Genomic DNA, 144179 nt, shown 5'->3' with positions numbered 1-144179 from the left:
AAAACATGGAAATATCTACACCGCTCTCTCTATAAACATGGAAATATCTACACCGCCATCTGCATGTCCATGGAAATATCTACGCTGCCATCTGTATAAACATGGAAATATCTACACGGCCATCTGTGTATAGATGGAAATATCAACAACGCCATCTGTACAAACATGGAAATATCTACACCGCTATCTCTATAAACATGGTAATATCTGCACAGCCATCTGTAAAACATGGAAATAGCTCTACAGTCATCTGTATAAACATGGAAATATCTACAATGCCATCTGTATACACATGGAAATATCTACACAGCCATCTGAATAAACATGGAAATATCTACACCACCATCTGTATAAACATGGAAATACCTACAATACCATCTGTATACACATGGATATATCTACACTGACATCTCTATGAGTATGGAAATATCTACACCGCCATCTGTATAAACATGGAAATATCTACACTGCCATCTGTAGAAAGATGGAAATATCTACACCGCTATCTATATAAATATGGAAATATCTATATCGCCATCTCTATGAACATGAAAATATCTACACTGCCATCTCCATAAAGATGGAAGTATCTACTCCGCCATGTGTATTAACACGGAAATATCTACACCACCATCTGTGAAAACATGGAAATATCTACACCGCTATCTGTAAAAACATGGAAATATCTACACCGCTATCTGTATAAACATGGAAATATCTACACCGCTATCTGTATAAACATGGAAATACCTACACCGCTATCTCTATAAACATGGAAATATCTACACCGCTATCTGTATAAACATGGAAATATCTACAATGCTATCTGTATAAACATGGAAATATCCACAATGCCATCTGTATACACATGGAAATACCTACACCGCTATCTCTATAAACACGGAAATATCTACAATGCCATCATTATACACATGGAAATACCTACACAGCCATCTGAATAAACATGTAAATATCTACACTGCTATCTCTATAAACATGGAAATATCTACACCGCCATCTCTATAAACATGATAATATCCACACTGCCATCTCCATAAACATGGAACTAACTACTCCGCCATCTGTATAAACATGGAAACATCCACACCGCCATCTGTGTGAATAAGGAAATATCTACAATGCCATCTGTATAAAGATATATATATCTGCACCGCGAGCTGTATAAACATGGAAATATCTACATCGCTATCTGTATAAACGTGGAAATACCAACACATCTATCGGTATAAACATGCAAATATCTACAACGCCATCTATATAAACATGGAAATATCTACACCGCTATGTCTATAAACATCGAAATAACTACACCGCAGTCTCTATAAACATGGAAATATCTACACCGCTATCTATATAAACATGAAAATATCTACAACGCTATCTGTATAAACATGGAAATATCTACACCACGATCTGTATAAACATGGAAATATCTTCACCACGATCTGTATAAACATGGAAATATCTACAACGCTACCTGTATAAACATGCTAATATCTACACCACCATCTATATAAACATGGAAATATCTACACCGCCATCTGCATAAACATGGAATTACGTACAATGCCATCTGTAGAAAGATGGAAATATCTACACCGCTCTCTCTATAAATATGGAAATATCTACACCGCCATCTCTATAAACATGAAAATATCTACACTGCCATCTCCATAAAGATGGAAGTATCTACTCAGCCATGTGTATAAACACGGAAATATCTACACCACCATCTGTGAAAACATGGAAATATCTACACCGCTCTCTCTATAAACATGGAAATATCTACACCGCCATCTGCATGTCCATGGAAATATCTACGCTGCCATCTGTATAAACATGGAAATATCTACACGGCCATCTGTGTATAGATGGAAATATCAACAACGCCATCTGTACAAACATGGAAATATCTACACCGCTATCTCTATAAACATGGTAATATCTGCACAGCCATCTGTAAGACATGGAAATAGCTCTACAGTCATCTGTATAAACATGGAAATATCTACAATGCCATCTGTATACACATGGAAATATCTACACAGCCATCTGTATAAACATGTAAATATCTACACTGCTATCTCTATAAACATGGAAATATCTACACCGCCATCTCTATAAACATGAAAATATCTACACTGCCATCTCCATAAACATGGAACTAACAACTCCGCCATCTGTATAAACATGGAAACATCTACACCGCCATCTGTGTGAATAAGGAAATATCTACAATGCCGTCTGTATAAAGATATAAATATCTGCACCGCGAGCTGTATAAACATGGAGATATCTACATCGCTATCTGTACAAACGTGGAACTACCAACACATCTATCGGTATAAACATGGAAATATCTACAACGCCATCTATATAAACATGGAAATATCTACACTGCTATGTCTATAAACATGGAAAAACCTACACCGCTATCTCTATAAACATGGAAATATCTACACCGCGATCTGTATAAACATGGAAATATCTACAGCGCCGTCTCTATAAACATTGAAATATCTAGACTGCCATCTGTAAAAACATGGAAATATCTACCCAGTCATCTGAATAAACATGGAAATATCTTCACCACCATGTGTATAAACATGTAAATACCTACAATACCATCTGTATACACATGGAAATATCTACACAGTCATCTGTATAAGTATGGAAATATCTACACCGCCATCTGTATAAACATGGAAATATCTACACTGCCATCTGTAGAAAGATGGAAATACCTACACCGCTATCTTTATAAATATGGAAATATCTACACCGCCATCTCTATAAACATGAAAATATCTACACTGCCATCTCCATAAAGATGGAAGTATCTACTCCGCCATGTGTATAAACACGGAAATATCTACACCACCATCTGTGAAAACATGGAAATATCTACACCGCTCTCTGTATAAACATGGAAATATCTACACCGCCATCTGCATATCCATGGAAATATCTACGCTGCCATCTGTATAAACATGGAAATATCTACACGGCCATCTGTGTATAGATGGAAATATCAACAACGCCATCTGTACAACATGGAAATATCTACACCGCTATCTCTATAAACATGGAAATATCTGCACAGCCATCTGTAAAACATGGAAATACCTCTACAGTCATCTGTATAAACATGGAAATATCTACAATGCCATCTGTATACACATGGAAATAACTACACAGCCATCTGTATGAACATGTAAATATCTACACTGCTATCTCTGTAAACATGGAAATATCTACACCGCCATCTCTATAAACATGAAAATATCTACACTGCCATCTCCATAAACATGGAACTAACTACTCCGCCATCTGTATAAACATGGAAACATCTACACCGCCATCTGTGTGAATAAGGAAATATCTACAATGCCATCTGTATAAAGATATAAATATCTGCACCGCGAGCTGTATAAACATGGAAATATCTACATCGCTATCTGTATAAACGTGGAAATACCAACACATCTATCAGTATAAACATGGAAATATCTACAACGCCATCAATATAAAGATAGAAATATCTACACCGCTATGTCTGTAAACATGGAAATACCTACACCGCTATCTCTATAAACATGGAAATATCTACACCGCTATCTGTATAAACATGGAAATATCTACAACGCTATCTGTATAAACATGGAAATATCTACACCGCGATCTGTATACACATGGAAATATCTACACCACGATCTGTATGAACATGGAAATATCTTCACCACGATCTATATAAACATGGAAATATCTACACCGCTATCTGTATAAACATGGTAATATCTACACCACCATCTATATAAACATGGAAATATGTACACCACCATCTGCATAAACATGGAAATATCTACAATGCCATCTGTAGAAAGATGGAAATATCTACACCGCAATCTGTGTAAACATGGAAATATCTACACCGATATCTGTAAAAACATGGAAATATCTACACCGCTATCTGTATAAACATGGAAATATCTACACCGCGATCTGTATAAACATGGAAATATCTACAGCGCCATCTCTGTAAACATTGAAATATCTACACTCCAATCTGTAAAAACATGGAAATATCTACACAGTCATCTGAATAAACATGGAAATAAATACACCACCATCTGTATAAACATGGAAATACCTACAATACCATCTGTATACACATGGATATATCTACACAGACATCTGTATAAGTATGGAAATATCTACACCGCCATCTGTATAAACATGGAAATATCTACACTGCCATCTGTAGAAAGATGGAAATATCTACACCGCTATCTCTATAAATATGGAAATATCTACACCGCCATCTCTATAAACATGAAAATATCTACACTGCCATCTCTATAAATATGGAAGTATCTACTCCGCCATGTGTATAAACACGGAAATATCTACACCACCATCTGTGAAAACATGGAACTATCTACACCGCTCTCTGTATAAACATGGAAATATCTACACCGCCATCTGCATGTCCATGGAAATATCTACGCTGCCATCTGTATAAACATGGAAATATCTACACGGCCATCTGTGTATAGATGGAAATATCAACAACGCCATCTGTACAAACATGGAAATATCTACACCGCTATCTCTATAAACATGGAAATATCTGCACAGCCATCTGTAAAACATGGAAATACCTCTACAGTCATCTTTATAAACATGGAAATATCTACAATGCCATCTGTATACACATGGAAATATCTACACAGCCATCTGTATAAACATGTAAATATCTACAGTGCTATCTCTATAAACATGGAAATATCTACACCGCCATCTCTATAAACATGAAAATATCTACACTGCCATCTCCAAAAACATGGAACTAACTACTCCGCCGTCTGTATAAACATGGAAACATCTACACCGCCATCTGTGTGAATAAGGAAATATCTACAATGCCATCTGTATAAAGGTAGAAATATCTGCACCGCGAGCTGTATAAACATGGAAATACCTACATCGATATCTGTATAAACGTGGAAATACCAACACATCTATCGGTATAAACATGGAAATATCTACAACGCCATCTATATAAACATGGAAATATCTACACCGCTATGTCTATAAACATGGAATTACCTACACCGCTATCTCTATAAACATGGAAATATCTACACCGCTATCTGTATAAACATGGAAATATCTACACCGCTATCTGTATAAACATGGAAATACCTACACCGCGATCTGTATAAACATGGAAATATCTACACCACGATCTGTATGAACATGGAAATATCTTCACCACGATCTGTATAAACATGGAAATATCTACACCGCTATCTCTATAAACATGGAAATATCTGCACAGCCATCTGTAAAACATGGAAATACCTCTACAGTCATCTGTATAAACATGGAAATATCTACAATGCCATCTGTATACACATGGAAATACCTACACAGCCATCTGTATAAACATGCAAATATCTACACTGCTATCTCTTTAAACATGGAAATATCTACACCGCTATCTCTATAAACATGGAAATATCTGCACAGCCATCTGTAAAACATGGAAATACCTCTACAGTCATCTGTATAAACATGGAAATATCTACAATGCCATCTGTATACACATGGAAATACCTACACAGCCATCTGTATAAACATGCAAATATCTACACTGCTATCTCTTTAAACATGGAAATATCTACACCGCCATCTCTATAAACATGAAAATATCTACACTGCCATCTCCATAAACATGGAACTATCTTCCCCGCCATCTGTATAAACATGGAAACATCTACACCGCCATCTGTGTGAATAAGGATATATCTACAATGCCATCTGTATAAAGATATAAATACCTGCACCGCGAGCTGTATAAACATGGAAATATCTACATCGCTATCTGTATAAACGTGGAAATACCAACACATCTATCGGTATAAACATGGAAATATCTACAACGCCATCTATATAAACATGGAAATATCTACACCGCTATGTCTATAAACATGGAAATACCTACACCGCTATCTCTATAAACATGGAAATATCTACACCGCTATCTGTATAAACATGGAAATATCTACACAGCGATCTGTATAAACATGGAAATATCTACACCACGATCTGTATGAACATGGAAATATCTTCACCACGATCTGTATAAACATGGAAATATCTACACCGTGATCTGTATAAACATTGAAATATCTACACCACGATCTGTATGAACATGGAAATATCTTCACCACGATCTTTATAAACATGGAAATATCTACACCGCTATCTGTATAAACATGGTAATATCTACACCACCATCTATATAAACATGGAAATATGTACACCGCCATCTGTATAAACATGGAAATATCTACACTGCCATCTGTAGAAAGATGGAAATATCTACACCGCTATCTCTATAAATATGGAAATATCTACACCGCCATCTCTATAAACATGAAAATATCTACACTGCCATCTCCATAAAGATGGAAGTATCTACTCCGCCATGTGTATAAACACGGAAATATCTACAACACCATCTGTGAAAACATGGAAATATCTACACCGCTCTCTGTATAAACATGGAAATATCTACACCGCCATCTGCATGTCCATGGAAATATCTACGCTGCCATCTGAATAAACATGGAAATATCTACACGGCCATCTGTGTATAGATGGAAATATCAACAACGCCATCTGTACAAACATGGAAATACCTACACCGCTATCTCTATAAACATGGAAATATCTGCACAGCCATCTGTAAAACATGGAAATACCTCTACAGTCATCTGTATAAATATGGAAATATCTACAATGCCATCTGTATACACATGGAAATATCTACACAGCCATCTGTATAAACATGTACATATCTACACTGCTATCTCTATAAACATGGAAATATCTACACCGCCATCTCTATAAACATGAAAATATCTACACTGCCATCTCCATAAACATGGAACTAACTACTCCGCCATCTGTATCAACATGGAAACACCTACACCGCCATCTGTGTGAATAAGGAAATATCTACAATGCCATCTGTATAAAGATATAAATATCTGCACCGCAAGCTGTATAAACATGGAAATATCTACATCGCTATCTGTATAAACGTGGAAATACCAACACATCTATCGGTATAAACATGGAAATTCTACAACGCCATCTATATAAACATGGAAATATCTACACCGCTATGTCTATAAACATGGAAATACCTACACCGCTATCTCTATAAATATCGAAATATCTACACCGCCATCTCTATAAACATGAAAATATCTACACTGCCATCTCCATAAAGATGGAATTATCTACTCCGCCATATGTATAAACACGGAAATATCTACACCACCATCTGTGAAAACATGGAAATATCTACAACGCCATCTATATAAACATGGAAATATCTACACCGCTATGTCTGTAAACATGGAAATACCTACACCACTATCTCTATAAACATGGAAATATCTACACCGCTATCTGTATAAACATGGAAATATCTACAACGCTATCTGTATAAACATGGAAATATCTACACCGCGATCTGTATACACATGGAAATATCTATACCACGATCTGTATGAACATGGAAATATCTTCACCACGATCTGTATAAACATGGAAATATCTACACCGCTATCTGTATAAACATGGTAATATCTACACCACCATCTATATAAACATGGAAATATCTACACCGCCATCTGCATAAACATGGAAATATCTACAATGCCATCTGTAGAAAGATGGATATATCTACACTGCAATCTGTGTAAACATGGAAATATCTACACCAATATATGTAAAAACATGGAAATAACTACACCGCGATCTGTATAAACATGGAAATATCTACACCGCGATCTGTATAAACATGGAAATATCTACAGCGCCATCTTTATAAACATTGAAATATCTACACTGCCATCTGTAAAAACATGGAAATATCTACACAGTCATCTGAATAAACATGGAAATAAATACACCACCATCTGTATAAACATGGAAATACCTACAATACCATCTGTATACACATGGAAATATCTACACAGACATCTGTATAAGTATGGAAATATCTACACCGCCATCTGTATAAACATGGAAATATCTACACTGCCATCTGTAGAAAGATGGAAATATCTACACCGCTATCTCTCTATATATGGAAATATCTACACCGCCATCTCTATAAACATGAAAATATCTACACTGCCATCTCCATAAAGATGGAAGTATCTACTCCGCCATGTGTATAAAAACGGAAATACCTACACCACCATCTGTGAAAACATGGAACTATCTACACCGCTATCTCTATAAACATGGAAATATCTACACCGCCATCTGCATGTCCATGGAAATATCTACGCTGCCATCTGTATAAACATGGAAATATCTACACGGCCATCTGTGTATAGATGGAAATATCAACAACGCCATCTGTACAAACATGGAAATATCTACACCGCTATCTCTATAAACATGGAAATATCTGCCCAGCCATCTGTAAAACATGGAAATACCTCTACAGTCATCTGTATAAACATGGAAATATCTACAATGCCATCTGTATACACATGGAAATACCTACACAGCCATCTGTATAAACATGCAAATATCTACACTGCTATCTCTTTAAACATGGAAATATCTACACCGCTATCTCTATAAACATGGAAATATCTGCACAGCCATCTGTAAAACATGGAAATACCTCTACAGTCATCTGTATAAACATGGAAATATCTACAATGCCATCTGTATACACATGGAAATACCTACACAGCCATCTGTATAAACATGCAAATATCTACACTGCTATCTCTTTAAACATGGAAATATCTACACCGCCATCTCTATAAACATGAAAATATCTACACTGCCATCTCCATAAACATGGAACTATCTTCTCCGCCATCTGTATAAACATGGAAACATCTACACCGCCATCTGTGTGAATAAGGATGTATCTACAATGCCATCTGTTTAAAGATATAAATATCTGCACCGCGAGCTGTATAAACATGGAAATATCTACATCGCTATCTGTATAAACGTGGAAATACCAACACATCTATCGGTATAAACATGGAAATATCTACAACGCCATCTATATAAACATGGAAATATCTACACCGCTATGTCTATAAACATGGAAATACCTACACCGCTATCTCTATAAACATGGAAATATCTACACCGCTATCTGTATAAACATGGAAATATCTACACAGCGATCTGTATAAACATGGAAATATCTACACCACGATCTGTATGAACATGGAAATATCTTCACCACGATCTGTATAAACATGGAAATATCTACACCGCTATCTGTATAAACATGGTAATATCTACACCACCATCTATATAAACATGGAAATATCTACACCGCCATCTGCATAAACATGGAAATATCTACAATGCCATCTGTAGAAAGATGGAAATATCTACACCACAATCTGTGTAAGCATGGAAATATCTACACCGCTATCTGTAAAAACATGGAAATATCAACACCGCTATCTGTATAAACATGGAAATATCTACACTACCATCTGTAGAAAGATGGAAATATCTACACCGCTATCTCTATAAATATGGAAATATCTATACCGCCATCTCTATAAACATGAAAATGTCTACACTGCCATCTCCATAAAGATGGAAGTATCTACTCCGCCATGTGTTTAAACACGGAAATATCTACACCACCATCTGTGAAAACATGGAAATATCTACACCGCTCTCTGTATAAACATGGAAATATCTACACCGCCATCTGCATGTCCTTGGAAATATTTACGCTGCCATCTGTATAAACATGGAAATATCTACACGGCCATCTGTGTATAGATGGAAATATCAACAACGCCATCTGTACAACATGGAAATATCTACACCGCTATCTCTATAAACATGGAAATATCTGCACAGCCATCTGTAAAACATGGAAATACCTCTACAGTCATCTGTATAAACATGGAAATATCTACAATGCCATCTGTATACACATGGAAATATCTACACAGCCATCTGTTTAAACATGTAAATATCTACACTGCTATCTCTATAAACATGGAAATATCTACACCGCCATCTCTATGAACATGAAAATATCTACACTGCCATCTCCATAAACATGGAACTAACTACTCCGCCATCTGTATAAACATGGAAACATCTACACCGCCATCTGTGTGAATAAGGAAATATCTACAATGCCATCTGTATAAAGGTATAAATATCTGCACCGCGAGCTGTATAAACATGGAAATATCTACATCGCTATCTGTATAAACATGGAAATATCTACACCGCGATCTGTATAAACATGGAAATATCTACAGCGCCATCTCTGTAAACATTGAAATATCTACACTGCCATCTGTGAATACATGGAAATATCTACACAGTCATCTGAATAAACATAGAAATAAATACACCACCATCTGTATAAACATGGAAATACCTACAATACCATCTGTATACACATGGAAATATCTACACAGACATCTGTATAAGTATGGAAATATCTACACCGCCATCTGTATAAACATGGAAATATCTACACTGCCATCTGTAGAAAGATGGAAATATCTACACCGCTATCTCTATAAATATGGAAATATCTACACTGCCATCTCTATAAACATGAAAATATCTACACTGCCATCTCCATAAACATGGAACTAACTACTCCGCCATCTGTATAAACATGGAAACATCTACACCGCCATCTGTGTGAATAAGGAAATATCTACAATGCCATCTGTATAAAGATATAAATATCTGCACCGCGAGCTGTATAAACTTGGAAATATCTACATCGCTATCTGTATAAACGTGGAAATACCAACACATCTATCGGTATAAACATGGAAATATCTACAACGCCATCTATATAAACATGGAAATATCTACACCGCTATGTCTGTAAACATGGAAATACCTACAACACTATCTCTATAAACATGGAAATATCTACACCGCTATCTGTATAAACATAGAAATATCTACAACGCTATCTGTATAAACATGGAAATATCTACACCGCGATCTGTATACACATGGAAATATCTACACCACGATCTGTATGAACATGGAGATATCTTCACCACGATCTGTATAAACATGGCAATATCTACACCACGATCTGTATGAACATGGAGATATCTTCACCACGATCTGTATAAACATGGAAATATCTACACTGCTATCTGTATAAACATGGTAATATCTACACCACCATCTATATAAACATGGAAATATCTACACCGCCATCTGCATAAACATGGAAATATCTACAATGCCATCTGTAGAAAGATGGAAATATCTACACCGCAATCTGTGTAAACATGGAAATATCTACACCGATATCTGTAAAAACATGGAAATATCTACACCGCGATCTGTATAAACATGGAAATAACTACACCGCGATCTGTATAAACATGGAAATATCTACAGCGCCATCTCTATAAACATTGAAATATCTACAATGCCATCTGTAAAAACATGGAAATATCTACACAGTCATCTGAATAAACATGGAAATAATTACACCACCATCTGTATAAACATGGAAATACCTACAATACCATCTGTATACACATGGAAATATCTACACAGACATCTGTATATGTATGGAAATATCTACACCGCCATCTGTATAAACATGGAAATATCTACACTGTCATCTGTAGAAAGATGGAAATATCTACACCGCTATCTCTATAAATATGGAAATATCTACACCGCCATCTCTATAAACATGAAAATATCTACACTGCCATCTCTATAAATATGGAAGTATCTACTCCGCCATGTGTATAAACATGGAAATATCTACACCACCATCTGTGAAAACATGGAACTATCTACACCGCTATCTGTATAAACATGGAAATATCTACACCGCCATCTGCATGTCCATGGAAATATCTACGCTGCCATCTGTATAAACATGGAAATATCTACACGGCCATCTGTGAATAGATGGAAATATCAACAAAGCCAACTGTACAAACATGGAAAAATCTACACCGCTATCTCTATAAACATGGAAATATCTGCACAGCCATCTGTAAAACATGGAAATACCTCTACAGTCATCTGTATAAACATGGAAATATCTACAATGCCATCTGTATACACATGGAAATACCTACACAGCCATCTGTATAAACATGCAAATATCTACACTGCTATCTCTTTAAACATGGAAATATCTACACCGCCATCTCTATAAACATGAAAATAACTACACTGCCATCTCCATAAACATGGAACTAACTACTCCGCCATCTGTATAAACATGGAAACATCTACACCGCCATCTGTGTGAATAAGGATATATCTACAATGCCATCTGTATAAAGATATAAATATCTGCACCGCGAGCTGTATAAACCTGGAAATATCTACATCGCTATCTGTATAAACGTGGAAATACCAACACATCTATCAGTATAAACATGGAAATATCTACAACGCCATCTATATAAACATGGAAATATCTACAACGCTATGTATATAAACATGGAAATACCTACACCGCTATCTCTATAAACATGGAAATATCTACACCGCTATCTGTATAAACATGGAAATATCTACACAGCGATCTGTGTAAACATGGAAATATCTACACCGCGATCTGTATAAACATGGAAATATCTTCACCACGATCTGTATAAACATGGAAATATCTACACAGCTATCTGTATTAACATGGAAATATCTACACCGCCATCTGCATAAACATGGAAATATCTACAATGCCATCAGTAGAAAGATGGAAATATCTACACCACAATCTGTGTAAACATGGAAATATCTACAACGCTATCTGTAAAAACATGGAAATATCTACACCGCTATCTGTATAAACATGGAAATATCTACACCGCGATCTGTATAAACATGGAAATATCTACAGCGCCATCTCTATAAACATTGAAATATCTACACTGCCATCTGTAAAACATGGAAATATCTACACAGTCATCTGAATAAACATGGAAATATCTACACCACCATCTGTATAAACATGGAAATACCTACAATACCATCTGTATACACATGGAAATATCTACACTGCCATCTGTAGAAAGATGGAAATATCTACACCGCTATCTCTATAAATATGGAAATATCTATACCGCCATCTCTATAAACATGAAAATATCTACACTGCCATCTCCATAAAGATGGAAGTATCTACTCCGCCATGTGTATAACCACGGAAATATCTACACCACCATCTGTGAAAACATGGAAATAACTACACCGCTCTCTGTATAAACATGGAAATATCTACACCGCCATCTGCATGTCCATGGAAATATCTACGCTGCCATCTGTATAAACATGGAAATATCTACACGGCCATCTGTGTATAGATGGAATTATCAACAACGCCATCTGTACAACATGGAAATATCTACACCGCTATCTCTATAAACATGGAAATATCTGCACAGTCATCTGTAAAACATGGAAATACCTCTACAGTCATCTGTATAAACATGGAAATATCTACAATGCCATCTGTATACACATGGAAATAACTACACAGCCATCTGTATGAACATGTAAATATCTACACTGCTATCTCTATAAACATGGAAATATCTACACCGCCATCTCTATAAACATGAAAATATCTACACTGCCATCTCCATAAACATGGAACTAACTACTCCGCCATCTGTATAATCATGGAAACATCTACACCGCCATCTGTGTGAATAAGGAAATATCTACAATGCCATCTGTATAAAGATATAAATATCTGCACCGCGAGCTGTATAAACATGGAAATATCTACATCGCTATCTGTATAAACGTGGAAATACCAACACATCTATCAGTATAAACATGGAAATATCTACAACGCCATCAATATAAAGATGGAAATATCTACACCGCTATGTCTGTAAACATGGAAATACCTACACCGCTATCTCTATAAACATGGAAATATCTACACCGCTATCTGTATAAACATAGAAATATCTACAACGCTATCTGTATAAACATGGAAATATCTACACCGCTATCTGTATACACATGGAAATATCTACACCACGATCTGTATGAACATGGAGATATCTTCACCACGATCTGTATAAACATGGAAATATCTACACTGCTATCTGTATAAACATGGTAATATCTACACCACCATCTATATAAACATGGAAATATCTACACCGCCATCTGCATAAACATGGAAATATCTACAATGCCATCTGTAGAAAGATGGAAATATCTACACCGCAATCTGTGTAAACATGGAAATATCTACACCGATATCTGTAAAAACATGGAAATATCTACACCGCGATCTGTATTAACATGGAAATAACTACACCGCGATCTGTATAAACATGGAAATATCTACAGCGCCATCTCTATAAACATTGAAATATCTACAATGCCATCTGTAAAAACATGGAAATATCTACACAGTCATCTGAATAAACATGGAAATAATTACACCACCATCTGTATAAACATGGAAATACCTACAATACCATCTGTATACACATGGAAATATCTACACAGACATCTGTATATGTATGGAAATATCTACACCGCCATCTGTATAAACATGGAAATATCTACACTGTCATCTGTAGAAAGATGGAAATATCTACACCGCTATCTCTATAAATATGGAAATATCTACACCGCCATCTCTATAAACATGAAAATATCTACACTGCCATCTCTATAAATATGGAAGTATCTACTCCGCCATGTGTATAAACACGGAAATATCTACACCACCATCTGTGAAAACATGGAACTATCTACACCGCTATCTGTATAAACATGGAAATATCTACACCGCCATCTGCATGTCCATGGAAATATCTACGCTGCCATCTGTATAAACATGGAAATATCTACACGGCCATCTGTGAATAGATGGAAATATCAACAAAGCCAACTGTACAAACATGGAAAAATCTACACCGCTATCTCTATAAACATGGAAATATCTGCACAGCCATCTGTAAAACATGGAAATACCTCTACAGTCATCTGTATAAACGTGGAAATATCTACAATGCCATCTGTATACACATGGAAATACCTACACAGCCATCTGTATAAACATGCAAATATCTACACTGCTATCTCTTTAAACATGGAAATATCTACACCGCCATCTCTATAAACATGAAAATAACTACACTGCCATCTCCATAAACATGGAACTAACTACTCCGCCATCTGTATAAACATGGAAACATCTACACCGCCATCTGTGTGAATAAGGATATATCTACAATGCCATCTGTATAAAGATATAAATATCTGCACCGCGAGCTGTATAAACCTGGAAATATCTACATCGCTATCTGTATAAACGTGGAAATACCAACACATCTATCGGTATAAACATGGAAATATCTACAACGCCATCTATATAAACATGGAAATATCTACACCGCTATGTCTATAAACATGGAAATACCTACACCGCTATCTCTATAAACATGGAAATATCTACACCGCTATCTGTATAAACATGGAAATATCTACACAGCGATCTGTGTAAACATGGAAATATCTACACCGCGATCTGTATAAACATGGAAATATCTTCACCACGATCTGTATAAACATGGAAATATCTACACAGCTATCTGTATTAACATGGAAATATCTACACCGCCATCTGCATAAACATGGAAATATCTACAATGCCATCAGTAGAAAGATGGAAATATCTACACCACAATCTGTGTAAACATGGAAATATCTACAACGCTATCTGTAAAAACATGGAAATATCTACACCGCTATCTGTATAAACATGGAAATATCTACACCGCGATCTGTATAAACATGGAAATATCTACAGCGCCATCTCTATAAACATTGAAATATCTACACTGCCATCTGTAAAACATGGAAATATCTACACAGTCATCTGAATAAACATGGAAATATCTACACCACCATCTGTATAAACATGGAAATACCTACAATACCATCTGTATACACATGGAAATATCTACACTGCCATCTGTAGAAAGATGGAAATATCTACACCGCTATCTCTATAAATATGGAAATATCTATACCGCCATCTCTATAAACATGAAAATATCTACACTGCCATCTCCATAAAGATGGAAGTATCTACTCCGCCATGTGTATAAACACGGAAATATCTACACCACCATCTGTGAAAACATGGAAATATCTACACCGCTCTCTGTATAAACATGGAAATATCTACACCGCCATCTGCATGTCCATGGAAATATCTACGCTGCCATCTGTATAAACATGGAAATATCTACACGGCCATCTGTGTATAGATGGTATTATCAACAACGCCATCTGTACAACATGGAAATATCTACACCGCTATCTCTATAAACATGGAAATATCTGCACAGCCATCTGTAAAACATGGAAATACCTCTACAGTCATCTGTATAAACATGGAAATATCTACAATGCCATCTGTATACACATGGAAATAACTACACAGCCATCTGTAAGAACATGTAAATATCTACACTGCTATCTCTATAAACATGGAAATATCTACACCGCCATCTCTATAAACATGAAAATATCTACACTGCCATCTCCATAAACATGGAACTAACTACTCCGCCATCTGTATAATCATGGAAACATCTACACCGCCATCTGTGTGAATAAGGAAATATCTACAATGCCATCTGTATAAAGATATAAATATCTGCACCGCGAGCTGTATAAACATGGAAATATCTACATCGCTATCTGTATAAACGTGGAAATACCAACACATCTATCAGTATAAACATGGAAATATCTACAACGCCATCAATATAAAGATGGAAATATCTACACCGCTATGTCTGTAAACATGGAAATACCCACACCGCTATCTCTATAAACATGGAAATATCTACACCGCTATCTGTATAAACATGGAAATATCTACAACGCTATCTGTATAAACATGGAAATATCTACACCGCGATCTGTATACACATGGAAATATCTACACCACGATCTGTATGAACATGGAAATATCTTCACCACGATCTATATAAACATGGAAATATCTACACCGCTATCTGTATAAACATGGTAATATCTACACCACCATCTATATAAACATGGAAATATGTACACCGCCATCTGCATAAACATGGAAATATCTACAATGCCATCTGTAGAAAGATGGAAATATCTACACCGCAATCTGTGTAAACATGGAAATATCTACACCGATATCTGTAAAAACATGGAAATATCTACACCGCTATCTGTATAAACATGGAAATATCTACACCGCGATCTGTATAAACATGGAAATATCTACAGCGCCATCTCTGTAAACATTGAAATATCTACACTCCAATCTGTAAAAACATGGAAATATCTACACAGTCATCTGAATAAACATGGAAATAAATACACCACCATCTGTATAAACATGGAAATACCTACAATACCATCTGTATACACATGGATATATCTACACAGACATCTGTATAAGTATGGAAATATCTACACCGCCATCTGTATAAACATGGAAATATCTACACTGCCATCTGTAGAAAGATGGAAATATCTACACCGCTATCTCTATAAATATGGAAATATCTACACCGCCATCTCTATAAACATGAAAATATCTACACTGCCATCTCTATAAATATGGAATTATCTACTCCGCCATGTGTATAAACACGGAAATATCTACACCAACATCTGTGAAAACATGGAACTATCTACACCGCTCTCTGTATAAACATGGAAATATCTACACCGCCATCTGCATGTCCATGGAAATATCTACGCTGCCATCTGTATAAACATGGAAATATCTACACGGCCATCTGTGTATAGATGGAAATATCAACAACGCCATCTGTACAAACATGGAAATATCTACACCGCTATCTCTATAAACATGGAAATATCTGCACAGCCATCTGTAAAACATGGAAATACCTCTACAGTCATCTTTATAAACATGGAAATATCTACAATGCCATCTGTATACACATGGAAATATCTACACAGCCATCTGTATAAACATGTAAATATCTACAGTGCTATCTCTATAAACATGGAAATATCTACACCGCCATCTCTATAAACATGAAAATATCTACACTGCCATCTCCAAAAACATGGAACTAACTACTCCGCCGTCTGTATAAACATGGAAACATCTACACCGCCATCTGTGTGAATAAGGAAATATCTACAATGCCATCTGTATAAAGGTATAAATATCTGCACCGCGAGCTGTATAAACATGGAAATACCTACATCGATATCTGTATAAACGTGGAAATACCAACACATCTATCGGTATAAACATGGAAATATCTACAACGCCATCTATATAAACATGGAAATATCTACACCGCTATGTCTATAAACATGGAAATACCTACACCGCTATCTCTATAAACATGGAAATATCTACACCGCTATCTGTATAAACATGGAAATATCTACACCGCTATCTGTATAAACATGGAAATATCTACACCGCGATCTGTATAAACATTGAAATATCTACACCACGATCTGTATGAACATGGAAATATCTTCACCACGATCTGTATAAACATGGAAATATCTACACCGCTATCTGTATAAACATGGTAATATCTACACCACCATCTATATAAACATGGAAATATCTACACCGCTATCTGTATAAACATGGAAATATCTACACCGCCATCTGTATAAACATGGAAATATCTACACTGCCATCTGTAGAAAGATGGAAATATCTACACTGCTATCTCTATAAATATGGAAATATCTACACCGCCATCTCTATAAACATGAAAATATCTACACTGCCATCTCCATAAAGATGGAAGTATCTACTCCGCCATGTGTATAAACACGGAAATATCTACACCACCATCTGTGAAAACATGGAAATATCTACACCGCTCTCTGTATAAACATGGAAATATCTACACCGCCATCTGCATGTCCATGGAAATATCTACGCTGCCATCTGAATAAACATGGAAATATCTACACGACCATCTGTGTATAGATGGAAATATCAACAACGCCATCTGTACAAACATGGAAATACCTACACCGCTATCTCTATAAACATGGAAATATCTGCACAGCCATCTGTAAAACATGGAAATACCTCTACAGTCATCTGTATAAATATGGAAATATCTACAATGCCATCTGTATACACATGGAAATATCTACACAGCCATCTGTATAAACATGTACATATCTACACTGCTATCTCTATAAACATGGAAATATCTACACCGCCATCTCTATAAACATGAAAATATCTACACTGCCATCTCCATAAACATGGAACTAACTACTCCGCCATCTGTATAAACATGGAAACATCTACACCGCCATCTGTGTGAATAAGGAAATATCTACAATGCCATCTGTATAAAGATATAAATATCTGCACCGCAAGCTGTATAAACATGGAAATATCTACATCGCTATCTGTATAAACGTGGAAATACCAACACATCTATCAGTATAAACATGGAAATTCTACAACGCCATCTATATAAACATGGAAATATCTACACCGCTATGTCTATAAACATGGAAATACCTACACCGCTATCTCTATAAATATCGAAATATCTACACCGCCATCTCTATAAACATGAAAATATCTACACTGCCATCTCCATAAAGATGGAATTATCTACTCCGCCATATGTATAAACACGGAAATATCTACACCACCATCTGTGAAAACATGGAAATATCTACAACGCCATCTATATAAACATGGAAATATCTACACCGCTATGTCTGTAAACATGGAAATACCTACACCACTATCTCTATAAACATGGAAATATCTACACCGCTATCTGTATAAACATGGAAATATCTACAACGCTATCTGTATAAACATGGAAATATCTACACCGCGATCTGTATACACATGGAAATATCTACACCACGATCTGTATGAACATGGAAATATCTTCACCACGATCTGTATAAACATGGAAATATCTACACCGCTATCTGTATAAACATGGTAATATCTACACCACCATCTATATAAACATGGAAATATCTACACCGCCATCTGCATAAACATGGAAATATCTACAATGCCATCTGTAGAAAGATGGAAATATCTACACTGCAATCTGTGTAAACATGGAAATATCTACACCAATATCTGTAAAAACATGGAAATATCTACACCGCGATCTGTATAAACATGGAAATATCTACACCGCGATCTGTATAAACATGGAAATATCTACAGCGCCATCTTTATAAACATTGAAATATCTACACTGCCATCTGTAAAAACATGGAAATATCTACACAGTCATCTGAATAAACATGGAAATAAATACACCACCATCTGTATAAACATGGAAATACCTACAATACCATCTGTATACACATGGAAATATCTACACAGACATCTGTATAAGTATGGAAATATCTACACCGCCATCTGTATAAACATGGAAATATCTACACTGCCATCTGTAGAAAGATGGAAATATCTACACCGCTATCTCTATATATATGGAAATATCTACACCGCCATCTCTATAAACATGAAAATATCTACACTGTCATCTCTATAAAGATGGAAGTATCTACTCCGCCATGAGTATAAACACGGAAATACCTACACCACCATCTGTGAAAACATGGAACTATCTACACCGCTATCTGTATAAACATGGAAATATCTACACCGCCATCTGCGTGTCCATGGAAATATCTACGCTGCCATCTGTATAAACATGGAAATATCTACACGGCCATCTGTGTATAGATGGAAATATCAACAACGCCATCTGTACAAACATGGAAATATCTACACCGCTATCTCTATAAACATGGAAATATCTGCACAGCCATCTGTAAAACATGGAAATACCTCTACAGTCATCTGTATAAACATGGAAATATCTACAATGCCATCTGTATACACATGGAAATACCTACACAGCCATCTGTATAAACATGCAAATATCTACACTGCTATCTCTTTAAACATGGAAATATCTACACCGCTATCTCTATAAACATGGAAATATCTGCACAGCCATCTGTAAAACATGGAAATACCTCTACAGTCATCTGTATAAACATGGAAATATCTACAATGCCATCTGTATACACATGGAAATACCTACACAGCCATCTGTATAAACATGCAAATATCTACACTGCTATCTCTTTAAAGATGGAAATATCTACACCGCCATCTCTATAAACATGAAAATATCTACACTGCCATCTCCATAAACATGGAACTATCTTCTCCGCCATCTGTATAAACATGGAAACATCTACACCGCCATCTGTGTGAATAAGGATATATCTACAATGCCATCTGTATAAAGATATAAATATCTGCACCGCGAGCTGTATAAACATGGAAATATCTACATCGCTATCTGTATAAACGTGGAAATACCAACACATCTATCGGTATAAACATGGAAATATCTACAACGCCATCTATATAAACATGGAAATATCTACACCGCTATGTCTATAAACATGGAAATACCTACACCGCTATCTCTATAAACATGGAAATATCTACACCGCTATCTGTATAAACATGGAAATATCTACACAGCGATCTGTATAAACATGGAAATATCTACACCACGATCTGTATGAACATGGAAATACCTTCACCACGATCTGTATAAACATGGAAATATCTACACCGCTATCTGTATAAACATGGTAATATCTACACCTCCATCAATATAAACATGGTAATATCTACACCGCCATCTGCATAAACATGGAAATATCTACAATGCCATCTGTAGAAAGATGGAAATATCTACACCACAATCTGTGTAAACATGGAAATATCTACACCGCTATCTGTAAAAACATGGAAATATCTACACCGCTATCTGTATAAACATGGAAATATCTACACTACCATCTGTAGAAAGATGGAAATATCTACACCGCTATCTCTATAAATATGGAAATATCTATACCGCCATCTCTATAAACATGAAAATATCTACACTGCCATCTCCATAAAGATGGAAGTATCTACTCCGCCATGTGTTTAAACACGGAAATATCTACACCACCATCTGTGAAAACATGGAAATATCTACACCGCTCTCTGTATAAACATGGAAATATCTACACCGCCATCTGCATGTCCTTGGAAATATTTTCGCTGCCATCTGTATAAACATGGAAATATCTACACGGCCATCTGTGTATCGATGGAAATATCAACAACGCCATCTGTACAACATGGAAATATCTACACCGCTATCTCTATAAACATGGAAATATCTGCACAGCCATCTGTAAAACATGGAAATACCTCTACAGTCATCTGTATAAACATGGAAATATCTACAATGCCATCTGTATACACATGGAAATATCTACACAGCCATCTGTTTAAACATGTAAATATCTACACTGCTATCTCTATAAACATGGAAATATCTACACCGCCATCTCTATGAACATGAAAATATCTACACTGCCATCTCCATAAACATGGAACTAACTACTCCGCCATCTGTATAAACATGGAAACATCTACACCGCCATCTGTGTGAATAAGGAAATATCTACAATGCCATCTGTATAAAGGTATAAATATCTGCACCGCGAGCTGTATAAACATGGAAATATCTACATCGCTATCTGTATAAACATGGAAATATCTACACCGCGATCTGTATAAACATGGAAATATCTACAGCGCCATCTCTGTAAACATTGAAATATCTACACTGCCATCTGTAAAAACATGGAAATATCTACACAGTCATCTGAATAAACATAGAAATAAATACACCACCATCTGTATAAACATGGAAATACCTACAATACCATCTGTATACACATGGAAATATCTACACAGACATCTGTATAAGTATGGAAATATCTACACCGCCATCTGTATAAACATGGAAATATCTACACTGCCATCTGTAGAAAGATGGAAATATCTACACCGCTATCTCTATAAATATGGAAATATCTACACCGCCATCTCTATAAACATGAAAATATCTACACTGCCATCTCTGTAAATATGGAAGTATCTACTCCGCCATGTGTATAAACACGGAAATATCTACACCACCATCTGTGAAAACATGGAACTATCTACACCGCTATCTGTATAAACATGGAAATACCTACACCGCCATCTGCATGTCCATGGAAATACCTACGCTGCCATCTGTATAAACATGGAAATATCTACATGGCCATCAGTGTATAGATGGAAATATCAACAACGCCATCTGTACAAACATGGAAATATCTACACCGCTATCTCTATAAAGATGGAAATATCTGCACAGCCATCTGTAAAACATGGAAATACCTCTACAGTCATCTGTATAAACATGGAAATATCTACAATGCCATCTGTATACACATGGAAATACCTACACAGCCATCTGTATAAACATGCAAATATCTACACTGCTATCTCTATAAACATGGAAATATCTACACCGCCATCTCTATAAACATGAAAATATCTACACTGCCATCTCCATAAACATGGAACTAACTACTCCGCCATCTGTATAAACATGGAAACATCTACACCTCCATCTGTGTGAATAAGGAAATATCTACAATACCATCTGTATAAAGATATAAATATCTGCACTGCGAGCTGTATAAACATGGAAATATCTACATCGCTATCTGTATAAACGTGGAAATAACAACACATCTATCGGTACAAACATGGAAATATCTACAACGCCATCTATATAAACATGGAAATATCTACACCGCTATGTCTATAAACATGGAAATACCTACACCGCTATCTCTATAAACATGGAAATATCTACAACGCTATCTGTATAAACATGGAAATATCTACAACGATATCTGTATAAACATGGAAATATCTACACCGCGATCTGTATAAACATGGAAATATCTACACCGCGATCGGTATAAACATGGAAATATCTTCACCACGATCTGTATAAACATGGAAATATCTACACCGCAATCTGTATAAACATGGTAATATCTACACCACCATCTATATAAACATGGATATATATACACCGCCATCTGCATACACATGGAAATATCTACAATGCCATCTGTAGAAAGATGGAACTACCTACACCGCAATCTGTGTAAACATGGAAATATCTACACCGTTATCTGTAAAAACATGGAAATATCTACACCGCTATCTGTATAAACATGGAAATATCTACAGCGCCATCTCTATAAGCATTGAAATATCTACACTGCCATCTGTAAAAACATGGAAATATCTACACAGTCATCTGAATAAACATGGAAATATCTACACCACCATCTGTATAAACATGGAAATACCTACAATACCATCTGTATACACATGGAAATATCTACACAGACATCTGTATAAGTATGGGAATATCTACACCGCCATCTGTATAAACATGGAAATATCTACACAGCCATCTGTACAAAGATGGAAATATCTACACCGCTATCTCTGTAAATATCGAAATATCTACACCGCCATCTCTATAAACATGAAAATATCTACACTGCCATCTCCATAAAGATGGAAGTATCTACTCCACCATGTGTATAAACACGGAAATATCTACACCACCATCTGTGAAAACATGGAAATATCTACACCGCTCTCTGTATAAACATGGAAATATCTACACCGCCATCTGCATGTCCATGGAAATATCTACGCTGCCATCAGTATAAACATGGAAATATCTACACGGCCATCTGTGTATAGATGGAAATATCAACAACGCCATGTGTACAAACATGGAAATATCTACACCGCTATCTCTATAAACATGGAAATATCTGCACAGCCATCTGTAAAACATGGAAATACCTCTACAGTCATCTGTATAATCATGGAAATATCTACAATGCCATCTGTATTCACATGGAAATATCTACACAGCCATCTGTATAGACATAGAAATATCTACACTGCTATCTCTATAAACATGGATATATCTACACCGCCATCTCTATAAACATGAAAATATCTACACTGCCATCTCCATAAACATGGAACTAACTACTCCGCCATCTGTATAAACATGGAAACATCTACACCGCCATCTGTGTGAATAAGGAAATATCTACAATGCCATCTGTATGAAGATATAAATATCTGCACCGCGAGCTGTATAAACATGGAAATATCTACATCGCTATCTGTATAAACGTGGAAATACCAACACATCTATCGGTATAAACATGGAAATATCTACAACGCCATCTATATAAACATGGAAATATCTACACCGCTATGTCTGTAAACATGGAGACACCTACACCGCTATCTCTATAAACATGGAAATATCTACACCGCTATCTGTATAAACATGGAAATATCTACACAGCGATCTGTATAAACATGGAAATATCTACACCGCAATCTGTATAAACATGGAAATATCTTCACCACGATCTGCATAAACATGGAAATATCTACACCGCTATCAGTATAAACATGGTAATATCTACACCACCATCTATATAAACATGGAAATACCTACACCGCCATCTGCATAAACATGGAAATATCTACAATGCCATCTGTAGAAAGATGGAAATATCTACACCGCAATCTGTGTAAACATGGAAATATCTACACCGATATCTGTAAAATCATGGAAATATCTACACCGCTATCTGTATAAACATGGAAATATCTACACCACCATCTCTATAAACATGAAAATATCTACACTGCCATCTCCATAAACATGGAACTAACTACTCCGCCATCTGTATAAACATGGAAACATCTACACCGACATCTGTGTGAATAAGGAAATATCTACAATGCCATCTGTATAAAGATATAAATATCTGCACCACGAGCTGTATAAACATGGAAATATCTACATCGCTATCTGTATGAACGTGGAAATACCAACACATCTATCAGTATAAACATGGAAATATCTACAACGCCATCTATAGAAACATGGAAATATCTACACCGCTATGTCTATAAACATGGAAATACCTACACCGCTATCTCTATAAACATGGAAATATCTACACCGCGATCTGTATAAACATGGAAATATCTACAGCGCCATCTCTATAAACTTTGAAATATCTACACTGCCATCTGTAAAACCATGGAAATATCTACACTGTCATCTGAATAAACATGGAAATATCTACACCACCCTCTGTATAAACATGGAACTAACTACAATACCATCTGTATACACATGGAAATATCTACACAGACAACTCTATAAGTATGGAAATATCTACAACGCCATCTGTATAAACATGGAAATATCTACACTGCCATCTGTAGAAAGGTGGAAATATCTACACCGCTATCTCTATAAATATGGAAATATCTACACCGCCATCTCTATAAACATGAAAATATCTACACTGCCATCTCCATAAAGATGGAAGTATCTACTCCGCCATGTGAATAAACACGGAAATATCTACACCACCATCTGTGAAAACATGGAAATATCTACAGCGCTATCTGTATAAACATGGAAATATCTACACTGCCATCTGCAGAAAAATGGAAATATCTACACCGCTATCTCTATAAATATGGAAATATCTACACCGCCATCTCTATAGACATGAAAATATCTACACTGCCATCTCCATAAAGATGGAAGTATCTACTCCGCCATGTGAATAAACATGGAAATATCTACGCTGCCATCAGTATAAACATGGAAATATCTACACGGCCATCTGTGTATAGATGGAAATATCAACAACGCCATGTGTACAAACATGGAAATATCTACACCGCTATCTCTATAAACATGGAAATATCTGCACAGCCATCTGTAAAACATGGAAATACCTCTACAGTCATCTGTATAATCATGGAAATATCTACAATGCCATCTGTATTCACATGGAAATATCTACACAGCCATCTGTATAGACATAGAAATATCTACACTGCTATCTCTATAAACATGGATATATCTACACCGCCATCTCTATAAACATGAAAATATCTACACTGCCATCTCCATAAACATGGAACTAACTACTCCGCCATCTGTATAAACATGGAAACATCTACACCGCCATCTGTGTGAATAAGGAAATATCTACAATGCCATCTGTATGAAGATATAAATATCTGCACCGCGAGCTGTATAAACATGGAAATATCTACATCGCTATCTGTATAAACGTGGAAATACCAACACATCTATCGGTATAAACATGGAAATATCTACAACGCCATCTATATAAACATGGAAATATCTACACCGCAATGTCTGTAAACATGGAGACACCTACACCGCTATCTCTATAAACATGGAAATATCTACACCGCTATCTGTATAAACATGGAAATATCTACACAGCGATCTGTATAAACATGGAAATATCTACACCGCAATCTGTATAAACATGGAATTATCTTCACCACGATCTGCATAAACATGGAAATATCTACACCGCTATCTGTATAAACATGGTAATATCTACACCACCATCTATATAAACATGGAAATACCTACACCGCCATCTGCATAAACATGGAAATATCTACAATGCCATCTGTAGAAAGATGGAAATATCTACACCACAATCTGTGTAAACATGGAAATATCTACACCGATATCTGTAAAAACATGGAAATATCTACACCGCTATCTGTATAAACATGGAAATGTCTACACCACCATCTCTATAAACATGAAAATATCTACACTGCCATCTCCATAAACATGGAACTCACTACTCCGCCATCTGTATAAACATGGAAACATCTACACCGACATCTGTGTGAATAAGGAAATATCTACAATGCCATCTGTATAAAGATATAAATATCTGCACCACGAGCTGTATAAACATGGAAATATCTACATCGCTATCTGTATGAACGTGGAAATACCAACACATCTATCAGTATAAACATGGAAATATCTACAACGCCATCTATAGAAACATGGAAATATCTACACCGCTATGTCTATAAACATGGAAATACCTACACCGCTATCTCTATAAACATGGAAATATCTACACCGCGATCTGTATAAACATGGAAATATCTACAGCGCCATCTCTATAAACTTTGAAATATCTACACTGCCATCTGTAAAACCATGGAAATATCTACAATGTCATCTGAATAAACATGGAAATATCTACACCACCCTCTGTATAAACATGGAACTACCTACAATACCATCTGTATACACATGGAAATATCTACACAGACATATCTATAAGTATGGAAATATCTACAACGCCATCTGTATAAACATGGAAATATCTACACTGCCATCTGTAGAAAGATGGAAATATCTACACCGCTATCTCTATAAATATGGAAATATCTACACCGCCATCTCTATAAACTTGAAAATATCTACACTGCCATCTCCATAAAGATGGAAGTATCTACTCCGCCATGTGAATAAACACGGAAATATCTACACCACCATCTGTGAAAACATGGAAATATCTACAGCGCTATCTGTATAAACATGGAAATATCTACACTGCCATCTGCACAAAAATGGAAATATCTACACCGCTATCTCTATAAATATGGAAATATCTACACCGCCATCTCTATAGACATGAAAATATCTACACTGCCATCTCCATAAAGATGGAAGTATCTACTCCGCCATGTGAATAAACATGGAAATATCTACGCTGCCATCAGTATAAACATGGAAATATCTACACGGCCATCTGTGTATAGATGGAAATTTCAACAACGCCATCTGTACAAACATGGAAATATCTACACCGCTATCTGTATAAACATGGAAATATCTACACCGCAATCTGTATAAACATGGAAATATCTACACCGCGATCTGTATAAACATGGAAATATCTACACCGCGATCTGAATAAACATGGAAATATCTTCACCGCGATCTGTATAAACATGGAAATATCTACACCGCTATCTGTATAAACATGGTAATATCTACACCACCATCTATATAAACATGGAAATAGCTACACCGCCATCTGCATAAACATGGAAATATCTACAATGCCATCTGTAGAAAGATGGAAATATCTACACCGCAATCTGTGTAAACATGGAAATATCTACACCGCTATCTGTATAAACATGGAAATTTCTACACCGCCATCTGCATGTCCATGGAAATATCTACACAGCCATCTGTATAAACATGTAAATATCTACACTGCTATCTCTATAAACATGGAAATATCTACACCGCCATCTCTATAAAAATGAAAATATCTACAATGCCATCTCCATAAACATGGAACTAACTACTCCGCCATCTGTATAAACATGGAAACATCTACACCGCCGTCTGTGTGAATAAGGAAATATCTACAATGCCATCTGTATAAAGATATAAATATCTGCACCGCGAGCTGTATAAACATGGAAATATCTAGATCGCTATCTGTATAAACGTGGAAATACCAACATATCTATCGGTATAAACATGGAAATATCTACAACGCCATCTATATAAACATGGAAATATCTACACCGCTATGTCTATAAACATGGAAATACCTACACCGCTATCTCTATAAACATGGAAATATCTACACCGCTATCTGTATAAACATGGAAATATCTACACAGCGATCTGCATAAACATGGAAATATCTACACCGCGATCTGTATAAACATGGAAATATCTTCACCACGATCTGTATAAACATGGAAATATCTACACCGCTATCTGTATTAACATGGAAATATCTACACCGCCATCTGCATAAACATGGAAATATCTACACCGCCATCTGCATAAACATGGAAATATCTACATTGCCATCTGTAGAAAGATGGAAATATCTACACCACAATCTGTGAAAACATGGAAATATCTACACCGCTATCTGTAAAAACATGGAAATATCTACCCCGCTATCTGAATAAACATGGAAATATCTACACCGCGATCTGTATAAACATGGAAATACCTACAGCGCCATCTCTATAAACATTGAAATATCTACACTGCCATCTGTAAAACATGGAAATATCTACACAGTCATCTGAATAAACATGGAAATATCTACACCACCATCTGTATAAACATGGAAATACCTACAATACCATCTGTATACACATGGATATATCTACACTGACATCTCTATGAGTATGGAAATATCTACACCGCTATCTGTATAAACATGGAAATATCTACAATGCTATCTGTATAAACATGGAAATATCCACAATGCCATCTGTATACACATGGAAATACCTACACCGCTATCTCTATAAACACGGAAATATCTACAATGCCATCATTATACACATGGAAATACCTACACAGCCATCTGAATAAACATGTAAATATCTACACTGCTATCTCTATAAACATGGAAATATCTACACCGCCATCTCTATAAACATGATAATATCTACACTGCCATCTCCATAAACAGGGAACTAACTACTCCGCCATCTGTATAAACATGGAAACATCCACACCGCCATCTGTGTGAATAAGGAAATATCTACAATGCCATCTGTATAAAGATATATATATCTGCACCGCGAGCTGTATAAACATGGAAATATCTACATCGCTATCTGTATAAACGTGGAAATACCAACACATCTATCGGTATAAACATGCAAATATCTACAACGCCATCTATATAAACATGGAAATATCTACACCGCTATGTCTATAAACATGGAAATAACTACACCGCTGTCTCTATAAACATGGAAATATCTACACCGCTATCTATATAAACATGAAAATATCTACAACGCTATCTGTATAAACATGGAAATATCTACACCACGATCTGTATAAACATGGAAATATCTTCACCACGATCTGTATAAACATGGAAATATCTACAACGCTATCTGTATAAACATGCTAATATCTACACCACCATCTATATAAACATGGAAATATCTACACCGCCATCTGCATAAACATGGAATTACGTACAATGCCATCTGTAGAAAGATGGAAATATCTACACCGCTCTCTCTATAAATATGGAAATATCTACACCGCCATCTCTATAAACATGAAAATATCTACACTGCCATCTCCATAAAGATGGAAGTATCTACTCCGCCATGTGTATAAACACGGAAATATCTACACCACCATCTGTGAAAACATGGAAATATCTACACCGCTCTCTCTATAAACATGGAAATATCTACACCGCCATCTGCATGTCCATGGAAATATCTACGCTGCCATCTGTATAAACATGGAAATATCTACACGGCCATCTGTGTATAGATGGAAATATCAACAACGCCATCTGTACAAACATGGAAATATCTACACCGCTATCTCTATAAACATGGTAATATCTGCACAGCCATCTGTAAAACATGGAAATAGCTCTACAGTCATCTGTATAAACATGGAAATATCTACAATGCCATCTGTATACACATGGAAATATCTACACAGCCATCTGAATAAACATGGAAATATCTACACCACCATCTGTATAAACATGGAAATACCTACAATACCATCTGTATACACATGGATATATCTACACTGACATCTCTATGAGTATGGAAATATCTACACCGCCATCTGTATAAACATGGAAATATCTACACTGCCATCTGTAGAAAGATGGAAATATCTACACCGCTATCTATATAAATATGGAAATATCTATACCGCCATCTCTATGAACATGAAAATATCTACACTGCCATCTCCATAAAGATGGAAGTATCTACTCCGCCATGTGTATTAACACGGAAATATCTACACCACCATCTGTGAAAACATGGAAATATCTACACCGCTATCTGTAAAAACATGGAAATATCTACACCGCTATCTGTATAAACATGGAAATATCTACACCGCTATCTGTATAAACATGGAAATACCTACACCGCTATCTCTATAAACATGGAAATATCTACACCGCTATCTGTATAAACATGGAAATATCTACAATGCTATCTGTATAAACATGGAAATATCCACAATGCCATCTGTATACACATGGAAATACCTACACCGCTATCTCTATAAACACGGAAATATCTACAATGCCATCATTATACACATGGAAATACCTACACAGCCATCTGAATAAACATGTAAATATCTACACTGCTATCTCTATAAACATGGAAATATCTACACCGCCATCTCTATAAACATGATAATATCTACACTGCCATCTCCATAAACATGGAACTAACTACTCCGCCATCTGTATAAACATGGAAACATCCACACCGCCATCTGTGTGAATAAGGAAATATCTACAATGCCATCTGTATAAAGATATATATATCTGCACCGCGAGCTGTATAAACATGGAAATATCTACATCGCTATCTGTATAAACGTGGAAATACCAACACATCTATCGGTATAAACATGCAAATATCTACAACGCCATCTATATAAACATGGAAATATCTACACCGCTATGTCTATAAACATGGAAATAACTACACCGCAGTCTCTATAAACATGGAAATATCTACACCGCTATCTATATAAACATGAAAATATCTACAACGCTATCTGTATAAACATGGAAATATCTACACCATGATCTGTATAAACATGGAAATATCTTCACCACGATCTGTATAAACATGGAAATATCTACAACGCTATCTGTATAAACATGCTAATATCTACACCACCATCTATATAAACATGGAAATATCTACACCGCCATCTGCATAAACATGGAATTACGTACAATGCCATCTGTAGAAAGATGGAAATATCTACACCGCTCTCTCTATAAATATGGAAATATCTACACCGCCATCTCTATAAACATGAAAATATCTACACTGCCATCTCCATAAAGATGGAAGTATCTACTCCGCCATGTGTATAAACACGGAAATATCTACACCACCATCTGTGAAAACATGGAAATATCTACACCGCTCTCTCTATAAACATGGAAATATCTACACCGCCATCTGCATGTCCATGGAAATATCTACGCTGCCATATGTATAAACATGGAAATATCTACACGGCCATCTGTGTATAGATGGAAATATCAACAACGCCATCTGTACAAACATGGAAATATCTACACCGCTATCTCTATAAACATGGTAATATCTGCACAGCCATCTGTAAGACATGGAAATAGCTCTACAGTCATCTGTATAAACATGGAAATATCTACAATGCCATCTGTATACACATGGAAATATCTACACAGCCATCTGTATAAACATGTAAATATCTACACTGCTATCTCTATAAACATGGAAATATCTACACCGCCATCTCTATAAACATGAAAATATCTACACTGCCATCTCCATAAACATGGAACTAACAACTCCGCCATCTGTATAAACATGGAAACATCTACACCGCCATCTGTGTGAATAAGGAAATATCTACAATGCCGTCTGTATAAAGATATAAATATCTGCACCGCGAGCTGTATAAACATGGAGATATCTACATCGCTATCTGTACAAACGTGGAACTACCAACACATCTATCGGTATAAACATGGAAATATCTACAACGCCATCTATATAAACATGGAAATATCTACACTGCTATGTCTATAAACATGGAAAAACCTACACCGCTATCTCTATAAACATGGAAATATCTACACCGCGATCTGTATAAACATGGAAATATCTACAGCGCCGTCTCTATAAACATTGAAATATCTAGACTGCCATCTGTAAAAACATGGAAATATCTACCCAGTCATCTGAATAAACATGGAAATATCTTCACCACCATGTGTATAAACATGTAAATACCTACAATACCATCTGTATACACATGGAAATATCTACACAGTCATCTGTATAAGTATGGAAATATCTACACCGCCATCTGTATAAACATGGAAATATCTACACTGCCATCTGTAGAAAGATGGAAATACCTACACCGCTATCTTTATAAATATGGAAATATCTACACCGCCATCTCTATAAACATGAAAATATCTACACTGCCATCTCCATAAAGATGGAAGTATCTACTCCGCCATGTGTATAAACACGGAAATATCTACACCACAATCTGTGAAAACATGGAAATATCTACACCGCTATCTGTATAAACATGGAAATATCTACAACGCCATCTGCATGTCCATGGAAATATCTACGCTGCCATCTGTATAAACATGGAAATATCTACACGGCCATCTGTGTATAGATGGAAATATCAACAACGCCATCTGTACAAACATGGAAATATCTACACCGCTATCTCTATAAACATGGAAATATCTGCACAGCCATCTTTAAAACATGGAAATACCTCTACAGTCATCTGTATAAACATGGAAATATCTACAATGCCATCTCTATACACATGGAAATATCTACACCGCCATCTCTATAAACATGAAAATATCTACACTGCCATCTCCATAAACATGGAACTAACTACTCCGCCGTCTGTATAAACATGGAAACATCTACACCGCCATCTGTGTGAATAAGGAAATATCTACAATGCCATCTGTATAAAGATATAAATATCTGCACCGCGAGCTGTATAAACATGGAAATATCTACACCGCCATCTATATAAACATGGAAATATCTACACCGCTATGTCTATAAACATGGAAATACCTACACCACTCTCTCTATAAACATGGAAATATCTACACCGCTATCTGTATAAACATGGAAATATCTACACCGCGATCTGTATAAACATGGAAATATCTACACCGCGATCTGTATAAACATGGAAATATCTTCACCACGATCTGTATAAACATGGAAATATCTACACCGCTATCTGTATAAACATGGTAATATCTACACCACCATCTATATAAACATGGAAATATCTACACCGCCATCTGCATAAACATGGAAATATCTACAATGCCATCTGTAGAAAGATGGAAATATCTACACCACAATCTGTGTAAACATGGAAATATCTACACCGATATCTGTAAAAACATGGAAATATCTACACCGCTATCTGTATAACCATGGAAATATCTACACCGCGATCTGTACAAACATGGAAATATCTACAGCGCCATCTCTATAAACATTGAAATATCTACACTGCCATCTGTAAAACATGGAAATATCTACACATTCATCTGAATAAACATGGAAATATCTACACCACCATCTGTATAAACATGGAAATACCTACAATACCATCTGTATACACATGGAAATATCTACACAGACATCTGTATAAGTATGGAAATATCTACACCGCCATCTGTATAAACATGGAAATATCTACACTGCCATCTGTAGAAAGATGGAAATATCTACACCGCTATCTCTATAAATATGGAAATATCTACACCGCCATCTCTATAAACATGAAAATATCTACACTGCCATCTCTGTAAATATGGAAGTATCTACTCCGCCATGTGTATAAACACGGAAATATCTACACCACCATCTGTGAAAACATGGAACTATCTACACCGCTATCTGTATAAACATGGAAATACCTACACCGCCATCTGCATGTCCATGGAAATACCTACGCTGCCATCTGTATAAACATGGAAATATCTACATGGCCATCAGTGTATAGATGGAAATATCAACAACGCCATCTGTACAAACATGGAAATATCTACACCGCTATCTCTATAAAGATGGAAATATCTGCACAGCCATCTGCAAAACATGGAAATACCTCTACAGTCATCTGTATAAACATGGAAATATCTACAATGCCATCTGTATACACATGGAAATACCTACACAGCCATCTGTATAAACATGCAAATATCTACACTGCTATCTCTATAAACATGGAAATATCTACACCGCCATCTCTATAAACATGAAAATATCTACACTGCCATCTCCATAAACATGGAACTAACTACTCCGCCATCTGTATAAACATGGAAATATCTACACCTCCATCTGTGTGAATAAGGAAATATCTACAATACCATCTGTATAAAGATATAAATATCTGCACCACGAGCTGTATAAACATGGAAATATCTACATCGCTATCTGTATGAACGTGGAAATACCAACACATCTATCAGTATAAACATGGAAATATCTACAACGCCATCTATAGAAACATGGAAATATCTACACCGCTATGTCTATAAACATGGAAATACCTACACCGCTATCTCTATAAACATGGAAATATCTACACCGCGATCTGTATAAACATGGAAATATCTACAGCGCCATCTCTATAAACTTTGAAATATCTACACTGCCATCTGTAAAACCATGGAAATATCTACACTGTCATCTGAATAAACATGGAAATATCTACACCACCCTCTGTATAAACATGGAACTAACTACAATACCATCTGTATACACATGGAAATATCTACACAGACAACTCTATAAGTATGGAAATATCTACAACGCCATCTGTATAAACATGGAAATATCTACACTGCCATCTGTAGAAAGGTGGAAATATCTACACCGCTATCTCTATAAATATGGAAATATCTACACCGCCATCTCTATAAACATGAAAATATCTACACTGCCATCTCCATAAAGATGGAAGTATCTACTCCGCCATGTGAATAAACACGGAAATATCTACACCACCATCTGTGAAAACATGGAAATATCTACAGCGCTATCTGTATAAACATGGAAATATCTACACTGCCATCTGCAGAAAAATGGAAATATCTACACCGCTATCTCTATAAATATGGAAATATCTACACCGCCATCTCTATAGACATGAAAATATCTACACTGCCATCTCCATAAAGATGGAAGTATCTACTCCGCCATGTGAATAAACATGGAAATATCTACGCTGCCATCAGTATAAACATGGAAATATCTACACGGCCATCTGTGTATAGATGGAAATATCAACAACGCCATGTGTACAAACATGGAAATATCTACACCGCTATCTCTATAAACATGGAAATATCTGCACAGCCATCTGTAAAACATGGAAATACCTCTACAGTCATCTGTATAATCATGGAAATATCTACAATGCCATCTGTATTCACATGGAAATATCTACACAGCCATCTGTATAGACATAGAAATATCTACACTGCTATCTCTATAAACATGTATATATCTACACCGCCATCTCTATAAACATGAAAATATCTACACTGCCATCTCCATAAACATGGAACTAACTACTCCGCCATCTGTATAAACATGGAAACATCTACACCGCCATCTGTGTGAATAAGGAAATATCTACAATGCCATCTGTATGAAGATATAAATATCTGCACCGCGAGCTGTATAAACATGGAAATATCTACATCGCTATCTGTATAAACGTGGAAATACCAACACATCTATCGGTATAAACATGGAAATATCTACAACGCCATCTATATAAACATGGAAATATCTACACCGCTATGTCTGTAAACATGGAGACACCTACACCGCTATCTCTATAAACATGGAAATATCTACACCGCTATCTGTATAAACATGGAAATATCTACACAGCGATCTGTATAAACATGGAAATATCTACACCGCAATCTGTATAAACATGGAATTATCTTCACCACGATCTGCATAAACATGGAAATATCTACACCGCTATCTGTATAAACATGGTAATATCTACACCACCATCTATATAAACATGGAAATACCTACACCGCCATCTGCATAAACATGGAAATATCTACAATGCCATCTGTAGAAAGATGGAAATATCTACACCGCAATCTGTGTAAACATGGAAATATCTACACCGATATCTGTAAAAACATGGAAATATCTACACCGCTATCTGTATAAACATGGAAATGTCTACACCACCATCTCTATAAACATGAAAATATCTACACTGCCATCTCCATAAACATGGAACTCACTACTCCGCCATCTGTATAAACATGGAAACATCTACACCGACATCTGTGTGAATAAGGAAATATCTACAATGCCATCTGTATAAAGATATAAATATCTGCACCACGAGCTGTATAAACATGGAAATATCTACATCGCTATCTGTATGAACGTGGAAATACCAACACATCTATCAGTATAAACATGGAAATATCTACAACGCCATCTATAGAAACATGGAAATATCTACACCGCTATGTCTATAAACATGGAAATACCTACACCGCTATCTCTATAAACATGGAAATATCTACACCGCGATCTGTATAAACATGGAAATATCTACAGCGCCATCTCTATAAACTTTGAAATATCTACACTGCCATCTGTAAAACCATGGAAATATCTACAATGTCATCTGAATAAACATGGAAATATCTACACCACCCTCTGTATAAACATGGAACTACCTACAATACCATCTGTATACACATGGAAATATCTACACAGACATATCTATAAGTATGGAAATATCTACAACGCCATCTGTATAAACATGGAAATATCTACACTGCCATCTGTAGAAAGATGGAAATATCTACACCGCTATCTCTATAAATATGGAAATATCTACACCGCCATCTCTATAAACATGAAAATATCTACACTGCCATCTCCATAAAGATGGAAGTATCTACTCCGCCATGTGAATAAACACGGAAATATCTACACCACCATCTGTGAAAACATGGAAATATCTACAGCGCTATCTGTATAAACATGGAAATATCTACACTGCCATCTGCACAAAAATGGAAATAACTACACCGCTATCTCTATAAATATGGAAATATCTACACCGCCATCTCTATAGACATGAAAATATCTACACTGCCATCTCCATAAAGATGGAAGTATCTACTCCGCCATGTGAATAAACATGGAAATATCTACGCTGCCATCAGTATAAACATGGAAATATCTACACGGCCATCTGTGTATAGATGGAAATTTCAACAACGCCATCTGTACAAACATGGAAATATCTACACCGCTATCTGTATAAACATGGAAATATCTACACCGCAATCTGTATAAACATGGAAATATCTACACCGCGATCTGTATAAACATGGAAATATCTACACCGCGATCTGTATAAACATGGAAATATCTTCACCGCGATCTGTATAAACATGGAAATATCTACACCGCTATCTGTATAAACATGGTAATATCTACACCACCATCTATATAAACATGGAAATAGCTACACCGCCATCTGCATAAACATGGAAATATCTACAATGCCATCTGTAGAAAGATGGAAATATCTACACCGCAATCTGTGTAAACATGGAAATATCTACACCGCTATCTGTATAAACATGGAAATTTCTACACCGCCATCTGAATGTCCATGGAAATATCTACACAGCCATCTGTATAAACATGTAAACGTCTACACTGCTATCTCTATAAACATGGAAATATCTACACCGCCATCTCTATAAAAATGAAAATATCTACAATGCCATCTCCATAAACATGGAACTAACTACTCCGCCATCTGTATAAACATGGAAACATCTACACCGCCGTCTGTGTGAATAAGGAAATATCTACAATGCCATCTGTATAAAGATATAAATATCTGCACCGCGAGCTGTATAAACATGGAAATATCTACATCGCTATCTGTATAAACGTGGAAATACCAACATATCTATCGGTATAAACATGGAAATATCTACAACGCCATCTATATAAACATGGAAATATCTACACCGCTATGTCTATAAACATGGAAATACCTACACCGCTATCTCTATAAACATGGAAATATCTACACCGCTATCTGTATAAACATGGAAATATCTACACAGCGATCTGTATAAACATGGAAATATCTACACCGCGATCTGTATAAACATGGAAATATCTTCACCACGATCTGTATAAACATGGAAATATCTACACCGCTATCTGTATTAACATGGAAATATCTACACCGCCATCTGCATAAACATGGAAATATCTACACCGCCATCTGCATAAACATGGAAATATCTACATTGCCATCTGTAGAAAGATGGAAATATCTACACCACAATCTGTGTAAACATGGAAATATCTACACCGCTATCTGTAAAAACATGGAAATATCTACCCCGCTATCTGAATAAACATGGAAATATCTACACCGCGATCTGTATAAACATGGAAATACCTACAGCGCCATCTCTATAAACATTGAAATATCTACACTGCCATCTGTAAAACATGGAAATATCTACACAGTCATCTGAATAAACATGGAAATATCTACACCACCATCTGTATAAACATGGAAATACCTACAATACCATCTGTATACACATGGATATATCTACACTGACATCTCTATGAGTATGGAAATATCTACACCGCTATCTGTATAAACATGGAAATATCTACAATGCTATCTGTATAAACATGGAAATATCCACAATGCCATCTGTATACACATGGAAATACCTACACCGCTATCTCTATAAACACGGAAATATCTACAATGCCATCATTATACACATGGAAATACCTACACAGCCATCTGAATAAACATGTAAATATCTACACTGCTATCTCTATAAACATGGAAATATCTACACCGCCATCTCTATAAACATGATAATATCTACACTGCCATCTCCATAAACAGGGAACTAACTACTCCGCCATCTGTATAAACATGGAAACATCCACACCGCCATCTGTGTGAATAAGGAAATATCTACAATGCCATCTGTATAAAGATATATATATCTGCACCGCGAGCTGTATAAACATGGAAATATCTACATCGCTATCTGTATAAACGTGGAAATACCAACACATCTATCGGTATAAACATGCAAATATCTACAACGCCATCTATATAAACATGGAAATATCTACACCGCTATGTCTATAAACATGGAAATAACTACACCGCTGTCTCTATAAACATGGAAATATCTACACCGCTATCTATATAAACATGAAAATATCTACAACGCTATCTGTATAAACATGGAAATATCTACACCACGATCTGTATAAACATGGAAATATCTTCACCACGATCTGTATAAACATGGAAATATCTACAACGCTATCTGTATAAACATGCTAATATCTACACCACCATCTATATAAACATGGAAATATCTACACCGCCATCTGCATAAACATGGAATTACGTACAATGCCATCTGTAGAAAGATGGAAATATCTACACCGCTCTCTCTATAAATATGGAAATATCTACACCGCCATCTCTATAAACATGAAAATATCTACACTGCCATCTCCATAAAGATGGAAGTATCTACTCCGCCATGTGTATAAACACGGAAATATCTACACCACCATCTGTGAAAACATGGAAATATCTACACCGCTCTCTCTATAAACATGGAAATATCTACACCGCCATCTGCATGTCCATGGAAATATCTACGCTGCCATCTGTATAAACATGGAAATATCTACACGGCCATCTGTGTATAGATGGAAATATCAACAACGCCATCTGTACAAACATGGAAATATCTACACCGCTATCTCTATAAACATGGTAATATCTGCACAGCCATCTGTAAAACATGGAAATAGCTCTACAGTCATCTGTATAAACATGGAAATATCTACAATGCCATCTGTATACACATGGAAATATCTACACAGCCATCTGAATAAACATGGAAATATCTACACCACCATCTGTATAAACATGGAAATACCTACAATACCATCTGTATACACATGGATATATCTACACTGACATCTCTATGAGTATGGAAATATCTACACCGCCATCTGTATAAACATGGAAATATCTACACTGCCATCTGTAGAAAGATGGAAATATCTACACCGCTATCTATATAAATATGGAAATATCTATATCGCCATCTCTATGAACATGAAAATATCTACACTGCCATCTCCATAAAGATGGAAGTATCTACTCCGCCATGTGTATTAACACGGAAATATCTACACCACCATCTGTGAAAACATGGAAATATCTACACCGCTATCTGTAAAAACATGGAAATATCTACACCGCTATCTGTATAAACATGGAAATATCTACACCGCTATCTGTATAAACATGGAAATACCTACACCGCTATCTCTATAAACATGGAAATATCTACACCGCTATCTGTATAAACATGGAAATATCTACAATGCTATCTGTATAAACATGGAAATATCCACAATGCCATCTGTATACACATGGAAATACCTACACCGCTATCTCTATAAACACGGAAATATCTACAATGCCATCATTATACACATGGAAATACCTACACAGCCATCTGAATAAACATGTAAATATCTACACTGCTATCTCTATAAACATGGAAATATCTACACCGCCATCTCTATAAACATGATAATATCCACACTGCCATCTCCATAAACATGGAACTAACTACTCCGCCATCTGTATAAACATGGAAACATCCACACCGCCATCTGTGTGAATAAGGAAATATCTACAATGCCATCTGTATAAAGATATATATATCTGCACCGCGAGCTGTATAAACATGGAAATATCTACATCGCTATCTGTATAAACGTGGAAATACCAACACATCTATCGGTATAAACATGCAAATATCTACAACGCCATCTATATAAACATGGAAATATCTACACCGCTATGTCTATAAACATCGAAATAACTACACCGCAGTCTCTATAAACATGGAAATATCTACACCGCTATCTATATAAACATGAAAATATCTACAACGCTATCTGTATAAACATGGAAATATCTACACCACGATCTGTATAAACATGGAAATATCTTCACCACGATCTGTATAAACATGGAAATATCTACAACGCTACCTGTATAAACATGCTAATATCTACACCACCATCTATATAAACATGGAAATATCTACACCGCCATCTGCATAAACATGGAATTACGTACAATGCCATCTGTAGAAAGATGGAAATATCTACACCGCTCTCTCTATAAATATGGAAATATCTACACCGCCATCTCTATAAACATGAAAATATCTACACTGCCATCTCCATAAAGATGGAAGTATCTACTCAGCCATGTGTATAAACACGGAAATATCTACACCACCATCTGTGAAAACATGGAAATATCTACACCGCTCTCTCTATAAACATGGAAATATCTACACCGCCATCTGCATGTCCATGGAAATATCTACGCTGCCATCTGTATAAACATGGAAATATCTACACGGCCATCTGTGTATAGATGGAAATATCAACAACGCCATCTGTACAAACATGGAAATATCTACACCGCTATCTCTATAAACATGGTAATATCTGCACAGCCATCTGTAAGACATGGAAATAGCTCTACAGTCATCTGTATAAACATGGAAATATCTACAATGCCATCTGTATACACATGGAAATATCTACACAGCCATCTGTATAAACATGTAAATATCTACACTGCTATCTCTATAAACATGGAAATATCTACACCGCCATCTCTATAAACATGAAAATATCTACACTGCCATCTCCATAAACATGGAACTAACAACTCCGCCATCTGTATAAACATGGAAACATCTACACCGCCATCTGTGTGAATAAGGAAATATCTACAATGCCGTCTGTATAAAGATATAAATATCTGCACCGCGAGCTGTATAAACATGGAGATATCTACATCGCTATCTGTACAAACGTGGAACTACCAACACATCTATCGGTATAAACATGGAAATATCTACAACGCCATCTATATAAACATGGAAATATCTACACTGCTATGTCTATAAACATGGAAAAACCTACACCGCTATCTCTATAAACATGGAAATATCTACACCGCGATCTGTATAAACATGGAAATATCTACAGCGCCGTCTCTATAAACATTGAAATATCTAGACTGCCATCTGTAAAAACATGGAAATATCTACCCAGTCATCTGAATAAACATGGAAATATCTTCACCACCATGTGTATAAACATGTAAATACCTACAATACCATCTGTATACACATGGAAATATCTACACAGTCATCTGTATAAGTATGGAAATATCTACACCGCCATCTGTATAAACATGGAAATATCTACACTGCCATCTGTAGAAAGATGGAAATACCTACACCGCTATCTTTATAAATATGGAAATATCTACACCGCCATCTCTATAAACATGAAAATATCTACACTGCCATCTCCATAAAGATGGAAGTATCTACTCCGCCATGTGTATAAACACGGAAATATCTACACCACAATCTGTGAAAACATGGAAATATCTACACCGCTATCTGTATAAACATGGAAATATCTACAACGCCATCTGCATGTCCATGGAAATATCTACGCTGCCATCAGTATAAACATGGAAATATCCACACGGCCATCTGTGTATAGATGGAAATATCAACAACGCCATCTGTACAAACATGGAAATATCTACACCGCTATCTCTATAAACATGGAAATATCTGCACAGCCATCTTTAAAACATGGAAATACCTCTACAGTCATCTGTATAAACATGGAAATATCTACAATGCCATCTCTATACACATGGAAATATCTACACCGCCATCTCTATAAACATGAAAATATCTACACTGCCATCTCCATAAACATGGAACTAACTACTCCGCCGTCTGTATAAACATGGAAACATCTACACCGCCATCTGTGTGAATAAGGAAATATCTACAATGCCATCTGTATAAAGATATAAATATCTGCACCGCGAGCTGTATAAACATGGAAATATCTACAACGCCATCTATATAAACATGGAAATATCTACACCGCTATGTCTATAAACATGGAAATACCTACACCGCTCTCTCTATAAACATGGAAATATCTACACCGCTATCTGTATAAACATGGAAATATCTACACCGCGATCTGTATAAACATGGAAATATCTACACCGCGATCTGTATAAACATGGAAATATCTTCACCACGATCTGTATAAACATGGAAATATCTACACCGCTATCTGTATAAACATGGTAATATCTACACCACCATCTATATAAACATGGAAATATCTACACCGCCATCTGCATAAACATGGAAATATCTACAATGCCATCTGTAGAAAGATGGAAATATCTACACCACAATCTGTGTAAACATGGAAATATCTACACCGATATCTGTAAAAACATGGAAATATCTACACCGCTATCTGTATAAACATGGAAATATCTACACCGCGATCTGTACAAACATGGAAATATCTACAGCGCCATCTCTATAAACATTGAAATATCTACACTGCCATCTGTAAAACATGGAAATATCTACACATTCATCTGAATAAACATGGAAATATCTACACCACCATCTGTATAAACATGGAAATACCTACAATACCATCTGTATACACATGGAAATATCTACACAGACATCTCTATATGTATGGAAATATCTACACCGCCATCTGTATAAACATGGAAATATCTACACTGCCATCTGTAGAAAGATGGAAACATCTACACCGCTATCTCTATAAATATGGAAATATCTATACCGCCATCTCTATAAACATGAAAATATCTACACTGCCATCTCCATAAAGATGGAAGTATCTACTCCGCCATGTGTATAAACACGGAAATATCTACACCACCATCTGTGAAAACATGGAAATATCTACACCGCTATCTGTATAAACATGGAAATATCTACACCGCCATCTGCATGTCCATGGAAATATCTACGCTGCCATCTGTATAAACATGGAAATATCTACACGGACATCTGTGTATAGATGGAAATATCAACAACGCCATCTGTACAACATGGAAATATCTACACCGCTATCTCTATAAACATGGAAATACCTACACCGCTATCTCTATAAACATGGAAATATCTACACCGCTATCTATATAAACATGGAAATATCTACAACGCTATCTGTATAAACCTGGAAATATCTACACCACGATCTGTATAAACATGGAAATATCTACACCGTGATCTGTATAAACATGGAAATATCTTCACCACGATCTGTATAAACATGGAAATATCTACACCGCTATCTGTATAAACATGGTAATATCTACACCACCATCTATATAAACATGGAAATATATACAACGCCATCTGCATAAACATGGAAATATCTACAATGCCATCTGTAGAAAGATGGAAATACCTACACCGCAATCTGTGTAAACATGGAAATATCTACACCGATATCTGTAAAAACGTGGAAATATCTACACCGCTATCTGTATAAACATGGAAATATCTACACCGCGATCTGTATAAACATGGAAATATCTACAGCGCCATCTCTATAAACATTGAAATATCTACACTGCCATCTGTAAAAACATGGAAATATCTACACAGCCATCTGAATAAACATGGAAATATCTTCACCACCATGTGTATAAACATGGAAATACCTACAATACCATCTGTATACACATGGAAATATCTACACAGACATCTGTATAAGTATGGAAATATCTACACCACCATCTGTATAAACATGGAAATATCTACACTGCCATCTGTAGAAAGATGGAAATATCTACACCGCTATCTCTATAAATATGGAAATATCTACACCGCCATCTCTATAAACATGAAAATATCTACACTGCCATCTCCATAAAGATGGAAGTATCTACTCCGCCATGTGTATAAACACGGAAATATCTACACCACAATCTGTGAAAACATGGAAATATCTACACCGCTCTCTGTATAAACATGGAAATATCTACACCGCCATCTGCATGTCCATGGAAATACCTACCCTGCCATCTGTATAAACATGGAAATATCTACACGGCCATCTGTGTATAGATGGAAATAACAACAACGCCATCTGTACAACCATGGAAATATCTACACCGCTATCTCTATAAACATGGAAATATCTGCACAGCCATCTGTAAAACATGGAAATACCTCTACAGTCATCTGTATAAACATGGAAATATCTACAATGCCATCTCTATACACATGGAAACATCTACACCGCCATCTGTGTGAATAAGGAAATATCTACAATGCCATCTGTATAAAGATATAAATATCTGCACCGCGAGCTGTATAAACATGGAAATATCTACAACGCCATCTATATAAACATGGAAATATCTACACCGCTATGTCTATAAACATGGAAATACCTACACCGCTCTCTCTATAAACATGGAAATATCTACACCGCTATCTGTATAAACATGGAAATATCTACACCGCGATCTGTATAAACCTGGAAATATCTACACCGCGATCTGTATAAACATGGAAATATCTTCACCACGATCTGTATAAACATGGAAATATCTACACCGCTATCTGTATAAACATGGTAATATCTACACCACCATCTATATAAACATGGAAATATCTACACCGCCATCTGCATAAACATGGAAGTATCTACAATGCCATTTGTAGAAAGATGGAAATATCTACACCGCAATCTGTGTAAACATGGAAATATCTACACCGATATCTGTAAAAACATGGAAATATCTACACCGCAATCTGTATAAACATGGAAATATCTACACCGCGATCTGTATAAACATGGAGATATCTACAGCGCCATCTCTATTAACATTGAAATATCTACACTGCCATCTGTAAAAACATGGAAATATCTACACAGTCATCTGAATAAACATGGAAATATCTACACCACCATCTGTATAAACATGGAAATACCTACAATACCATCTGTATACACATGGAAATATCTACACAGACATCTGTATAAGTTTGGAAATATCTACACCGCCATCTGTATAAACATGCAAATATCTACACTGCCATCTGTAGAAAGATGGAAATATCTACACCGCTATCTCTATAAATATGGAAATATCTACACCGCCATCTCTATAAACATGAAAATATCTACACTGCCATCTCCATAAAGATGGAAGTATCTACTCCGCCATGTGTATAAACACGGAAATATCTACACCACCATCTGTGAAAACATGGAAATATCTACACCGCTATCTGTATAAACATGGAAATATCTACACCGCCATCTGCATGTCCATGGAAATACCTACACTGCCATCTGTATAAACATGGAAATATCTACACGGCCATCTGTGTATAGATGGAAATATCAACGCCATCTGTACAAACATGGAAATATCTACACCGCTATCTCTATAAACATGGAAATATCTGCACAGCAATCTGTAAAACATGGAAATATCTACACATTCATCTGAATAAACATGGAAATATCTACACCACCATCTGTATAAACATGGAAATACCTACAATACCATCTGTATACACATGGAAATATCTACACAGACATCTCTATAAGTATGGAAATATCTACACCGCCATCTGTATAAACATGGAAATATCTACACTGCCATCTGTAGAAAGATGGAAATATCTACACCGCTATCTCTATAAATATGGAAATATCTATACCGCCATCTCTATAAACATGAAAATATCTACACTGCCATCTCCATAAAGATGGAAGTATCTACTCCGCCATGTGTATAAACACGGAAATATCTACACCACAATCTGTGAAAATATGGAAATATCTACACCGCTATCTGTATAAACATGGAAATATCTGCACCGCCATCTGCATGTCCATGGAAATATCTACGCTGCCATCTGTATAAACATGGAAATATCTACACGGACATCTGTGTATAGATGGAAATATCAACAACGCCATCTGTACAACATGGAAATATCTACACCGCTATCTCTATAATCATGGAAATACCTACACCGCTATCTCTATAAACATGGAAATATCTACACCGATATCTATATAAACATGGAAATATCTACAACGCTATCTGTATAAACATGGAAATATCTACACCGCGATCTGTAAAACATGGAAATACCTCTACAGTCATCTGTATAAACATGGAAATATCTACAATGCCATCTCTATACACATGGAAATATCTACACCGCCATCTCTATAAACATGAAAATATCTACACTGCCATCTCCATAGACATGGAACTAACTACTCCGCCGTCTGTATAAACATGGAAACATCCACACCGCCATCTGTGTGAATAAGGAAATATCTACAATGCCATCTGTATAAAGATATAAATATCTGCACCGCGAGCTGCATAAACATGGAAATATCTACAACGCCATCAATACAAACATGGAAATATCTACATCGCTATGTCTATAAACATGGAAATACCTACACCGCTCTCTCTATAAACATGGAAATATCTACACCGCTATCTGTATAAACATGGAAATATCTACACCGCGATCTGTATAAACCTGGAAATATCTACACCGCTATCTGTATAAACATGGAAATATCTTCACCACGATCTGTATAAACCTGGAAATATCTACACCGCTATCTGTATAAACATGGTAATATCTACACCACCATCTATATAAACATGGAAATATCTACACCGCCATCTGCATAAACATGGAAGTATCTACAATGCCATTTGTAGAAAGATGGAAATATCTACACCGCAATCTGTGTAAACATGGAAATATCTACACCGATATCTGTAAAAACTTGGAAATATCTACACCGCAATCTGTATAAACATGGAAATATCTACACCGCGATCTGTATAAACATGGAGACATCTACAGAGCCATCTCTATTAACATTGAAATATCTACACTGCCATCTGTAAAAACATGGAAATATCTACACAGTCATCTGAATAAACATCGAAATATCTACACCACCATCTGTATAAACATGGAAATACCTACAATACCATCTGTATAAACATGGAAATATCTACACTGCCATCTGTAGAAAGATGGAAATATCTACACGGCTATCTCTATAAATATGGAAATATCTACACCGCCATCTCTATAAACATGAAAATATCTACACTGCCATCTCCATAAAGATGGAAGTATCTACTCCGCCATGTGTATAAACACGGGAATATCTACACCACCATCTGTGAAAACATGGAAATATCTACACCACTATCTGTATAAACATGGAAATATCTACACGGCCATCTGTGTATAGATGGAAATATCAACAACGCCATCTGTACAAACATGGAAATATCTACACCGCTATCTCTATAAACATGGAAATATCTGCACAGCCATCTGTAAAACATGGAAATACCTCTACAGTCATCTGTATAAACATGGAATTATCTCCAATGCCATCTGTATACACATGGAAATATCTTCACAGCCATCTGTATAAACATGTAAATATCTACACTGCTATCTCTATAAACATGGAAATATCTACACCGCCATCTCTATAAACATGAAAATATCTAAACCGTTATCTCTATAAACATGGAAATACCTACACCGCGATCTGTATAAACATGGAAATATCTACACCGCTATCTGAATAAACAAGGAAATATCTACACCGTTATCTGTATAAACATGGAAATATATACTCCGCTATCTCTATAAAGATGGAAATATCTACACCGCCATCTTTATAAACATGGAAATACCCATATAGTCATCTGTGTAAACATGGAAATATCTACACCACCATCTGTATAAACATGGAAATAACTTCACTGCCATCTGAATACACATGGAAATACCTACACGGCAATCTGTGTATACATGGAATCATCAACACCGCCATCTGTACAAACATCGAAATTTCTACACTGCTATCTCTATAAACATGGAAATATCTACACTGCGGTCTGTATAAACATGGAAATATCTACACCGGTATCTGTATAAACATGGAAATATCTACACCATTATCTGTATAAACGTGGAAATATCTACACCGCTATCTGTATAAACATGGTAATATCTACACCACCATCTATCTAAACATGGAAATATCTACACCGCGATCTGTATAAACATGGAAATGTCTACAGCGCCATCTCTATAAACATTGAAATATCTACACTGCCATCTGTAAAAACATGGAAATATCTACACAGTCATCTGAATAAACATGGAAATATCTTCACCACCATGTGTATAAACATGGAAATACCTACAATACCATCTGTATACACATGGAAATATCTACACAGACATCTGTATAAGTATGGAAATATCTACACCACCATCTGTATAAACATGGAAATATCTATACTGCCATCTGCAGAAAGATGGAAATATCTACACCGCTATCTCTATAAATATGGAAATATCTACACCGCCATCTCTATAAACATGAAAATATCTACACTGCCATCTCCATAAAGATGGAAGTATCTACTCCGCCATGTGTATAAACACGGAAATATCTACACCACAATCTGTGAAAACATGGAAATATCTACACCGCTCTCTGTATAAACATGGAAATATCTACACCGCCATCTGCATGTCCATGGAAATATCTACGCTGCCATCTGTATAAACATGGAAATATCTACACGGCCATCTGTGTATAGATGGAAATATCAACAACGCCATCTGTACAAACATGGAAATATCTACACCGCTATCTCTATAAACATGGAAATATCTGCACAGCCATCTGTAAAACATGGAAATACCTCTACAGTCATCTGTATAAACATGGAAATATCTACAATGCCATCTCTATACACATGGAAATATCTACACCGCCATCTCTATAAACATGAAAATATCTACACTGCCATCTCCATAGACATGGAACTAACTACTCCGCCGTCTGTATAAACATGGAAACATCCACACCGCCATCTGTGTGAATAAGGAAATATCTACAATGCCATCTGTATAAAGATATAAATATCTGCACCGCGAGCTGCATAAACATGGAAATATCTACAACGCCATCAATACAAACATGGAAATATCTACATCGCTATGTCTATAAACATGGAAATACCTACACCGCTCTCTCTATAAACATGGAAATATCTACACCGCTATCTGTATAAACATGGAAATATCTACACCGCGATCTGTATAAACCTGGAAATATCTACACCGCTATCTGTATAAACATGGAAATATCTTCACCACGATCTGTATAAACCTGGAAATATCTACACCGCTATCTGTATAAACATGGTAATATCTACACCACCATCTATATAAACATGGAAATATCTACACCGCCATCTGCATAAACATGGAAGTATCTACAATGCCATTTGTAGAAAGATGGAAATATCTACACCGCAATCTGTGTAAACATGGAAATATCTACACCGATATCTGTAAAAACTTGGAAATATCTACACCGCAATCTGTATAAACATGGAAATATCTACACCGCGATCTGTATAAACATGGAGACATCTACAGCGCCATCTCTATTAACATTGAAATATCTACACTGCCATCTGTAAAAACATGGAAATATCTACACAGTCATCTGAATAAACATCGAAATATCTACACCACCATCTGTATAAACATGGAAATACCTACAATACCATCTGTATAAACATGGAAATATCTACACTGCCATCTGTAGAAAGATGGAAATATCTACACGGCTATCTCTATAAATATGGAAATATCTACACCGCCATCTCTATAAACATGAAAATATCTACACTGCCATCTCCATAAAGATGGAAGTATCTACTCCGCCATGTGTATAAACACGGGAATATCTACACCACCATCTGTGAAAACATGGAAATATCTACACCACTATCTGTATAAACATGGAAATATCTACACGGCCATCTGTGTATAGATGGAAATATCAACAACGCCATCTGTACAAACATGGAAATATCTACACCGCTATCTCTATAAACATGGAAATATCTGCACAGCCATCTGTAAAACATGGAAATACCTCTACAGTCATCTGTATAAACATGGAATTATCTCCAATGCCATCTGTATACACATGGAAATATCTTCACAGCCATCTGTATAAACATGTAAATATCTACACTGCTATCTCTATAAACATGGAAATATCTACACCGCCATCTCTATAAACATGAAAATATCTAAACCGTTATCTCTATAAACATGGAAATACCTACACCGCGATCTGTATAAACATGGAAATATCTACACCGCTATCTGAATAAACAAGGAAATATCTACACCGTTATCTGTATAAACATGGAAATATATACTCCGCTATCTCTATAAAGACGGAAATATCTACACCGCCATCTGTATAAACATGGAAATACCTATATAGTCATCTGTGTAAACATGGAAATATCTACACCACCATCTGTATAAACATGGAGATAACTTCACTGCCATCTGAATACACATGGAAATACCTACACGGCAATCTGTGTATACATGGAATCATCAACACCGCCATCTGTACAAACATGGAAATTTCTACACTGCTATCTCTATAAACATGGAAATATCTACACTGCGGTCTGTATAAACATGGAAATATCTACACCGGTATCTGTATAAACATGGAAATATCTACACCATTATCTGTATAAACGTGGAAATATCTACACCGCTATCTGTATAAACATGGTAATATCTACACCACCATCTATCTAAACATGGAAATATCTACACCACCATCTGTATAAACATGGAAATATCTACAATGCCATCTGTAGAAAGATGGAAATATCTACACCGCAATCTGTGTAAACACGGAAATATCTACAAAGATATCTGTAAAAACATGGAAATATCTACACCGCTATCTCTATAAACATGGAAATATCTACACCGCGATCTGTATAAACATGGAAATATCTACACCGCGATCTGTATAAACATGGAAATATCTTCAACACGATCTGTATAAACCTGGAAATATCTACACCGCTATCTGTATAAACATGGTAATATCTACACCACCATCTATATAAACATGGAAATATCTACACCGCCATCTGCATAAACATGGAAGTATCTACAATGCCATTTGTAGAAAGATGGAAATATCTACACCGCAATCTGTGTAAACATGGAAATATCTACACCGATATCTGTAAAAACTTGGAAATATCTACACCGCAATCTGTATAAACATGGAAATATCTACACCGCGATCTGTATAAACATGGAGACATCTACAGCGCCATCTCTATTAACATTGAAATATCTACACCGCTATCTGTATAAACATGGAAATATCTACACAGTCATCTGAATAAACATCGAAATATCTACACCACCATCTGTATAAACATGGAAATACCTACAATACCATCTGTATAAACATGGAAATATCTACACTGCCATCTGTAGAAAGATGGAAATATCTACACGGCTATCTCTATAAATATGGAAATATCTACACCGCCATCTCTATAAACATGAAAATATCTACACTGCCATCTCCATAAAGATGGAAGTATCTACTCCGCCATGTGTATAAACACGGGAATATCTACACCACCATCTGTGAAAACATGGAAATATCTACACCACTATCTGTATAAACATGGAAATATCTACACGGCCATCTGTGTATAGATGGAAATATCAACAACGCCATCTGTACAAACATGGAAATATCTACACCGCTATCTCTATAAACATGGAAATATCTGCACAGCCATCTGTAAAACATGGAAATACCTCTACAGTCATCTGTATAAACATGGAATTATCTCCAATGCCATCTGTATACACATGGAAATATCTTCACAGCCATCTGTATAAACATGTAAATATCTACACTGCTATCTCTATAAACATGGAAATATCTACACCGCCATCTCTATAAACATGAAAATATCTAAACCGTTATCTCTATAAACATGGAAATACCTACACCGCGATCTGTATAAACATGGAAATATCTACACCGCTATCTGAATAAACAAGGAAATATCTACACCGTTATCTGTATAAACATGGAAATATATACTCCGCTATCTCTATAAAGATGGAAATATCTACACCGCCATCTGTATAAACATGGAAATACCTATATAGTCATCTGTGTAAACATGGAAATATCTACACCACCATCTGTATAAACATGGAAATAACTTCACTGCCATCTGAATACACATGGAAATACCTACACGGCAATCTGTGTATACATGGAAACATCAACACCGCCATCTGTACAAACATCGAAATTTCTACACTGCTATCTCTATAAACATGGAAATATCTACACTGCGGTCTGTATAAACATGGAAATATCTACACCGGTATCTGTATAAACATGGAAATATCTACACCATTATCTGTATAAACGTGGAAATATCTACACCGCTATCTGTATAAACATGGTAATATCTACACCACCATCTATCTAAACATGGAAATATCTACACCACCATCTGTATAAACATGGAAATATCTACAATGCCATCTGTAGAAAGATGGAAATATCTACACCGCAATCTGTGTAAACACGGAAATATCTACAAAGATATCTGTAAAAACATGGAAATATCTACACCGCTATCTCTATAAACATGGAAATATCTACACCGCGATCTGTATAAACATGGAAATATCTACACCGCGATCTGTATAAACATGGAAATATCTACACCGCTATCTGTATAAACATGGAAATATCTACACAGCTATCGCTATAAACATGGAAAATCTACACCGCCATCTGTATAAACATGGAAATACCTACACAGCCATGTGTATATACATGGAAATATCTACACCGCTATCTATATAAACATGGAAATAACTACACCGCTATCTGTATAAACATGGAAATATCTACACCACCATCTACATATACATGGAAATAACTGCGCCGCCATCTGTATAAACATGGAAATATCTACACGGTCATCTGTGTATAGATGGAAATATCAACACCGCCATTTGTACAAACATGGAAATATCTGCACCGCTATCTGTATAACCATGGAAATATCTACACCGCGGTCTGTATGAATATGGAAATATCTACACCGCTATCTGTATAAACATAGAAATATCTACACCGCTATCTCTATAAACATGGAAATATCTACACCGTGATCTGTATAAACATGGAAAAATTTACACTGCTATCTGTATAAACATGGAAATTTCTACACCGTAATCTGTATAAATATGGAAATATCTACACCGCTATCTGTATAAACATGGAAATATCTACAATGCCATCTGTAGAAAGATGGAAATATCTACATCGCAATCTGTGTAAACGTGAAAATATCTACACCGCGATCTGTATAAACATGGAAATATCTTCACCACAATCTGTATAAACATGGAAATAACTACACCGCTACCTGTATAAACATGGTAATATCTACACCACCATCTATATAAACATGGAAATATCTACACCGCCATCTGTATAAACATGGAAATATCTACAATGCCATCTGTAGAAAGATGGAAATATCTACACCGCAATCTGAGTAAACATGGAACTATCTACACCGCTATCTGTAAACACATGGGAATATTTACACCGCTATCTGTATAAACATGGAAATTACTACACCGCGATCTGTATAAACATGGAAATATATACACCGCGATCTGTATAAACATGGAAATATCTACACCGCTATCTGTATAAACATGGAAATATCTACACAGCTATCAATATAAACATGGAAAATCTACACCGCCATCTGTATAAACATGGAAATACCTACAAAGTCATCTGTATAAACATGGAAATATCTACACAGCCATCTGTATAAACATGGAAATATCTACACAGCCATCTGTGTATACAAGGAAATATCTACACCGCCGTCTGTATAGACATGGAAATAACTACACCGCTATTAGTATAAACAAGGAAATATCTACACCGTGATCTGTAAAAAAATGGAAATATCTACACCGCTATCTCTATAAACATGGAAATATCTACAACCCTATCTGTAAAAGCATGGAAATATTCACACCGCTATCTCTAAAAACGTGGAAAAATCAACACCACTATCTCTATGAACATGGAAATATCTACACCGCCATCTCTATAAACATGGAAATATCTACACCACGATCAGTATAAACATGGAAATATCTACACCGCTATCTTTATAAACATGGAAATATCTCCACTGCTATCTCTATAAACATCGAAATATCTACACCGCCATCTGTATAAACATGGAAATACTTACAAAGTTATCTGTATAAACATGGAAATATCTACACTGCCATCTGTATAAACATGGAAAAATCTACACAGCCATGTGTATGTAAATGGAAATATCTACACCGCTATCTATATAAACATGGAAATAACTACACCGCTATCTGTATAAACATGGAAATATCTACACCACCATCTACATATCCATGGAAATATCTGCGCCGCCATCTGTATAAACATGGAAATATCTACACGGTCATCTGTGTATAGATGGAAATATCAACACCGCCATCTGTACAAACATGGAAATATCTGCACCGCTATCTGTATAATCATGGAAATATCTACACCGCGGTCTATATGAACATGGAAATATCTACACCGCTATCTGTATAAGCATGGAAATATCTACACCGCTATCTCTATAAACATGGAAATATCTACACCGTGATCTGTATAAACATAGAAAAATTTACACCGCTATCTGTATAAACATGAAAAAATCTACACCGCTATCTGTATAAACATGGAAATATCTACACCGTGATCTGTATAAACATGGAAATATCTACACCGCGATCTGTATAAACATGGAAATATATTCACCATAATCTGTATAAACATGGAAATATCTACACCGCTATCTGTATAAACATGGTAATATCTACACCACCATCTATCTAAACATGGAAATATCTACACCACCATCTGTATAAACATGGAAATATCTACAATGCCATCTGTAGAAAGATGGAAATATGTACACCGCAATCTGTGTAATCACGGAAATATCTACACTGATATCTGTAAAAACATGGAAATATCTACACCGCTATCTCTATAAACATGGAAATAACTACACCGCGATCTGTATAAACATGGAAATATCTACACCGCGATCTGTATAAACATGGAAATATCTACACCGCTATCTGTATAAACATGGAAATATCTACACAGCTATCGCTATAAACATGGAAAATCTACACCGCCATCTGTATAAACATGGAAATATCTACACAGCCATGTGTATATACATGGAAATATCTACACCGCTATCTATATAAACATGGAAATAACTACACCGCTATCTGTATAAATATGGAAATATCTACACCACCATCTACAAATCCATGGAAATATCTGCGCCGCCATCTGTATAAACATGGAAATATCTACACGGTCATCTGTGTATAGATGGAAATATCAACACCGCCATTTGTACAAACATGGAAATATCTGCACCGCTATCTGTATAACCATGGAAATATCTACACCGCGTTCTGTATGAACATGGAAATATCTACACCGCTATCTGTATAAACATAGAAATATCTACACCGCTTTCTCTATAAACATGGAAATATCTACACCGTGATCTGTATAAACATGGAAAAATTTACACTGCTATCTGTATAAACATGGAAATTTCTACACCGTAATCTGTATAAATATGGAAATATCTACACCGCTATCTGTATAAACATGGAAATATCTACACCGTGATCTGTATAAACTTAGAGAAATTTACACCGCTATCTGTATAAACATGAAAAAATCTACACCGCTATCTGTATAAACATGGAAATATCTACACCGTGATCTGTATAAACATGGAAATATCTACACCGCGATCTGTATAAACATGGAAATATATTCACCATAATCTGTATAAACATGGAAATATCTACACCGCTATCTGTATAAACATGGTAATATCTACACCACCATCTATCTAAACATGGAAATATCTACACCACCATCTGTATAAACATGGAAATATCTACAATGCCATCTGTAGAAAGATGGAAATATGTACACCGCAATCTGTGTAATCACGGAAATATCTACACCGATATCTGTAAAAACATGGAAATATCTACACCGCTATCTCTATAAACATGGAAATATCTACACCGCGATCTGTATAAACATGGAAATATCTACACCGCGATCTGTATAAACATGGAAATATCTACACCGCTATCTGTATAAACATGGAAATATCTACACAGCTATCGCTATAAACATGGAAAATCTACACCGCCATCTGTATAAACATGGAAATATCTACACAGCCATGTGTATATACATGGAAATATCTAAACCGCTATCTATATAAACATGGAAATAACTACACCGCTATCTGTATAAACATGGAAATATCTACACCACCATCTACATATCCATGGAAATATCTGCGCCGCCATCTGTATAAACATGGAAATATCTACACGGTCATCTGTGTATAGATGGAAATATCAACACCGCCATTTGTACAAACATGGAAATATCTGCACCGCTATCTGTATAACCATGGAAATATCTACACCGCGTTCTGTATGAACATGGAAATATCTACACCGCTATCTGTATAAACATAGAAATATCTACACCGCTTTCTCTATAAACATGGAAATATCTACACCGTGATCTGTATAAACATGGAAAAATTTACACTGCTATCTGTATAAACATGGAAATTTCTACACCGTAATCTGTATAAATATGGAAATATCTACACCACTATCTGTATAAACATGGAAATATCTACAATGCCATCTGTAGAAAGATGGAAATATCTACATCGCAATCTGTGTAAACGTGAAAATATCTACACCGCGATCTGTATAAACATGGAAATATCTTCACCACAATCTGTATAAACATGGAAATAACTACACCGCTACCTGTATAAACATGGTAATATCTACACCACCATCTATATAAACATGGAAATATCTACATCGCCATCTGCATAAACATGGAAATATCTACACTGCTATCTCTATAAACATGGAAATATCTACACCGCCACCTCTATAAACATGAAAATATCTACACTGCCATCTTCATAGACATGGAACTAACTACTCTGCCATCTGTATAAACATGGAAACATCTACACCGCCATCTGTGTGAATAAGGAAATGTCTACAATGCCATCTGTACAAAAATATAAATATCTGCACCGTGACCCGTATAAACATGGAAATATCTACATCGCTATCTGTATAAACGTGGAAATACCGACACCGCTGTCGGTATAAACTTGGAAATATCTACAACGCCATCTATATAAACATGGAAATATCTACACCGCTGTGTCTATAGACATGGAAATACCTACCCCGCTATCTCTATAAACATGGAAATATCTACACCGCTATCTGTATCAACATGGAAATATCTACACCGCTATCTGTATAAACATGGAAATATCTATACCACGATCTGTATGAACCTGGAAATATCTACACCACGATCTGTATAAACATGGATATATCTTCACCACGATCTGTATAAACATGGAAATATCTGCACCGCTATCTGTATAAACATGGTAATATCTACACCACCATCTATATAAACATGGAAATATCTACACCGCCATCTGTATAAACATGGAAATATCTACAATGCCATCTGTAGAAAGATGGAAATATTTACACCGCAATCTGTGTAAACATGGAAATATCTACACCGATATCTGTAAAAACATGGAAATATCTACACCGCTGTCTCTATAAACATGGAAATATCTACACCGCGATCTGTATAAACATGGAAATATCTACACCGCGATCTGTATAAACATGGAAATATCTACACCGCTATCTGTATAAACATGGAAATATCTACACAGGTATCAATATAAACATGGAAAATCTACACCGCCATCTGTATAAACATGGAAATACCTACAAAGTCATCTGTATAAACATGGAAATATCTACACAGCCATCTGTATAAACATGGAAAAATCTACACAGCCATCTGTATATACATGGAAATATCTACACCGCTATCTGTATAAACATGGAAATAACTACACCGCTATTAGTATAAACAAGGAAATATCTACACCGTGATCTGTAAAAAAATGGAAATATCTACACCGCTATCTCTATAAATATGGAAATATCTACACCCCTATCTGTATAAGCATGGAAATATCCACACCGCTATCTCTATAAACGTGGAAAAATCAACACCGCTATCTCTATGAACATGGAAATATCTACACCGCCATCTCTATAAACATGGAAATATCTACACCACGATCAGTATAAACATGGAAACACCTACACCGCTATCTGTATAAACATGGAAATATCTCCACTGCTATCTCTATAAACATCGAAATATCTACACCGCCATCTGTATAAACATGGAAATACTTACAAAGTTATCTGTATATACATGGAAATATCTACACTGCCATCTGTATAAACATGGAAATATCTACACAGCCATGTGTGTATACATGGAAATATCTACACCGCTATCTATGTAAACATGGAAATAACTACACCGCTATCTGTATAAACATGGAAATATCTACACCACCATCTACATATCCATGGAAATATCTGCGCCGCCATCTGTATTAACATGGAAATATCTACACGGTCATCTGTGTATAGATGGAAATATCAACACCGCCATCTGTACAAACATGGAAATATCTGCACCGCTATCTGTATAACCATGGAAATATCTACACCGCGGTCTGCATAAACATGGAAATATCTACACCGCTATCTGTATAAACATGGAAATATCTACAATGCTATCTCTATAAACATGGAAATATCTACACCGTGATCTATATAAACATGGAAAAATTTACACCGCTACCTGTATAAACATGGAAATTTCTACACCGTTATCTGAATAAATATGGAAATATTTACACCGCTATCTGTGTAAACATGGAAATACCTACACCGCTATCTGTATAAACATGGAAATATCTACACCGCGATCTGTATAAACATGGAAATATCTACACCACGATCTGTACAAACATGGAAATATCTTCACCACAATCTGTATAAACATGGAAATATCTACACCGCTACCTGCATAAACATGGTAATATCTACACCACCATCTATATAAACATGGAAATATCTACACCGCCATCTGCATAAACATGGAAATATCTACAATGCCATCTGTAGAAAGATGGAAATCTCTACACCGCAATCTGTGTAAACATGGAAATATCTACACCGCGATCTGTATAAACATGGAAATAACTTCACCACAATCTGTATAAACATGGAAATATCTACACCGCTACCTATATAAACATGATAATATCTACACCACCATCTATATAAACATGGAAATATCTACACCGCCATCTGTATAAACATGGAAATATCTACAATGTCATCTGTAGAAAGTTGGAAATATCTACACCGCAATCTTTGTAAACATGGAACTATCTACACCGCTTTCTGTAAACACATGGAAATATCTACACTGCTATCTGTATAAACATGGAAATATCTACACCGCGATCTGTATAAACATGGAAATATCTACACCGTGATCTGTATAAACATGGAAATATCTACACCGCTATCTGTATAAACATGGAAATACCTACACAGCTATCAATATAAACATGGAAAATCTGCACCGCCATCTGTATAAACATGGAAATACCTACAAAGTCATCTGTATAAACATGGAAATATCTACACAGCCATCTGTATAAACATGGAAATATCTACACAGCCATCTGTATATACATGGAAATATCTACACCGCTATCTCCATAAACATGGACATAGCTACACCCCTATCTGTATAAGCATGGAAATATCCACACCGCTATCTCTATAAACGTGGAAAAATCAACACCGCTATCTCTATGAACATGGAAATATCTACACCGCCATCTCTATAAACATGGAAATATCTACACCACGATCAGTATAAACATGGAAACATCTACACCGCTATCTGTATAAACATGGAAATATCTCCACTGCTATCTCTATAAACATCGAAATATCTACACCGCCATCTGTATAAACATGGAAATACTTACAAAGTTATCTGTATAAACATGGAAATATCTACACTGCCATCTGTATAAACATGGAAATATCTACACAGCCATGTGTATATACATGGAAATATCTACACCGCTATCTATATAAACATGGAAATAACTACACCGCTATCTGTATAAACATGGAAATATCTAGACCACCATCTACATATCCATGGAAATATCTGCGCCGCCATCTGTACAAACATGGAAATATCTACATGGCCATCTCTGTATAGATGGAAATATAAACACCGCCATCTGTAGAAACATGGAAATATCTACACCGCTATCTCTTTAAACATGTAAATATCTGCACTGCCATCTGTACAAACATGGAAATACGTAGACAGTCATCTGTATAAACATGGAAATATCTACAATGCCATCTGTATACACATGGAAATATCTACACAGCCATCTGTTTAAACTTGTAAATATCAACACTGCTATCTCTATAAACATGGAAATATCTACACCGCCACCTCTATAAACATGAAAATATCTACACTGCCATCTTCATAGACATGGAACTAACTACTCTGCCATCTGTATAAACATGGAAACATCTACACCGCCATCTGTGTGAATAAGGAAATGTCTACAATGCCATCTGTACAAAAATATAAATATCTGCACCGTGACCCGTATAAACATGGAAATATCTACATCGCTATCTGTATAAACGTGGAAATACCGACACCGCTGTCGGTATAAACTTGGAAATATCTACAACGCCATCTATATAAACATGGAAATATCTACACCGCTATGTCTATAGACATGGAAATACCTACCCCGCTATCTCTATAAACATGGAAATATCTACACCGCTATCTGTATAAACATGGAAATATCTACACCGCTATCTGTATAAACATGGAAATATCTACACCACGATCTGTATGAACCTGGAAATATCTACACCACGATCTGTATAAACATGGATATATCTTCACCACGATCTGTATAAACATGGAAATATCTGCACCGCTATCTGTATAAACATGGTAATATCTACACCACCATCTATATAAACATGGAAATATCTACACCACCATCTGTATAAACATGGAAATATCTACAATGCCATCTGTAGAAAGATGGAAATATTTACACCGCAATCTGTGTAAACATGGAAATATCTACACCGATATCTGTAAAAACATGGAAATATCTACACCGCTGTCTCTATAAACATGGAAATATCTACACCGCGATCTGTATAAACATGGAAATATCTACACCGCGATCTGTATAAACATGGAAATATCTACACCGCTATCTGTATAAACATGGAAATATCTACACAGCTATCAATATAAACATGGAAAATGTACACCGCCATCTGTATAAACATGGAAATACCTACAAAGTCATCTGTATAAACATGGAAATATCTACACAGCCATCTGTATAAACATGGAAAAATCTACACAGCCATCTGTATATACATGGAAATATCTACACCGCTATCTGTATAAACATGGAAATAACTACACCGCTATTAGTATAAACAAGGAAATATCTACACCGTGATCTGTAAAAAAATGGAAATATCTACACCGCTATCTCTATAAATATGGATATATCTACACCCCTATCTGTATAAGCATGGAAATATCCACACCGCTATCTCTATAAACGTGGAAAAATCAACGCCGCTATCTCTATGAACATGGAAATATCTACACCGCCATCTCTATAAACATGGAAATATCTACACCACGATCAGTATAAACATGGAAACATCTACACCGCTATCTGTATAAACATGGAAATATCTCCACTGCTATCTCTATAAACATCGAAATATCTACACCGCCATCTGTATAAACATGGAAATACTTACAAAGTTATCTGTATAAACATGGAAATATCTACACTGCCATCTGTATAAACATGGAAATATCTACACAGCCATGTGTATATACATGGAAATATCTACACCGCTATCTATATAAACATGGAAATAACTACACCGCTATCTGTATAAACATGGAAATATCTAGACCACCATCTACATATCCATGGAAATATCTGCGCCGCCATCTGTACAAACATGGAAATATCTACATGGCCATCTCTGTATAGATGGAAATATAAACACCGCCATCTGTAGAAACATGGAAATATCTACACCGCTATCTCTTTAAACATGTAAATATCTGCACTGCCATCTGTACAAACATGGAAATACGTAGACAGTCATCTGTATAAACATGGAAATATCTACAATGCCATCTGTATACACATGGAAATATCTACACAGCCATCTGTTTAAACTTGTAAATATCAACACTGCTATCTCTATAAACATGGAAATATCTACACCGCCACCTCTATAAACATGAAAATATCTACACTGCCATCTTCATAGACATGGAACTAACTACTCTGCCATCTGTATAAACATGGAAACATCTACACCGCCATCTGTGTGAATAAGGAAATGTCTACAATGCCATCTGTACAAAAATATAAATATCTGCACCGTGACCCGTATAAACATGGAAATATCTACATCGCTATCTGTATAAACGTGGAAATACCGACACCGCTGTCGGTATAAACTTGGAAATATCTACAACGCCATCTATATAAACATGGAAATATCTACACCGCTATGTCTATAGACATGGAAATACCTACCCCGCTATCTCTATAAACATGGAAATATCTACACCGCTATCTGTATAAACATGGAAATATCTACACCGCTATCTGTATAAACATGGAAATATCTACACCACGATCTGTATGAACCTGGAAATATCTACACCACGATCTGTATAAACATGGATATATCTTCACCACGATCTGTATAAACATGGAAATATCTGCACCGCTATCTGTATAAACATGGTAATATCTACACCACCATCTATATAAACATGGAAATATCTACACCACCATCTGTATAAACATGGAAATATCTACAATGCCATCTGTAGAAAGATGGAAATATTTACACCGCAATCTGTGTAAACATGGAAATATCTACACCGATATCTGTAAAAACATGGAAATATCTACACCGCTGTCTCTATAAACATGGAAATATCTACACCGCGATCTGTATAAACATGGAAATATCTACACCGCGATCTGTATAAACATGGAAATATCTACACCGCTATCTGTATAAACATGGAAATATCTACACAGCTATCAATATAAACATGGAAAATGTACACCGCCATCTGTATAAACATGGAAATACCTACAAAGTCATCTGTATAAACATGGAAATATCTACACAGCCATCTGTATAAACATGGAAAAATCTACACAGCCATCTGTATATACATGGAAATATCTACACCGCTATCTGTATAAACATGGAAATAACTACACCGCTATTAGTATAAACAAGGAAATATCTACACCGTGATCTGTAAAAAAATGGAAATATCTACACCGCTATCTCTATAAATATGGATATATCTACACCCCTATCTGTATAAGCATGGAAATATCCACACCGCTATCTCTATAAACGTGGAAAAATCAACGCCGCTATCTCTATGAACATGGAAATATCTACACCGCCATCTCTATAAACATGGAAATATCTACACCACGATCAGTATAAACATGGAAACATCTACACCGCTATCTGTATAAACATGGAAATATCTCCACTGCTATCTCTATAAACATCGAAATATCTACACCGCCATCTGTATAAACATGGAAATACTTACAAAGTTATCTGTATATACATGGAAATATCTACACTGCCATCTGTATAAACATGGAAATATCTACACAGCGATGTGTGTATACATGGAAATATCTACACCGCTATCTATGTAAACATGGAAATAACTACACCGCTATCTGTATAAACATGGAAACATCTACACCACCATCTATATATCCATGGAAATATCTGCGCCGCCATCTGTATAAACATGGAAATAACTACACGGTCATCTGTGTATAGATGGAAATATCAACACCGCCATCTGTACAAACATGGAAATATCTGCACCGCTATCTGTATAACCATGGAAATATCTACACCGCGGTCTGTATAAACATGGAAATATCTACACCGCTATCTGTATAAACATGGAAATATCTACAATGCTATCTCTATAAACATGGAAATATCTACACCGTGATCTATATAAACATGGAAAAATTTACACCGCTACCTGTATAAACATGGAAATTTCTACACCGTTATCTGAATAAATATGGAAATATTTACACCGCTATCTGTGTAAACATGGAAATATCTACACCGCTATCTGTATAAACATGGAAATATCTACACCGCGATCTGTATAAACATGGAAATACCTACACCGTGATCTGTACAAACATGGAAATATCTTCACCACAATCTGTATAAACATGGAAATATCTACACCGCTACCTGCATAAACATGGTAATATCTACACCACCATCTATATAAACATGGAAATATCTACACCGCCATCTGCATAAACATGGAAATATCTACAATGCCACCTGTAGAAAGATGGAAATATCTACACCGCAATCTGTGTAAACATGGAAATATCTACACCGCGATCTGTATAAACATGGAAATATCTTCACCACAATCTGTATAAACATGGAAATATCTACACCGCTACCTGTATAAACATGATAATATCTACACCACCATCTATATAAACATGGAAATATCTACACCGCCATCTGTATAAACATGGAAATATCTACAATGTCATCTGTAGAAAGTTGGAAATATCTACACCGCAATCTTTGTAAACATGGAATGATCTACACCGCTTTCTGTAAACACATGGAAATATCTACACTGCTATCTGTATAAACATGGAAATATCTACACCGCGATCTGTATAAACATGGAAATATCTACACCGTTATCTGTATAAACATGGAAATATCTACACCGCTATCTGTATAAACATGGAAATACCTACACAGCTATCAATATAAACATGGAAAATCTGCACCGCCATCTGTATAAACATGGAAATACCTACAAAGTCATCTGTATAAACATGGAAATATCTACACAGCCATCTGTATAAACATGGAAATATCTACACAGCCATCTGTATATACGTGGAAATATCTACACCGCTATCTCCATAAACATGGACATAGCTACACCCCTATCTGTATAAGCATGGAAATATCCACACCGCTATCTCTATAAACGTGGAAAAATCAACACCGCTATCTCTATGAACATGGAAATATCTACACCGCCATCTCTATAAACATGGAAATATCTACACCACGATCAGTATAAACATGGAAACACCTACAACGCTATCTGTATAAACATGGAAATATCTCCACTGCTATCTCTATAAACATCGAAATATCTACACCTCCATCTGTATAAACATGGAAATACTTACAAAGTTATCTGTATAAACATGGAAATATCTACACCGCCATCTGTATAAACATGGAAATATCTACACAGCCATGTGTATATACATGGAAATATCTACACCGCTATCTATATAAACATGGAAATAACTACACCGCTAACTGTATAAACATGGAAATATCTACACCACCATCTACATATCCATGGAAGTATCTGCGCCGCCATCTGTATAAATATGGAAATATCTACACGGTCATCTGTGTATAGATGGAAATATCAACACCGCCATCTGTACAAACATGGAAATATCTGCACTGCTATCTGTATATCCATGGAAATATCTACACCGCGGTCTGTATGAACATGGAAATATCTACACTGCTATCTGTATAAACATGGAAATATCTACACCGCTATCTCTATAAAGATGGAAATATCTACACCGTGATCTGTATAAACATGGAAAAATTTACACCGCTATCTGTATAAACATGGAAATTTCTACACCGTTATCTGTATAAATATGGAAATATCTACACCGCTATCTGTATAAACATGGAAATATCTACACCGCTATCTGTATAAACATGGAAATATCTACACCGCGATCTGTATAAACATGGAAATATCTACACCGCGATCTGTATAAACATGGAAATATCTTCCCCACAACCTGTATAAACATGGAAATATGTACACCGCTACCTGCATAAAAATGGTAATATCTACACCACCATCTATATAAACATGGAAATATCTACACCGCCATCTGCATAAACATGGAAATATCTACAATGCCATCTGTAGAAAGATGGAAATATCTACACCGCAATCTGTGTAAACATGGAAATATCTACACCGCGATCTGTATAAACATGGAAATATCTTCACCACAATCTGTATAAACATGGAAATACCTACACTGCTACCTTTATAAACATGGTAATATCTTCGCCACCATCTATATAAACATGGAAAAATTTACACCGCTATCTGTATAAACATGGAAATTTCTACACCGTTATCTGTATAAATATGGAAATATCTACACCGCTATCTGTATAAACATGGAACTATCTACACCGCTATCTGTAAACACATGGAAATATCTACACCGCTATCTGTATAAACATGGAAATATCTATACCGCGATCTGTATAAACATGGAAATATCTACACCGTGATCTGTATAAACATGGAAATATCTACACCGCTATCTGTATAAACATGGAAATATCTACACCGCCATCTGTATAAACATGGAAATACCTATACAGTCATCTGTGTAAACATGGAAATATCTACACCACCATCAGTATAAACATGGAAATACCTTCAATGCCATCTGAATACACATGGAAATACCTACACGGCAATCTGTGTATAGATGGAAACATCAACACCTCCATCTGTACAAACATGGAAATATCTACACAGCAATCTCTATAAACATGGAAATATCTACACTGCGGTCTGTATAAACATGGAAATACCTACACTGGTATCTGTATAAACATAGAAATATCAACACAATGATCTGTATAAACATGGAAATATCTACACCGCTATCTGTATAAACATGGAAATATCTGCACCGCTATCTCTATAAACATGGAAATATCTACAAAGACATCTGTATAAACATGGAAATACCTACACAGTCATGTGTAGGAACATTTAAATATCTACACTGCCATCTGTATAAACAAAGAAATATCTACAAAGCCCTCTGTATATATATGGAAGTATCTGCATAGGCATCTGTGTAAACATGGAAATATCTGCACCGCTATCTGTATAAACATGGAAATACCTACACCGCTGTCTCTATAAACATGGAAATATGTACACCGCTATGTGTATAAACATGGAAATATCTCCACTGCTCTCTGTATAAACATGGAAATATCTCCACCGTTATCTGTATAAACATGGAAATATCTACAGCGCCATCTCTAAAAACATTGAAATATCTACACTGCCATCTGTAAAAACATGGAAATATCTACACCGCCAACTGTATAAGCATGGAAATATCTACACCACCATCTGTATAAACATGGAAATACCTACAATACCATCTGTATACACATGGAAATATCTACACAGACATCTGTATAAATATGGAAATAACTACACGGCCATCTGTATAAACATGCAAATATCTACACTGCCATCTGTAGAAAGATGGAAATATCTACACCGCTATCTCTATAAATATGGAAATATCTACACCGCCATCTCTATAAACATGAAAATATCTACACTGCCATCTCCATAAAGATGGAGGTATCTACTCTGCCATGTGTATAAACACGGAAATATCTACACCACTATCTCTGAAAACATGGGAATATCTACACCGCTATCTGTTTAAACATGGAAATATCTACACGGCCATCAGTGTATAGATGGAAATATCAACACCGCCATCTGTAGAAACATGGAAATATCTACACCGCTATCTCTATAAACATGGAAATATCTGCACTGCCATCTGTAAAAACGTGGAAATACGTATACAGTAATCTGTATAAACATGGAAATATCTACAATGCCATCTGTATACACATGGAAATATCTACACAGCCATCTGTATAAACATGTAAATATCTACACTGCTATCTCTATAAACATGGAAATATCTACACCGCCATCTCTATAAACATGCAATTATCTACACTGCCATCTCCATAAACATGGAACTAACTACTCTGCCATCTGTATAAACATGGAAACATCTAAACCGCCATCTGTGTGAAAAAGGAAATATCTACAATGACATCTGTACAAAAATATAAATATCTGCACCGCGAGCTGTATAAACATGGAAATATCTACATCGCTATCTGTATAAACGTGGAAATACCGACACCGCTGTCGGTATAAACATGGAAATATCTACAACGCCATCTATATAAACATGGAAATATCTACACCGCTATGTCAATAAACATGGAAATACCTACACCGCTATCCCTATAAACATGGAAATATCTACACCGCTATCTGTATAAACATGGAAATATCTACACTGCTATCTGTATAAACATGGAAATATCTACACCGCGATCTGTATAAACATGGAAATATCTACAACACGATCTGTAAACATGGAAATATCTTCACCACGATATGTATAAACATGGAAATATCTACACCGCTATCTGTAAAAACATGGTAATATCTACACCACCATCTATATAAACATGGAAATATCTACACCACCATCTGTATAAACATGGAAATATCTACAATGCCATCTGTAGAAAGATGGAAATATCTACACCGCAATCTGTGTAAACATGGAAATATCTACACCGATATCTGTAAAAACATGGAAATATCTACACCGCTATCTCTATAAACATGGAAATATCTACACCGTGATCTGTATAAACATGGAAATATCTACACCGTGATCTGTATAAACATGGAAATCTCTACACCGCTATCTGTGTAAACATGGAAATATCTACACAGCTATCACTATAAACATGGAAAATCTACACCGCCATCTGTATAAACATGGAAATACCTACAAAGTCATCTGTATAAACATGGAAATATCTACACAGCCATCTGTATAAACATGGAAATATCTACACAACCATCTGTATATACATGGAAATATCTACACCGCTATCTGTATAAACATGGAAATAACTACACCGCTATTAGTATAAACAAGGAAATATCTACACCGTGATCTGTATAAACATGGAAATATCTACACCGCTATCTCTATAAACATGGAGATATCTACACCCCTATCTGTATAAGCATGGAAATATCCACACCGCTATCTCTATAAACGTCGAAAAATCAACACCGCTATCTCTATGAACATGGAAATATCTACACCGCCATCTCTATAAACATGGAAATATCTACACCACGATCAGTATAAACATGGAAACATCTACACCGCTATCTGTATAAACATGGAAATATCTCCACTGCTATCTCTATAAACATCGAAATATCTACACCGCCATCTGTATAAACATGGAAATACTTACAAAGTTATCTGTATAAACATGGAAATATCTACACTGCCATCTGTATAAACATGGAAATATCTACACAGCCATGTGTATATACATGGAAATATCTACACCGCTATCTATATAAACATGGAAATAACTACACCGCTATCTGTATAAACATGGAAATATCTACACCACCATCTACATATCCATGGAAATACCTGCGCCGCCATCTGTATAAACATGGAAATATCTACACGGTCAACTGTGTATAGATGGAAATATCAACACCGCCATCTGTACAAACATGGAAATATCTGCACCGCTATCTGTATAACCATGGAAATATCTACACCGCGGTCTGTATAAACATGGAAATATCTACACCGCTATCTGTATAAACATGGAAATATCTACACTGCTATCTCTATAAACATGGAAATATCTACACCGTGATCTATATAAACATGGAAAAGTTTACACCGTTATCTGTATAAACATGGAAATTTCTACACCGTTATCTGAATAAATATGGAAATATTTACACCGCTATCTGTGTAAACATGGAAATATCTACACCGCTATCTGTATAAACATGGAAATATCTACACCGTGATCTGTATAAACATGGAAATATCTACACCACGATCTGTACAAACATGGAAATATCTTCACCACAATCTGTATAAACATGGAAATATATACACCGCTACCTGCATAAACATGGTAATATCTACACCACCATCTATATAAACATGGAAATATCTACACCGCCATCTGCATAAACATGGAAATATCTACAATGCCATCTGTAGAAAGATGGAAATATCTACACCACAATCTGTGTAAACATGGAAATATCTACACCGCGATCTGTATAAACATGGAAATATCTTCACCACAATCTGTATAAACATGGAAATATCTACACCGCTACCTGTATAAACATGATAATATCTACACCACCATCTATATAAACATGGAAATATCTACACCGCCATCTGTATAAACATGGAAATATCTACAATGCCATCTGTAGAAAGTTGGAAATATCTACACCGCAATCTGTGTAAACATGGAACTATCTACACCGCTTTCTGTAAACACATGGAAATATCTACACCGCTATCTGTATAAACATGGAAATATCTACACCGCGATCTGTATAAACATGGAAATATCTACACCGTGATCTGTATAAACATGGAAATATCTACACCGCTATCTGTATAAACATGGAAATACCTACACAGCTATCAATATAAACATGGAAAATCTACCCCGCCATCTGTATAAACATGGAAATACCTACAAAGTCATCTGTATAAACATGGAAATATCTACACAGCCATCTGTATAAACATGGAAATATCTACACAGCCATCTGTATATACATGGAAATATCTACACGGCTATCTCTATAGACATGGAAATAATTACACCGCTATTAGTATAAACAAGGAAATATCTACACCGTGATCTGTTAAAAATGGAAATATCTACACCGCTATCTCCATAAACATGGAAATAGCTACACCCCTATCTGTATAAGCATGGAAATATCCACACCGCTATCTCTATAAACGTGGAAAAATCAACACCGCTATCTCTATGAACATGGAAATATCTACACCGCCATCTCTATAAACATGAAAATATCTACACTGCCATCTCCATAAAGATGGAAGTATCTCCTCTGCCATGTGTATAAACACGGAAATATCTACACCACTATCTGTGTAAACATGGAAATATCTACACAGCTATCTGTTTAAACATGGAAATATCTACACCGCCATCTGCATCTCCATGGAAATATGTACGCCGCCATCTGTATAAACATGGAAATAACTACACGGCCATATGTGTATAGTTGGAAATATCAACACCGCCATCTGTAGAAACATGGAAATATCTACACCGTTATCTCTATAAACATGGAAATATCTGCACTGCCATCTGTAAAAACATGGAAATACGTATACAGTCATCTGTATAAACATGGAAATATCTACAATGCCATCTGTATACCCATGGAAATATCTACAAAGCCATCTGTATAAACATGAAATTATCTACACTGCTATCTCTATAAACATGGAAATATCTACACCGCCATCTCTATAAACATGAAAATATCTACACTGCCATCTCCATAAACATGGAACTAACTTCTCCGCCATCTGTATAAACATGGAAACATCTACACCGCCATCTCTGTGAACAAGGAAATATCTACAATGCCATCTTTATAAAAATATAAATATCTGCACCGCGAGCTGTATAAACATGGAAATATCAACATCGCTATCTGTATAAACGCGGAAATACCAACACCGCTAACGGTATAAATATGGAAATATCTACAATGCCATCAATATAAACATGGAAATATCTAAACCGCTATGTCTATAAATATGGAAATACCTACACCGCTATCTCTATAAACGTGGAAATATCTACACAGCCATCTGTATAAACATGGAAATAACTATACAGTCATCTGTGTAAACATGGAAATATCTACACCACCATCTGCATAAACATGGAAACACCTGCAAAGTCATCTGTATATACATGGAAATATCTACACAGCCATCAGTATAAACATGGAAATATCTACACAGCCATCTGTATATATACGGAAATATCTACACCGCTATCTGTATAAACATGGAAATAACTACACCGCTATTTGTATAAACAAGGAAATATCTACACTGTGATCTGTATAAACATGGAAATATCTACACCGCCCTCTCTATAAACTCGGAAATATCTACACCCCTATCTGTATAAACATGGAAATATCCACTCCGCTATCTCTATAAACATGGAAAAATCAACACCGCTATCTCTATGAACACGGAAATATCTACACCGCCATCTCAGTAAACATGGAAATATCTCCACTACGATCAGAATAAACATGGAAATATCTACACCGCTATCTGTATAAACATGGAAATATCTCCACTGCTATCTCTATAAACATCGAAATATCAACACCGCCATCTGTATAAACATGGAAATACTTACAAAGTTATCTGTATAAACATGGAAATATCTACACCGCCATCTGTATAAACATGGAAATATCTACTCAGCCATGTGTATATACATGGAAATATCTACGCCGCTATCTATATAAACATGGAAATAACTACACCGCCATCAGTATAAACACGGAAATATCTACACCGCCATCTACATATCCATGGAAATATCAGCGCCGCCATCTGTATAAACATGGAAATATCTACACCGCCATCTGTATAAACATGGAAATACCTATACAGTCATCTGTGTAAACATGGAAATATCTAAACCACCATCTGTATAAACATGTAAATATCTACAATGCCATCCGTATACACATGGAAATACCTACACGGCAATCTGTGTATAGATGGAAACATCAACACCGCCATCTGTACAAACATGTAAATATCTACACTGCTATCTCTATAAACATGGAAATATCTACACTGCGGTCTGTATAAACATGGAAATATCTACACCGGTATCTGTATAAACATGGAAATATCTACACTACGCTCTGTATAAACATGGAAATATATACACCGCTATCTGTATAAACATGGAAATATCTGCACCGCTATCTCTATAAACATGGAAATATCTACAAAGCCATCTGTTTAAACATGGAAATACCTACACAGTCATGTGTAGGAACATGGAAATATCTACACTGACATCTGTATAAACATAGAAATATCTACACAGCCCTCTGTATAAATATGGAAATATCTGCATAGGCATCTGTATAAACATGGAAATAGCTGCACCGCTATCTGTATAAACATGGAAATACCTACACCGCTGTCTCTATTAATATGGAAATATGTACACGGCTATGTGTATAAACATGGAAATATCTCCACTGCTGTCTGTATAAACATAGAAATATCTCCACCGTTACCTGTCTAAACATGGAAATATCTACACCGCCAAAAGTATAAACATGGAAATATCTTCACCGAAATCTGTATAAAAATGGAAATATCTACACCGCTATCTCTATAAACATGCAAATATCTACACCACCATCTGTATAAACATGGAAATATCTACACTGTGATCTGTATAAACATGGAAATAACTACACCATCTTCTGTATAAATATGGATATATCTACACTTCTATCAGTATAAACATGTAAATACCTACACCGCTATCTATATAAACATGGAAATATCTACACCAACATGTGTATAAATATGGAAATATCTACACGGCTATCTCTATAAGCATGGAAATATCTACACCGCCATCTGTCTAAACATGGAAATATCTACACCGCTGTCTCTATAAACATGGAAATACCTCCACCGACATCAGTAAAAACATGGAAATATCTACACCGTTATCTGTATAAACATCGAAATATCTACACCACGATCTGTATAAACATGGAAATATCTACAACGCTATCTGTATAAACATGGAAATATCTACCCCTATATCTGTATAAATATGGAAATATGTACACCGCTATCTGTATAAACATGGAAATAACTTCACCGCTGTCTGTATAAACCTGGAAATATCTACACAACGATCTATATAAACATGGAAAGATCTACACCACTATCTGTATAAACATGGAAATATCTACACCATTATCTGTATAAACATGGAAATACCTACACCGCTATCTGCATAAAACTGGAAATATCCACACCACCATCTGTATAACTATGGAAATATTTACACCGCTATCTCTATAAACATGGAAATACCTTCATCACCATTTGCATAAACATGAAATTATCTTCACTGCTATCACTGTAAACATGGAAATATCTAAACCGCCATCTGCTTCAACCTGGAAATATCTACAACGCCATGTGTAAAAACATGGAAATATCCACACCACCATCTGTAAAAACATGGAAATATGTACACAGTCATCTGTATAAACATGGAAATATCTACACCACCATCTGTATAAACATGGAAATATCTACAATGCCATCTGTATTCACATGGATATATCTACACAGCCGTCTGTAAACATGGAAATACCTACACCCCTATCTCTTTAAACATGGAAATATCTACACCGCCATCTCTATAAACATGAAAATATCTACACTGCCATCTCCATAAACGTGGAACTAACTACAATGCCATCTCTATAAACATGGAAATATCTATACCGCCATATGTATAAACTTGGAAATATCTACGCCGCCATCTGAAGAAAAATGGAAATATCTACACTGCTATCTGTATAAACATGGATATACCTACACCGCTATCTGTATAAACATGGAAATATCTACACAGCTATCTGTATGGACATGGAAATACCTACAACGCTATCTGTATAAACATGGAAAGATCTACACCACGATCTTTATAAACATGGAAATAACAACCCCGCTATCTGTATAAACATGGAAATATCTACAACGCTATCTGTGTAAACATGGAAATGACTACACCGCTATCTGTGTAAATATGGAAATGTCTACAGCGCTATCTGTGTAAAGATGGAAATATTTACGCTGCTTTCATTGTAAAAATGGAAATATCTATACCGCTATCTGTGTAAACATGGAAATATCTACTCTGCTATCTGTATAAACATGGAAATATCCACACCGCTATCTGTATAAACATGGAAATATCTCCACAGCTATCTGTATAAACATGGGAATATCTACACCGCGATCTATATAAACATGAAAATATCTACACCGATATCTGTATAAAAATGCAATTATCTACACCGCTATCTGTATAAACATGGAAATACCTACATCGCTATCTGTATAAACATGGAAATATCTACATTGCTATCACTATGAAGATGGAAATACCTACACCGCCATCTGTATAAACATGCAAATATCTACACCGCCATCTGTATAAACATGGAAATACTTACAAAGTTATCTGTATAAACATGGAAATATCTACACCGCCATCTGTATAAACATGGAAATATCTACACAGCCATGTGTATATACATGGAAATATCTACACCGCTATCTATATAAACATGGAAATAACTACACCGCTAACTGTATAAACATGGAAATATCTACACCACCATCTACATATCCATGGAAGTATCTGCGCCGCCATCTGTATAAATATGGAAATATCTACACGGTCATCTGTGTATAGATGGAAATATCAACACCGCCATCTGTACAAACATGGAAATATCTGCACTGCTATCTGTATATCCATGGAAATATCTACACCGCGGTCTGTATGAACATGGAAATATCTACACTGCTATCTGTATAAACATGGAAATATCTACACCGCTAGTTCTATAAAGATGGAAATATCTACACCGTGATCTGTATAAACATGGAAAACCGCTGTCTGTATAAACATGAAAATATCTACACAACGATCTATATAAACATGGAAAGATCTACACCACTATCTGTATAAACATGGAAATATCTACACCATTATCTGTATAAACATGGAAATACCTACACCGCTATCTGCATAAAACTGGAAATATCCACACCACCATCTGTATAACTATGGAAATATTTACACCGCTATCTCTATAAACATGGAAATACCTTCATCACCATTTGCATAAACATGAAATTATCTTCACTGCTATCACTGTAAACATGGAAATATCTAAACCGCCATCTGCTTCAACCTGGAAATATCTACAACGCCATGTGTAAAAACATGGAAATATCCACACCACCATCTGTAAAAACATGGAAATATCTACACAGTCATCTGTATAAACATGGAAATATCTACACCACCATCTGTATAAACATGGAAATATCTACAATGCCATCTGTATTCACATGGATATATCTACACAGCCGTCTGTAAACATGGAAATACCTACACCCCTATCTCTTTAAACATGGAAATATCTACACCGCCATCTCTATAAACATGAAAATATCTACACTGCCATCTCCATAAACGTGGAACTAACTACAATGCCATCTCTATAAACATGGAAATATCTATACCGCCATATGTATAAACTTGGAAATATCTACGCCGCCATCTGAAGAAAAATGGAAATATCTACACTGCTATCTGTATAAACATGGATATACCTACACCGCTATCTGTATAAACATGGAAATATCTACACAGCTATCTGTATGGACATGGAAATACCTACAACGCTATCTGTATAAACATGGAAAGATCTACACCACGATCTTTATAAACATGGAAATAACAACCCCGCTATCTGTATAAACATGGAAATATCTACAACGCTATCTGTGTAAACATGGAAATGTCTACACCGCTATCTGTGTAAACATGGAAATGTCTACAGCGCTATCTGTGTAAAGATGGAAATATTTACACCGCTTTCATTGTAAAAATGGAAATATCTATACCGCTATCTGTGTAAACATGGAAATATCTACTCTGCTATCTGTATAAACATGGAAATATCCACACCGCTATCTGTACAAACATGGAAATATCTCCACAGCTATCTGTATAAACATGGGAATATCTACACCGCGATCTATATAAACATGAAAATATCTACACCGATATCTGTATAAAAATGCAATTATCTACACCGCTATCTGTATAAACATGGAAATACCTACATCGCTATCTTTATAAACATGGAAATATCTACATTGCTATCACTATGAAGATGGAAATACCTACACCGCCATCTGTATAAACATGCAAATATCTACACCGCCATCTGTATAAACATGGAAATACTTACAAAGTTATCTGTATAAACATGGAAATATCTACACCGCCATCTGTATAAACATGGAAATATCTACACAGCCATGTGTATATACATGGAAATATCTACACCGCTATCTATATAAACATGGAAATAACTACACCGCTAACTGTATAAACATGGAAATATCTACACCACCATCTACATATCCATGGAAGTATCTGCGCCGCCATCTGTATAAATATGGAAATATCTACACGGTCATCTGTGTATAGATGGAAATATCAACACCGCCATCTGTACAAACATGGAAATATCTGCACTGCTATCTGTATATCCATGGAAATATCTACACCGCGGTCTGTATGAACATGGAAATATCTACACTGCTATCTGTATAAACATGGAAATATCTACACCGCTATCTCTATAAAGATGGAAATATCTACACCGTGATCTGTATAAACATGGAAAAATTTACACCGCTATCTGTATAAACATGGAAATTTCTACACCGTTATCTGTATAAATATGGAAATATCTACACCGCTATCTGTATAAACATGGAAATATCTACACCGCTATCTGTATAAACATGGAAATATCTACACCGCGATCTGTATAAACATGGAAATATCTACACCGCGATCTGTATAAACATGGAAATATCTTCCCCACAAGCTGTATAAACATGGAAATATGTACACCGCTACCTGCATAAAAATGGTAATATCTACACCACCATCTATATAAACATGGAAATATCTACACCGCCATCTGCATAAACATGGAAATATCTACAATGCCATCTGTAGAAAGATGGAAATATCTACACCGCAATCTGTGTAAACATGGAAATATCTACACCGCGATCTGTATAAACATGGAAATATCTTCACCACAATCTGTATAAACATGGAAATACCTACACTGCTACCTTTATAAACATGGTAATATCTTCGCCACCATCTATATAAACATGGAAAAATTTACACCGCTATCTGTATAAACATGGAAATTTCTACACCGTTATCTGTATAAATATGGAAATATCTACACCGCTATCTGTATAAATATGGAACTATCTACACCGCTATCTGTAAACACATGGAAATATCTACACCGCTATCTGTATAAACATGGAAATATCTATACCGCGATCTGTATAAACATGGAAATATCTACACCGTGATCTGTATAAACATGGAAATATCTACACCGCTATCTGTATAAACATGGAAATATCTACACCGCCATCTGTATAAACATGGAAATACCTATACAGTCATCTGTGTAAACATGGAAATATCTACACCACCATCAGTATAAACATGGAAATACCTTCAATGCCATCTGAATACACATGGAAATACCTACACGGCAATCTGTGTATAGATGGAAACATCAACACCTCCATCTGTACAAACATGGAAATATCTACACAGCAATCTCTATAAACATGGAAATATCTACACTGCGGTCTGTATAAACATGGAAATACCTACACTGGTATCTGTATAAACATAGAAATATCAACACAATGATCTGTATAAACATGGAAATATCTACACCGCTATCTGTATAAACATGGAAATATCTGCACCGCTATCTCTATAAACATGGAAATATCTACAAAGACATCTGTATAAACATGGAAATACCTACACAGTCATGTGTAGGAACATTTAAATATCTACACTGCCATCTGTATAAACAAAGAAATATCTACAAAGCCCTCTGTATATATATGGAAGTATCTGCATAGGCATCTGTGTAAACATGGAAATATCTGCACCGCTATCTGTATAAACATGGAAATACCTACACCGCTGTCTCTATAAACATGGAAATATGTACACCGCTATGTGTATAAACATGGAAATATCTCCACTGCTCTCTGTATAAACATGGAAATATCTCCACCGTTATCTGTATAAACATGGAAATATCTACAGCGCCATCTCTAAAAACATTGAAATATCTACACTGCCATCTGTAAAAACATGGAAATATCTACACCGCCAACTGTATAAGCATGGAAATATCTACACCACCATCTGTATAAACATGGAAATACCTACAATACCATCTGTATACACATGGAAATATCTACACAGACATCTGTATAAATATGGAAATAACTACACGGCCATCTGTATAAACATGCAAATATCTACACTGCCATCTGTAGAAAGATGGAAATATCTACACCGCTATCTCTATAAATATGGAAATATCTACACCGCCATCTCTATAAACATGAAAATATCTACACTGCCATCTCCATAAAGATGGAGGTATCTACTCTGCCATGTGTATAAACACGGAAATATCTACACCACTATCTCTGAAAACATGGGAATATCTACACCGCTATCTGTTTAAACATGGAAATATCTACACGGCCATCAGTGTATAGATGGAAATATCAACACCGCCATCTGTAGAAACATGGAAATATCTACACCGCTATCTCTATAAACATGGAAATATCTGCACTGCCATCTGTAAAAACGTGGAAATACGTATACAGTAATCTGTATAAACATGGAAATATCTACAATGCCATCTGTATACACATGGAAATATCTACACAGCCATCTGTATAAACATGTAAATATCTACACTGCTATCTCTATAAACATGGAAATATCTACACCGCCATCTCTATAAACATGCAATTATCTACACTGCCATCTCCATAAACATGGAACTAACTACTCTGCCATCTGTATAAACATGGAAACATCTAAACCGCCATCTGTGTGAAAAAGGAAATATCTACAATGACATCTGTACAAAAATATAAATATCTGCACCGCGAGCTGTATAAACATGGAAATATCTACATCGCTATCTGTATAAACGTGGAAATACCGACACCGCTGTCGGTATAAACATGGAAATATCTACAACGCCATCTATATAAACATGGAAATATCTACACCGCTATGTCAATAAACATGGAAATACCTACACCGCTATTCCTATAAACATGGAAATATCTACACCGCTATCTGTATAAACATGGAAATATCTACACTGCTATCTGTATAAACATGGAAATATCTACACCGCGATCTGTATAAACATGGAAATATCTACAACACGATCTGTAAACATGGAAATATCTTCACCACGATCTGTATAAACATGGAAATATCTACACCGCTATCTGTAAAAACATGGTAATATCTACACCACCATCTATATAAACATGGAAATATCTACACCACCATCTGTATAAACATGGAAATATCTACAATGCCATCTGTAGAAAGATGGAAATATCTACACCGCAATCTGTGTAAACATGGAAATATCTACACCGATATCTGTAAAAACATGGAAATATCTACACCGCTATCTCTATAAACATGGAAATATCTACACCGTGATCTGTATAAACATGGAAATATCTACACCGTGATCTGTATAAACATGGAAATCTCTACACCGCTATCTGTGTAAACATGGAAATATCTACACAGCTATCACTATAAACATGGAAAATCTACACCGCCATCTGTATAAACATGGAAATACCTACAAAGTCATCTGTATAAACATGGAAATATCTACACAGCCATCTGTATAAACATGGAAATATCTACACAACCATCTGTATATACATGGAAATATCTACACCGCTATCTGTATAAACATGGAAATAACTACACCGCTATTAGTATAAACAAGGAAATATCTACACCGTGATCTGTATAAACATGGAAATATCTACACCGCTATCTCTATAAACATGGAGATATCTACACCCCTATCTGTATAAGCATGGAAATATCCACACCGCTATCTCTATAAACGTGGAAAAATCAACACCGCTATCTCTATGAACATGGAAATATCTACACCGCCATCTCTATAAACATGGAAATATCTACACCACGATCAGTATAAACATGGAAACATCTACACCGCTATCTGTATAAACATGGAAATATCTCCACTGCTATCTCTATAAACATCGAAATATCTACACTGCCATCTGTATAAACATGGAAATACTTACAAAGTTATCTGTATAAACATGGAAATATCTACACTGCCATCTGTATAAACATGGAAATATCTACACAGCCATGTGTATATACATGGAAATATCTACACCGCTATCTATATAAACATGGAAATAACTACACCGCTATCTGTATAAACATGGAAATATCTACACCACCATCTACATATCCATGGAAATATCTGCGCCGCCGTCTGTATAAACATGGAAATATCTACACGGTCAACTGTGTATAGATGGAAATATCAACACCGCCATCTGTACAAACATGGAAATATCTGCACCGCTATCTGTATAACCATGGAAATATCTACACCGCGGTCTGTATAAACATGGAAATATCTACACCGCTATCTGTATAAACATGGAAATATCTACACTGCTATCTCTATAAACATGGAAATATCTACACCGTGATCTATATAAACATGGAAAAGTTTACACCGTTATCTGTATAAACATGGAAATTTCTACACCGTTATCTGAATAAATATGGAAATATTTACACCGCTATCTGTGTAAACATGGAAATATCTACACCGCTATCTGTATAAACATGGAAATATCTACACCGTGATCTGTATAAACATGGAAATATCTACACCACGATCTGTACAAACATGGAAATATCTTCACCACAATCTGTATAAACATGGAAATATATACACCGCTACCTGCATAAACATGGTAATATCTACACCACCATCTATATAAACATGGAAATATCTACACCGCCATCTGCATAAACATGGAAATATCTACAATGCCATCTGTAGAAAGATGGAAATATCTACACCACAATCTGTGTAAACATGGAAATATCTACACCGCGATCTGTATAAACATGGAAATAACTTCACCACAATCTGTATAAACATGGAAATATCTACACCGCTACCTGTATAAACATGATAATATCTACACCACCATCTATATAAACATGGAAATATCTACACCGCCATCTGTATAAACATGGAAATATCTACAATGCCATCTGTAGAAAGTTGGAAATATCTACACCGCAATCTGTGTAAACATGGAACTATCTACACCGCTTTCTGTAAACACATGGAAATATCTACACCGCTATCTGTATAAACATGGAAATATCTACACCGCGATCTGTATAAACATGGAAATATCTACACCGTGATCTGTATAAACATGGAAATATCTACACCGCTATCTGTATAAACATGGAAATACCTACACAGCTATCAATATAAACATGGAAAATCCACCCCGCCATCTGTATAAACATGGAAATACCTACAAAGTCATCTGTATAAACATGGAAATATCTACACAGCCATCTGTATAAACATGGAAATATCTACACAGCCATCTGTATATACATGGAAATATCTACACGGCTATCTCTATAGACATGGAAATAACTACACCGCTATTAGTATAAACAAGGAAATATCTACACCGTGATCTGTTAAAAATGGAAATATCTACACCGCTATCTCCATAAACATGGAAATAGCTACACCCCTATCTGTATAAGCATGGAAATATCCACACCGCTATCTCTATAAACGTGCAAAAATCAACACCGCTATCTCTATGAACATGGAAATATCTACACCGCCATCTCTATAAACATGAAAATATCTACACTGCCATCTCCATAAAGATGGAAGTATCTCCTCTGCCATGTGTATAAACACGGAAATATCTACACCACTATCTGTGTAAACATGGAAATATCTACACCGCTATCTGTTTAAACATGGAAATATCTACACCGCCATCTGCATCTCCATGGAAATATGTACGCCGCCATCTGTATAAACATGGAAATAACTACACGGCCATATGTGTATAGTTGGAAATATCAACACCGCCATCTGTAGAAACATGGAAATATCTACACCGTTATCTCTATAAACATGGAAATATCTGCACTGCCATCTGTAAAAACATGGAAATACGTATACAGTCATCTGTATAAACATGGAAATATCTACAATGCCATCTGTATACCCATGGAAATATCTACAAAGCCATCTGTATAAACATGAAATTATCTACACTGCTATCTCTATAAACATGGAAATATCTACACCGCCATCTCTATAAACATGAAAATATCTACACTGCCATCTCCATAAACATGGAACTAACTTCTCCGCCATCTGTATAAACATGGAAACATCTACACCGCCATCTCTGTGAACAAGGAAATATCTACAATGCCATCTTTATAAAAATATAAATATCTGCACCGCGAGCTGTATAAACATGGAAATATCAACATCGCTATCTGTATAAACGCGGAAATACCAACACCGCTAACGGTATAAATATGGAAATATCTACAATGCCATCAATATAAACATGGAAATATCTAAACCGCTATGTCTATAAATATGGAAATACCTACACCGCTATCTCTATAAACGTGGAAATATCTACACAGCCATCTGTATAAACATGGAAATAACTATACAGTCATCTGTGTAAACATGGAAATATCTACACCACCATCTGCATAAACATGGAAACACCTGCAAAGTCATCTGTATATACATGGAAATATCTACACAGCCATCAGTATAAACATGGAAATATCTACACAGCCATCTGTATATATACGGAAATATCTACACCGCTATCTGTATAAACATGGAAATAACTACACCGCTATTTGTATAAACAAGGAAATATCTACACTGTGATCTGTATAAACATGGAAATATCTACACCGCCCTCTCTATAAACTCGGAAATATCTACACCCCTATCTGTATAAACATGGAAATATCCACTCCGCTATCTCTATAAACATGGAAAAATCAACACCGCTATCTCTATGAACACGGAAATATCTACACCGCCATCTCAGTAAACATGGAAATATCTCCACTACGATCAGAATAAACATGGAAATATCTACACCGCTATCTGTTTAAACATGGAAATATCTCCACTGCTATCTCTATAAACATCGAAATATCAACACCGCCATCTGTATAAACATGGAAATACTTACAAAGTTATCTGTATAAACATGGAAATATCTACACCGCCATCTGTATAAACATGGAAATATCTACTCAGCCATGTGTATATACATGGAAATATCTACGCCGCTATCTATATAAACATGGAAATAACTACACCGCCATCAGTATAAACACGGAAATATCTACACCGCCATCTACATATCCATGGAAATATCAGCGCCGCCATCTGTATAAACATGGAAATATCTACACCGCCATCTGTATAAACATGGAAATACCTATACAGTCATCTGTGTAAACATGGAAATATCTAAACCACCATCTGTATAAACATGTAAATATCTACAATGCCATCCGTATACACATGGAAATACCTACACGGCAATCTGTGTATAGATGGAAACATCAACACCGCCATCTGTACAAACATGTAAATATCTACACTGCTATCTCTATAAACATGGAAATATCTACACTGCGGTCTGTATAAACATGGAAATATCTACACCGGTATCTGTATAAACATGGAAATATCTACACTACGCTCTGTATAAACATGGAAATATATACACCGCTATCTGTATAAACATGGAAATATCTGCACCGCTATCTCTATAAACATGGAAATATCTACAAAGCCATCTGTTTAAACATGGAAATACCTACACAGTCATGTGTAGGAACATGGAAATATCTACACTGACATCTGTATAAACATAGAAATATCTACACAGCCCTCTGTATAAATATGGAAATATCTGCATAGGCATCTGTATAAACATGGAAATAGCTGCACCGCTATCTGTATAAACATGGAAATACCTACACCGCTGTCTCTATTAATATGGAAATATGTACACGGCTATGTGTATAAACATGGAAATATCTCCACTGCTGTCTGTATAAACATAGAAATATCTCCACCGTTACCTGTCTAAACATGGAAATATCTACACCGCCAAAAGTATAAACATGGAAATATCTTCACCGAAATCTGTATAAAAATGGAAATATCTACACCGCTATCTCTATAAACATGCAAATATCTACACCACCATCTGTATAAACATGGAAATATCTACACTGTGATCTGTATAAACATGGAAATAACTACACCATCTTCTGTATAAATATGGATATATCTACACTTCTATCAGTATAAACATGTAAATACCTACACCGCTATCTATATAAACATGGAAATATCTACACCAACATGTGTATAAATATGGAAATATCTACACGGCTATCTCTATAAGCATGGAAATATCTACACCGCCATCTGTCTAAACATGGAAATATCTACACCGCTGTCTCTATAAACATGGAAATACCTCCACCGACATCAGTAAAAACATGGAAATATCTACACCGTTATCTGTATAAACATCGAAATATCTACACCACGATCTGTATAAACATGGAAATATCTACAACGCTATCTGTATAAACATGGAAATATCTACCCCTATATCTGTATAAATATGGAAATATGTACACCGCTATCTGTATAAACATGGAAATAACTTCACCGCTGTCTGTATAAACATGGAAATATCTACACAACGATCTATATAAACATGGAAAGATCTACACCACTATCTGTATAAACATGGAAATATCTACACCATTATCTGTATAAACATGGAAATACCTACACCGCTATCTGCATAAAACTGGAAATATCCACACCACCATCTGTATAACTATGGAAATATTTACACCGCTATCTCTATAAACATGGAAATACCTTCATCACCATTTGCATAAACATGAAATTATCTTCACTGCTATCACTGTAAACATGGAAATATCTAAACCGCCATCTGCTTCAACCTGGAAATATCTACAACGCCATGTGTAAAAACATGGAAATATCCACACCACCATCTGTAAAAACATGGAAATATCTACACAGTCATCTGTATAAACATGGAAATATCTACACCACCATCTGTATAAACATGGAAATATCTACAATGCCATCTGTATTCACATGGATATATCTACACAGCCGTCTGTAAACATGGAAATACCTACACCCCTATCTCTTTAAACATGGAAATATCTACACCGCCATCTCTATAAACATGAAAATATCTACACTGCCATCTCCATAAACGTGGAACTAACTACAATGCCATCTCTATAAACATGGAAATATCTATACCGACATATGTATAAACTTGGAAATATCTACGCCGCCATCTGAAGAAAAATGGAAATATCTACACTGCTATCTGTATAAACATGGATATACCTACACCGCTATCTGTATAAACATGGAAATATCTACACAGCTATCTGTATGGACATGGAAATACCTACAACGCTATCTGTATAAACATGGAAAGATCTACACCACGATCTTTATAAACATGGAAATAACAACCCCGCTATCTGTATAAACATGGAAATATCTACAACGCTATCTGTGTAAACATGGAAATGACTACACCGCTATCTGTGTAAACATGGAAATGTCTACAGCGCTATCTGTGTAAAGATGGAAATATTTACACCGCTTTCATTGTAAAAATGGAAATATCTATACCGCTATCTGTGTAAACATGGAAATATCTACTCTGCTATCTGTATAAACATGGAAATATCCACACCGCTATCTGTATAAACATGGAAATATCTCCACAGCTATCTGTATAAACATGGGAATATCTACACCGCGATCTATATAAACATGAAAATATCTACACCGATATCTGTATAAAAATGCAATTATCTACACCGCTATCTGTATAAACATGGAAATACCTACATCGCTATCTTTATAAACATGGAAATATCTACATTGCTATCACTATGAAGATGGAAATACCTACACCGCCATCTGTATAAACATGCAAATATCTCCACCGCTATCTGTATAAACTTGGAAATATCTACAACAATATCTGTGTAAACGTGGAAATATCTACACAACTATCTGTGTAAACATGGAAATGTCTTCACCGCTATAAGTGTAAAGATTCAAATTTCTACACCGTAAGCTCTGCAAAGATGGAAATATCTACACCGCTATCTGTGTAAACATGGAAAGAAGTAAAACGCTATCTGTATAAACATGGAAATATCTACAACGCCATCTGTATAAACATGGAAATATCTTCACCGTCATCTGTATAAAGATGGGAATACCTGCACCGCTAGCTGTACAAACATGGAAATATCTACACCGCTATCTGTGTAAACATGGAAATATCTATACAGCTAACTGTGTAAACATGGAAATATCTACACTGATATCTGTAAAAACATGGAAATATCCACACCATGATCTGCGTAAACATAGAAATATCCACATCGCTATCTGTATAAACATTGAAATATCTACACCGCTATCTGTATAAACATGGAAATATCTAAACTGCTATCTCTATAAACTTGGAAATATCTACAACGCTTTCTGTGTAATCATGGAAATATCTACACAGCTATCTGTGTAAACGTGGAAATATCTACACCGCTATCTGTGTAAAGATGGAAATATCTACACCGCAATCTGTGCAAAGATGGAAATCTCTACATCGCTATCTCTATAAACATGGAAATATCTGCATTGCTATCTGTATAAACAGGAAAATATCTACACCACTATCTCTATAAACATGGAAATACCTACACCACAATATGTATAAACATGGAAATATCTAGGCAGTCATCTGTATAAACATGGAAATATCTACACCGCCATCTCTATAAACTTGGAAATATCTACACGGCCATCTGTATGAACATGGAAAAATCTACACCGCGATCTGTATAAACATGGAAATATCTCCACCGCTATCTGTTTAAATATGGAAATATCTACACAGTCATCTGTATATACATGGAAATATCTACAACACCATCTCTACAAACATGGAAATATCTACACTGCCATCTGTATACACATGGAAATATCTACACAGCCATCAGTATATACATGGAAACATCTGCACCGCTATCTCTGTACACATGGAAATACCTACACTGCAATCTCTATAAACATGGAAATATCTACACCACAATCTTTGTAAACATGGAAATATCCACACCGCCGTCTCTATAAACATGAAAATATCTACAACGCTATCTCCATAAATATGGAAATATCTACACCGCCATCTCTGTAAACATGGAAATATCTACACTGCTATCTGTATAAACATGGAAATATCCACACTGCCATCCGTATAAAGATGGAAATATCTACACCGCGAGCTGTATAAACATGGAAATATCCACACCGCTATCTGCACAAACATGGAAATACCTACACCGCCATCTCTATAAACATGGAATTATCTACACCGCTATCTCTATAAACATAGAAATATCTACATCGCCATGTCTATAAACATGGAAATATCTACACTTCCATCTGGATATTCATGGAAATATCTATATCGCCCTCTGTGTAAACTTAGAAATATCTACACCGCCATCTGTATAAACATAGAAATATTTTCACTGCCATCTGTAGAAAGATGGAAATATCTACACCGCGATCTGCATAAACATGGAAATATCTACACCTCTACCTGTATAAACATGGAAATATCTTCACTGTTCTCTGTATAAATATGGAAATATCTACACCGCTCTCTGTATAAACATGGAAATGTCTACACCACTATCAGTACAAACATGGAAATATCCACATGGCTATTTCTATAAACATAGAAATATCTACAACGCCATCTGTGTAAGCATGGAAATAACTACACAGTTATCTGTATAAACATGGAACTATCTACACCGCCATCTGAATAAACAAGGAAATATCTACATCAGTATTTGTATGAATATGGAAATATCTGCACCGCTATCTCTATAAACATGGAAACCTCCACATTGTTATCAGTATAAAGATGGAAATATCTACACTGCTGTCTGTATAAACATGGAAATATCTACACCGCTATCTGTATAAACATGGAAATATCTACACCGCTATCTGTATAAACATGGAAATATCTTCACCGCTATCTGTATAAATATGGAAATATCTACAACGCTATCTGAGTAAACATGGAAATATCTAAACAGTTATCTGTGTAAAAATGGAAATATCTATAACGCTATCAGTATAAACATGGAAATAGCTACTCCGATATCTGTATAAAGACTGAATTATGTACACCGCCATCTGTATAAACATGGAAATAACTACACCGCCATCTGAATAAACATGGAAATACCTACACCGCTATCAGTATAAGCATGGAAATATCTACACTGCTATCTCTATAAAGATAGAAATAACTACACCACTGTCTGTATAAACATGGAAATATCTACACTGCTGTCTCTATAAACATGGAAATATCTATACCGCAATCATTATAAACATGGATATATCTACACAGCTGTCTCTAAAAACACGGATATATCTTCACCGCTGTCTCTATAAACATGCAAATATCTACACCGCTGTCTCCATAAACTTGGAAATATCTACACGGCTATCTCTATAAAGGTGGAAGTATCTACACCGCTGTCTCTGTAAACATGGAAATATCTACACCGCTATCTCTATAAACTTGGAAATATCTACACCGCTATCTCTATAAACGTGGAAATATCTACACCGCTATCAGTATAAACTTGTAAATGTCTACACCGCTACCTGTATAAACATGCAAATACTACACCGCTATCTCTATAAAATGGAAATATTTACACCGCTATGTGTATACACGTGGAAATATCTACACTGCTACCTGTATAAACGTGGAAATATCTACACCGCTATCTCTGTAAACGTGGAAATATCTACACCACATTCTGTATAAACGTGGAAATATCTACTCCGATATCTCTGTAAATGACTAAACATTTAAACGGCTATCTGTATAAACAAGGAAATATTTACACTGCTATCTCTATAAACATGGAAGTATTTACTACGCTATGTGTATAAACATGGAAATATGTACACCGCTATCTCTATAAACTTGGAAATAGCTACACTGCCATCTGTATAAAGATGGAAATATCAAGACCACGAGCTGTATAAACATGGAAATATCTACACTGCTATCTGTAAAAACATGGAAAAACCAACTCCGCCATCTGTATAATCATGGAAATATCCACAATGCTATCTCTATAAACATCGAAATATCTACACCGACAGCTGTAATAACAAGGAAATATGTACACAGTCATCTGTACAAACATGGAAATATCCACACCTCCACCAGAATAAACATGGAAATATTTCACCTGCCATCTGTATACACATGGAAAAATCTACACAGCCATCAGTATAAACATGGAAATATCTGCACCGCTATCTCTGTAAACGTGGAAATATCTAAACCGCTATCTGTATAAACCTGGAAATATCTTCAACGCTATCGGTATAAACATGGAAATATCTACACCGCTATCTGTCTTAACATGAATATATCTACACCGCCATCTGTATAAACATGGTAAAATCTCCACCGCAATCTCTATAAACCTGGAAATATCTACAACGCTATCTGTGTAAAGATGGATATATCTACACAGCTATCTGTGAAAACATAGAAATATCTACACCGGTATCTGTATAAACATGGAAATAGCTACACTGCTGTCTCTATAAACATGGAAAGATCTACACCGCTATCTTTATTTATATGGAAATATCTATGACGCTGTCTCTAAAAACATGGAAATAACTACACCGCTGTCTCTATGAACATGTAAATATTTACACCGCTTTCCCCATAAACTTGGAAATATCTACACGGCTATCTCTATAAAGGTGGAAGTATCTACAGGGCTGTCTCTATAAACATGGAAATATCTACACCGCTATCTCTGTAAACGTGCAAATATATACAACGGTGTCTCTGTAAACATGGAAATATCTACACCGCTATCTCTATAAACATGGAAATATCTACACCGCTATATCTATAAACGTGGAAATATCTACACAGATATCAGTATAATCGTAGAAATATCTACACCGCTATCTGTATAAACTTGCAAATATCTTCACCGCGATCTCTGTAAACGTGGAAATATCTACACCGCTATGTGTATAAACGTGGAAATATCTACACCACTATCTCTATAAACGTGGAAATATCTGCACCGCTATCTCTGTAAACGTGGAAATATCTAAACCACTTTCTGTATAAACGTGGAAATATCTACACCGCTATCTCTGTAAAGGTGTAAACATTTAAACCGCTCCCTGAATAAACATGGAAATATTTACACAGATGTCTCTATAGACATGGAAATATTTACCACGCTATTTGTATAAACATGGAAATATGTACACCGCTATCTCTATTAACATGGAAATACCTACACTTCCATATGTATAAAGATGGAAATATCAACACTGCGAGCTGTATAAACACGGAAATATCTACACCGCTGTCTGTATAAACATGGAAATACCAACACCGCTACTTGTATAAACACGGAAATATCTTCAACGCTATCTGTATAATCATGGAAATATCCACACTGCTATCTGTATAAACATGGAAATATCTACACCGCTATCTGTATAAACATGGAAATATGTACACCGCTCTCTGTGTAAATATGGAAATACCTACACCGCTATCTGTGTAAAGATGGAAATAACCACACCGCAATCTGTGCAAATATGGAAATATCTACACCGCTATCACTGTAAGCATGGGTATATCTACACCGCTATCTGTTCAAACATGGAAATATCTACACCGCTATCTGTATAAGCATGGAAATATCTGGAACACGATCTGTATAAACATGGTAATATCTACACATGTATCTTTATAAACATGGAAATATCTGTGCTGCTATCTGTATAAACATGGAAATACCTACTCCGCTATCTGTAAAAATATGGAAATATCTACAACGCTATCTGTATAAACATGGAAATGTCTACACCACTATCTGTGTAAACATGGAAATATCTACACTGCCATCTATGTATACATGGAAATATCTACAGAGCTATCTCTATAAATATGGAAATATCTACACTGCTATCTCTATAAAATGGAAATAGCCACACTGCTATCTGTATAAACATGGCAATATCTACACCATCATCTGTAAAACAAGGAAATATCTACACTGTCATCTGTATAAATATTGAAATCTCTACACCTCCCTCTGTATAAACATGGAAATATCTACACTGCCATCTGTATACACATGGAAATATCTACACAGCCATCTGTATAAACATGGAAATATCTACAGCGCTATCTGCATAAACATGGAAATATCTACACCGCTATCTCTATAAACATGGACATATCTACAACACTTTCTGTGTAAACATGGAAATATCAACACAGCTATCTGTGTAAACTTGGAATTATGTACTGTGCTATCTGTGTAAAGATGGAAAAATCTACACCGCAATCTGTGCAAATATGGAAATTTCTACACCGCTATCTCTGTAAACATGGAAATATCTACACCGCTGTCTGTATAAACATGGAAATATCTACACCGCTATCTGTATAAACATGGAAATATCTACACCGCCATCTCTATAAACATTGAAATATCTACACTGCTATCTCTATAAACATGGAAATATATACACCGCTATCTGATTAAATATGGAAATAGCTTCACCGCTATCTCTATAAACATGGAAATGCCTACACAGCTATCTCTACAACCATGGAAATATCTACATGGCTATCTCTATAAACATGGAAATATCTATACCGACATCTGTATAAACATGGAAATACCTACACAGTCATCTGTATAAACATGGAAATATTTACACCGGTATCTGTATAAACATGGAAATATCTACACAGCCGTCTGTAAAAACATGGAATTATCTACACAGTCATCTGTATAAACGTGGAAATATCTACACATCCATCAGTATAAAAATTTAAATATCTACACAGCCATCTGTATAAACATGTAAATATCTACACCGCTATCTCTATAAACATGGAAATAACTACACGGCAATCTCTATAAAAATGGAAATATCTAGTCCGCTATCTGTAGAAACATGGAAATATCTACACCGCGATCTGTATAAACTTGGAAATATCTACACCGCCATCTGTATAAACATGGAAATAGCTCCACCGCCATCTGTATAAACATGGAAATATCTACAGCGCTATCTGCATAAACATGGAAATATCTACACAGTCATCTGCATATACATGGAAATATCTTCACCGCAATCTCTATATACACGGAAATAGCCACACCGATATCTGTATAAACATGGAAATATCTACAACGCCATCTTTAAAAACATGGAAATATCTACACAGTCGTCTGAATAAACATGGGAATATCTACACCTCCCTCTGTATAAACATGGAATTACCTACACTGCCGTCTGTATAAGCACGGAAATAACTACATCGCTATCTGTATAAACATGGTAATACCTCCACCGCTATCTCTATAAACATGGAAACTTCTACAACGCTATCTGTTTAAAGATGGAAATATCTACACCGCAGTCTGTGCAAAGATGGAAATATCTACAACACTATCTCTATTAACATGGAAATATCTGCACCGCTATCTGTATAATCATGGAAATATCTACACTGCTAACTCTATAAACATGGAAATATCTACACCGCCATCTCTATAAACATGGAAATATCTACACAGTCATCTGTATATACATGGAAATATATAAACCACCATCTCTATAAACATGGAAATATTTACACTGCCATCTGAATACACATGGAAATATCTACACAGACTTCAGTATAAACGTGGAGACATCTGCACCGCTATCATCTCTATACACATGGAAATACCTACACCAGAATCTCTATAAACATGGAAGTGCCTACACCGCCATGTCTACAAAAATGGAAATAACTACACCGACATCTGTATAAACATGAAAATATTTACACCCCCACCTTCATAAACATGGAACTATCTACACTGCCATCTGTGTAAACATGGAAATATCGTCACCGCTATCAGTTTAAACATGGAAATACCTTCACAGTCATCTGCATATACATGGAAATACCTACACCGCTATCTCTATAAACATGGAAATAGCCACACCGCTATCTGTATAAACATGGAAATAACTTCACCGCCATCTGTAAAAACATGGAAATATCTACACAGTTATCTGCATAAACATGGGAATATCTACACCTCCATCTGTATAAACATTGAAATATCTGCACCGGTCTCTGTGTAAACATGGAAATATCTCCACCGCTATCTGTATATACATGGAAATATCTAAACCGCTGTCTGTATAAATATGGAAATATCTACACAGTCAACTGTATATACATGGAAATATCTACAACACCATCTCTACAAACATGGAAATAACTAAACTGCCATCTGTATACACATGGAAATATCTACACAGCCATCAGTATAAAGATGGAAACACCTGCACCGCTCTCTCTGTACACATGGAAATACCTACACCGCAATCTCTATAAACATGGAAATATCTACACCAAAATCTTTCTAAACAGGTAAATATATACACCGCCGTCTCTATAAACATGAAAATATCTACAACGCCATCTCCATAAACATGGAAATATCTACACCACCATCTGTGTAAACATGGAAATATCTACACTGCTATCTGTATAAACTTGGAAATATCTACACTGCCATCTCTATAAAGATGGAAATATCTACACCGCGAGCTGTATAAACATGGAAATATCTACATCGCTATCAGTATAAACAGGGAAATACCAACACCACTATCTGTAAAAACATGGAAATATCTACACCGCTATCTCTATAAACATGGAAATATCTACACCACTACCTCTATAAACATGGAAATACCTACACCGCCATCTCTATAAACAAGGAATTATCTACACCGCTATCTCTATAAACATAGAAATATCTACACCGCCATCTCTATAAACATGGAAATATCTAAACTTCCATCTGGATAAACATGGAAATATCTATACCGCCCTCTGTGTAAATTTGGAAATATCTACACCACCATCTGTATAAACATTGAATAATCTACACTGCTCTGTAGAAAGATGGAAATATCTACAACGCGATCTGCATAAACATGGAAATATCTACACCTTTACGTGTATAAACATGAAAATATCTACACTGCTCTCTGTATAAATATGGAAATATCTGCACCGCTAACTGCATAAACATGGAAATGTCTACACCGGTATCTGTATAAACATGGAAATATCCACATGGCTATTTCTATAAACATGGAAATATCTACACCACCATCTGTATAAACATGGAAATACCCACACAGTTTTCTGTATAAACATGGAAATATCTACACCGCTATCTCTATAAACATGGAAATATCTACACTGCTATCTGTATAAACATGGAAATATCTGCACCGCAATCTGTGCAAAGATGCAAATATATACAGCGCTATCTGTATAAACATGAAAATATCTACACAGTCATCTGAATATACATGGTAATATCTTCACAACCATCTCTATAACCAGGAAAATATCTAAACTGCCATTCGTATACACATGGAAATATCTACACAGCCATCAGTATAAACATGGAAACATCTGCACCGCTATCTCTATACACATGGAAATACCTACACTGCAATCTACATAAACATGGAAATATATACACTGCAATCTCTATAAACATGGAAATATCTACAACTCCATCTCTAAAAACATGAAAATATCTACAACGCCATCTCCATAAACATGGAACTATCTACACCGCCATCTGGGTAAACATGGAAATATCTACACCACTATCTCTATAAACATGGAAATACCTACACTGCCACCTGTATAAAGATGGAAATATTTACACGGTGAGCTGTATAACCATGGAAATACCTACACCGCTATCTGTATACAGATGGAAATAACATCACCAATATCTGTAGAAACATGGAAATATCTACACGGCTATCTGTATAAACTTGGAAATATCTACACCGTTATTGGTATAAACATGAAAATATCTACAACTCCATCTGTATAAACATGGAAATATCTCCACCGCTATCTGCATAAACATGGAACTATCTCCACCACTATCAGTATAAATATGGAAATATCTACACCACTATCTGTATAAGCATGGAAATATCTACACCACTATCTGTATAAACATGGAAATATATACACCACTATCTGTATAAACATGGAAACATCTGCATTGCTATCTGTATAAACACGGAAATATCTCCACCGCTATCTGTATAATCTTGGAAATATCTGCACAGCTATCTGTATAAATATGGAAATATCTACACCGCTATCAGTATAAACATGGAAATACCTACACTGCTATCAGAATAAACATGGAATTATCTACACCGCTATCTGTGTAAAGATGGAAATATCTACACCGCAATCTGTGAAAAGATGGAAATTTTTACACTACTATCTGTATAAACATGGAAATATCCACAGTGCCATCTGTATAAACATGTAAATATCTACACAGCCGTGTGTATAAACGGGGAAATATCTACACAGCCATCTCTATAAACATGGAAGTATCCTCACCGCTATCTGTATAAACATGGAAAAAGCCACACCGCTATCTGTATAAACATGGAAATATCTACACTGCCATCTGTATACACATGGAAATATCTACACTGCCATCAGTATAAACATGGAAATATCTACACCGCTGTCTCTATAAACATGGAAATACCTACACCACTATCTGTATAAACTTGGAAATATCTACACTGCTATCTGTATAATTTTGGAAATATCTACACGGCCATCTGTATGAACATGGAAAAATCTCCACAGCGATCTGTATAAACATGGAAATATCTACACAGTCATCTGTATATACATGGAAATATCTACAACACCATCTCTACAAACATAGAAATATCTACACTGCAGTCTGTATACACATGGAAATATCTACACAGCCATCAGTATATACATGGAAACATCTGCACCGCTATCTCTGTACACATGGAAATACCTACACTGCAATCTCTATAAACATGGAAATATCTACACCACAATCTTTATTAACATGGAAATATCTACACCGCCGTCTCTATAAACATGAAAATAACTACAACGCCATCTCCATAAACATGGAATTATCTACACCGCCATCTCTGTAAACATGGATATGTCTATACTGCTATCTTTATAAACATGGAAATATCCACCCAGACATCTGTATAAAGATGGAAATATCTACACCGCGAGCTGTATAAAAATGGAAATATCAACACCGCTATCTGCACAAACATGGAAATACCTACACCGCCATCTCTATAAACATGGAATTATCTACTCCGCTATCTCTATAAACATAGAAATATCTACACCGCCATGTCTATAAACATGGAAATATCTACATTTCCATCTGGATAAACATGGAAATATCTATACCGCCCTCTGTGTAAACTTGGAAATATCTACACCGCCATCTATATAAACATAGAAATAATTTACACTGCCATCTGTAGAAAGATGGAAATTTCTACACCGCGATCTGCATAAACATGGAAATATCTACACTTCTACTTGTATAAACATGGAAATATCTACACTGCTCTCTGTATAAATATGGAAATATCTACACCGCTATCTGTATAAACATGGAAATGTCTACACCGCTATGTGTATAAACATGGAAATATCCACATGGCTATTTCTATATACATGGAAATATCTACACCGCCATCTGTATAAGTATGGAAACACCTACACAGTTATCTGTATAAACATGGAAATAACTACACCGCTATCTCTATAAACATGGAAATATCTACACTACTATCTGTATAAACATGGAAATACCTTCACCGCAATCTGTGCAAAGATGGAAATATATAGAGCGCTATCTCTATAAAGATGGAAATATCTACACCGCTATCTATATAAACATGGAAATATCTACACCGCCATCTGTATAAACATGGAAATATCTACACAGTCAACTGTATATACATGGAAAAACCTTCACAGCCATCTCTATTAACATGAAAATATCTACACTGCCATTCTTATACACATGAAAATATCTACACAGCCATCAGTATAAACATAGAAACATCTGCACCGGTATCTCTATACACATGGAAATACCTACACTGCAATCTCTATAAACATGGAAATATATACACCACCATCTCTATAAACATGAAAATATCTACACCGACATCTCCATAAACATGGAATTATCTACACTGCCATCAGGGTAAACATGGAAATATCTACTCCTCTATCTCTATAAACATGGAAATATCCACACTGCCATCTGTATAAAGATGGAAATATCTACACTGTGAGCTGTATAAACATGGAAATATCTACACCGCTATCTGTATACACAGGGAAATACCAACACCAATATCTGTATAAACATGGAAATATCTACACGGCTATCTGTATAAACTTGGAAATATCTCCACCGCTATCTTCATAAACCTGGAAATATCTCCACCGCTATTTGTATAAATATGGAAATATCTACACCACTATCTGTATAAGCATTGAAATATCTACACCACTCTCTGTATAAACATGGAAATATATACACCGCTATCAGTATGAACATGAAAATACCTACATCGCTATATGTATAAACCTGGAAATATCTCCACGGCTATCTGTATAAACATGGAAATACCTACACCACTATCTCTTTAAACATGGAAATATTTACACCGTTATCTGCATAAATATGGAAATATTTACAAAGCTATCTGTGTAAACTTGGAAATATCTACACAGCTACCTGTGAAAACATGGAATTATCTACTCCGTTATCTGTATAAACATTGAAATATCTACACCATCGTCTGTATATACATGGAAATATCCACACTGCCCTCTGTATAAACATGGAAATATCTACACCGTTATCAGTATAAACATGGAAATATCTACACCGCTATCTCTATAAACATGGAAATATCTGCAGAGCCATCTGTAAAACATGGAAATACCTCTACAGTCATCTGTATAAACATGGAAATATCTACAATGCCATCTGTATACACATGGAAATATCTACACAGCCATCTGTATAAACATGTAAATATCTACACTGCTATCTCTATAAACATGGAAATATCTACACCGCCTCTCTATAAACATGAAAATATCTACACTGCCATCTCCATAAACATGGAACTAACTACTCTGCCATCTGTATAAACATGGAAACATCTACACAGCCATTTGTGTGAATAAGGAGATATCTACAATTCCATCTGTATAAAGATATAAGTATCTGCACCGCGAGCTGTATAAACATGGAAATACCTACATCGCTATCTGTATAAACGTCGAAATACCAACACATCTATCGGTATAAACATGGAAATATCTACAACGCCATCTATATAAACATGGAAATATCTACACCGCTATGTCTATAAACATGGAAATACCTACACTGCTATCTCTATAAACATGGAAATATCTACACCGCTATCTGTATAAACATGGAAATATCTACACCGCTATCTGTATAAACATGGAAATATCTACACCGCGATCTGTATAAACACGGAAATATCTTCACCACGATCTGTATAAACATGGAAATATCTACACCGCTATCTGTATAAACATGGTAATATCTACACCACCATCTATATAAACATGGAAATATCTACACCGCCGTCTGCATAAACATGGAAATATCTACAATGCCATCTGTAGAAAGATGGAAATATCTACACCGCAATCTGTGTAAACATGGAAATATCTACAACGCGATCTGTGTAAACATGGAAATATCTGCAGCGCCATCTCCATAAACATTGAAATATCTACACTGCCATCTGTAAAACATGGAAATATCTACACCACCATCTGTATAAACATGGAAATACCTAAAATACCATATGTATACACATGGAAATATCTACACAGACATCTGTATAAGTATGGAAATATCTACACCGCCATCTGTATAAACATGGAAATATCTTCACCACGATCTGTATAAACATGGAAATATCTTCACCACGATCTGTATAAACATGGAAATATCTACACCGCTATCTGTATAAACATGGAAATATCTACACCGCCATCTGCATGTCCATGGAAATATCTACGCTGCCATCTGTATAAACATGGAAATATCTACACGGCCATCTGTGTATAGATGGAAATATCAACAACTCCATCTGTACAAACATGGAAATATCTACACCGCTATGTCTATAAACATGGAAATATCTGCACAGCCATCTGTAAAACATGGGAATACCTCTACAGTCATCTGTATAAACATGGAAATATCTACAATGCCATCTGTATACACATGGAAATATCTACACAGCCATCTGTATAAACATGTAAATATCTACACTGCTATCTCTATAAACATGGAAATATCTACACCGCCATCTCTATAAACATGAAAATATCTACACTGCCATCTCCATAAACATGGAACTAACTACTCCACCATCTGTATAAACATGGAAACATCTACACCGCCATCTGTGTGAATAAGGAAATATCTACAATGCCATCTGTATAAAGATATAAATATCTGCACCGCGAGCTGTATAAACATGGAAATATCTACATCGCTATCTGTATAAACGTGGAAATACCAACATATCTATCGGTATAAACATGGCAATATCTACAACGCCATCTATATAAACATGGAAATATCTACACCGCTATGTCTATAAACATGGAAATACCTACACTGCTATCGCCATAAACATGGAAATATCTACACCGCTATCTGTATAAACATGGAAATATCTACACCGCTATCTGTATAAACATGGAAATATCTACACCGCGATCTGTATAAACATGGAAATATCTATACAGCGATCTGTATAAACATGGAAATATCTTCACCACGATCTGTATAAACATGGAAATATCTACACCGCTATCTGTATAAACATGGTAATATCTACACCACCATCTATATAAACATGGAAATATCTACACCGCTCTCTGTATAAACATGGAAATATCTACACCGCGATCTGTATAAACATGGAAATATCTACAGCGCCATCTCTATAAACATTGAAATATCTACACTGCATTCTGTAAAAACATGGAAATATCTACACAGTCATATGAATAAACATGGAAATAACTACACCACCATCTGTATAAACATGGAAATACCTACAATACCATCTGTATACACATGGAAATATCTACACAGACATCTGTATAAGTATGGAAATATCTACACCGCCATCTGTATAAAAATGGAAATATGTACACCACGATCTGTATAAACATGGAAATATCTTCACCACGATCTGTATAAACATGGAAATATCTACACCGCGATGTGTATAAACATGGAAATATCTACACCGCGATCTGTATAAACATGGAAATATCTACACCGCTATCTGTATAAACATGGAAATATCTACACCGCGATCTGTATAAACATGGAAATATCTACAGCGCCATCTCTATAAACATTGAAATATCTACACTGCCATCTGTAAAAACATGGAAATATCTACACAGTCATCTGAATAAACATGGAAATATCTACACCACCATCTGTATAAACATGGAAATACCTACAATACCATCTGTATACACATGGAAGTATCTACACAGACATCTGTATAAGTATGGAAATATCTACACTGCCATCTGTATAAACATGGAAATATCTACACTGACATCTGTAGAAAGATGGAAATATCTACACCGCTATCTCTATAAATATGGAAATACCTACACCGCCATCTCTATAAACATGAAAATATCTACACTGCCATCTCCATAAAAATGGAAGTATCTACGCCGCCATGTGTATAAACACGGAAATATCTACACCACCATCTGTGAAAACATGGAAATACCTACACCGCTATCTGTATAAACATGGAAATATCTACACCGCCATCTGCATGTCCATGGAAATGTCTACGCTGCCATCTGTATAAACATGGAAATATCTACACGGCCAACCGTGTATAGATGGAAATATTAACAACGCCATCTGTACAAACATGGAAATATCTACACCGCTATCTCTGTAAACATGGAAATATCTGCACAGCCATCTGTAAAACATGGAAATACCTCTACAGTCATCTGTATAAACATGGAAATATCTACAATGCCATCTGGATACACATGGAAATACCTACACAGCCATCTGTATAAACATGTAAATATCTACACTGCTATCTCTATAAAATGGAAATATCTACACCGCCATCTCTATAAACATGAAAATATCTACACTGCCATCTCCATAAACATGGAACTAACTACTCCGCCATCTGTATAAACATGGAAACATCTACACAGCCATCTGTGTGAATAAGGAAATATCTACAATGCCATCTGTATAAAGATATAAATATCTGCACCGCGAGCTGTATAAACATGGAAATATCTACATCGCTATCTGTATAAACGTGGAAATACCAACACATCTACCCGTATAAACATGGAAATATCTACAACGCCATCTATATAAACAAGGAAATAACTACACCTCTATGTCTATAAACATGGAAATACCTACACCGCTATCTCTATAAACATGGAAATATCTACACCGCTATCTGTATAAACATGGAAATATCTACAACGTTATCTGTGTAAACATGTAAATATCTACACCGCGATCTGTATAAACATGGAAATATCTACACCGCGATCTGTAGAAACATGGAAATATCTTCACCACGATCTGAATAAACATGGAAATATCTACACCGCTATCTGTATAAACATGGTAATATCTACACCACCATCTATATAAACATGGAAATATATACACCGCCATCTGCATAAACATGGAATTATCTACAATGCCATCTGTAGAAAGATGGAAATATCTACACCGCAATCTGTGTAAACATGGAAATATCTACACCGATATCTCTAAAAACATGGAAATATCTACACCGCTATCTGAATAAACATGGAAATATCTACACCGCGATCTTTATAAACATGGAAATATCTACAGCGCCATCTCTATAAACATTGAAATATCTACACTGCCATCTGTAAAAACATGGAAATATATACTCAGTCATCTGAATAAACATGGAAATAAATACACCACCATCTGTATAAACATGGAAATACCTACAATACCATCTGTATACACATGGAAATATCTACACAGACATCTGTATAAGTTTGGAAATATCTACAACGCCATCTGAAAAAACATGGAAATATCTACACTGCCATCTGTAGAAAGATGGAAATATCTACATCGCTATCTGTATAAACGTGGAAATACCAACACATATATTGGTATAAACATGGAAATATCTACAACGCCATCTATATAAACATGGAAATATCTACAACGCAATGTCTATAAACATGGAAATACCTACACCGCTATCTCTATAAACATGGAAATATCTACACCGCTATCTGTATAAACATGGAAATATCTACACCGTTATCTGTATAAACATGGAAATATCTACACCACCATCTGTATAAAGATGGAAATACCTACAATACCATCTGTATACACATGGAAATATCTACACAGACATCTGTATAAGTATGGAAATTTCTACACCGCCATCTGTATAAACATGGAAATATCTACACTGCTATCTGTAGAAAGATGGAAATATCTACACCGCTATCTCTATAAATGTGGAAATATCTACACCGCCATCTCTATAAACATGAAAATATCTACACTGCCATCTCCATAAAGATGGAAGTATCTACTGCGCCATGTGTATAAACACGGAAATATCTACACCACCATCTGTGAAAACATGGAAATATCTGCACCGCTATCTGTATAAACATGGAAATATCTACACCGCCATCTGCATGTCCATGGAAATATCTACGCTGCCATCTGTATAAACATGGAAATATCTACACGGCCATCTGTGTATAGATGGAAATATCAACAACGCCATCTGTACAAACATGGAAATATCTACACCGCAATCTCTATAAACATGGAAATATCTGCAGAGCCATCTGTAAAACATGGAATTACCTCTACAGTCATCTGTATAAACATGTAAATATCTACAATGCAATCTGTATACACATGGAAATATCTACACAGCCATCTGTATAAACATGTAAATATCTACATTGCTATCTCTATAAACATGGAAATATCTACACCGCCTCTCTATAAACATGAAAATATCTACACTGCCATCTCCATAAACATGGAACTAACTACTCTGCCATCTGTATAAACATGGAAACATCTACACCGCCATCTGTGTGAATAAGGAAATATCTACAATTCCATCTGTATAAAGATATAAATATCTGCACCGCGAGCTGTATAAACATGGAAATATCTACATCGCTATCTGTATAAACGTGGAAATACCAACACATCTATCGGTATAAACATGGAAATATCTACAACGCCATCTATATAAACATGGAAATATCTACACCGTTATCTGTATAAACATGGAAATATCTACACCACCATCTGTATAAAGATGGAAATACATACAATACCATCTGTATACACATGGAAATATCTACACAGACATCTGTATAAGTATGGAAATTTCTACACCGCCATCTGTATAAACATGGAAATATCTACACTGCCATCTGTAGAAAGATGGAAATATCTACACCGCTATCTCTATAAATGTGGAAATATCTACACCGCCATCTCTATAAACATGAAAATATCTACACTGCCATCTCCATAAAGATGGAAGTATCTACTGCGCCATGTGTATAAACACGGAAATATCTACACCACCATCTGTGAAAACATGGAAATATCTACACCGCTATCTGTATAAACATGGAAATATCTACACCGCCATCTGTATAAAAATGGAAATACCTATACAGTCATCTGTGTAAACATGGAAATATCTACACCACCATCAGTATAAACATGGAAATACCTTCAATGCCATCTGAATACACATGGAAATACCTACACGGCAATCTGTGTATAGATGGAAACATCAACACCTCCATCTGTACAAACATGGAAATATCTACACAGCAATCTGTATAAACATGGAAATATCTACACTGCGGTCTGTATAAACATGGAAATACCTACACTGGTATCTGTATAAACATAGAAATATCAACACAATGATCTGTATAAACATGGAAATATCTACACCGCTATCTGTATAAACATGGAAATATCTGCACCGCTATCTCTATAAACATGGAAATATCTACAAAGACATCTGTATAAACATGGAAATACCTACACAGTCATGTGTAGGAACATTTAAATATCTACACTGCCATCTGTATAAACAAAGAAATATCTACAAAGCCCTCTGTATATATATGGAAGTATCTGCATAGGCATCTGTGTAAACATGGAAATATCTGCACCGCTATCTGTATAAACATGGAAATACCTACAGCGCTGTCTCTATACACATGGAAATATGTACACCGCTATGTGTATAAACATGGAAATATCTCCACTGCTCTCTGTATAAACATGGAAATATCTCCACCGTTATCTGTATAAACATGGAAATATCTACAGCGCCATCTCTAAAAACATTGAAATATCTACACTGCCATCTGTAAAAACATGGAAATATCTACACCGCCAACTGTATAAGCATGGAAATATCTACACCACCATCTGTATAAACATGGAAATACCTACAATACCATCTGTATACACATGGAAATATCTACACAGACATCTGTATAAATATGGAAATAACTACACGGCCATCTGTATAAACATGCAAATATCTACACTGCCATCTGTAGAAAGATGGAAATATCTACACCGCTATCTCTATAAATATGGAAATATCTACACCGCCATCTCTATAAACATGAAAATATCTACACTGCCATCTCCATAAAGATGGAGGTATCTACTCTGCCATGTGTATAAACACGGAAATATCTACACCACTATCTCTGAAAACATGGGAATATCTACACCGCTATCTGTTTAAACATGGAAATATCTACACGGCCATCTGTGTATAGATGGAAATATCAACACCGCCATCTGTAGAAACATGGAAATATCTACACCGCTATCTCTATAAACATGGAAATATCTGCACTGCCATCTGTAAAAACGTGGAAATACGTATACAGTAATCTGTATAAACATGGAAATATCAACAATGCCATCTGAATACACATGGAAATATCTACACAGCCATCTGTATAAACATGTAAATATCTACACTGCTATCTCTATAAACATGGAAATATCTACACCGCCATCTCTATAAACATGCAATTATCTACACTGCCATCTCCATAAACATGGAAGTAACTACTCTGCCATCTGTATAAACATGGAAACATCTAAACCGCCATCTGTGTGAAAAAGGAAATATCTACAATGACATCTGTACAAAAATATAAATATCTGCACCGCGAGCTGTATAAACATGGAAATATCTACATCGCTATCTGTATAAACGTGGAAATACCGACACCGCTGTCGGTATAAACATGGAAATATCTACAACGCCATCTATATAAACATGGAAATATCTACACCGCTATGTCTATAAACATGGAAATACCTACACCGCTATCCCTATAAACATGGAAATATCTACACCACTATCTGTATAAACATGGAAATATCTAGACTGCTATCTGTATAAACATGGAAATATCTACACCGCGATCTGTATAAACATGGAAATATCTACAACACGATCTGTAAACATGGAAATATCTTCACCACGATCTGTATAAACATGGAAATATCTACACCGCTATCTGTAAAAACATGGTAATATCTACACCACCATCTATATAAACATGGAAATATCTACACCACCATCTGTATAAACATGGAAATATCTACAATGCCATCTGTAGAAAGATGGAAATATCTACACCGCAATCTGTGTAAACATGGAAATATCTACACCGATATCTGTAAAAACATGGAAATATCTACACCGCTATCTCTATAAACATGGAAATATCTACACCGTGATCTGTATAAACATGGAAATATCTACACCGTGATCTGTATAAACATGGAAATCTCTACACCGCTATCTGTGTAAACATGGAAATATCTACACAGCTATCACTATAAACATGGAAAATCTACACCGCCATCTGTATAAACATGGAAATACCTACAAAGTCATCTGTATAAACATGGAAATATCTACACAGCCATCTGTATAAACATGGAAATATCTACACAACCATCTGTATATACATGGAAATATCTACACCGCTATCTGTATAAACATGGAAATAACTACACCGCTATTAGTATAAACAAGGAAATATCTACACCGTGATCTGTATAAACATGGAAATATCTACACCGCTATCTCTATAAACATGGAGATATCTACACCCCTATCTGTATAAGCATGGAAATATCCACACCGCTATCTCTATAAACGTCGAAAAATCAACACCGCTATCTCTATGAACATGGAAATATCTACACCGCCATCTCTATAAACATGGAAATATCTACACCACGATCAGTATAAACATGGAAACATCTACACCGCTATCTGTATAAACATGGAAATATCTCCACTGCTATCTCTATAAACATCGAAATATCTACACCGCCATCTGTATAAACATGGAAATACTTACAAAGTTATCTGTATAAACATGGAAATATCTACACTGCCATCTGTATAAACATGGAAATATCTACACAGCCATGTGTATATACATGGAAATATCTACACCGCTATCTATATAAACATGGAAATAACTACACCGCTATCTGTATAAACATGGAAATATCTACACCACCATCTACATATCCATGGAAATATCTGCGCCGCCATCTGTATAAACATGGAAATATCTACACGGTCAACTGTGTATAGATGGAAATATCAACACCGCCATCTGTACAAACATGGAAATATCTGCACCGCTATCTGTATAACCATGGAAATATCTACACCGCGGTCTGTATAAACATGGAAATATCTACACCGCTATCTGTATAAACATGGAAATATCTACACTGCTATCTCTATAAACATGGAAATATCTACACCGTGATCTATATAAACATGGAAAAGTTTACACCGTTATCTGTATAAACATGGAAATTTCTACACCGTTATCTGAATAAATATGGAAATATTTACACCGCTATCTGTGTAAACATGGAAATATCTACACCGCTATCTGTATAAACATGGAAATATCTACACCGTGATCTGTATAAACATGGAAATATCTACACCACGATCTGTACAAACATGGAAATATCTTCACCACAATCTGTATAAACATGGAAATATATACACCGCTACCTGCATAAACATGGTAATATCTACACCACCATCTATATAAACATGGAAATATCTACACCGCCATCTGCATAAACATAGAAATATCTACAATGCGATCTGTAGAAAGATGGAAATATCTACACCGCAATCTGTGTAAACATGGAAATATCTACACCGCGATCTGTATAAACATGGAAATATCTTCACCACAATCTGTATAAACATGGAAATATCTACACCGCTACCTGTATAAACATGATAATATCTACACCACCATCTATATAAACATGGAAATATCTACACCGCCATCTGTATAAACATGGAAATATCTACAATGCCATCTGTAGAAAGTTGGAAATATCTACACCGCAATCTGTGTAAACATGGAACTATCTACACCGCTTTCTGTAAACACATGGAAATATCTACACCGCTATCTGTATAAACATGGAAATATCTACACCGCGATCTGTATAAACATGGAAATATCTACACCGTGATCTGTATAAACATGGAAATATCTACACCGCTATCTGTATAAACATGGAAATACCTACACAGCTATCAATATAAACATGGAAAATCTACCCCGCCATCTGTATAAACATGGAAATACCTACAAAGTCATCTGTATAAACATGGAAATATCTACACAGCCATCTGTATAAACATGGAAATATCTACATAGCCATCTGTATATACATGGAAATATCTACACCGCTATCTCTATAGACATGGAAATAACTACACCGCTATTAGTATAAACAAGGAAATATCTACACCGTGATCTGTTAAAAATGGAAATATCTACACCGCTATCTCCATAAACATGGAAATAGCTACACCCCTATCTGTATAAGCATGGAAATATCCACACCGCTATCTCTATAAACGTGGAAAAATCAACACCGCTATCTCTATGAACATGGAAATATCTACACCGCCATCTCTATAAACATGAAAATATCTACACTGCCATCTCCATAAAGATGGAAGTATCTCCTCTGCCATGTGTATAAACACGGAAATATCTACACCACTATCTGTGTAAACATGGAAATATCTACACCGCTATCTGTTTAAACATGGAAATATCTACACCGCCATCTGCATCTCCATGGAAATATGTACGCCGCCATCTGTATAAACATGGAAATAACTACACGGCCATCTGTGTATAGTTGGAAATATCAACACCGCCATCTGTAGAAACATGGAAATATCTACACCGTTATCTCTATAAACATGGAAATATCTGCACTGCCATCTGTAAAAACATGGAAATACGTATACAGTCATCTGTATAAACATGGAAATATCTACAATGCCATCTGTATACCCATGGAAATATCTAAACAGCCATCTGTATAAACATGAAATTATCTACACTGCTATCTCTATAAACATGGAAATATCTACACCGCCATCTCTATAAACATGAAAATATCTACACTGCCATCTCCATAAACATGGAACTAACTTCTCCGCCATCTGTATAAACATGGAAACATCTACACCGCCATCTCTGTGAACAAGGAAATATCTACAATGCCATCTTTATAAAAATATAAATATCTGCACCGCGAGCTGTATAAACATGGAAATATCAACATCGCTATCTGTATAAACGCGGAAATACCAACACCGCTAACGGTATAAATATGGAAATATCTACAATGCCATCAATATAAACATGGAAATATCTAAACCGCTATGTCTATAAATATGGAAATACCTACACCGCTATCTCTATAAACGTGGAAATATCTACACAGCCATCTGTATAAACATGGAAATAACTATACAGTCATCTGTGTAAACATGGAAATATCTACACCACCATCTGCATAAACATGGAAACACCTGCAAAGTCATCTGTATATACATGGAAATATCTACACAGCCATCAGTATAAACATGGAAATATCTACACAGCCATCTGTATATATACGGAAATATCTACACCGCTATCTGTATAAACATGGAAATAACTACACCGCTATTTGTATAAACAAGGAAATATCTACACTGTGATCTGTATAAACATGGAAATATCTACACCGCCCTCTCTATAAACTCGGAAATATCTACACCCCTATCTGTATAAACATGGAAATATCCACTCCGCTATCTCTATAAACATGGAAAAATCAACACCGCTATCTCTATGAACACGGAAATATCTACACCGCCATCTCAGTAAACATGGAAATATCTCCACTACGATCAGAATAAACATGGAAATATCTACACCGCTATCTGTATAAACATGGAAATATCTCCACTGCTATCTCTATAAACATCGAAATATCAACACCGCCATCTGTATAAACATGGAAATACTTACAAAGTTATCTGTATAAACATGGAAATATCTACACCGCCATCTGTATAAACATGGAAATATCTACTCAGCCATGTGTATATACATGGAAATATCTACGCCGCTATCTATATAAACATGGAAATAACTACACCGCCATCAGTATAAACACGGAAATATCTACACCGCCATCTACATATCCATGGAAATATCAGCGCCGCCATCTGTATAAACATGGAAATATCTACACCGCCATCTGTATAAACATGGAAATACCTATACAGTCATCTGTGTAAACATGGAAATATCTAAACCACCATCTGTATAAACATGTAAATATCTACAATGCCATCCGTATACACATGGAAATACCTACACGGCAATCTGTGTATAGATGGAAACATCAACACCGCCATCTGTACAAACATGTAAATATCTACACTGCTATCTCTATAAACATGGAAATATCTACACTGCGGTCTGTATAAACATGGAAATATCTACACCGGTATCTGTATAAACATGGAAATATCTACACTACGCTCTGTATAAACATGGAAATATATACACCGCTATCTGTATAAACATGGAAATATCTGCACCGCTATCTCTATAAACATGGAAATATCTACAAAGCCATCTGTTTAAACATGGAAATACCTACACAGTCATGTGTAGGAACATGGAAATATCTACACTGACATCTGTATAAACATAGAAATATCTACACAGCCCTCTGTATAAATATGGAAATATCTGCATAGGCATCTGTATAAACATGGAAATAGCTGCACCGCTATCTGTATAAACATGGAAATACCTACACCGCTGTCTCTATTAATATGGAAATATGTACACGGCTATGTGTATAAACATGGAAATATCTCCACTGCTGTCTGTATAAACATAGAAATATCTCCACCGTTACCTGTCTAAACATGGAAATATCTACACCGCCAAAAGTATAAACATGGAAATATCTTCACCGAAATCTGTATAAAAATGGAAATATCTACACCGCTATCTCTATAAACATGCAAATATCTACACCACCATCTGTATAAACATGGAAATATCTACACTGTGATCTGTATAAACATGGAAATAACTACACCATCTTCTGTACAAATATGGATATATCTACACTTCTATCAGTATAAACATGTAAATACCTACACCGCTATCTATATAAACATGGAAATATCTACACCAACATGTGTATAAATATGGAAATATCTACACGGCTATCTCTATAAGCATGGAAATATCTACACCGCCATCTGTCTAAACATGGAAATATCTACACCGCTGTCTCTATAAACATGGAAATACCTCCACCGACATCAGTAAAAACATGGAAATATCTACACCGTTATCTGTATAAACACCGAAATATCTACACCACGATCTGTATAAACATGGAAATATCTACACCGCTATCTGTATAAACATGGAAATATCTACCCCTATATCTGTATAAATATGGAAATATGTACACCGCTATCTGTATAAACATGGAAATAACTTCACCGCTGTCTGTATAAACATGAAAATATCTACACAACGATCTATATAAACATGGAAAGATCTACACCACTATCTGTATAAACATGGAAATATCTACACCATTATCTGTATAAACATGGAAATACCTACACCGCTATCTGCATAAAACTGGAAATATCCACACCACCATCTGTATAACTATGGAAATATTTACACCGCTATCTCTATAAACATGGAAATACCTTCATCACCATATGCATAAACATGAAATTATCTTCACTGCTATCACTGTAAACATGGAAATATCTAAACCGCCATCTGCTTCAACCTGGAAATATCTACAACGCCATGTGTAAAAACATGGAAATATCCACACCACCATCTGTAAAAACATGGAAATATCTACACAGTCATCTGTATAAACATGGGAATATCTACACCACCATCTGTATAAACATGGAAATATCTACAATGCCATCTGTATTCACATGGATATATCTACACAGCCGTCTGTAAACATGGAAATACCTACACCCCTATCTCTTTAAACATGGAAATATCTACACCGCCATCTCTATAAACATGAAAATATCTACACTGCCATCTCCATAAACGTGGAACTAACTACAATGCCATCTCTATAAACATGGAAATATCTATACCGCCATATGTATAAACTTGGAAATATCTACGCCGCCATCTGAAGAAAAATGGAAATATCTACACTGCTATCTGTATAAACATGGATATACCTACACCGCTATCTGTATAAACATGGAAATATCTACACAGCTATCTGTATGGACATGGAAATACCTACAACGCTATCTGTATAAACATGGAAAGATCTACACCACGATCTTTATAAACATGGAAATAACAACCCCGCTATCTGTATAAACATGGAAATATCTACAACGCTATCTGTGTAAACATGGAAATGTCTACACCGCTATCTGTGTAAACATGGAAATGTCTACAGCGCTATCTGTGTAAAGATGGAAATATTTACACCGCTTTCATTGTAAAAATGGAAATATATATACCGCTATCTGTGTAAACATGGAAATATCTACTCTGCTATCTGTATAAACATGGAAATATCCACACCGCTATCTGTATAAACATGGAAATATCTCCACAGCTATCTGTATAAACATGGGAATATCTACACCGCGATCTATATAAACATGAAAATATCTACACCGATATCTGTATAAAAATGCAATTATCTACACCGCTATCTGTATAAACATGGAAATACCTACATCGCTATCTTTATAAACATGGAAATATCTACATTGCTATCACTATGAAGATGGAAATACCTACACCGCCATCTGTATAAACATGCAAATATCTACACCGCCATCTGTATAAACATGGAAATACTTACAAAGTTATCTGTATAAACATGGAAATATCTACACCGCCATCTGTATAAACATGGAAATATCTACACAGCCATGTGTATATACATGGAAATATCTACACCGCTATCTATATAAACATGGAAATAACTACACCGCTAACTGTATAAACATGGAAATATCTACACCACCATCTACATATCCATGGAAGTATCTGCGCCGCCATCTGTATAAATATGGAAATATCTACACGGTCATCTGTGTATAGATGGAAATATCAACACCGCCATCTGTACAAACATGGAAATATCTGCACTGCTATCTGTATATCCATGGAAATATCTACACCGCGGTCTGTATGAACATGGAAATATCTACACTGCTATCTGTATAAACATGGAAATATCTACACCGCTATCTCTATAAAGATGGAAATATCTACACCGTGATCTGTATAAACATGGAAAAATTTACACCGCTATCTGTATAAACATGGAAATTTCTACACCGTTATCTGTATAAATATGGAAATATCTACACCGCTATCTGTATAAACATGGAAATATCTACACCGCTATCTGTATAAACATGGAAATATCTACACCGCGATCTGTATAAACATGGAAATATCTACACCGCGATCTGTATAAACATGGAAATATCTTCCCCACAAGCTGTATAAACATGGAAATATGTACACCGCTACCTGCATAAAAATGGTAATATCTACACCACCATCTATATAAACATGGAAATATCTACACCGCCATCTGCATAAACATGGAAATATCTACAATGCCATCTGTAGAAAGATGGAAATATCTACACCGCAATCTGTGTAAACATGGAAATATCTACACCGCGATCTGTATAAACATGGAAATATCTTCACCACAATCTGTATAAACATGGAAATACCTACACTGCTACCTTTATAAACATGGTAATATCTTCGCCACCATCTATATAAACATGGAAAAATTTACACCGCTATCTGTATAAACATGGAAATTTCTACACCGTTATCTGTATAAATATGGAAATATCTACACCGCTATCTGTATAAACATGGAACTATCTACACCGCTATCTGTAAACACATGGAAATATCTACACCGCTATCTGTATAAACATGGAAATATCTATACCGCGATCTGTATAAACATGGAAATATCTACACCGTGATCTGTATAAACATGGAAATATCTACACCGCTATCTGTATAAACATGGAAATATCTACACCGCCATCTGTATAAACATGGAAATACCTATACAGTCATCTGTGTAAACATGGAAATATCTACACCACCATCAGTATAAACATGGAAATACCTTCAATGCCATCTGAATACACATGGAAATACCTACACGGCAATCTGTGTATAGATGGAAACATCAACACCTCCATCTGTACAAACATGGAAATATCTACACAGCAATCTCTATAAACATGGAAATATCTACACTGCGGTCTGTATAAACATGGAAATACCTACACTGGTATCTGTATAAACATAGAAATATCAACACAATGATCTGTATAAACATGGAAATATCTACACCGCTATCTGTATAAACATGGAAATATCTGCACCGCTATCTCTATAAACATGGAAATATCTACAAAGACATCTGTATAAACATGGAAATACCTACACAGTCATGTGTAGGAACATTTAAATATCTACACTGCCATCTGTATAAACAAAGAAATATCTACAAAGCCCTCTGTATATATATGGAAGTATCTGCATAGGCATCTGTGTAAACATGGAAATATCTGCACCGCTATCTGTATAAACATGGAAATACCTACACCGCTGTCTCTATAAACATGGAAATATGTACACCGCTATGTGTATAAACATGGAAATATCTCCACTGCTCTCTGTATAAACATGGAAATATCTCCACCGTTATCTGTATAAACATGGAAATATCTACAGCGCCATCTCTAAAAACATTGAAATATCTACACTGCCATCTGTAAAAACATGGAAATATCTACACCGCCAACTGTATAAGCATGGAAATATCTACACCACCATCTGTATAAACATGGAAATACCTACAATACCATCTGTATACACATGGAAATATCTACACAGACATCTGTATAAATATGGAAATAACTACACGGCCATCTGTATAAACATGCAAATATCTACACTGCCATCTGTAGAAAGATGGAAATATCTACACCGCTATCTCTATAAATATGGAAATATCTACACCGCCATCTCTATAAACATGAAAATATCTACACTGCCATCTCCATAAAGATGGAGGTATCTACTCTGCCATGTGTATAAACACGGAAATATCTACACCACTATCTCTGAAAACATGGGAATATCTACACCGCTATCTGTTTAAACATGGAAATATCTACACGGCCATCTGTGTATAGATGGAAATATCAACACCGCCATCTGTAGAAACATGGAAATATCTACACCGCTATCTCTATAAACATGGAAATATCTGCACTGCCATCTGTAAAAACGTGGAAATACGTATACAGTAATCTGTATAAACATGGAAATATCTACAATGCCATCTGTATACACATGGAAATATCTACACAGCCATCTGTATAAACATGTAAATATCTACACTGCTATCTCTATAAACATGGAAATATCTACACCGCCATCTCTATAAACATGCAATTATCTACACTGCCATCTCCATAAACATGGAACTAACTACTCTGCCATCTGTATAAACATGGAAACATCTAAACCGCCATCTGTGTGAAAAAGGAAATATCTACAATGACATCTGTACAAAAATATAAATATCTGCACCGCGAGCTGTATAAACATGGAAATATCTACATCGCTATCTGTATAAACGTGGAAATACCGACACCGCTGTCGGTATAAACATGGAAATATCTACAACGCCATCTATATAAACATGGAAATATCTACACCGCTATGTCAATAAACATGGAAATACCTACACCACTATCCCTATAAACATGGAAATATCTACACCGCTATCTGTATAAACATGGAAATATCTACACTGCTATCTGTATAAACATGGAAATATCTACACCGCGATCTGTATAAACATGGAAATATCTACAACACGATCTGTAAACATGGAAATATCTTCACCACGATCTGTATAAACATGGAAATATCTACACCGCTATCTGTAAAAACATGGTAATATCTACACCACCATCTATATAAACATGGAAATATCTACACCACCATCTGTATAAACATGGAAATATCTACAATGCCATCTGTAGAAAGATGGAAATATCTACACCGCAATCTGTGTAAACATGGAAATATCTACACCGATATCTGTAAAAACATGGAAATATCTACACCGCTATCTCTATAAACATGGAAATATCTACACCGTGATCTGTATAAACATGGAAATATCTACACCGTGATCTGTATAAACATGGAAATCTCTACACCGCTATCTGTGTAAACATGGAAATATCTACACAGCTATCACTATAAACATGGAAAATCTACACCGCCATCTGTATAAACATGGAAATACCTACAAAGTCATCTGTATAAACATGGAAATATCTACACAGCCATCTGTATAAACATGGAAATATCTACACAACCATCTGTATATACATGGAAATATCTACACCGCTATCTGTATAAACATGGAAATAACTACACCGCTATTAGTATAAACAAGGAAATATCTACACCGTGATCTGTATAAACATGGAAATATCTACACCGCTATCTCTATAAACATGGAGATATCTACACCCCTATCTGTATAAGCATGGAAATATCCACACCGCTATCTCTATAAACGTGGAAAAATCAACACCGCTATCTCTATGAACATGGAAATATCTACACCGCCATCTCTATAAACATGGAAATATCTACACCACGATCAGTATAAACATGGAAACATCTACACCGCTATCTGTATAAACATGGAAATATCTCCACTGCTATCTCTATAAACATCGAAATATCTACACCGCCATCTGTATAAACATGGAAATACTTACAAAGTTATCTGTATAAACATGGAAATATCTACACTGCCATCTGTATAAACATGGAAATATCTACACAGCCATGTGTATATACATGGAAATATCTACACCGCTATCTATATAAACATGGAAATAACTACACCGCTATCTGTATAAACATGGAAATATCTACACCACCATCTACATATCCATGGAAATATCTGCGCCGCCGTCTGTATAAACATGGAAATATCTACATGGTCAACTGTGTATAGATGGAAATATCAACACCGCCATCTGTACAAACATGGAAATATCTGCACCGCTATCTGTATAACCATGGAAATATCTACACCGCGGTCTGTATAAACATGGAAATATCTACACCGCTATCTGTATAAACATGGAAATATCTACACTGCTATCTCTATAAACATGGAAATATCTACACCGTGATCTATATAAACATGGAAAAGTTTACACCGTTATCTGTATAAACATGGAAATTTCTACACCGTTATCTGAATAAATATGGAAATATTTACACCGCTATCTGTGTAAACATGGAAATATCTACACCGCTATCTGTATAAACATGGAAATAGCTACACCGTGATCTGTATAAACATGGAAATATCTACACCACGATCTGTACAAACATGGAAATATCTTCACCACAATCTGTATAAACATGGAAATATATACACCGCTACCTGCATAAACATGGTAATATCTACACCACCATCTATATAAACATGGAAATATCTACACCGCCATCTGCATAAACATGGAAATATCTACAATGCCATCTGTAGAAAGATGGAAATATCTACACCACAATCTGTGTAAACATGGAAATATCTACACCGCGATCTGTATAAACATGGAAATATCTTCACCACAATCTGTATAAACATGGAAATATCTACACCGCTACCTGTATAAACATGATAATATCTACACCACCATCTATATAAACATGGAAATATCTACACCGCCATCTGTATAAACATGGAAATATCTACAATGCCATCTGTAGAAAGTTGGAAATATCTACACCGCAATCTGTGTAAACATGGAAATATCTACACCGCTTTCTGTAAACACATGGAAATATCTACACCGCTATCTGTATAAACATGGAAATATCTACACCGCGATCTGTATAAACATGGAAATATCTACACCGTGATCTGTATAAACATGGAAATATCTACACCGCTATCTGTATAAACATGGAAATACCTACACAGCTATCAATATAAACATGGAAAATCTACGCCGCCATCTGTATAAACATGGAAATACCTACAAAGTCATCTGTATAAACATGGAAATATCTACACAGCCATCTGTATAAACATGGAAATATCTACACAGCCATCTGTATATACATGGAAATATCTACACGGCTATCTCTATAGACATGGAAATAACTACACCGCTATTAGTATAAACAAGGAAATATCTACACCGTGATCTGTTAAAAATGGAAATATCTACACCGCTATCTCCATAAACATGGAAATAGCTACACCCCTATCTGTATAAGCATGGAAATATCCACACCGCTATCTCTATAAACGTGCAAAAATCAACACCGCTATCTCTATGAACATGGAAATATCTACACCGCCATCTCTATAAACATGAAAATATCTACACTGCCATCTCCATAAAGATGGAAGTATCTCCTCTGCCATGTGTATAAACACGGAAATATCTACACCACTATCTGTGTAAACATGGAAATATCTACACCGCTATCTGTTTAAACATGGAAATATCTACACCGCCATCTGCATCTCCATGGAAATATGTACGCCGCCATCTGTATAAACATGGAAATAACTACACGGCCATATGTGTATAGTTGGAAATATCAACACCGCCATCTGTAGAAACATGGAAATATCTACACCGTTATCTCTATAAACATGGAAATATCTGCACTGCCATCTGTAAAAACATGGAAATACGTATACAGTCATCTGTATAAACATGGAAATATCTACAATGCCATCTGTATACCCATGGAAATATCTACAAAGCCATCTGTATAAACATGAAATTATCTACACTGCTATCTCTATAAACATGGAAATATCTACACCGCCATCTCTATAAACATGAAAATATCTACACTGCCATCTCCATAAACATGGAACTAACTTCTCCGCCATCTGTATAAACATGGAAACATCTACACCGCCATCTCTGTGAACAAGGAAATATCTACAATGCCATCTTTATAAAAATATAAATATCTGCACCGCGAGCTGTATAAACATGGAAATATCAACATCGCTATCTGTATAAACGCGGAAATACCAACACCGCTAACGGTATAAATATGGAAATATCTACAATGCCATCAATATAAACATGGAAATATCTAAACCGCTATGTCTATAAATATGGAAATACCTACACCGCTATCTCTATAAACGTGGAAATATCTACACAGCCATCTGTATAAACATGGAAATAACTATACAGTCATCTGTGTAAACATGGAAATATCTACACCACCATCTGCATAAACATGGAAACACCTGCAAAGTCATCTGTATATACATGGAAATATCTACACAGCCATCAGTATAAACATGGAAATATCTACACAGCCATCTGTATATATACGGAAATATCTACACCGCTATCTGTATAAACATGGAAATAACTACACCGCTATTTGTATAAACAAGGAAATATCTACACTGTGATCTGTATAAACATGGAAATATCTACACCGCCCTCTCTATAAACTCGGAAATATCTACACCCCTATCTGTATAAACATGGAAATATCCACTCCGCTATCTCTATAAACATGGAAAAATCAACACCGCTATCTCTATGAACACGGAAATATCTACACCGCCATCTCAGTAAACATGGAAATATCTCCACTACGATCAGAATAAACATGGAAATATCTACACCGCTATCTGTTTAAACATGGAAATATCTCCACTGCTATCTCTATAAACATCGAAATATCAACACCGCCATCTGTATAAACATGGAAATACTTACAAAGTTATCTGTATAAACATGGAAATATCTACACCGCCATCTGTATAAACATGGAAATATCTACTCAGCCATGTGTATATACATGGAAATATCTACGCCGCTATCTATATAAACATGGAAATAACTACACCGCCATCAGTATAAACACGGAAATATCTACACCGCCATCTACATATCCATGGAAATATCAGCGCCGCCATCTGTATAAACATGGAAATATCTACACCGCCATCTGTATAAACATGGAAATACCTATACAGTCATCTGTGTAAACATGGAAATATCTAAACCACCATCTGTATAAACATGTAAATATCTACAATGCCATCCGTATACACATGGAAATACCTACACGGCAATCTGTGTATAGATGGAAACATCAACACCGCCATCTGTACAAACATGTAAATATCTACACTGCTATCTCTATAAACATGGAAATATCTACACTGCGGTCTGTATAAACATGGAAATATCTACACCGGTATCTGTATAAACATGGAAATATCTACACTACGCTCTGTATAAACATGGAAATATATACACCGCTATCTGTATAAACATGGAAATATCTGCACCGCTATCTCTATAAACATGGAAATATCTACAAAGCCATCTGTTTAAACATGGAAATACCTACACAGTCATGTGTAGGAACATGGAAATATCTACACTGACATCTGTATAAACATAGAAATATCTACACAGCCCTCTGTATAAATATGGAAATATCTGCATAGGCATCTGTATAAACATGGAAATAGCTGCACCGCTATCTGTATAAACATGGAAATACCTACACCGCTGTCTCTATTAATATGGAAATATGTACACGGCTATGTGTATAAACATGGAAATATCTCCACTGCTGTCTGTATAAACATAGAAATATCTCCACCGTTACCTGTCTAAACATGGAAATATCTACACCGCCAAAAGTATAAACATGGAAATATCTTCACCGAAATCTGTATAAAAATGGAAATATCTACACCGCTATCTCTATAAACATGCAAATATCTACACCACCATCTGTATAAACATGGAAATATCTACACTGTGATCTGTATAAACATGGAAATAACTACACCATCTTCTGTATAAATATGGATATATCTACACTTCTATCAGTATAAACATGTAAATACCTACACCGCTATCTATATAAACATGGAAATATCTACACCAACATGTGTATAAATATGGAAATATCTACACGGCTATCTCTATAAGCATGGAAATATCTACACCGCCATCTGTCTAAACATGGAAATATCTACACCGCTGTCTCTATAAACATGGAAATACCTCCACCGACATCAGTAAAAACATGGAAATATCTACACCGTTATCTGTATAAACATCGAAATATCTACACCACGATCTGTATAAACATGGAAATATCTACAACGCTATCTGTATAAACATGGAAATATCTACCCCTATATCTGTATAAATATGGAAATATGTACACCGCTATCTGTATAAACATGGAAATAACTTCACCGCTGTCTGTATAAACATGGAAATATCTACACAACGATCTATATAAACATGGAAAGATCTACACCACTATCTGTATAAACATGGAAATATCTACACCATTATCTGTATAAACATGGAAATACCTACACCGCTATCTGCATAAAACTGGAAATATCCACACCACCATCTGTATAACTATGGAAATATTTACACCGCTATCTCTATAAACATGGAAATACCTTCATCACCATTTGCATAAACATGAAATTATCTTCACTGCTATCACTGTAAACATGGAAATATCTAAACCGCCATCTGCTTCAACCTGGAAATATCTACAACGCCATGTGTAAAAACATGGAAATATCCACACCACCATCTGTAAAAACATGGAAATATCTACACAGTCATCTGTATAAACATGGAAATATCTACACCACCATCTGTATAAACATGGAAATATCTACAATGCCATCTGTATTCACATGGATATATCTACACAGCCGTCTGTAAACATGGAAATACCTACACCCCTATCTCTTTAAACATGGAAATATCTACACCGCCATCTCTATAAACATGAAAATATCTACACTGCCATCTCCATAAACGTGGAACTAACTACAATGCCATCTCTATAAACATGGAAATATCTATACCGACATATGTATAAACTTGGAAATATCTACGCCGCCATCTGAAGAAAAATGGAAATATCTACACTGCTATCTGTATAAACATGGATATACCTACACCGCTATCTGTATAAACATGGAAATATCTACACAGCTATCTGTATGGACATGGAAATACCTACAACGCTATCTGTATAAACATGGAAAGATCTACACCACGATCTTTATAAACATGGAAATAACAACCCCGCTATCTGTATAAACATGGAAATATCTACAACGCTATCTGTGTAAACATGGAAATGTCTACACCGCTATCTGTGTAAACATGGAAATGTCTACAGCGCTATCTGTGTAAAGATGGAAATATTTACACCGCTTTCATTGTAAAAATGGAAATATCTATACCGCTATCTGTGTAAACATGGAAATATCTACTCTGCTATCTGTATAAACATGGAAATATCCACACCGCTATCTGTATAAACATGGAAATATCTCCACAGCTATCTGTATAAACATGGGAATATCTACACCGCGATCTATATAAACATGAAAATATCTACACCGATATCTGTATAAAAATGCAATTATCTACACCGCTATCTGTATAAACATGGAAATACCTACATCGCTATCTTTATAAACATGGAAATATCTACATTGCTATCACTATGAAGATGGAAATACCTACACCGCCATCTGTATAAACATGCAAATATCTCCACCGCTATCTGTATAAACTTGGAAATATCTACAACAATATCTGTGTAAACGTGGAAATATCTACACAACTATCTGTGTAAACATGGAAATGTCTTCACCGCTATAAGTGTAAAGATTCAAATTTCTACACCGTAAGCTCTGCAAAGATGGAAATATCTACACCGCTATCTGTGTAAACATGGAAAGAAGTAAAACGCTATCTGTATAAACATGGAAATATCTACAACGCCATCTGTATAAACATGGAAATATCTTCACCGTCATCTGTATAAAGATGGGAATACCTGCACCGCTAGCTGTACAAACATGGAAATATCTACACCGCTATCTGTGTAAACATGGAAATATCTATACAGCTAACTGTGTAAACATGGAAATATCTACACTGATATCTGTAAAAACATGGAAATATCCACACCATGATCTGCGTAAACATAGAAATATCCACATCGCTATCTGTATAAACATTGAAATATCTACACCGCTATCTGTATAAACATGGAAATATCTAAACTGCTATCTCTATAAACTTGGAAATATCTACAACGCTTTCTGTGTAATCATGGAAATATCTACACAGCTATCTGTGTAAACATGGAAATATCTACACCGCTATCTGTGTAAAGATGGAAATATCTACACCGCAATCTGTGCAAAGATGGAAATCTCTACATCGCTATCTCTATAAACATGGAAATATCTGCATTGCTATCTGTATAAACAGGAAAATATCTACACCACTATCTCTATAAACATGGAAATACCTACACCACAATATGTATAAACATGGAAATATCTAGGCAGTCATCTGTATAAACATGGAAATATCTACACCGCCATCTCTATAAACTTGGAAATATCTACACGGCCATCTGTATGAACATGGAAAAATCTACACCGCGATCTGTATAAACATGGAAATATCTCCACCGCTATCTGTTTAAATATGGAAATATCTACACAGTCATCTGTATATACATGGAAATATCTACAACACCATCTCTACAAACATGGAAATATCTACACTGCCATCTGTATACACATGGAAATATCTACACAGCCATCAGTATATACATGGAAACATCTGCACCGCTATCTCTGTACACATGGAAATACCTACACTGCAATCTCTATAAACATGGAAATATCTACACCACAATCTTTGTAAACATGGAAATATCCACACCGCCGTCTCTATAAACATGAAAATATCTACAACGCTATCTCCATAAATATGGAAATATCTACACCGCCATCTCTGTAAACATGGAAATATCTACACTGCTATCTGTATAAACATGGAAATATCCACACTGCCATCCGTATAAAGATGGAAATATCTACACCGCGAGCTGTATAAACATGGAAATATCCACACCGCTATCTGCACAAACATGGAAATACCTACACCGCCATCTCTATAAACATGGAATTATCTACACCGCTATCTCTATAAACATAGAAATATCTACATCGCCATGTCTATAAACATGGAAATATCTACACTTCCATCTGGATATTCATGGAAATATCTATATCGCCCTCTGTGTAAACTTAGAAATATCTACACCGCCATCTGTATAAACATAGAAATATTTTCACTGCCATCTGTAGAAAGATGGAAATATCTACACCGCGATCTGCATAAACATGGAAATATCTACACCTCTACCTGTATAAACATGGAAATATCTTCACTGTTCTCTGTATAAATATGGAAATATCTACACCGCTCTCTGTATAAACATGGAAATGTCTACACCACTATCAGTACAAACATGGAAATATCCACATGGCTATTTCTATAAACATAGAAATATCTACAACGCCATCTGTGTAAGCATGGAAATAACTACACAGTTATCTGTATAAACATGGAACTATCTACACCGCCATCTGAATAAACAAGGAAATATCTACATCAGTATTTGTATGAATATGGAAATATCTGCACCGCTATCTCTATAAACATGGAAACCTCCACATTGTTATCAGTATAAAGATGGAAATATCTACACTGCTGTCTGTATAAACATGGAAATATCTACACCGCTATCTGTATAAACATGGAAATATCTACACCGCTATCTGTATAAACATGGAAATATCTACACCGCTATCTGTATAAACATGGAAATATCTTCACCGCTATCTGTATAAATATGGAAATATCTACAACGCTATCTGAGTAAACATGGAAATATCTAAACAGTTATCTGTGTAAAAATGGAAATATCTATAACGCTATCAGTATAAACATGGAAATAGCTACTCCGATATCTGTATAAAGACTGAATTATGTACACCGCCATCTGTATAAACATGGAAATAACTACACCGCCATCTGAATAAACATGGAAATACCTACACCGCTATCAGTATAAGCATGGAAATATCTACACTGCTATCTCTATAAAGATAGAAATAACTACACCACTGTCTGTATAAACATGGAAATATCTACACTGCTGTCTCTATAAACATGGAAATATCTATACCGCAATCATTATAAACATGGATATATCTACACAGCTGTCTCTAAAAACACGGATATATCTTCACCGCTGTCTCTATAAACATGCAAATATCTACACCGCTGTCTCCATAAACTTGGAAATATCTACACGGCTATCTCTATAAAGGTGGAAGTATCTACACCGCTGTCTCTGTAAACATGGAAATATCTACACCGCTATCTCTATAAACTTGGAAATATCTACACCGCTATCTCTATAAACGTGGAAATATCTACACCGCTATCAGTATAAACTTGTAAATGTCTACACCGCTACCTGTATAAACATGCAAATACTACACCGCTATCTCTATAAAATGGAAATATTTACACCGCTATGTGTATACACGTGGAAATATCTACACTGCTACCTGTATAAACGTGGAAATATCTACACCGCTATCTCTGTAAACGTGGAAATATCTACACCACATTCTGTATAAACGTGGAAATATCTACTCCGATATCTCTGTAAATGACTAAACATTTAAACGGCTATCTGTATAAACAAGGAAATATTTACACTGCTATCTCTATAAACATGGAAGTATTTACTACGCTATGTGTATAAACATGGAAATATGTACACCGCTATCTCTATAAACTTGGAAATAGCTACACTGCCATCTGTATAAAGATGGAAATATCAAGACCACGAGCTGTATAAACATGGAAATATCTACACTGCTATCTGTAAAAACATGGAAAAACCAACTCCGCCATCTGTATAATCATGGAAATATCCACAATGCTATCTCTATAAACATCGAAATATCTACACCGACAGCTGTAATAACAAGGAAATATGTACACAGTCATCTGTACAAACATGGAAATATCCACACCTCCACCAGAATAAACATGGAAATATTTCACCTGCCATCTGTATACACATGGAAAAATCTACACAGCCATCAGTATAAACATGGAAATATCTGCACCGCTATCTCTGTAAACGTGGAAATATCTAAACCGCTATCTGTATAAACCTGGAAATATCTTCAACGCTATCGGTATAAACATGGAAATATCTACACCGCTATCTGTCTTAACATGAATATATCTACACCGCCATCTGTATAAACATGGTAAAATCTCCACCGCAATCTCTATAAACCTGGAAATATCTACAACGCTATCTGTGTAAAGATGGATATATCTACACAGCTATCTGTGAAAACATAGAAATATCTACACCGGTATCTGTATAAACATGGAAATAGCTACACTGCTGTCTCTATAAACATGGAAAGATCTACACCGCTATCTTTATTTATATGGAAATATCTATGACGCTGTCTCTAAAAACATGGAAATAACTACACCGCTGTCTCTATGAACATGTAAATATTTACACCGCTTTCCCCATAAACTTGGAAATATCTACACGGCTATCTCTATAAAGGTGGAAGTATCTACAGGGCTGTCTCTATAAACATGGAAATATCTACACCGCTATCTCTGTAAACGTGCAAATATATACAACGGTGTCTCTGTAAACATGGAAATATCTACACCGCTATCTCTATAAACATGGAAATATCTACACCGCTATATCTATAAACGTGGAAATATCTACACAGATATCAGTATAATCGTAGAAATATCTACACCGCTATCTGTATAAACTTGCAAATATCTTCACCGCGATCTCTGTAAACGTGGAAATATCTACACCGCTATGTGTATAAACGTGGAAATATCTACACCACTATCTCTATAAACGTGGAAATATCTGCACCGCTATCTCTGTAAACGTGGAAATATCTAAACCACTTTCTGTATAAACGTGGAAATATCTACACCGCTATCTCTGTAAAGGTGTAAACATTTAAACCGCTCCCTGAATAAACATGGAAATATTTACACAGATGTCTCTATAGACATGGAAATATTTACCACGCTATTTGTATAAACATGGAAATATGTACACCGCTATCTCTATTAACATGGAAATACCTACACTTCCATATGTATAAAGATGGAAATATCAACACTGCGAGCTGTATAAACACGGAAATATCTACACCGCTGTCTGTATAAACATGGAAATACCAACACCGCTACTTGTATAAACACGGAAATATCTTCAACGCTATCTGTATAATCATGGAAATATCCACACCGCTATCTGTATAAACATGGAAATATCTACACCGCTATCTGTATAAACATGGAAATATGTACACCGCTCTCTGTGTAAATATGGAAATACCTACACCGCTATCTGTGTAAAGATGGAAATAACCACACCGCAATCTGTGCAAATATGGAAATATCTACACCGCTATCACTGTAAGCATGGGTATATCTACACCGCTATCTGTTCAAACATGGAAATATCTACACCGCTATCTGTATAAGCATGGAAATATCTGGAACACGATCTGTATAAACATGGTAATATCTACACATGTATCTTTATAAACATGGAAATATCTGTGCTGCTATCTGTATAAACATGGAAATACCTACTCCGCTATCTGTAAAAATATGGAAATATCTACAACGCTATCTGTATAAACATGGAAATGTCTACACCACTATCTGTGTAAACATGGAAATATCTACACTGCCATCTATGTATACATGGAAATATCTACAGAGCTATCTCTATAAATATGGAAATATCTACACTGCTATCTCTATAAAATGGAAATAGCCACACTGCTATCTGTATAAACATGGTAATATCTACACCATCATCTGTAAAACAAGGAAATATCTACACTGTCATCTGTATAAATATTGAAATCTCTACACCTCCCTCTGTATAAACATGGAAATATCTACACTGCCATCTGTATACACATGGAAATATCTACACAGCCATCTGTATAAACATGGAAATATCTACAGCGCTATCTGCATAAACATGGAAATATCTACACCGCTATCTCTATAAACATGGACATATCTACAACACTTTCTGTGTAAACATGGAAATATCAACACAGCTATCTGTGTAAACTTGGAATTATGTACTGTGCTATCTGTGTAAAGATGGAAAAATCTACACCGCAATCTGTGCAAATATGGAAATTTCTACACCGCTATCTCTGTAAACATGGAAATATCTACACCGCTGTCTGTATAAACATGGAAATATCTACACCGCTATCTGTATAAACATGGAAATATCTACACCGCCATCTCTATAAACATTGAAATATCTACACTGCTATCTGTATAAACATGGAAATATATACACCGCTATCTGATTAAATATGGAAATAGCTTCACCGCTATCTCTATAAACATGGAAATGCCTACACAGCTATCTCTACAACCATGGAAATATCTACATGGCTATCTCTATAAACATGGAAATATCTATACCGACATCTGTATAAACATGGAAATACCTACACGGTCATCTGTATAAACATGGAAATATTTACACCGGTATCTGTATAAACATGGAAATATCTACACAGCCGTCTGTAAAAACATGGAATTATCTACACAGTCATCTGTATAAACGTGGAAATATCTACACATCCATCAGTATAAAAATTTAAATATCTACACAGCCATCTGTATAAACATGTAAATATCTACACCGCTATCTCTATAAACATGGAAATAACTACACGGCAATCTCTATAAAAATGGAAATATCTAGTCCGCTATCTGTAGAAACATGGAAATATCTACACCGCGATCTGTATAAACTTGGAAATATCTACACCGCCATCAGTATAAACATGGAAATATCTACACAGCCATCTGTATATATACGGAAATATCTACACCGCTATCTGTATAAACATGGAAATAACTACACCGCTATTTGTATAAACAAGGAAATATCTACACTGTGATCTGTATAAACATGGAAATATCTACACCGCCCTCTCTATAAACTCGGAAATATCTACACCCCTATCTGTATAAACATGGAAATATCCACTCCGCTATCTCTATAAACATGGAAAAATCAACACCGCTATCTCTATGAACACGGAAATATCTACACCGCCATCTCAGTAAACATGGAAATATCTCCACTACGATCAGAATAAACATGGAAATATCTACACCGCTATCTGTTTAAACATGGAAATATCTCCACTGCTATCTCTATAAACATCGAAATATCAACACCGCCATCTGTATAAACATGGAAATACTTACAAAGTTATCTGTATAAACATGGAAATATCTACACCGCCATCTGTATAAACATGGAAATATCTACTCAGCCATGTGTATATACATGGAAATATCTACGCCGCTATCTATATAAACATGGAAATAACTACACCGCCATCAGTATAAACACGGAAATATCTACACCGCCATCTACATATCCATGGAAATATCAGCGCCGCCATCTGTATAAACATGGAAATATCTACACCGCCATCTGTATAAACATGGAAATACCTATACAGTCATCTGTGTAAACATGGAAATATCTAAACCACCATCTGTATAAACATGTAAATATCTACAATGCCATCCGTATACACATGGAAATACCTACACGGCAATCTGTGTATAGATGGAAACATCAACACCGCCATCTGTACAAACATGTAAATATCTACACTGCTATCTCTATAAACATGGAAATATCTACACTGCGGTCTGTATAAACATGGAAATATCTACACCGGTATCTGTATAAACATGGAAATATCTACACTACGCTCTGTATAAACATGGAAATATATACACCGCTATCTGTATAAACATGGAAATATCTGCACCGCTATCTCTATAAACATGGAAATATCTACAAAGCCATCTGTTTAAACATGGAAATACCTACACAGTCATGTGTAGGAACATGGAAATATCTACACTGACATCTGTATAAACATAGAAATATCTACACAGCCCTCTGTATAAATATGGAAATATCTGCATAGGCATCTGTATAAACATGGAAATAGCTGCACCGCTATCTGTATAAACATGGAAATACCTACACCGCTGTCTCTATTAATATGGAAATATGTACACGGCTATGTGTATAAACATGGAAATATCTCCACTGCTGTCTGTATAAACATAGAAATATCTCCACCGTTACCTGTCTAAACATGGAAATATCTACACCGCCAAAAGTATAAACATGGAAATATCTTCACCGAAATCTGTATAAAAATGGAAATATCTACACCGCTATCTCTATAAACATGCAAATATCTACACCACCATCTGTATAAACATGGAAATATCTACACTGTGATCTGTATAAACATGGAAATAACTACACCATCTTCTGTATAAATATGGATATATCTACACTTCTATCAGTATAAACATGTAAATACCTACACCGCTATCTATATAAACATGGAAATATCTACACCAACATGTGTATAAATATGGAAATATCTACACGGCTATCTCTATAAGCATGGAAATATCTACACCGCCATCTGTCTAAACATGGAAATATCTACACCGCTGTCTCTATAAACATGGAAATACCTCCACCGACATCAGTAAAAACATGGAAATATCTACACCGTTATCTGTATAAACATCGAAATATCTACACCACGATCTGTATAAACATGGAAATATCTACAACGCTATCTGTATAAACATGGAAATATCTACCCCTATATCTGTATAAATATGGAAATATGTACACCGCTATCTGTATAAACATGGAAATAACTTCACCGCTGTCTGTATAAACATGGAAATATCTACACAACGATCTATATAAACATGGAAAGATCTACACCACTATCTGTATAAACATGGAAATATCTACACCATTATCTGTATAAACATGGAAATACCTACACCGCTATCTGCATAAAACTGGAAATATCCACACCACCATCTGTATAACTATGGAAATATTTACACCGCTATCTCTATAAACATGGAAATACCTTCATCACCATTTGCATAAACATGAAATTATCTTCACTGCTATCACTGTAAACATGGAAATATCTAAACCGCCATCTGCTTCAACCTGGAAATATCTACAACGCCATGTGTAAAAACATGGAAATATCCACACCACCATCTGTAAAAACATGGAAATATCTACACAGTCATCTGTATAAACATGGAAATATCTACACCACCATCTGTATAAACATGGAAATATCTACAATGCCATCTGTATTCACATGGATATATCTACACAGCCGTCTGTAAACATGGAAATACCTACACCCCTATCTCTTTAAACATGGAAATATCTACACCGCCATCTCTATAAACATGAAAATATCTACACTGCCATCTCCATAAACGTGGAACTAACTACAATGCCATCTCTATAAACATGGAAATATCTATACCGCCATATGTATAAACTTGGAAATATCTACGCCGCCATCTGAAGAAAAATGGAAATATCTACACTGCTATCTGTATAAACATGGATATACCTACACCGCTATCTGTATAAACATGGAAATATCTACACAGCTATCTGTATGGACATGGAAATACCTACAACGCTATCTGTATAAACATGGAAAGATCTACACCACGATCTTTATAAACATGGAAATAACAACCCCGCTATCTGTATAAACATGGAAATATCTACAACGCTATCTGTGTAAACATGGAAATGTCTACACCGCTATCTGTGTAAACATGGAAATGTCTACAGCGCTATCTGTGTAAAGATGGAAATATTTACACCGCTTTCATTGTAAAAATGGAAATATCTATACCGCTATCTGTGTAAACATGGAAATATCTACTCTGCTATCTGTATAAACATGGAAATATCCACACCGCTATCTGTATAAACATGGAAATATCTCCACAGCTATCTGTATAAACATGGGAATATCTACACCGCGATCTATATAAACATGAAAATATCTACACCGATATCTGTATAAAAATGCAATTATCTACACCGCTATCTGTATAAACATGGAAATACCTACATCGCTATCTTTATAAACATGGAAATATCTACATTGCTATCACTATGAAGATGGAAATACCTACACCGCCATCTGTATAAACATGCAAATATCTCCACCGCTATCTGTATAAACTTGGAAATATCTACAACAATATCTGTGTAAACGTGGAAATATCTACACAACTATCTGTGTAAACATGGAAATGTCTTCACCGCTATAAGTGTAAAGATTCAAATTTCTACACCGTAAGCTCTGCAAAGATGGAAATATCTACACCGCTATCTGTGTAAACATGGAAAGAAGTAAAACGCTATCTGTATAAACATGGAAATATCTACAACGCCATCTGTATAAACATGGAAATATCTTCACCGTCATCTGTATAAAGATGGGAATACCTGCACCGCTAGCTGTACAAACATGGAAATATCTACACCGCTATCTGTGTAAACATGGAAATATCTATACAGCTAACTGTGTAAACATGGAAATATCTACACTGATATCTGTAAAAACATGGAAATATCCACACCATGATCTGCGTAAACATAGAAATATCCACATCGCTATCTGTATAAACATTGAAATATCTACACCGCTATCTGTATAAACATGGAAATATCTAAACTGCTATCTCTATAAACTTGGAAATATCTACAACGCTTTCTGTGTAATCATGGAAATATCTACACAGCTATCTGTGTAAACATGGAAATATCTACACCGCTATCTGTGTAAAGATGGAAATATCTACACCGCAATCTGTGCAAAGATGGAAATCTCTACATCGCTATCTCTATAAACATGGAAATATCTGCATTGCTATCTGTATAAACAGGAAAATATCTACACCACTATCTCTATAAACATGGAAATACCTACACCACAATATGTATAAACATGGAAATATCTAGGCAGTCATCTGTATAAACATGGAAATATCTACACCGCCATCTCTATAAACTTGGAAATATCTACACGGCCATCTGTATGAACATGGAAAAATCTACACCGCGATCTGTATAAACATGGAAATATCTCCACCGCTATCTGTTTAAATATGGAAATATCTACACAGTCATCTGTATATACATGGAAATATCTACAACACCATCTCTACAAACATGGAAATATCTACACTGCCATCTGTATACACATGGAAATATCTACACAGCCATCAGTATATACATGGAAACATCTGCACCGCTATCTCTGTACACATGGAAATACCTACACTGCAATCTCTATAAACATGGAAATATCTACACCACAATCTTTGTAAACATGGAAATATCCACACCGCCGTCTCTATAAACATGAAAATATCTACAACGCTATCTCCATAAATATGGAAATATCTACACCGCCATCTCTGTAAACATGGAAATATCTACACTGCTATCTGTATAAACATGGAAATATCCACACTGCCATCCGTATAAAGATGGAAATATCTACACCGCGAGCTGTATAAACATGGAAATATCCACACCGCTATCTGCACAAACATGGAAATACCTACACCGCCATCTCTATAAACATGGAATTATCTACACCGCTATCTCTATAAACATAGAAATATCTACATCGCCATGTCTATAAACATGGAAATATCTACACTTCCATCTGGATATTCATGGAAATATCTATATCGCCCTCTGTGTAAACTTAGAAATATCTACACCGCCATCTGTATAAACATAGAAATACTTTCACTGCCATCTGTAGAAAGATGGAAATATCTACACCGCGATCTGCATAAACATGGAAATATCTACACCTCTACCTGTATAAACATGGAAATATCTTCACTGTTCTCTGTATAAATATGGAAATATCTACACCGCTCTCTGTATAAACATGGAAATGTCTACACCACTATCAGTACAAACATGGAAATATCCACATGGCTATTTCTATAAACATAGAAATATCTACAACGCCATCTGTGTAAGCATGGAAATAACTACACAGTTATCTGTATAAACATGGAACTATCTACACCGCCATCTGAATAAACAAGGAAATATCTACATCAGTATTTGTATGAATATGGAAATATCTGCACCGCTATCTCTATAAACATGGAAACCTCCACATTGTTATCAGTATAAAGATGGAAATATCTACACTGCTGTCTGTATAAACATGGAAATATCTACACCGCTATCTGTATAAACATGGAAATATCTACACCGCTATCTGTATAAACATGGAAATATCTTCACCGCTATCTGTATAAATATGGAAATATCTACAACGCTATCTGAGTAAACATGGAAATATCTAAACAGTTATCTGTGTAAAAATGGAAATATCTATAACGCTATCAGTATAAACATGGAAATAGCTACTCCGATATCTGTATAAAGACTGAATTATGTACACCGCCATCTGTATAAACATGGAAATAACTACACCGCCATCTGAATAAACATGGAAATACCTACACCGCTATCAGTATAAGCATGGAAATATCTACACTGCTATCTCTATAAAGATAGAAATAACTACACCACTGTCTGTATAAACATGGAAATATCTACACTGCTGTCTCTATAAACATGGAAATATCTATACCGCAATCATTATAAACATGGATATATCTACACAGCTGTCTCTAAAAACACGGATATATCTTCACCGCTGTCTCTATAAACATGCAAATATCTACACCGCTGTCTCCATAAACTTGGAAATATCTACACGGCTATCTCTATAAAGGTGGAAGTATCTACACCGCTGTCTCTGTAAACATGGAAATATCTACACCGCTATCTCTATAAACTTGGAAATATCTACACCGCTATCTCTATAAACGTGGAAATATCTACACCGCTATCAGTATAAACTTGTAAATGTCTACACCGCTACCTGTATAAACATGCAAATACTACACCGCTATCTCTATAAAATGGAAATATTTACACCGCTATGTGTATACACGTGGAAATATCTACACTGCTACCTGTATAAACGTGGAAATATCTACACCGCTATCTCTGTAAACGTGGAAATATCTACACCACATTCTGTATAAACGTGGAAATATCTACTCCGATATCTCTGTAAATGACTAAACATTTAAACGGCTATCTGTATAAACAAGGAAATATTTACACTGCTATCTCTATAAACATGGAAGTATTTACTACGCTATGTGTATAAACATGGAAATATGTACACCGCTATCTCTATAAACTTGGAAATAGCTACACTGCCATCTGTATAAAGATGGAAATATCAAGACCACGAGCTGTATAAACATGGAAATATCTACACTGCTATCTGTAAAAACATGGAAAAACCAACTCCGCCATCTGTATAATCATGGAAATATCCACAATGCTATCTCTATAAACATCGAAATATCTACACCGACAGCTGTAATAACAAGGAAATATGTACACAGTCATCTGTACAAACATGGAAATATCCACACCTCCACCAGAATAAACATGGAAATATTTCACCTGCCATCTGTATACACATGGAAAAATCTACACAGCCATCAGTATAAACATGGAAATATCTGCACCGCTATCTCTGTAAACGTGGAAATATCTAAACCGCTATCTGTATAAACCTGGAAATATCTTCAACGCTATCGGTATAAACATGGAAATATCTACACCGCTATCTGTCTTAACATGAATATATCTACACCGCCATCTGTATAAACATGGTAAAATCTCCACCGCAATCTCTATAAACCTGGAAATATCTACAACGCTATCTGTGTAAAGATGGATATATCTACACAGCTATCTGTGAAAACATAGAAATATCTACACCGGTATCTGTATAAACATGGAAATAGCTACACTGCTGTCTCTATAAACATGGAAAGATCTACACCGCTATCTTTATTTATATGGAAATATCTATGACGCTGTCTCTAAAAACATGGAAATAACTACACCGCTGTCTCTATGAACATGTAAATATTTACACCGCTTTCCCCATAAACTTGGAAATATCTACACGGCTATCTCTATAAAGGTGGAAGTATCTACAGGGCTGTCTCTATAAACATGGAAATATCTACACCGCTATCTCTGTAAACGTGCAAATATATACAACGGTGTCTCTGTAAACATGGAAATATCTACACCGCTATCTCTATAAACATGGAAATATCTACACCGCTATATCTATAAACGTGGAAATATCTACACAGATATCAGTATAATCGTAGAAATATCTACACCGCTATCTGTATAAACTTGCAAATATCTTCACCGCGATCTCTGTAAACGTGGAAATATCTACACCGCTATGTGTATAAACGTGGAAATATCTACACCACTATCTCTATAAACGTGGAAATATCTGCACCGCTATCTCTGTAAACGTGGAAATATCTAAACCACTTTCTGTATAAACGTGGAAATATCTACACCGCTATCTCTGTAAAGGTGTAAACATTTAAACCGCTCCCTGAATAAACATGGAAATATTTACACAGATGTCTCTATAGACATGGAAATATTTACCACGCTATTTGTATAAACATGGAAATATGTACACCGCTATCTCTATTAACATGGAAATACCTACACTTCCATATGTATAAAGATGGAAATATCAACACTGCGAGCTGTATAAACACGGAAATATCTACACCGCTGTCTGTATAAACATGGAAATACCAACACCGCTACTTGTATAAACACGGAAATATCTTCAACGCTATCTGTATAATCATGGAAATATCCACACCGCTATCTGTATAAACATGGAAATATCTACACCGCTATCTGTATAAACATGGAAATATGTACACCGCTCTCTGTGTAAATATGGAAATACCTACACCGCTATCTGTGTAAAGATGGAAATAACCACACCGCAATCTGTGCAAATATGGAAATATCTACACCGCTATCACTGTAAGCATGGGTATATCTACACCGCTATCTGTTCAAACATGGAAATATCTACACCGCTATCTGTATAAGCATGGAAATATCTGGAACACGATCTGTATAAACATGGTAATATCTACACATGTATCTTTATAAACATGGAAATATCTGTGCTGCTATCTGTATAAACATGGAAATACCTACTCCGCTATCTGTAAAAATATGGAAATATCTACAACGCTATCTGTATAAACATGGAAATGTCTACACCACTATCTGTGTAAACATGGAAATATCTACACTGCCATCTATGTATACATGGAAATATCTACAGAGCTATCTCTATAAATATGGAAATATCTACACTGCTATCTCTATAAAATGGAAATAGCCACACTGCTATCTGTATAAACATGGTAATATCTACACCATCATCTGTAAAACAAGGAAATATCTACACTGTCATCTGTATAAATATTGAAATCTCTACACCTCCCTCTGTATAAACATGGAAATATCTACACTGCCATCTGTATACACATGGAAATATCTACACAGCCATCTGTATAAACATGGAAATATCTACAGCGCTATCTGCATAAACATGGAAATATCTACACCGCTATCTCTATAAACATGGACATATCTACAACACTTTCTGTGTAAACATGGAAATATCAACACAGCTATCTGTGTAAACTTGGAATTATGTACTGTGCTATCTGTGTAAAGATGGAAAAATCTACACCGCAATCTGTGCAAATATGGAAATTTCTACACCGCTATCTCTGTAAACATGGAAATATCTACACCGCTGTCTGTATAAACATGGAAATATCTACACCGCTATCTGTATAAACATGGAAATATCTACACCGCCATCTCTATAAACATTGAAATATCTACACTGCTATCTGTATAAACATGGAAATATATACACCGCTATCTGATTAAATATGGAAATAGCTTCACCGCTATCTCTATAAACATGGAAATGCCTACACAGCTATCTCTACAACCATGGAAATATCTACATGGCTATCTCTATAAACATGGAAATATCTATACCGACATCTGTATAAACATGGAAATACCTACACGGTCATCTGTATAAACATGGAAATATTTACACCGGTATCTGTATAAACATGGAAATATCTACACAGCCGTCTGTAAAAACATGGAATTATCTACACAGTCATCTGTATAAACGTGGAAATATCTACACATCCATCAGTATAAAAATTTAAATATCTACACAGCCATCTGTATAAACATGTAAATATCTACACCGCTATCTCTATAAACATGGAAATAACTACACGGCAATCTCTATAAAAATGGAAATATCTAGTCCGCTATCTGTAGAAACATGGAAATATCTACACCGCGATCTGTATAAACTTGGAAATATCTACACCGCCATCTGTATAAACATGGAAATAGCTCCACCGCCATCTGTATAAACATGGAAATATCTACAGCGCTATCTGCATAAACATGGAAATATCTACACAGTCATCTGCATATACATGGAAATATCTTCACCGCAATCTCTATATACACGGAAATAGCCACACCGATATCTGTATAAACATGGAAATATCTACAACGCCATCTTTAAAAACATGGAAATATCTACACAGTCGTCTGAATAAACATGGGAATATCTACACCTCCCTCTGTATAAACATGGAATTACCTACACTGCCGTCTGTATAAGCACGGAAATAACTACATCGCTATCTGTATAAACATGGTAATACCTCCACCGCTATCTCTATAAACATGGAAACTTCTACAACGCTATCTGTTTAAAGATGGAAATATCTTCACCGCAGTCTGTGCAAAGATGGAAATATCTACAACACTATCTCTATTAACATGGAAATATCTGCACCGCTATCTGTATAATCATGGAAATATCTACACTGCTAACTCTATAAACATGGAAATATCTACACCGCCATCTCTATAAACATGGAAATATCTACACAGTCATCTGTATATACATGGAAATATATAAACCACCATCTCTATAAACATGGAAATATTTACACTGCCATCTGAATACACATGGAAATATCTACACAGACTTCAGTATAAACGTGGAGACATCTGCACCGCTATCATCTCTATACACATGGAAATACCTACACCAGAATCTCTATAAACATGGAAGTGCCTACACCGCCATGTCTACAAAAATGGAAATAACTACACCGACATCTGTATAAACATGAAAATATTTACACCCCCACCTTCATAAACATGGAACTATCTACACTGCCATCTGTGTAAACATGGAAATATCGTCACCGCTATCAGTTTAAACATGGAAATACCTTCACAGTCATCTGCATATACATGGAAATACCTACACCGCTATCTCTATAAACATGGAAATAGCCACACCGCTATCTGTATAAACATGGAAATAACTTCACCGCCATCTGTAAAAACATGGAAATATCTACACAGTTATCTGCATAAACATGGGAATATCTACACCTCCATCTGTATAAACATTGAAATATCTGCACCGGTCTCTGTGTAAACATGGAAATATCTCCACCGCTATCTGTATATACATGGAAATAACTAAACCGCTGTCTGTATAAATATGGAAATATCTACACTGTCAACTGTATATACATGGAAATATCTACAACACCATCTCTACAAACATGGAAATAACTAAACTGCCATCTGTATACACATGGAAATATCTACACAGCCATCAGTATAAAGATGGAAACACCTGCACCGCTCTCTCTGTACACATGGAAATACCTACACCGCAATCTCTATAAACATGGAAATATCTACACCAAAATCTTTCTAAACAGGTAAATATATACACCGCCGTCTCTATAAACATGAAAATATCTACAACGCCATCTCCATAAACATGGAAATATCTACACCACCATCTGTGTAAACATGGAAATATCTACACTGCTATCTGTATAAACTTGGAAATATCTACACTGCCATCTCTATAAAGATGGAAATATCTACACCGCGAGCTGTATAAACATGGAAATATCTACATCGCTATCAGTATAAACAGGGAAATACCAACACCACTATCTGTAAAAACATGGAAATATCTACACCGCTATCTCTATAAACATGGAAATATCTACACCACTACCTCTATAAACATGGAAATACCTACACCGCCATCTCTATAAACAAGGAATTATCTACACCGCTATCTCTATAAACATAGAAATATCTACACCGCCATCTCTATAAACATGGAAATATCTAAACTTCCATCTGGATAAACATGGAAATATCTATACCGCCCTCTGTGTAAATTTGGAAATATCTACACCACCATCTGTATAAACATTGAATAATCTACACTGCTCTGTAGAAAGATGGAAATATCTACAACGCGATCTGCATAAACATGGAAATATCTACACCTTTACGTGTATAAACATGAAAATATCTACACTGCTCTCTGTATAAATATGGAAATATCTGCACCGCTAACTGCATAAACATGGAAATGTCTACACCGGTATCTGTATAAACATGGAAATATCCACATGGCTATTTCTATAAACATGGAAATATCTACACCACCATCTGTATAAACATGGAAATACCCACACAGTTTTCTGTATAAACATGGAAATATCTACACCGCTATCTCTATAAACATGGAAATATCTACACTGCTATCTGTATAAACATGGAAATATCTGCACCGCAATCTGTGCAAAGATGCAAATATATACAGCGCTATCTGTATAAACATGAAAATATCTACACAGTCATCTGAATATACATGGTAATATCTTCACAACCATCTCTATAACCAGGAAAATATCTAAACTGCCATTCGTATACACATGGAAATATCTACACAGCCATCAGTATAAACATGGAAACATCTGCACCGCTATCTCTATACACATGGAA

This window comes from Pan paniscus, chromosome 20 (genome assembly GCF_029289425.2).
Source record: "Pan paniscus chromosome 20, NHGRI_mPanPan1-v2.0_pri, whole genome shotgun sequence".
In the NCBI taxonomy this organism is placed as follows: Eukaryota; Metazoa; Chordata; class Mammalia; order Primates; family Hominidae; genus Pan; species Pan paniscus.
Note: the sequence above shows the minus strand (reverse complement) of the source record.